Consider the following 121,721-nt stretch of genomic DNA (forward strand, 5'->3'; position numbering starts at 1 on the left):
AAATTTGTTTTAGCATTTAGTTAATACGCAAGGTATGTTCAGTCATATGGAATGATTCGCAGCTAACCTGCGGTTTAAGGTATCTAACCAAATCCGCGCAGACTTCGCTTATTGCTCACATCTCGCATTATTCCTCTTGATCCCTTTTGTTTTCGCTCACGTGACAATAAATCAAATGATCAAAACAATGACATCGAATTCATCGAATTTTGCAGAAACACAAATATGAAAGGGATGCGCACCAAGCGGTTCGCCCAAAGTTTAGATCAATAATGACTGCCTCAATCAAATCCCTAGAGTCACCGAAAGATGCCAATCCTTTTTCAACGCCCGAGCAAACATTAAGGCATCTTGCAGAACAAATAATACTCGTTTTTGGTCAGATCAGAACAGCCCCCTTCCATTCGGGGAAGGGATCGATTTCGAAAAAACATACTCATCCTTACTGTATTGACATACGTAGATTTAAGCAAAGTCCTTTAGATTAACTCTATTAGAAGCATTTATACTGGGTTTCACCGCATTTCTTGTGGAGGTATTGCTTACTTACTGCAAATATGGGCTTCAAAATATTTTTTTAATCCAGGCATCTCTAACTAGGCTCTGACATGATCCTTCTTCTTAAAATGTGTCGTGGAATCTCCACTTAATCAACAGAAGTTATTTTTTCTGCTAGAAAAAGTATCGATAACCAGTCTTTTTCTACTAATTAGCAGAGGCTTGGTGGCCGGGAGCCAGGAGGCCCCGCCCCCAATTAGAATTTTGGAGGGAATGGCAAAGCCGCAGTGGGGCGTCAAATTGACTAAGGCCCCCGCCAAACGCCAGACGTTTCAGTCGACAATGTTTGTCAATGATCGAGCAATGTAGTAAGAGTGGCCAAATGCTCTCGATTTTTTACTAGACCTGACTTGACATTCGACTTCTTAAAGCCCAGTTAAAACGCTCCCAAACATTTCACTAAACATCGCTCAACATTTGTAAACTTCTGACACCTTCTGAGATCCAAGACAAGGGAATCCGCTGTTTAGGTATGGTGTTTTGGAAGATGCACTTCGGATACTCTTTCGCTTTAACAGTAGCTGCCTGATGATTCCCTAAGGTCAGGAATTTGGTCTTGCAACTTGCTCTGAATTGCTATCTTATCCGATTTGCTTTCACTGCCAACTGTTTCCAAGCGTTCGTCATGGTGTGCCATTACAATTTATAAAACTCAACTTCTCTCAACCTCTTGATCTGATCTGAGATCTTGACGCGTTGAAGCCTTTCTTTGGCGCGCAAAATCCAAGTCTAGTGCGCTTGCGCCGGCTGAACGTTGTTGTATGGGGTGTTATAACGCTCTCAACATCTCTCAACAACACTTTTAACAATAAAAATTTCGAGTCGACCCGCTGAACATTTTTGAGTCTGTTCAAACTCCATTCAACATCGCTGAACACCACTAAACACAACTCAACATCACTGAACAGGGTGTTAAAACGCTCTCAACATTTGCACTCTACAAATGTTGAGCGATGTTTAGTGCAATGTTGAGAGCTATTTAACGGGGCTTTAAAAATGAGGCTATTGCCTCGGATGCCTGTTCTGATTTTGTATTTTAAAAAGCCCGCGAAGTCAGCTTTTCTGGTTATGGGTTTGAAATAATATCGGGACTTGGTGGATATCATCATTCTTGCTTCTAGTTCCTGTTTTGTTATTAGTTTCCTTTTTTATTTTTTGTTGCAAGCATCATCGAAAGTTTCTTGGCTTCATTATCAAGATCATTTAGGCCCTCAAATTCTTTTTCATCGCTTCTTTTAATTGGACCTTGCTAGCAGACTGTGTGTGTTTTGTTACTTTATTATCATTCGATATACAAAAATAGCTAACAATATATACATTATTTAAATATATACAAGTTAACCAATCAAAATCGAATGTACAAAGCAAATATAAAATATTTTCTAAATTTACAAATTCTAGGATCTGAGTTAAATTTCTGAGTTGGTAGGCAGGTACAGGCACTTCATCTACAGTTGGGACCATCCCATTTTTATCAAAATCTTAAAACTTTTCAGATTTTCTGCTGATTTTAGTTCACTAAGTAAACCATTCCAAATCTGGGGTCCAATGGATTTAAGACTTTTTGTCCCAAAAGGTGTTTGATTAGGCCTAAACTGGATCAAATTGTTTGGATTTCTCAAAAAGTAATTTGAAGAGCGTAATTCGTAAATGCTCTGCATAAAAGGTTGATTCAAATGATTCAGTGTTTTAAATATTTCTATACAGAGGGTCTTTGAAACTGTGTGTGACGTTACAATCCAAATTCTAATTAAAAATGAGTTAAAGTTGGCTGCAGCTTTCCTTTTCAAAATATTGTCAAACCAGAAAAACAAAGTCTGAGGGAATCACTAAATAAAACCAGTTTTGGTGGGCAAGCTTCGTATGTTGCAAAATTCACGAGTGGTAGTTCGTAAAAGTCAAGCAGAAAGAAAAAATCGTAGGCTCTCATAACTCAAAACAACAACGTCAAAATAAAGTAACAACAACAACAAAATCCATCCTTCACCGATGCCTTGAAACTATTATCTTACTGATGCAGGTTAGCATCCTACTGATGCATATCCTAACATTGTTCCAAGCTTTTGCAACTGCAGTGACTATCCCTATTAGCTCGTTTTCTGCTTTGAAAAGAGTTAAGACAAGAATTCTCAACAATGGTGCATTACTTGTTATGATGACTGAACGGAAGATTTTGAATAAACTTGATTGCATTAAATGAAGGCAGCTTCTGCATTAGCAGCTTAGAGAATTCCCTCTTGTTTCTTGGATCCAGATCCAAAACAACGCCTAGTTTTTTAAATTATGACCATGGGTATGCTCTGTCATATGGGCCAAAAGTCTATTATGCACAGTGGCAGAAATTGCGGGAGTGTGGCGAATGCCCCCCCCCAGGTTTTGGTCAATTGTCGGTCTTGTCGATAAAATTATGTCACTTGTCGGCAAATTTGCTTGCTTTTGTGGGCGTTGAAACCCCCCCCCCCCCCCCCACTTGAAAAATGAATTTCCACCACTGATTATGCAAAATATATGATATGATTGTAAACATATTGTTAACATCTAACATAAATGTTGTACAATTCATATCGACGTTAAATCTTCAAACTTATGGAGTGTGCATTTTACATTTATAAATTGTTTTCGGATATTTCAGATACATAAGCTCTAAGCCGCTTTTTGCAAATACATAAGCCGCCAAATTTGTCTCGCTTTACACATAGCATATTTACAATCACATAATGTATTTTGTATAATAAACTTTTGTCCCATTTTGCGTGGCATACATGGGCGTTGGTATCAATAGAGAAGAGGCGCCGTACAAGATTTGCCCAACCCACTGGGAAGTGGCCCCCACGCCACTCTGTTAATTAGGCATGTACTATTTTGACTGTGAAATATTTTTGACATGCTACTTGCTTTACATGAAGATTCTTCCGACCTGTGAGCATACCTTTTTCTCATTACCAATACCAAATTAATCATTGAATGAATGTCTCTTAATTTGTTTTCCATCCTTAAGAGATAGATCCAAAATTTGCTTCAGTTAAAAATCATCCTAAATATAATTTTGCACAGCTACAAGCATGAAGCAGTTTTCGTATATCAAAGGTTGGCAAGAATTTTTACACCCTTTTCTTCGTGTCCATCGTTTTAAGTAGTGCAAATGTGAATCAAAGTTGCAATTATCTCTTTCTGGTTTAACCAAAACATCTTTTGAGAAAAACTATCGTTTTAAAATAGAAATAAAATGAAAGATATTCAATCATTCAATGTTTTTACTAAGCTATATGAAGAATTAGGCAAAAAACCAAATAATTGAGAATAATTGATTTGGACGCGTTAATTCGATAATATAAAAAAGCTCTTTCAGTAGCTTGACTGCTTTGTGGACACAAGTATCAATCTTTGTAATGCTATACATTATCAAGAAAAATTCAATTAACAGAAACCACATTCATGAATTCTGTCTCAATTTCGAAAATGATGTAATTTGATAATAAAAGTCCTTCAAAAATTTCCTTGATTTTTATGACATGCTTTGATGTTCCATTTCCATACCACTCAGTAGATCAATTAAGCTAATGCTAGGCAAATACAGTTTCCTAAGATTAATCTAAGCATAATACATATTTCCAAAGTAAATGCTTATTCATAAAGTATGTAAATATGTATGTAGTAAGTAAGTAACCAAATACGAAAGGAAATCTGTAAGGGCGTGATCAAGCGTGTGGGATGAATTTTTACAAATGGAAACGCATACTTGCTCATAGGCACCACGCGAAAGAAGGAACTCTATAAAAGATGTACGAGCAATTTATATGAAGAAAGGGGGATCTGCATTACGTAGCGTTTTGTCGGAAATCACTTTAGAATGCAGAGCGTATATGATGGCGTTGTATTTGAAGGAGATACACGACTACATTCTATAAGAAGTGAGGTTCGGGGCTGGAACACAGCTTTTCAAACTATCGAGCCATTTTGCTACCAAAAAATTCTCACGTATTTTTTGAAAAATTTAAGATAATGAATTCCTTTTAGCGTGCTTCCAGAGTAGAGTAAAAGTTTAGATTTGAAATTATTTACAGAACTCCTATTCAGAGATTAAATAATTTAGAGTGTTTATTTGAACAATAGTATGAATAAAAAGTACAGCATCAAAACTAACAATTCGTTTGGCAGAACCATGTATTACAACATGTATTACACAAAGCAACATTATTTAACAAAACAACAAATTTTAGCGTCTCTTTCTATGAAGATCTTTAAATCGTCACGTGTATTATTGAGGTCCAGTGATGTTCAATGTCAAGACTGTTTTGTGTGACTGGAAAAATTAGCAAAATAGATAAATAGCAAATAGCAAAACTTTCTTGCTTTTCAAACTGTTTCTTGAAAAAAATTTATGTAGATTCTGTTGAAAATCCTTTAAAATGCAGAACACAGCTCTGATTACTGCGAAACGACAAAGGAGCGAAGCATATATATTCTGAACCCAGAAATCTAATTGTCCGCTGGCAGCGCATATATTCAGAAATTTGCCGCTGACACTGGAGCAGCAGTGATGTTCACTTTTGGTGTGTGATGCGAACAAATCAAGAAAAGCGCTGTCGTAAACATTTGAAATTTGGGATGTTTATTGGCTCAATACTTTATTTATCCTCTTTAAACTTGATTGCTAAGGACGAGGTGAAGCAAATTGTCAAACCCGAAACGTCTTTGCAATGAAGCAATTCGCTACTTCTAGTATTTGTCCTAAACCGGGGGAAGAGTATTGCAGGCGGTTAGGGGAAAAACTTCAAAGGTCAAAACTGCTGGGGAGACGAGCGAGCAAAAATCTTAAAATGAATAAGGCAACCAATCAACGATGACTGAATCCAGTGGCGTCGCCACAAGGTGGACTGGGGTGGACATGTCCAACCCAGTTTTCCCAGAAGTCGATTTTCTAATTTCTCGAAGTCCGTTGAAAAATCTTGGTGGGGGGAGGGGGGGTTGGGATGAGGTGAGCTGTTTGAGAATGTCGCATGCCAAAAGATTTCGAAATAGATAAATATACTAAAAAAGGCTTTTCCAAGGTTCTGAAGGGCGTGGCCGAGAAAATTATTTTTCGTCCAAACTAGCTTTTTCGAGCTGGCGACGCCATTGACTGAATCTATTACATATGAAATATGTCCATAGTCATTGATATATGAAGAGCAAAAAGTCTTCCTAACGGCTATGATCCGTTATCGTTTGAAAGGCTAGAGTATATCCAGGCCTCGAAACGGTTTTGGAAATAAAATGGTGACCTAAACTTGTAAAATCTCACCTCTACCCCCTAGAGCATTTGCTTGCTTTCTCCTTGTTTCACATTAAATGTTAAGCATATATACTGGAAATATAAATTCTTTGAAACTAACCTTACAACAAATGTGAATCTAGCTGCAGTTATTGTAAGTAGCTTATTGTGGAACCAAGTCAACTGATCATTTGTCATTCCTTCGAATGCTTTGGATATGCTTATCAAAAATGATGTTTCTCTGTAGTTGGATCCTGCTATACATTCCGCACCAGCTTTCAAATATTAAAAGCATCACTCCTACGCTCCGTAGTTTTTGTAATCAAACTGAACTAAATACGCAGTGATATGAAATACAAAAGGCACAACGACAGCGGTAGACTGATTCACTAAAAATACATCTCAAATTCCACCAGTACTTTAATTGACCGAAAACACGCGATCAACTAAGACTATACTTGAGACAATCTACTTTAATGGGTGTTGTCACACTCTAAACCAGACCCCTAAAGTCTGATAACCAATCCTACTGCCTATGCCTCTTGGTTTCGTCCTTGTAAGATATTGTATGGTATGACGTACTCCTCAATAGTTGTTGTTGTAGTCACTTAACGTACACGTTGAAGTTTGCGTTAGAGATTAGACTTGAATTGAATGTGATTAGAGAAGACAAATAATTAGAACGGATCGAAGTTGGAACCTAAAATAGAAATTACGTTACGATTGACCAAAGTTACACAGTCCTCTATTGGAATTAGAATTGGAGCCTAAACAATATATCGTTGTCTTTCTTATCCTGTATCTGTAGCACCGAACTTGAGCCACCAGCAAATAGCAATTTCGCACACTCCTTGTGTTGTTTTAAAGTAATCTCGAAAGTTTTATAATGAATAGGGGTAAAGATCAACATACAGTGTCAAGAAAAACAAATGAAAAATTTGCATCAAGTCGACAAAATCAAAATCAAAGAAAACTTTTTATTAAACATATGCTGTTTCAAAGGGAGAAATGCGTCTATCCCCTTGAATTAGTAAATAAATCTGAGAGTGGCACATGAAACTTTTTGAATATTCGATATCATTGATATCTTAGGACAGAGGGGCTCTCACCGTGATTGTAAAAGCTCTATCAAACCCTCCTCTCTTTTAAACCCTCCTGTCTATTAAACCCTCCTCTCTATTAAACCCTCCTCTCTATTAAACCCTCCTCTCTATTAAGCCACTCTCTTTTATAAGCCGCCCTTTTGAAACTCTGATGATGATATGTTCATGTGCATGTGCAACATTGGACCATGTAAAGATTTGCTTGTGGGCGTTAAAAGATGACACAGAAGAATTCATATATAAATATGAGGACATAATTGGTTAATTTTATAAACTGTGGAAGCTGCTATTAAATTTTTTTGAGAGCATTTCTATGACATTTTGATAACAAAAATGCAAAAATGCAGTTATTAATTAGCTTCCCTCTCTTCTAAGCCCCCCTCTAGGATTGAAAAACATATAGCCCCCCCCTCCCACGGCTTAATAGAGATTTTACTGTAGTTTACCTATGGGGATAGCTCGTCCTTTTAGTACTTTCTTGCATTCATCTTTCCACACTTTTGCATTTGCACACTTTATTAATTTTTTGCATAATATTGTGTTGGTTTTCTGCTCTATCTGCTAAGAATTTAGTTATTTGTTTGTACTGTAGATTCATAAATGGTACGCAGAGAGCTTAAATCATATGAATGGTACGCAGAGAGCTGATTGGGTGTTCTCTTAATCTTCAACATAATCGGATAATTAAGACATCTATGAAGATGTCTAAAAACTAATGAAAAATAAAGTTCTGCAAATACTTTCTTATTATCTCATTACTAGTATTTAGGCTTCATACATCATGCTATCTAGACACATCTTTCTTTGTTTCAAAAGACATATGAATAACTTTCGATCTGTTTCAGTAATTGTCAACTTCACGTGTTTTCCATTCTGTTTCAAAATTTGACAGTATAATAGGTTTTTACTACCTCACCCTAAAGTTGGACACTTTTCAAGCTGTTTCAATTATGCGTCACTATTTGTTACTTGGAATCATACTGCCAGATTATCAATTTTGGCGTTTATTATAAGACCACTTGAACAGATTTTAACTTAGGCGCTCTTTTGAAAAATTATTTGCATCCTGTAGAAAGTTAAGTAAATTAAATCCTTTTCCTAAAATAAAGTAAAAGAAGATGCACATTATCGTTATTCCATGAAGAACTGAAGTTGTCAGAATCAGAATTTGGGTTTTATTTTTCAATTTCCATGACAAAATAACATTTTTTTACTTGAATACTTTTTGTAACTTGAAATTCAATTGTTATTTAATCTTTTTAGATTAACTATTACCCTTGAATAATTTTTTTTCGATGAAGCCTTGTATCTAGAAGAAGCCTGATCAATTTGCTTTCTTCTTGCTTTCTGTTTAAGCTCTTCCACATATTTTAATTTCACTTTGATCCTTTATACCGGTATGGTAGCCCCTCAGTTTAGACAGCTGCTTTACAGGGGGTTATGCATACAAACATATAGTTAAATGTAAAACTATAAGAAAAGCCTAATTGTAGTATTATTGTATGAAATAATTACAAAAAAATACAAATAAGCTAAAATTCGATAACAAGGAAAGAGTCAGGCTATCAGGCTGTTATCGAAGATAGTTTGTCAAAACTTTACACAATATGATATGAAAACTCCTGTTGGTTTAACAAAACCTTAAAAGGGACTCAATTTCAGCGTTTTGACAAGAGCAAGAATTTGATATGTCAAATCTATTTTCGTTTATTTCTTTTCTGTCTTGCAAGTAACATCAAAAGTCTTCATTACATCTCCAAAGCTGTCAAAGTTTTTTTTACTTTTTTGTTGAAAAGATTGTACAAAATGGGTATTTCTCAAACACTCTCAAGACTTTATGATTTTTCATGCAAATCCGTCGTAAAATCTAATTGTAAGTAACAAAGTACAGATATGATAAGATAACGATTACTGTTGGAGGAAAATGGTCTATTTAGAGCCTGGGTTGAAGCGCTTTACAATACAAATCCTCTCTTCTTTCATTATACCATCAATAATCATTCATGATTTCATCCATATCAGGGAACCGTCTGCCACCCTAGGAGATTTTCAATTGATAACGGGCTATGCTCGAAACGTCGTTAATTCTTTTAGAAAAAAAAATTTTCCTGGTACAATTTACTTACATTGATCGTTATTTAAATTCATCATATTGTACCGCACGCATTTTAGTATACTTACGGAAACTTTAGTTCTTCATTGAATAGAATGGTCGCCAAAGAGAGCAGAGAAAATTGCTTCTGAACTTTATCATTGTCAACTTCTGTTGTTCAATAGATTGAAATTAAATTACAGTAAAATATCTATACTTGACTTCCTCACATGCAGCACTGCCGCTTCAAATAGAGTTATAGGATTAACTTAAATGCCTTAAAAAAGATTTTGGTTTGGTACTAAGTGGTTGGTCATAGTAAGATGTATCAATCATGAATAACTAGCTCTAGAGTTGAGAATAAAGATGGTATTTCCTGTATACCATATGACGTTATTTTAGAAATATATATTTTAGATTGTTTAATAAAATTTGCCTTTCAATATTAATTCAAGAATAATAGTTAAAATACTTATACTGTATTACTGTAAAATACTATATTAGGCTTTGAAAGTCTGTATAAGAATATTCATACTATTAGTACCGCTTCTTCATAAAAATGATTCTAAAAATGTACTTCCTCTTTTAGATTTTAAAATCATGCTACTGTTATCTAAAAACTGCTGTGAACTGATAAAATGTGTTTATAAATACATTCTGATCCCCAGCATTGAAATAATGGACGAAAAGCAAGCAACACTTCAGATAAACTTTCAAATTTTATTCTTGATGAACAACAAATAACAGAACCAGGGCCAAAAGAGGGAGAAGAAGAGAGAGAGAGAATAAGTAGAAAAGGAAAAAATGGAGAAAAAGAAAAGGAAAAGAAAAGGAACGTAAAATTGAGATGATCCCACAAGCTAAAGCTGTTTGATCCGTCAAATGTTTTGTTGAGCCAGTTTTGAGAGTACAAGCAACCGCTACAATCTCAGAAATTATCCACAAAGGCCAATAGGCGAGATGGCTGCCGACGATAAAATGGTTGTTGCATGGAACGAGCCTGTACTGAGCCGATTTGACTCAGTTGCATGCAAAAGAGGCTCTGAACAATAACTTTGGAGTCAGCTAAATCAGAACTGGTACTTTTTTCCGAAGGAAAGCCAAACTGTCTTGTATTGCTGAACGGAATCAATCTGAAATGGTGCGCTATATTTTCCGCACGTGCCTCGAAAAAATTCAAAGGAAGGTAAAGCTGGTTATTTGCTTGCTACCAGGAAGAAAAAATAATATTGATCCCTACACAAAATTCTAAAGAAAAATTGCTTATTTGCGTGTACCACCTACTACGAAAAAACACGCCGTTGCCGGCAGTTGCCGGGAAAAGATCGTACAAAGTGTTTTTCTACATTTACAACTACAAAGAAAGACAAAACAAAAACAAAAATAAATAAAAAGCTTAAATTGAAGAAAAGGAATGCTGCTTCTAGTTTTCAATGTATAAAAGGGCGGGATTGTTTTAGAAAAAAATGGTAGCTTCATGAACTGTCTTGTTGTCAATAACATTCAGTTGTTGACTTCCAAATAGAAACAAGTTTCATGAAAAATATAATTCAAGCTTGGGGTGTCTGTGCATTGACAGAAGTTGTCATTTCCTAACTCAGTATAGAAACAGCAAAATTTTAATCATCTATCAAAATTCATCATCTTTATCAAAACTTATTCACTTTCAAGGTGCGGAATTGAACACGAAGTCTAGAATGTGGCGTGGTACTTAAGTTGGCAATAACGTTCTGCTGAAATTTGAGACACGTCTTACTAAAGCAAGTTATTTGTTGTGAGAATGAAGAAAAAGAGAGGATTTTTTTCTCTATTAGAAGCTATATGCTGGAAAAGCTGGAGTAAGACTAACAGGTTGCTCACAATTACACTAATCTCACAGGACATGTCTCGCATGAAGCTGCATTGGTTTTACGTCAAATGATACCTTATATGAGTTGAAAATGGCAGATCTATCTGTCTTGTATAATACAAAATCTCCTAGCCAAGCTAGTATTTAAGCATTTGCCATTTTGCATTTTTCATGGCACTGGCTACTGCTAGAGCAGCCTTGTACTGTTCAAGCATGAGAGAAAAGCAGCAATGGTTACCTCATTTCACGTCACACTAACACTTTTGCTTCCAATTTCATTTACAAGTTTCTTTTGCAAGTACCCTGATCTGTCTTTTAAATGCTGATCAAATGAAATTTTATCAGAGATAATTTCATGAGGGATGTTGAAGGATTTTATTTTGCTAGGGGTTCTTATTTCAGCTTATTTGTATCATTCTCATTTGGGTGACAATTGTCGTGCTTCAATCTGGTATTTAAGTCCTTATGTGCTTCTTTGATGCCATTGGGAATAGTAGAGAAGAGGGAGTTTTGTAGTTTGGGCTTCTGCACGAAAGTGTGGGTCCCTTGACTCAGATTGGTGTATTTGATTGCTTTGGGTCGGGATTATCGTGCTTACAGTAAATCCCCGCATATAAGAACCTACTTTTACAGGTTCAGGCTGACGTAGGTTCTTATTGGAAAGGTACTTGGATTAATTTCAGGGTATGGAGGTTCTTATTCGAAGGATTCGTTATTTAAAATTATAGGATTTATTATCAAGAGATGCATTCAACCCTGTTTTTTCCTTTTGGCAATGTTATTAATGCAACATTACAAAGATATTTACAGGAAGACATTTGAGCGCACTGGCTGCCTTATGACAGTGGATTAATCTGAAGATGATCTCATACGTCCTCAAGAATTGAAAATTATGAATTCTAATGCTTTTATTTCATTTTTCAACATTTTGGATTTTGCTATATATAATTATGTTAAAAAGTGATTTCAGAGTTATCTTTCGTTGAAGTGTATAAAATGCTGAAAATGCACAACTGAAAATTATACCGATTGTGATTTTACCTCATCTTCAAAAATCTGGGAGTAAATAAGGACCATTGAAAACTATATTTTTTGCCCTTGGGATAAGAACCTATTATATTTTATCACACTGAAACAGGCTCTTAATTACAAGGTGCATAATTTAGGAAAAACAGCCTCTAGGTTCTTATTTTTGTAGGTTCTTATATGCGGGGATTTACTGTATTTGGTATGCTGTTTCTACGCTGTTCTCTTCTCCCATCCCATCCTCTCCTTTTGATTAAAGCTTAGTTTGTTTCTTCAAATCCTTGCTTATTCTATTGTATTAGGCTAGGGCCTGTTTATATCACGGTGTTCATTTCAAAGTTCTTGTTATTTCTCGTTTATGAAAGACTAGGCTCTTAAGTCAGTCATGTTTTCTCTACCCCTCTCATATCTTGTATGGTTATGATATTTCTTTTGTACAAAACAACCAAATCGTGAGAGATGACTATAAATTGACTGAGATTTTCAATCATCATTATATTAACATATTCGAAAAAACAAGTGGAAAAACCTTTAACATTGCGGACACAGCTGAAAATGATGACGATCGACAGCTTGTCAGGCTTATTCTCGAGAGGTGAAATTATCACCCTAGTGTGAATTCCAAAAGTAAAGACATTGATGTTTCAAATTGCTTCTCATTTCATGAGGTGCAACATCACGAGGTCTGTGCTTTACTCGGATCAATAGATGGAAAAAAATCCACTGGTGTAGATCAGATTTCACCAAAGCTAGTGCATTTGGCTGCAAATGAGCTAACCATTCGCTTAACCATTTCCATAAACAACTGTTTGTGACACCATAGGTTCCCAGACAAAGGAAAGTGTGCAGCAGTATGCCTTTTGGACAAGGGTGAGACAAATTGCACAGTTGAGAACAATCTAAATACATTCTCTAAAATCGACGAAAAAATTACGAAACAGCAATTAATTGTCCATTTTGATATTACTCTCTCGGTTTTAATAGATGCATATATAAAAGCATATGGCACGCAACATGTTTTGATAAGACTCCTTGAAGACTGGAAAGCTAAGCTTGATAAAAACTGCATTGTTCGTGCTGTACTAATGGACTTGTCCAAAGCATTTGATTGCATTCCACATGACCTGTTAATTCCGAAGTTAATTGTATATGGCTTTGACGAAAATGCCTTAGTTCAATCTACTCATACCTTAAACGACGTGAGCAATCCACGATAATAAAAAACACACACAGTTCCTTTCAAACAATCCTATATGGTGTTCCCCAAGGTTCAGTGCTAGGCCTTATCCTTTTCAATGTGTATATGAATAATATTTTTCTATTCATTAAACAAGCAATGCTATATAACAATACTGACAACAACACACTTGCTTCTTTCTTTACCAATCTGCCAGATCTCGTACGTGCCCTAGAGGAAGAAGCGAAAGTTGCACTAGATTGGCTAAATGATAACTAATGATCGCAAATCCGTCGAAATTCCATGGACTGCTGATTAAAATAGATTAAACAAATACTAGTGGCACGAAAATAGGTACTAAAGAAAAAACAATTGAAACTAAAGAGTCAGTCAAACTTCTCGGAATTCAGTTAGACTTTAAATTAAAGTTTGAGCAACACCTTTCAGAGCTTTGTTTATTGAAATTTTAATTACTGTTTTTTGGTATGGCATTTTGTTCGGCAAAATCTATGCAAAAGATTGAAAAGATACAAGAGCGGGCAATTAGATTTCTTTATAACGATCACGCTTAGCTCGTATCGTAACCTTCTAACAGCGATGCACAAGGCATGTTTCTCAAGCTGGATCTTCTAATTTTTCATTGCAAAATCTTTATAATAAAACTCATTATCGGCCAAATTAGGTTGCTTTCGGCAACAACAGTCTCAAGTTCTTAGGACCACAGATCTGGAGCTGCTTGCCAAATAAACTATAATCGTCAGACAACCTAGACACGTTCAAACGTTTGATAAAGCAATATGATGGTTCTACGCGCAATGGTAATGCCTGCCGTTTTATTGTAAATAATGTATAAACCACGTAGAAAATAATACGATTTTTAAAATTTTACGTTAATCAGCGTATTGTTTTAGCAAACGTATTTTAACTTTACCTTAGCCATCGATTTGGATTATTTTACCTGTACATTTGTAGCTTGCAAACTAACTATTTGCAATCGATGTAAAAGAAACATACAACAACATAAGGTATCTAAGGTAGGACTGGTGCATCGGCTCTCTGGTGGAGGAAAGTGAACTTTTCTTGTCCTTTCCCTGCCCAGAACTTTTAGCTGCTTGAAGCAACTTGCGCCGATGCACAAACAACCCAACGTTGCTTCCTGTGAAAAGGGAATGTAGCCTCAAGACTTGATTTGATGAGGGATGTGGCAACGTCTTCTGGGGGAGCTTTTTTATTTCAATTGATGGAATGCATTTTATAATGTTTTATCTCCGAGTGAGAAATTAAAAGTGGATTGCATTTCCACTGCCAATCATGCTTTCAGAGTATTTATGCAAAGTTTGGGCAGTTTAACATGAGAATATTAACTTTTTTACTGAGAAATTTAGTGTCACTAGGAAAGACGTTTACTATGGCAAAAGTTTCATCAACGTCATAAGCTATAGAAACAGTAATGGACCAAGAACAGATCCTTGCAGCACACCTGTGTGTATTTGGCCCTTTGAATCATTTTGATTTGGGATTCCAAACAGAAATATGTATTTCGAAATCTTCAGCGAAGTTTCAACCCTTTTTCAAGAGAATAAAATACACTGAAGTGATATGAATGTGGCCCAGAGTGATCCCAGGCTAAATTGAACTTCCATCAATATCGTCCTCTATCCGCGTATCAATTCTGACAGGTAGTTATGCAATATGTGGATCAGCAAAATATTCACACACAAATAGCACACAACAAGCTGAAATAAATTGGTAGGCTGCTAGGGACGATACCAAGCAGACGTGAGTTTGATTAAAAGTTGAAATGGATGAAAATACCAAAAATTGTAAATCTATTGATGAATGGATTTTGGCAACATCTAGTAAATTTTGGGAAAAAAGTCAGTTATGGCAATGAGATAACGGCATGAACAGTAAATACACAAAGTTCTAAGTTAACCAGTAATCAAAACCAAAATTTTCTCTGGAATCTTCTTCAGCACTTTGCCATTGCCATGAAGGAATTTAAGCTTGTCATGAAAAGCTAAATTTCCTTATGCGAAAATGAACGCTGTAAACTCTATTGATCATTATAGTACAACAACCTGACAACTCAAGAAAAACTCGATAGAAAGTTAAAGGTTGTTGACAAGGAGGCTTTTTATATACAAATTCAACTTATGGCCTCGTTTTGAAAAAAATTTCAAATTTCATTGTACGACCGTTTTAAGCTCAGATTTGGTTTTATCATCATTATTTTAGGCCGGATACAATTGTTTACATTGTTTATAACTGTATTTTAGATTTTACAGAGTTATGAAATTTGAAAACTTTAAAATTTTTATCTTATGTCGTCATGAAATCAATATCATGGGCAATAACGTAATGTAAACTTCCAAGTAGACTGAAATTCTTGCACTAAGTTCGAATCTGAGGTCAAACATTTTTCAAAATGAGGCTGTAAATTTAATTGGTATGTGGCCAGTGCTTTTCCATGCTTCCACTTTGAAAGAATATTGAAGAAAAAAGAAGGAATTGAATTTCAAAATAAATTGTAAGAATAACAAAGAAATCAAAGAAAAAGGTTAAAAATGCACTGAATTTCCTTTGCCATTATAATCTAGCTTAAAACATCGCTTTTATATCAGTATAAATGGAATTATTGACGATGATGTTGTATTTTGACGATGACACTTACCAACGTATCAAAGTAAGCTTGTGTAAAAATGTGATGGCTTTGAAAGCAACTTGGTCGACAATCAAATAATATAGAAAGAGAGTTAAAAGAGAAATTATAGAAAGCACTTTCTAACTACAGTAGTGAAAGCAAGGCTTGCTGTTTCCCGTTTCCCATAGTTTTGTGTTCAAGACCGTACCCCTAATATATAGCACAGAGGGCATTTGTTTTCCATTTTTCTAAACCAGTAGTTATGTTCCTATCTGCAGCCTACGGAACCCAGGTACCCCATTTTTTTCCTCTTACTCACTTTTAGGTAACTTCCTACATTTATCATAAATGCCTTGTTTCTGTTTCTGTGAGTTCCTGTCTGAGTAAGTTGCGGGCGCCATTTTTAGTTTTGTCAAGCAGGTTTGTTGAGCGCTACGCCATTGAAGCTTGTTGTAGCTAGGCAAGCATTTTGCAATCAATTTTACGTAGTTTAAGCGCTTATAAAATTGGGTGGAATGGAATCAGAGGGATATTTCTGATTCTAGAGAAGGAAGGTTCAATATCAAGAAGAAAAAATGGAAAAAAATCCGTTTTTGGAAAGTGGAAACACTGCTGCATTTTGTCCTTTTATCCTTGTTAAATTCTTTTATGCACCTGTCAATGCAATAGGATCAACGAGCCTTAAACCTTAAATGGGCCAGCTTCTATAAGAGGCATGCAGGTTTATAAAAAGTCAGCGCATGAAACTATGTACCTATCCAGCACTTTATAGTTTCTTCTGGTGAAGTTGTGATTGATGCCCTCTTTGTAGGACTGAATCATAGCAATTGAGTCTAAAAAAGCCTTCAAAGGCAGCTTCAAGTCAGGGTTTGAATCTTACCTTTACCTGTGTATTAAACCGAGAAGGTGCATGAAATTTCATCCTGTTTTCACAATCTGTATAATCGAGGCTGTTTGGAGGAGCAAAAATACCTAAGCTGAAGTAGCATAATTAGGCCTTTTACAATACACAATGGAAGGGAAAAGATCAAGTAGAATGGAGCAGAGATTTGGAAGTCTCTGGGACCCAGAGTATCTAGAAGTAGAAGTTTTGGTGTCAGCAAAAATCCTGATAGAGACCTGATATTGTAAAGATAATTTCCCATAATATTGGAGAGATGTCTATTTGAAAATCTTAACAGCTGCAGACCCGTAGACAGCTAAACTGGATTGGAGGAGGGGGGGTGGATAGAAATATAGCTTTTTCTAAACCTGCCTTACGCAATACTGTCAGATCAAGCTGCGCTTATAAGACCTTCAAACACAATTTTCGCAAATAATTGAGGGGGGCATTGCCTGCCCCCAGTGTCTACGGGCCTGAACAGCTGCCAATTAGAGCAGTTACCAAGCTCGTCGCTATAGAGGAATGTTTAGTTGGCAAATCTCTAATCTTACCGGCAAATTAGAAAAAAGTGGATTTGGAAACTCCCCCTGAAGCCAAGGCAACAAGAAACTTCTCTCCAGTAAAATATGCTTTACAAAACCCCCATAAAACTAGAGAGCTTCTTTGTTGGAAATTACAATTTTTTCATACTGAAAAGATACAGTTCTTTTGCAAAGATACAAATTTTTCAGAGAAAAGTCTGATAGGTGTGTATGGATTCACGGAAAAATAATTGACTACAGCCCTTATTAAGCTTATTTAAAAAATGTCCTTGTTCCGAACATTCTAATATCATATTCTTTCATTTGAACCCTTTTCTAGAGTTGAACACACGAATGAAGACCAATAACTATGACTCACCCTGTGAATGTTGGTAAGTGGTTAAAGGAAATAGTTGGAACATCATTGAGTAACGTGTGCCAATTTACACTGTTACTGAGAAGAAGGTAAGATAAATACTTCTTGAACCCATTATAGAAAGGTTTGAGCAGTTGGAAACATGGCTACCTTAAAGCCTTCATTCCTAATCTTTTGACGAATTAACTTTATGAATTAACAAAAGTGTTAAGATTCTCCAGAAAATGTAAAGCTGAACCAAGAGTCATGTTTTCATTTTGGTATCCTCGAAATGTTTGAGGTAAGATTAAGAAGGGCTGTTAGAGACAAAGTCATTATTAAACAAGTTATTCAATCGGAGAAGTTTTCATCTTTTTCAGAAAAATATTAACTTCCTATGTTAAACTTGCGACACAAAACAGTGGATTTGTCTTTGAATAACAAACAACTAGCAGCTGACAATAATGAATTTGTAAACATCGTAAATGCTCGTTTGTTCCAGGGGGAGGCGTGTACACTGGTTTTATCGTGTGCAAACGAGGCTTTCATTCATGACTACAACCAAAGTTTAGTATGATCATAGAATAATGTTTTCATGCAATCACATTTAGTGAAAGTAGAAAAATATCAACAAACTCTAGATAATAGTGGCGTAAATACAACTTTTGTGAATAACGTTGTCAATTTTAGCATACACTATTTGTGTATTGTTAGGGAGAGCAAATTTCAAGCAAAAATATTTCGATTTTTGTTGAAAATAGTACGAGTTGTTCGTAATTATTACGTGCTGTTTTAGTCCTATGTAAGACTTTTCTTCATTGAATAAAGAAAATTAAGAAACATTGAAACATTTGAAAAACAAGAGGTCAGAATTTAGTAAAATCCCGCATGTAAGAAGCGAATTAATATAAGACCGCATTTTGCCACTTTATCAAGGACCGTTCATATATGTTGATAAACATTCATAAATGTTCATAAAACGTTCATAAACATAAATGTTCAAAAATGGTTATTTTTCATAATGACGTATACCTTTATCTCATAATTTATTGTAAATACCAGAATACGCACACAAAACAACAAAAATGGGAAAGCATTGCTTGAAGTTCTAAAATCGTGAGATATAAGACAGCTTTATAGCTAAATATACTAAAATGCGTGCGGTACAATATGATGAATTTAAATAACGATCAATGTAGGTAAATTGTACCAGGAAAAAAATTTTTAAAATAATATTTTGAAAATATTTTTCCTGGTACAATTTACCTACATTGATCGTTATTTAGTTTTATAGCTACAATCTTATAAAAACCTAAATTACTGAATGATGTTTGTGAAAAAAGAATTTCTCTAGACTGAACTTAAAAAACATATTCTCTTTTATGCATGACAGAATAAATGTTAATCATGATGAAAAATAGCAAAAAAGTTTGTTCCAACTGTTTTAAATTATGGCGCCTCCGAATAATTATAACCTTCTTACGGTGCTGCAAGATAAACCAGGCAGAAGACGTTCGACTAGAATTAAGAATTAGCAAACTCCCGATCATTTTATGTAGTGGTGAATGAGTCATATCTGAGTAGGATTCTTGCTTTGTGATAATAATTTTGGAGCAGGCAGATTGCTATCATTTGTAAGCAAATTGCAATTTGCAGGAATATTTGACATGTCCAAGAATGCCAAATGATTCAGCAATTTGCACTACAGTTTGATTGGGAATATGTATGAAATAATTTCTAGAGTGTTGCTTTTAAGTCAAAAACTGGCATTTCTTTTAATATTCCACTAGTTAAGATAAGTAAGAAAATGTCTTTATTACAAAGATGCTTTATGTTGCAAGAGCAAGATTGATAATGATGATAAATTAGCTTTAACAGTTAGAAAGTTATAACTTAGCAAACAGAAGATTCATCAGATCAGAAAAGCAATATGCAATTAGTTTCGATACAAGCAAAGGCAATCTCCAGATATTTCTAATTCAGGCAAAGGCAAACTCTAAATCCATGGATCAACTAGACTTGTTTTTATAAGAATGTTGAATATATGAATACTCATGCTCAGAACCATCCAATTTTGAAGAAAATTTTAAAAACATTGATCGGCCTCAGCTCGCGTATTTGTGTCTCTTTCTGGTGTCACATTTTCCAGCAGTTGCCTGGATGTTCATAACAGGGAATCGCAAAACTATTCGAAAGCAGGCGATGTTCCCCTGAAATCATATCAGATTTGAAAAAGAAGACAATACTTTATGAATACATCGAGGCTCAAAACAAAACTTTATTAAGAATATAGAAGCTGGGAATTTTTTTAGCATTCTTATAAAAAATGAGCGTACCCAAAAGGATCGTTTTATTCGAAATGTGAAGAAATTATCTTCCGAATATCTTTGACGAAACAAGGCTTAACGTATGAATTTCAACGTACAAGGTCCACCTGTCTTTCTAATGAATTGCTGTTGTCTATTTCTGAGCAAGTACGAGCGAGGGTACAACACGAAATAGCGAAAAAGTAACTCAAAGAACTGTGTACTAACGCAAAGAACTGTCGATTCTTTGGAGTCGAAATTTTTCAAAAATAGAATTCGTGAAATTTCTTTTCATATTACGCGACTTTTTTCAAGATCGCAATGACTTATCATGACTGACGGTTTTCAGTGCACATCTGTCTACATCTGTAAAGTTGTGTAGTTGTAGTTGTAGTTGAATTGAGAAGCTCCTCGCATGCAACGATCCGGGGGTATTCAAAATTGTAAAGAAATTTGAAGCTGAAGATGGCTTAACATTTTATTTCACACTTTGTTTGAGAATTTTGACACTACCGTGGAAAGATCCCATCTTTCTTTGTCTTATAAAGTGTCATGAAACGAGAATGTAAATGAATGCGAAGGGGTTCTCAGCAAGTTGGGGTGGGAGAATGTGATAGCCCAAAACTGTCAGAGCAAATTTAAAGCCCATTTCTATTTTTTTCTGTAAGTGCTTTAATTGTAAGTGAGATTCTTCATGCAAATATTTTCTGTCATGTCATGCACGTAATAATTGAGGCCAAATCTTGGCAAAGATAAATGTTATCTCAAGAGATCATTGCAGAAATCGATAGCTCTTTCCAACTTAGCTAGGTCAACGAACTAAAGGTAAACTCGATCGAAGTTGATGGAATATGGCCGTGTATGCGCAAAGACTTAATCACGGGTAAGATTGTGGAATTCTATTTTTGCAATTGAATCTGCTCAACTTCGATTCATAGAAGCTGAACGTGAATGCAGATTTTTTCATTCTAATTTGACACAATCTAACCAATAACCTTCTTCTGACGAGAGCTTAAGAATGCCGTCATAATTTCTGTAAAGCGGACACCTGGCTATAGCAGACATCTGGTTAAAAGCGGACACCTGGCAAAAGCGAAAGCGGACACCCAGCTAAAGCTGACATCTGCCTAAAGTGGACACATTGCCAAAGCGGAAACCTAAACCGAGTTCCGAAAGTTTCCGCCTTAGATAGGCTTCACTGTACTATGATTCTATGGATTTTAGAAACGCGCAAAGATTTCATCTCTATCCTTCTCTCTCCTTTTATATATTTGCTTATTATCGCTTGTTTCACATTTTACTTAATGGCCTTGGGGTTAGTTGTGATATTTTGCTTCCCTTAGTATTCACCCTGGGTACCAGAGCCTTGTGAATCCTGGAATATTTCTGTGACAAGTTTCTAACTTAATATCTGAGGCTAAAAAATGGAGATTCTGGCACCCACACGGTACATAGTATCGTACTTGCAATTTTGGAAAGTAACTTCTTAAGTTGTGAGTACCTTCGTATGTAAATTCGTCGTTATAATTCTCATGATGAATAAAAAGAAAAGAAAAAAATTTCGCAACAGATACACCGTTTTATCTTTATGCCTATCCTTGGTGTATTATAATGATGTAGGCGTGGCCTCTGGAGAAGGTCTGCGGGTGCTCATGCCCCAAGGCTGTGATAAGATACGCTACGCTAGAATCCTCAATGACTCACTACAATCTTTTTTTATAAAGACAATTTTATAAGAACACAAGCCCAAAATTAAGAACAGGTTAAGAACAAGCTGGTGCTGAGCTACTGCTAAATACAATTATGAACAACGGTTTATCTCAGAAAGAAGGATTTTTAGCCATGTGTGAGTGCTTTTCGGTGAATATTCAAACTTGTCGGCAAATGAAAATTATCTCACTCATTTTGTTGGCAAATGAGGCCTGAACACCTTCATAGAGCGAAAAAGCAAGCAATCGCACTTCTTACACTCTGTTAATTCAAGAACAACCTAAAAACAATCCAGCCTCAGATTTTCGAAAAATTAAAAATAGTCAACCTGAACATAAATTTACAGGTTTTTATCGAAAAAAGTGTGAATCAAAAGTATATTTTGTGCCCTTTCCCAATCCATGCTACACTCATGTTCTTTCGGTGTACCCAATATGATAAAGTTTCGATAACTGTGGTGTAACCACCAAAATACCTAAACATCTGAATGTCCAAATCAAACGAAGCTGTTGCTCCAATACATTTTAGGAATTTCCTGTTGAAGAAAACAGGGCAAGTCGTCGTTCCTATTTTGTTAGGACGCCTCTGCATGTTAATTCTTGTGGGTTTTTGCTTCCTCCAAATAATGATGTTATATCAAGAACACAGCATAGTTTGAACAAACGAGTTTGTTTGACAACCCCCCGGTCGAACAGATGACTGTAAATCAAAGTACTTCAAATAAAGAGAGCGTTGTTCTTAATTCAAATGCTCAAAGATCGACGCGGGAGTTTCAATCGCGGAAAATAAGATGAGCCTGTCTTTACGAACACAAGAGCTTAGTAAGGCTCGTTCCAAGTCAAAAAGGAGAGAGCTTAGCGAAGAACACAAGCAAGAAATCAGAGAAGCATTTGACTTGTTCGATACTGATAAAGACAATGCCATCGACTATCACGAACTGAAGGTAACCGACTCTTTGTTTGCCTAGGCCCATTTGCATCTTCTTTCCAAAAAAGACAGCTTAATGTTTTGTTAACGTTAGGAATAAACGCTTAACTATATCTTAGCAGTCTTTGAATTTACAATCGTATCGTCTTCCATATATTTTTATTTACTGATTTAACGCAACGAATTCTTAATATAATGTTTGTTTACACATTTCGAATTTGTTTATTGAAAATTCCACAAGATGAAAACTGAAGGGTTGTTTTGTAAGCTCTGTTGCGATGATTACAATTTGGTAGAAATTTTTCCCAAAGAGGCAGTGGAAAAAACCGGGCAGGTATACTGCTAAAAATGGAAATGTAAAGCTATAGTTGATAGATTTTAACAATGCTGTATCATAGTGTATCATTAATTATTATTGTATATGTCATTATTTATATTACAAAATATGATACAAAAAGTAGGTAAACCCTTGTATAACTATACAACTAACAAATACCCATGTTTTGTTGTATAACTAGGCACAACTAGAACATATTTCCAACTAACAAAACATGGGGCAAATTCAGGATAACTTTGAACAATATTTGCCAAATGAAAATGTGACCTAAAGAAGAAAGCTCTCCTTTCAACAAACATTATATGGGAGCCTTTTATCAAGTTTTGACCCCACTGATTTCATCCTTTATTGTCAGTGATTTTCGAAATATTATGGTAGTGTATTCTGCTATTTTTTCATTTGGCAAAATTTTAAATTGCAAACCCAATAAATTACAATAGGACAATTATAGATACTTGTGTATGCCTATCATTTGCTAGGTAAAACAAAATTTTTGTGAAAGTCATGCCTGAAATGAACGTGCATGTGAGAGACCTTGTGAAAAAAGGCCATACTCTGCAGAGTGGAAGAGAGCAGGCTCTCTAATGGTACAGCCAAACTATGAAACATTGTCACATGACATTGAACCAATGGAAAATATTTTTTCATTTAAATCTGTTAAAAAAAAGCAATCAAAATTTTAAAAAACATTTAGCATCTGAATTCTCTACAGGTTTGGTTATAAATTGAGTACAAAGATAAAATGACCTTTTCTGTAATTCTTTTGATTTTAACTCAATGCTAGTGTGATATATTTTCTTAGTAATTCTATAATGTCAATGACATGACCTTAAGTTCATCAATTGGTCACTTCCTGCCAAATACAGAAGTTGGTGATTTTTGTGTCTCAAGACTTTGACCTAGAATTGTTTGATGTCTTGAAAGATACTTAAAAGATCTTTGGTGAACTGCAGGTCCATGTAGGTCATAGATGAGTTTCAGATGGGGGTCCACCAACATTTGCTAAACTGACGATATCATCAACACATCATTCAAGAAATGTTTGCTCAGTGTTTATTCAGCATATTCCCAATTTGCTTTTTTCTCTTTTCATTTTACATTTGAAATGTGTTCCAATTTTTTATGATTTTATCAGGATTTATGAAAAGTTATATTCTGTTTCGAAGAAAATGTACTTTGTAAAAGATTCTTAATGAACCTTGAAGCTTCTTCTCCCTGCATTTAGCCTCACAGAATCACAATAAGCTATCTTTGTCTAGTGAGAATATTCTAATGGTCTACCACTAGTATTACTCTTCATGTATTGCAGAACTAGGATTTTTGTCAGCCTTGCAAGAATGGATCACATCTAAAAAGGATAAATATGTTTGAAGTCAATGTTTTTCTTTCTGTATTGAAACCACAGTTCCTCATCATACTTAGATTACACACTTCTCTAAATTGCATATTTGATTAAAGCTCACAGAATATTTACATATATTGGCCTTGACATATAATGACTGTTCAAATTGATCAAAACAGCTGCAACCATTGCTTACATCCACGTTTGGTGATGCATTTATATAAACCACAATTTTTGTTCAATTCAGCTTGAAACATTTGCTGTATCAAAATAGGAGAAAATGCTAGAACTAACAGTGTTGTTCATATTTTGTCACATTTTGTTCCTATTTAAACATATCCTCTTGGTTGAGAAAGTTAAATCTAAAATTCTGACTCTTATAGTTGTAACTCTTCATGCATACAAAAGGGCACATATACCACTGTGATATGCTGAATAAATCATTTTTGTAAAACGATCCCTTGTTAACTCTTTCAAATCAGTGTAAAAAAGTTCCACATCCCATATTCTTCTAATATCTGCTTCAATATATATTTCATCACATGTTTAATGCAAATCACTTGGGCAATTTTCTCTGTTCTGATGTTGCTTTCCACCCATCCTAGCTTTACCATAAGCTCTTCCTTTCTTACAAACATCCAGTCAAGCAATAAATGTGTCCTGTAGTATAGCTCTTTTATAAATATGAATATTTCTCCCTTTAATGCCTGAAAATTTCATCATACCTACCTAAATTTCAAGACAGTATTATAATATGTTATATTTATGTGGTTTTTTATTGATATGTGTTTTTGAACAAAGCCTAAAGCTTTCTTCTTTTACATTTAAATTTCTCTGAACTTGTTGAGGCTTGCCATTGACTTTTATTGTTAATGGTTTGCTTGGCAAAGGGAAGTGAGAAACAAAATTTGTCTTATAGGCTCAATAGCTTTCAAATGTTTATTTTTGAAATAAGGCAAATATAAATAGCCCTTTACCCTTTGTATACTTTTTGTGTTAGAAGTCAAAGCTTACGGCTTTTTCAGTTAACACATTATGTTTCTTTCAGGTTGCGATGAGAGCCCTTGGCTTTGATGTTAAGAAACCTGATGTGTTAAAGATCTTAAAAGACTATGATAGAGAGGCTAGTGGAAAAATAGCATTTGAAGATTTCCAAGAAGTCAGTAAGTATTGGCTAAGATGGGTTTTTAAGCCACAAAACTTCTTGGCTTGATTAAGAATGCTTTTTGCATACAGGCCTGGCCATTTGAGGAAAGCCATATCTCTTGCTCCAATCCAGGGTTCTGCAAATGCTGGATGGGGAGCTGCAGATTGCTCTCCTAAATTTCTCGAAAAAGAAAATAGCTCTCCTTGCAATCAATTCATTTAAAAAATAAAGAATGTTGATTCTACCATTCCCTTGTTAATAATATGTAGGGGGTGCTAAAGATATAAAGAAGTTCATTGAGTATTACATTTTAAAATTTCTGGTGTACTTTTCCAAAAAGGAAATCGTTTCAATTGTAATGATTTTAAAAAAAATTTATACAGAGGTATCACCTACCGAAAATATTGGGGAAACAAATGACCAGAGGTTTTGTGAGCAGGTTGCATAGGAAATTTAATCTAGCGATGCCCTGTGAATTGAGGAAAAAGACATATTTTTTTAATTAATGAAATTTCAGAGTAAGCTATTTTAAAAGTAATACCTGTCTCGGTTTTAGGTGATTTCAATACATTTGAACCAAATAGAGAGGACCTTTTCACCTTAACTCTTTCCATGGTAAAGCATCTGCAAAATGCTTTGACCAATGAATACAACTGCAGTTAGAATATCTATTAAATTTCTCAACTAAAGTACATGGCATTGTTTAATGAATGTGCAAAAGTCTTGGGAATTTTGCAAACATGAATAATAAGCTATTCTTAAAAAGTGTTTTTTTAGTAGTTATTGGAAGTCATGTTTCTTTGCCCCGAATGTTAAAATATTTCACAAGGTAGGTACTGCGAGAGACGAGTTTCGCATTTGAGCCGACGATCATTTTGCAGCAATGCACCACTAGACCCACTAGAATGCAAACAGGCTAGTACCTTTTGTGTTTAAAAATTGAAGATCAAGAAAAAAACAATATCGCCCCCTTGCATCTTCTAGTGACTGACTGGATGCTTGACAGAGATCCTCAAGAAGAAATCTACAAATCTTTTCGACTGTTTGATGATGATCAGACTGGGAAAATCAGTATACGAAACCTAAGAAGAGTGGCTAGAGAGCTTGGAGAAAATATGACAGATGAAGAACTCAGGGCAATGATTGATGAGTTTGATAAAGATGGCGATGGAGAAAGTTAGTTATTTCGTTTCTTTTTTCAAATTAAAGAAAAATTCTCTTATAGAAGTTTTTTATAGAATTTGCCCATATGAGTATTATAACAAATTATTTCATAATGAATATTTATTTTCACAGGCTTTATATTTCACAACCTAACTTGTTGTGCAATTAAACTTGAATCGCAATATCTTCACACCCTCCTAATTAGTAAATCCTTTTAATATACTTTTATATCGGCAGCTTGAAACAGCCGTATCATTTAAAGCTCTCCAATTATAACTTTTCCACTCACTAGAATCGTGAATAAAGATCGTATACTAGCAAGTCTTAATCGACTTTTAAAACCTAAGGCTGAAAATGCATCCACGCAGATATGGATTTATTTCTGTCAGTTTTGCTAACAGCAGATGTAAATCTTTGTTTTCATCAAACAGTCTCTAAGAAGCAGGGCTTTATGGGTAAGCTGTAAAGGCTGTGGCATTGAGGCAACGTTTGAATGAATTTGGTTCCAGCTTTCCCATAGAAAAATTCGCCTAGAATATTCATATGACCGGTACACAGACATTTCAAACTCTAGAGTATCATCAGAGAAATGTCACCTTTTAATGTTTATTTACTAACCGCTGCTTTAGCAAATCTTATTTCAATTAACGATTAAGTATAGCATTTGAGTAAACACTGTACCATGCCGTCAAACACCCAGAAAATCACAACTACTATTCCATGCAGCGAGCGTGCCTTATATTTGAGTTGATTGAATCTTAAAGCAGCTTTGCAAATTCACAACAAGCAGCACAATGAATAGCCAATGAAAGAGAGGGACCAGTGGACGTATTATCACGCTAAGCCAGCAAAAAGAAGCAAGTCTGAGATAGAGACAATGTCTGCGTATAGATAGGAAGTTTTAAGTTAGAAGACACTGTTGGAAAAATGTCTAGGGATGAACTACTAGCCCCTTCTCTTATCTCTTGTAAGTGCAGCTAAGAAAATGACTACAGCTTCGTTTGCTGAAGACCTCCGGTTGATAGAGACATAGACCTGTGTCATATCGTTTAATCATCCTACATAAAGGTCTAAAAATCCGTTGAAAATACTCCACTTAAAAGGAAGCCTTAAAGAGGAATAACAAGAAAAAGGAGGGCAAAAGTGATACTGGAAAGTGGCCTCAAAGAGGTTTCAAAAAGTATAGGGAGCCTTCAAAAGCAGTTAAAATAAAAGAAGTATCCTTTGCATTTTATCTGACACACCGCGCATGCTAAATAATAGGCCTAATATAAGTCTTCAAGCTGCATGTTTCTACCTTTTTGTTACATTGTAGTATACACTGTTTTGTTTTCTCATAGTTAACGAGGAAGAGTTCATAGCGATAATGACTGGAGACACCTGAATCAAGAGAGTCATTGGAACCTGATCATGCACCCACACACATGATTTTTTAAGCTCTACATCTAGTTTCTTTTTTTCCTTAATTATGCTACATTTATGTTGCATATTTTAGGTTTCCTTAAGAATATATAAATGCTCTATTTATACCCAGTAGTTTACCGAATAAAGTTTGCTAGATTTGATATCTATATTGAATGTGCAATCGGGCACATTCTGTACTGGTATTTTAATAGATGATCAATTGTTGATTGCAATCTGAAGTTATTGATTTTTATGTAGTTTGATATAATATCAAAATTTGCTTTTGGTACACTTTAAATAGCGATGCTGACTTCTGTCTGTGAATGTCTTTTTTGGTAGCATTGGAATAAATTATGTTGTGACCCTGCGCTGTTGATTGACACTCTATTTAATGGCATATTTATAGAGCTGCAAACATCACTACTTTAAGTAAACAAATTTTCCCATTTCATTTGCTATTGTTCTTACCCGTTAAACTCTCAAGTAAGGTCATTGCCTTCTCAAAGGCATCATATTTCATGGAGTATTGTATGTGTACTAAAGCATAATTTCATATTATATTATATCCTCTTGTCCAAAGTATTATGCAGATTTAGAGATGAATATAATTATAGTTTATGGAAGAAATCAATGTCTTTTTCTTGCGTATTTTTTCTATTCAAAGCTGTATGCTAAAAAGCTTGAAGGGTCTTGAGCGACCGGCATAAAAAGCTTGAAGAGTCTTGAGCGACCGGCATAAAAGGCTTAATAGGTCTTGAGCGATCGGCATAAAAAGCTTGAAGAGTCTTGAGCGACCGGCATAAAAAGCTTGAAGAGTCTTGAGCGACCGGCATAAAAGGCTTAATAGGTCTTGAGCGATCGGCATAAAAAGCTTAAAGGGTCTTGAGCGACCGGCATAAAAGGCTTAATAGGTCTTGAGCGACCGGCATAAAAAGCTTGAAGAGTCTTGAGCGACCGGCATAAAAGGCTTAATAGGTCTTGAGCGATCGGCATAAAAAGCTTGAAGGGTCTTGAGCGACCGGCATAAAAAGCTTGAAGAGTCTTGAGCGACCGGCATAAAAGGCTTAATAGGTCTTGAGCGATCGGCATAAAAAGCTTACAGGGTCTTGAGCGACCGGCATAAAAAGCGGGTCTTGAGCGACCGGCAAGACGAAATGGGCTGTATCTTGTACTTCCATGCAAGTGAAAAAACTGATAGAATTTTCCGGGCGACGCGTGTTGAATTAGATTTGTATACAAGTATGCAAAAGAGTTTTGTTACAAGAAAAAGTTTACAAGTATCCCCCACTCTCCAAAAGTTAGATATGTTTTATGCCAGAAAGCTTCTCAAGTCTCACTGTTTTTAGGTTTTCTGAACCCTTTTGATTTGAATAGCATTACTTGACCACTAAATTATCGTTTATCACCAAACTGATCATATCTAATAAAACTGGGATGTGATAATAGCATATTTCTCAAACTATATGAATTTGTCTTGGAGTTTCTTAAACTCGCCTAGTTGAAAATGTACAGAGGTGGATTTTGCTGGCAAAATATATGTTTTCTAGTCTAGAGGAGTTCTCCAATTAGCATTGATTTGTTGAAAATACTTTTCAGTCCAATGTTGTTGAAGAGAAATCTCGTTTTGTCGGACTAAGGCAAAGCTCGTTGTTTTTTACAGAGTTGAAGCTGCAATATGTCAGATATAAAGACGTTTTGCACAATTTCAATTTTCTGTAATTATCCAACTACATGGCCAAACATATCAAAAGGTTTTTGTTCGCTTAAAATACCTTTTCCCTTTCGTTTTCAATTCTTTTGAATATAATTTTGTACACATAGCAATCGTTTTAAAGATAATTCTGCAAATTTGCATTCCAGTATTGCTTTATTGTTATTTTGGCAATCGATAGATGCTACCACAACGTTGATGGAATTGATGCATCTCCCTTTTTCGGAGTTGATCAAAAATCCTTTATTTTGCTTAAACTCTTTATGTTAGTCAAATAACAAGTTTGCCTATTCATTTTCATGGGAAACTGTGAACCTGTTTCAAGCATATTTACTCGCAATGTGCAGTTTTATCTCCATAAAATTAATAAATGTTGTTTTATCACGGGAAATGAATTTCAAATAAAACAGTTTTGCTGCTATGAGTTTCATGATCTAATCTACAACGAAAACACCGTAAAACGACAATACTAGTATGAGTCTGCTAATTATATTTCAATTAAATTTTTTTCGCAAGTCAAAACATCCTTTGGAAGCAAAATGTTCAGAAAGCGATAAAACTTGAAAAAAACATTTGGCAATTGTGTTGCGAATCGCCTCAAGGTCTAGAAATGATCAATAGAAATGATCAAACGTATTAAACGTTTTCAAAAAAAGAACAGTAAAACTTGTTTAATTATTGCAAGAAAATGACATACGAAATATTCTGAAATGTCCAAAATGAAGTTCTCTGGGCAACAAAATAATAACAAAATTCCCGCCAACGTAAAAAGACTTCATTCTCTCTTCAGAATCATCTGCTTCTCTTTTAGACCAAATCCAAAGATATTGTCAATACAAATTAGGCCTAGTTTGTTTTAATAGTTTGTTCTTGAAACAAAATGACACTGAACTAGCAATGAAAGTAGGGATAGCTGGCAAGGATGCCAATTTTACGCGGACTGCCAAGATACTGCACTTTTAACGATAGTATTTATCGACAATAAGGCAGCCAAGATGGCGAAACAGTGAAAACTAAATTAGATGAAACAGCCAGTCGCTTTCGAGCAAGATGCGATGTGGATAAAATTTATCCGGATAAAAGCGTTTACACTGTACCTATAGCTATCCGAACTAACTTAATCCACTTTTCTAGGTGAAAATTTTATTCGGATAGCCGCTCTCAAATTCGTGCGGATAGCGTGGGTCTAGTGTAAACGCGACGCCTATCTGAACTAATTTTGATGCGGATAAATTTTATCAGGCACAGTGTAAACGGGGCCTTAAGCTGATATAAAGGAAGTGGTGGTAGAAATTTTTTGCGCGCGGGAGGCCTCGTTTCTCCCCAGAGCCTCCGAAATCTCTCGGCGGCCTTTTGTCTATTGCACCTAGTTTCTTTGCGTGCGGGCTAGTTTCTTTTGTGAATGAAGAAAAGGTCATTGTAGCAGGCTGCTCGACAGTGTTTCTTATTTGCTACTAGTTTCTTTTCACGTTATCATTCTTATCCAACTGCACATCCCAATGTACATGTCCAGGGTCATTATGTTTGAAAGAGTCCTCGTTGCTTATGTCGAGCGAAATACTTCCTTGATGGATAACATGTGATTGATAACGATGATTTGATTGGATTACAACACGAGTCATCCTTAAAGAGAATGTCGTTTTTCCACGAGTCTTTGAATGGCTAGTCTTGGTATGCGTTAAAATGATGCGTTTATTTTGACTCTTTGAGAAAATTTCATTGTGTGAATGATCCTCGTTATTCTATCCTAAGTCTCCGTTTCCTATAATTATTTAAACTGAAAGGCCTACCAAGTTGGAAAATAAACCTGTGGCAAATCATTCATGACTTTCAATTTTGGGTAAATGAAATTTTTAGTTTCTTACTCGGAGAAAAACGTCAACAAAAGAATTCCTTCTATTTAAAAAAATAGCTTCCCCAGAAGTCATTTCCACATCTCTCATCAATCAGGTCTTTAGGCAATTTTCCCTTATCAAAAGAAACAACGTTGGACCGTTAGTGCATCGGCACAAGTTGCTCCACCTAATCTATAAAAAAATCTAAACCTTAGATATTGCTTGATTGACTCAAGTACAAGCAAATTAAAGTTCTGGCAGAGAACGGACAAGAAAAGTTTTCTTTTCCTCAGCAGGGAGCCGATGCACCAGTGCTACTTGTGCTGGAGACATGCTCACACATGTTTTGTGGGAAATTAGTAAATTATAAGTAGGTATAAATTTAGTTTTTCGTTTGTTTAAGGAACCAAATTAGATACTTAGAGATACAGTAAATTTAAGAGACTCGTGGAAACAGACAATTAGGAACCATAAATGCACACAGCATCCTGCATGATGCACAGGCACATGGTTAAATCGCAGAAAAAACCGTAAGCTAAGAAGATTGGTATATTAATCAGTATTATTAGATAAAGGGAGTAATTTCGTATAAAAGATTTAAATAGAAACACTAAAGGAGAGTTGGAATAGAGTCGCTGGAAGCGTAGGTAAGGGACGAGCAACGTAGAGTTACATAACAATTGTATGTGGAATTCAGCAGAAAATTAAAGATGTACGAAAACGATATGGTCTTTTCTTGAGAAATTCGGTTTACTTCTGAAACCTCTTTCGAATCAGTAGAGTTAAGCAATTAATGCAACACTAGTTTAGAAAACATAACTGAATAAATAGCCGAGTCTATCCTCAACGAAAAAGCAACAGAAATCTTGAAAAGAATCTTGTAATGGTAATAGCTTCTAACCCTTGCAAGAATTAGCAAGGATTCGAAGAATCACACTATGCTTGATATCAAAAGAGGAGGGAGGGACGGGGGAACAAGTACTATAAGCTCGACCAAAAGCAATTAAATATACTCGTCTGTGTCAAAGGACCAACATTTCCGTGCAGAATCCCAAAATACAAAACTCCTACTTCTCTATTATTCCCAAAGGCATCAAAGCAGCACATAAGAGCATTATACAAGAACGAAAGTATGATAAATGACATCCAAACAGGAATTAAACAATTCAGCTAAAGTAAGAGCCCCTATTAAAATCAAATTTTACAAAATCCCTCGTGATATTCATATCTTGGAGATACCTTACTGCACTGCAAAGCACTGAAGGAGATGTGGATTTTTGTGCTTTTTTGTGCATAGAACACCCAACTGGATTACCTTCATAATACGGTTTTGTACAAGCACACATATAGCCTTACTTCGTACGGTAATACTATAAAATTCAAATGTATCCACTTTCGATGTGGATCAGTCGGGACTTGCGAAAATCTTCGTTCACATTCTAGCAACCTTTTAGCAGAAAAATAAAGATTGAAGATAGCATGGAAAGGTAGAAAAAGTTAAACTTCACCTAATATAACAGAGGATAAAGGCCGAAAACAGAAGCGGAAACCCATTGACCTAAAGTAACTTAAGAGGGAGAATGGGGTATTTCATTGGCTACTGTTTGTGTCCAATCGGCAACCACTAACATCTAACCCAGTTGAAGAGTCTAAGAGAGACAACAAATTATTTCATTGACACAAGTCAGGATTTTTTGCTTGATACTGGCAGATTTCAAAACACCTAGATAAAAAGACGACCTCTGTTGCCCAAAGGTTTAAAAATTGCCGTCAATGATCGAATCACAATGTTGACCAATGATCGAATCACAATTTACTTGGGCATTCTGATTTTTGTAAACACGCTGTTGCGATACGTTTTCAGGACCACATTTCTTCTGATGCTCGCAGGAACATGCTGTTATATTCTATTGACCAATCGCTGACTATTGCCTTCTACATACCGGTCTTCACATTGGCACGAAAATTCATAAACAACCAAACTTTTTTGATTGGTATGAGCGCAATCTTTTTTAATGGTTAGGAGCATTATCTTAGCACTATAGGCCACACGAGGCTTCACAGTTGGCTAAATAAAAACAATTGTTATGGCTTTCTTTGGTTTATATTTGAATTTTGATGAACCGTTGCAAATTCAGAAAGTTTAAGAATGTACTGGGCCCTTTTCAGGATCAAACTTTTTAAACAGCCGAAATATGTACTAGCATTCGTCTCTTCAACAAAAACTTTAATGATGTATTCTGGGTTTCCTTTTTCCACAACAAAATTCTTGATTCTATCAAAATCAAAATTTGCTTTGGAACAAATATTAGCGCCCTGTTGACTTATGTCTTAATCAACAAAGTGTTCCTTTCTTTCGGGCTTAACAAATCCCAACAAATGTATTAGTACCCATTAAAGTTTGGCTTTCTATTTACACAAGAAAGGAATACAGCACAATGAGGATATTTGGCTCTTCTTCCATGATAAAAATGAGAGCTGGGTGTAATCAATTTACCTTTTTGTGAAAAGAGGCACATTCCTGATTTGACCAAAAATAGCAATAGTGTCGTCGACATACAAAAGTTAGACCGCTAGATTTTGTGGTTGTTTAAGAAAATCTTTTCTTTTCCTGAAAACCGACAAAAATGTTTTCCAAAGTAATCAAATGAGATAGTAGGGTCTAATTGGAGCAAACTTGAACCATAATGCCACACGGTTAAAGATTGGGGACAGGCTTTTTTATTCTGGAAAATAATAATCTTGCTACAATCACACTTGAAGATGTGGGCCAGGGACACTTGAAAGAGCACCATACTGCTCGACAAAAATGCCAATCAGATAATGTTTTGGCATACCACATGTATAAAAGCCATATCATGAATGACAGATTTAAGACAGGATCAGATCTGGGTTCTGTTTACACCCAACTGGATTAAATATGAAGCAAATTCTGAAATAAAAGGGACAGTTCTGAAATTAGAGGGTAAAAAGAGAGAAAATCGTGATACTATGAAGCTTTTTCAAGAAAGTAAAAGATCAGAAAGTTGCTGTTCTTTTGAATTTGCTTTTAGCAGCAATAGTGTACATAAAATTAGCAGTGCATTCAAAAAGAGGACGCTAAAAATCTTACAGATGATCAAGATCAGAAAGAAAGGGACAAGAAAAAATGTGAAAAACGCAGATAAATAAAAAAGAGGTATTCTGAAAGGCAAAGAATCTCAAACTATTTAGAAAAGAAAAAATGCGACATCCAGCATCTAGATCTGAAAGAAATTCGAGTCATTCGTAAGGATTTGAAAGAGTTTAAGCATAGAAATTTCAGAATATGTGAAGGAATAGCTAACTAACACAAACCAATGTTGTATGAAACTATAAACATTGTGAAATGTGATGCCAATAAAAGCCAAGGAAGTACAATTTGAGATTGAAGAAGAAATTCAATCGTAAAACTAATACCATCAAGTTGATACCTGCGAAAGCTTGCAGGTAGAATATCAAGCATAACTTAGAAAATTAAAATTGCTCAAAATTACTGAAATGGAAAGGGTTGAAAGCCCAAACGATTGGAGTAAATAGTAGAGGAGCTTGATAATAGCTTTTGACACTGTTTTAAATCCCTCACGAAACATTTAGGTTCACGGTGTGACTAGCGAAAAATCTCTTTGACAACGGAATCATTTATGATCATTCTCAAGATAATGTAAAAATTGACAATATTCACCTATCAAATTTTTTGTGACTAAGACTTGATTGAGCTTTGAAAAGTGAATACCAACTATGAATGCTGTTTATTTGCAGAGAATGACTGGAAAAAAATTAATAGCATCAATATGCTTATTTAAAAGTGTCAATCATCAAATGCTCATGAACTTTATGAATGGCTGTTGAATGAGCGGGTATACGCCAAGGATAAATGCCTTCACCAACATCTACGAATCACCATTCAGCGATAAATAGCGACAAAACGAATCAGCGACAAATATTTCAGCGATAACATGTATCGGTATTAGTGTTTTAAAAGATGTGAAAAAAACAGATCATACAGCTTTAGTCTTGAACAGTGACAACGATTTGAGGAAGGTTGTAAAATCTTTGTTAAAGTGCAAGAGACTATGGATAACCAAGTAAGTTTTGGTACCGAAAGATGTGAAGATGACACGAAACAGCGGAAACATTGCATACTGAAAAGCCTTTCGCTCGACACTCTTCGGAGTTTAACCGTCAGATAACTTTTAGTTATAATTGACATATGGTTATAATGGCTGTCAGATAAGCAAAGAAAGTGCTTATTATATTTAGAGAGTCAGTATTAAAACGAGTAAAGAAACAAAGATATTTTGTAGATAATGAAAGGAAGGAAAGAGACAGCATATCGGATATGAACACTAAGGGAAAGCGGAATCCAAGAGAAAGAAAGAATGAATTTGAATTAAGATAAGATGACAAAATGCCTACAACAAATAAACAAAAATCAAGTTAAAATCAAGTGCTCTCGCTCTCCTGTAGCAGGATTTGCAAGTGAGACACAGTATTATAAAAAAATGTGTCGGAAAACACTCCATGTAAAAAGCATTTTAAAAGTGACCTGCACTGACCTTGTGAGAAAAGAAGAATTGAATTTTTCTATCGAAAGAATGTCAGAAAGGAATTGATACAAAAGTTTGCAATGGAAAAGACATAGATTGCAAAATATAACTAGAAGATTCTGTAGATCTGGGAATAATTATGCTCCAAGAGCCACCGAAGGAAAAGCATGAAAAAGGTCAAAGCAGAACGTAATACAGAACAGAGCTGGAGATTTTGAATGAAGTGCGAACAAATAAATATGAAATGCTTATGACATTTGTATCAAAATAGCTCATTTTGATAATGGGGAAGATTAATGCATGAATGGTATCGTGAAAAAGCCATTCTAACTTTTTGATTGAAAAAGTGGAAGCAAATGGTACAAAGAGTAACTTTTCAAAATTTCTCTGAAATTCATTTTAAACAGAACAAAAGACCTCGTCACAGACAATGTCAGCTAGACACGGTAAATTTTGCAAATAAAGCATCAATCATTTTAGACAAAAACCTCTTTCCGCCCAATATTGGATACCGTCTGCTACTGGAAAATTTTGTCAAAAAATTAGGTTAATATGTTAATGTGGTTAATCAAACACGTTTCGCTATTCTATATAACTTCTACAAAAGAGAAACTTGAGATATTTCTTCCCAGCTCGTTAGATCTAAGTACAATGACCTTCAAGGTCTTTAATAGTCAAGCCATAATAGAGCTGACATTTTCCTTCAGCTGATTTGACTAGCTAAGCGAATTTTGAGCTGTACAATCTGGCAAACTATCAGCACAAGTGATTTCCCTGATATATTTCCCCAGGGTATCAAATTATCAAAAACCCGTTTCAGAGAAAGCATGAATCACAACAAAAACTGTTTCCTTAAATGTGAGTCTAATTACGGGTAATTTTTTCAAATTGAATCGCCTGTCATAAAAACGTGCGACGTACGATCATTAATGATCTACAGCTGTTTTACTTTGAGCAGTAAAATGACAGATTGGAAACTAAGCTGGTGTTTTTGATACAACATCGCTTTCAAGGATTACAATGAGTTAGTTTCTAAGTAAAAACGGCAGTGGCAATCCATATTACCTTTACAATCAGGGCCGCCGGAGCCAGGGGGGCCACGGGGGCACAGGCCCCTCTGATTGCAAAAAGTTGAAAAAGTGCCCCTTTGTGAAAGTATATTGCGCGTATATTTTCACTGCCAGATATTCTGCCTTTAGGAGTTTAGCAAAAAAATCTAAATCTGAGGATTGTTGGAAAACTATTCACTGACATTTCCTTAAGTTCTTGATGCAAATATATTTCATGATGCAGATGGACACGATGCAAAAGGCACAAGCTCCTGTGATGAACAATATCAACTGGCAAGGAGACTGCCGAGGAGATCTGGGCGCGAAAAATGTCCTTAGTATGTCTTTAGCAACAAGGTCTAAGGAGAGTTAAAAAATGTCCCAAAGACGACTTAACCACTGCATGATTCTTTCGATACACAAAGAAAACACTATTGAGACAACCCTAATCAACGTTGCAAATTAATTTTACTATTGCAGTGAAGAACGTGCCTGCATCTTCGACCGATTGCACGAAGGTGACTTGAACTTGAAATTTTGTAGCTTTTAAAAAATATTTCATGGAAGAGAAAACATGTATGTGTTTCAAGTGGCGTAGGGGGGGACTAAATTGCTTAAATTTGAAAATATGAAATTGAAATCATTATTCGAATAGGCTTTAGTTAATCATTGAGACTGAAACTTTGAAAAAGATAGGGACTGGAATTCGCTTTGATGTAGACAGAGACTAAACATTCGAAAATTCCTTTCAGCTTCTTACATCATAATTTGGGTTTAAATTTTTTAAGTTTTTATTAATTTCGTATGTATGATTGCATCAATGTGGATTCATTGGTATGTTGCAATAAATCTAAACATTCCTTGAGTATATTGCACCTGCCACAAGTATAGAGGAGGGATGTGTGCCTGCCGCTTAACAAAATTATAAAAAAATTAAGTACAACGTATTGAAATAGAAATATAAATGAGATGAGGAGTTATACAGTCAAGTATGATCAAGAGTCCGTGGTCCCTAAATCGAGCACATAGCCATGTCTGCGTTCAGGGAAGATAGCTCTTACTATACGCAATCTGTGTTTTCCTTTTATATATGTCTAAATTACCGTTTATCAATTACCATGAAAGCTGTGCCATTTTTGACACAGAATAATTATTTGGAAAAAGGTTTGTGCCCTTTTTATTCGTTTTGCCCCTCCCCCTGTTCAAACCTGCGTCCGGCAGTCCTGACAATACCATATTATGGTTTCGAGTTTTATAGTTTCATATCAACTTAATGATATGTGTTCTATATAAGTTGAAATCACTTAACAAGAAAAGTTTACTTTACAAAAAGGGCTACACATTTATAAGTAAGCATTTATTAGCTCATAATGCTTTCTATGATAGGCCGTGTGGGAAGCGACACGTGAAACAGACCAGAAACAAAAACATATTTCTTTAGATGGTTTCGTTCCTTTTGAATAATCAAAACATGATCTTTAGGAAGCATCTTCAAAATTAAAAAGCCTATTTTATCTTTTTTGAAATTTACGTCAGCAGAATATTTTTGAAAGCCGTTTTTTTACTAATTCATGTCCACCTAATGAACAAAATGTTTGAACTTTCTTACATATTCGTTGTTTAGAAAATCTTCTAAAGTATTGCCAAGTTTGGTGTAAAATAACACCAGTTTAGCAGCAAAAAACTAATGAAAAAGAACACCATATGTTCCTCAGAATTTATTTTCATCATTAAAGATCAAAGTGCAAGGTTAAGTTCTCTTAATCGAATTTAAGGCATTAATAATGCTTTAATGTAATAAACTTGATCTGACTAAATTTGATGAAACTTGCTTTGTAATGTAGCTAGTCATGCTTATTTTGGAATTATATTTTTTCCTTACGGATAATTTTATTCATTTTGCACTAGGCAGAGAATATTCTCCTGATTGCCCTAGATGCTTTCCTTTTACGCAAGCTACAAGCTATAACCAAGTTACTGCTTTCAACTAGATTTCCAAAGAAAAAATTTTAGCGCAATAAAACTAAGCAGGTTGTCAAAAATCATTGATCACAAATGATTGAACAATAAAAAATCACAGCATTTATATTGAAAATGCTCGTAAAGTCTTCTTAATAACATGAAAGCAGTGAATTAGGGTAAATTTCCCATGAACATATATCAACAGCAAAATCTTGTGAAATATCCCAGATTATTTCAAAGGAAAGGTGCGAATAGGTTGTTACGATGGCAGTCCATGGAACAATGGCCACGCCCCTTCAGCGCATGGTCATGAGATCAAAGTCCAAGAAGTGGTCTTAGGAAATTTTAATAAAATGTCCAATTAAGCAATTGATAGCGGGAAAGTTTGTTTTTCTTACAAACTATCACGAGGAAGAAATTTCGATCTTTTACACGAGTGGTAATGATTTAAACAGCCTGTGCAGTTTGCTTTGTAAAGAGAGCTTGGACACAATTATATGAACAAATTATTCGAGCAGTGTGAGCCTTAGGAAAGTAAGCACTTTCGTTTGTCCACTTACTTATTGTCTTATTCATAGACAAAAGCTTTAAAAGGCAAACAACATATGGAGACATGGCAAAATTCTCCCAACAAAACGGCGAGGGTGGAAATAGCAGGGACATCATACAACTGCTTTAAACATGGGCACCCTTGTTCACTGCTTACATCTTCAGGGTGGTTATCTATTCAAATCAAATAGAAACAAAAGGATAACAATTCGAAGTAAGACGGGAAAACGTCAGATGGTTGCCATTTTGATGATATAATTTCTTTAATCCAACGTAAAAGATTGCTAATACAAAAGAGTTAGCAACCACATAAATTTAGTGGCAATGCCAATATGCTGATCAGTTATTTGATTGGTTGTCAGGAGCACTTGAAATCGGATAAAGAATTCAAATCAAAGTTGGTGAGTGTGAAGACTATGCAATAGCCGCTTTTCGTTAAAGATCCTGATATTGATCCGCCGTCATCATATATAAATATCGATTGCCTTTATTCTTTTTCACAGAGCAAAGAGAAGATCAAGAAGGGTGCAGAGCACGTCAAAGCAGTCATGTCTAGCTATGGTATGATCATTCTTTTTCTAATGAAATTTACTGTCATTTTTACCCTGTCATAACTCTTGATAACAGTTAATTAGCGGCTTCTTTAGAGCAACTACCACATATAAAATACTAAACCAACCTGATATCACAAACCATTTCGATAACTGCGCCTTTGTTTTGTGCATTATCAAAGAGAAGATCACAAAAGTCACCAGTCACTCTACCATTCTATGATTCTCGAGGATTTAGTAGCTTATAATAAAGAAAAAGAAACTTAGCAAAATACCTTTTTATTTATAGTTCCCTAAAAAGAGAATCATGATAAGAAAAAAATATGCGTTTCTTAAAAATGTTTGTTTAAAAAGACAAGTGATTTTCAATTATTTGCTTTTATTTCAAATCAAATTTTTGATCTTGTGTAAATCTTTTAAGTTGGCTTCATCTTTTAAGTATCTTCGCATAATTTTTCAGTGAGTTTGTCTGCAAAACGTCTTAAAAGTTGTTCCGCTTTATTGTGCGATAAATTTCACATCAGATTTCCGTTTGAAAATTTTCTGCACCTGGGGAAAAATATAAAAAAATTAACACGCCATTAATGAGCTTTTTACTCTTATGTCAATAAAGCTGCAAAAATAATTTCATTTCTGTATAGAATCATTGAACTTGGGAATTAGTAACTTTTTAAACTTAAAAGTAAGATACAGTATTTATTTAATTATTTAATTTATTTGATTCGTTTCATTCGATGAGTTTTGAAAAAGAATCTGCTGAAAACCAGGCCAAGTTTCGCTTATACCAAATGATTCGGCATATTGTAAAATCGTTATATTGCCTACGCCTATGGTTTCTCGAGTAATTGCCCGCTCTTGCAAGTTACTGCTCTCCGGAGGTTAAATATACAAAGCTTTGACAAGTTGAAAGGATATCCAGGAATAAGTTGCTTGTAAGTTGTACGGTATTGTGTCGTCTCTGTACTTGGGGGTTTTGATGCAGTAATTTCATGATTCAACGCTGCAAGAAAGAAATAAAGCACTTAACTGTTACTGCTCTTTGATCAAAATGATAACCAGACGAACATTCACATGAATATTTTGCTTCATTTTCTGGTTTGTGAATAATCAGCCTGTTTCTTCAATAGAAACTTATATTCTTGGTTGTGCATAACCACGAGTCGATTCCGAAAGAAATCATTGATTTCATGAAGATAAATCTTCAATGAGCTTCTGCAGTAAATGGTATATTGAGTTAGCAACTTGTTTCTCACCTTTTATCAGACTGATATTTAAACATAATTCAAAACTCGCTCTTTCCTTGACCTTTAAAGTTTCCTTTTCTTTATTATAATTTCTTTATCATCGCTCGGCGATACTACTGTTAAAGCTTAAGTGATTATCAAAGAAAATTCCATTTATTTTATCTCGATGATCTAATAGCTGTGATGGAGGCACAGTTTTCTAACCATGATTGAAATAAGCATCTGCCTTGAAATATAAAAGTTAGAAGACAGCTTTCTTTACCTTTTCAGTTAGATGAAAAGTTCTCTTCTCAAGCCTCCAAAATAGCTTACTTTCAATGAGGTATGAAAAATAGATAACTTCTACAGAGTTCAACTGTTACGCTAGATAACTGAATAAAAAAGATTGAAAACTCTTTTCTAATTGGAAAAAGGTTATTTTGATGATACAATGTATAATTTCGCAGACTTGGCATAGACACGCCGCTTAAACAATTTGGTTTGTGAAGCCTAATATGACAGCTATATTTCATTGTAAATTTCCAAGGAATCGCATTTTATTGAATTGAATATTATCAATTCACGTGAATGATGTATTAATTTTACCAATAAAAGCATCTTCCCAATCAAAGCACTTATGTCAAAGGATAGCAATCTGTTTTCAGTGTCAATGGATGCATTCTTGATTGTGATTGAATTACAAAAGAAAACAATAAAATTCTTATAAAGCTGCCTTTAAAGTCTTCACTTTGATGACACAAAAATTATGTTTGCAGTTTGCAAATCGGTAACACAAACTTTATGAAATTGCAAATGTCATTCGCTTGCAGAAGGCCTTTAAAGAATTCTATAATTAGTATTACAACATATTTTCTATAACATTGAAATTATTTCTTGATTACATTAACAAGGATGTCGTAAAAGTATCTTTTTGGACATTTCCATGGCTCAGAAATGCCTAAAGCTCAATGCTTTTGTAGGCTTTTCAGTATTTCTCATTAAAGCGTCTTCTCACCGGGCCTAGCGGACCGATCTGGTTCTGATCTAGCAAAAACAATGTCAGCCAGAGAAAGTCTACTTATGAAAGGGCACTTGTAGTAATTACTTAAAATAATCAAATTATTTGTCAAAGAGTCTTAATCTTTTTCATATTTTGTAAGCTTAATGAAATTACAAATGCTCTTGATCAAACAATTAATGAAATGTACTACCCGCTACTCAGCCAATGGCCTAGCTGATTGTTTATTCAGCCGCACTGAGAGAAAGCCGTTTCCAAGACCGATAACGCAACGGCTAAATATTTTTAGCTTCTTCTTCATGTCAAAGGCTGTAAGACCTATGATGATGTCACAAGCAAATCTAACTTCTATACATAAAAACCAGGAACAAGATTCTATAAAATGTCAAACATTTTGCAGTTTTGGTGCGATGTCTTCTACTTTTTTGAGAACAGCTTCCCTTTCCAATCATTCAATTTTGCGAATCCAGCTCAAAAATTGTCTTACAAACGTTTGTCGCACTAAACTATATTTTTTGTATTTAGACATGACATTTTCCTCTCCTCTCAAATAGTATTTGATATGATTTTAAGACCTTCAAATTTTCGGATTGGATTTTTTCAATATTTTTAATAGGAAATTAAACTAACAGTGTCAAAATGCCATTAAGCCTGATTCTGCTTTTCGATCATTTTCTATAGCTTACATTTTATTTTTCCTGCCTAATTCTACAATTTTGGCAACAAACAATGATTTGATACAGTGCGCTGCCGATAACTCGAATTTCCAAAGAACCATAAAATGGTTCGAGAGAAAAAATGTTCGAGTTATCGGTAACCTTTTTATATGTAAGTATTGGGCAAAAGGAATGCAATGCCAGTTTAACTTAGCTAATGTTTGAGTAATTGCGGTTTCGAGTTACCGGGAGTTTATTGCGAAATATTTCAGCTTGGTTGTATTGCATTCAAAAAACTTTTCTTTACAATGAGTAAAGCTCAAAACGACAGTAACTTATGCTTAGGCATTACAAATTAGTTGAATTATCGCCAGATAAATAAGTCTTTAAAATACATTGACACTGTGTGATCAATTTGTTTGTATCACGTTTTTACGGGTAGAAATGATGTGGAAGGTACGCTAAAAGAAATCAAATCATAAAGTAAGTTGTAAAAGTCATGAAGAGAATTTTTATAAACAATTATTAATTTTTGTTAGTTAAATCGAAAGCTAAACCAAGATATCTAACATTTTATAAGATCAAAGGCGTTTTTATTAATTAAAATGTCTTATTGAAAGCCTTCTTCACTTTCTAAACATCCTTTAACCGTGAACATTTTGTCAGCTGCAACTTCACTTCATAAAATAAAAAGGAATCAGGCCGAAAGTTTGTTTGCAGTTGCTTTCTACGGGAAGGCGGTGCTTTTGATATTGGTTGCAGTTTGATCGCGCTAAATACATCAAATAACTGGATGACAATTTATTGATAATCTTAGATGCGATGTAATATGGAAGTCGCTGGGCTAAAAAAGATGCAATGCGGCCTTTGCGGTCTACAGATTCGCTCGATATTTCAGATACACCTGATATCTTCAAATTTGGCACTTTCCACGAATTTGTTTTTCTGATTACTCAAATGCTTGCAGCTAACATGCAATCTATTTTTATAGGTTAAGGTGTACATTGCCTTGTCTTGATAATTTTTGACTAAGACCTTTTGAACAATCGATTCAGCAATGGTGAGAATGAGCGACTATTGAAGCTAGGGCTTAACAAAAGCCAAATGAGCTAAGTCTCCCATCGTGGTTCACTCATAACCCGACTTTAGTGTTTCACGATGTTGCTTCTACATCATACACTCTTGGTCAAGATATTAGCATGGCAACTAAAGACAAAGTAATGAAAAAAATTCACCAGGAAAATATGCTTTTGCTTCCAGCCGTAAAATGCAAAAATTGTGTCCCTCAGTCCTAGTCCCTCAAACGTTCTTGGTCAAAATTCCACGTCTTAAACTATCCGAAATTATCACATGTTCATTTCCAAAATTTTTGCTAATGATTATTCTTAAAAGCAGGGTGAAGAGATTGCTACTGAAAATCCCAATTTCTATGCAATATATCAAGACGTTCGACACGTTATTTGCGTAAAAACACAAAAAAGGCGAATCCCTTTTAAAACCATTTTCAACATTGTCATGCATGGTGCTTGAGAAAGTCAAAGGTGATCGGCAACTAAAACAATTCTACTTTTCTTTTTAGTCTGTAGACTGTTAGCATCAATTGCAATTGCAGTAAACTGCAGGCAGAGAAGTGGGAGTGCCAAACTTTAAGAGAAAAGTTTAATTTCTGTTTGAATTTAAACAACAGTTTGCTGTTATAAAAACAGTATAAAACAGTTTGCTTTTGACTGATGAACAAAGAGCAATTGTTTCTCCCGGCTATCAATTTATCTCTAATATTTTCAGAGATTGGTAGGACAGTCAAGATTTACACAAATATCAGCCTAAACAAATCTCATTCTTCAAGTTCATACGAGAAGAGCGAATCATTGTTAAAATGTACTGAAATATAAATCTGTAATGTTATTTTGTCCGTATACACAAGATGATTGCGAGCCCGTGGGTACTTTCCTTTCCTAAGAATTATCGACCAAATTTTCTTGGTCAACTAATTCTCATAATTTCTCTCACTACTTTTGCTTCGAGTTGACATATGCTTCGTGCTGGCCAATACCATTTGCTTTTAGAAATTTTTTTACAAGTAATAGCGAAGAATTCCTGGATACTAATGTAGTGTAACAAGTCTTTTGGCAGGATTGGTTTTCAATAACGTTTTCATTAAAGAATTATAGTGGCTTTCACAAAATTACGTAAGCTATCAAAGTGAACTTCATATGCCATCAATCCCTCCTACCAATTAAATTTGATAAGAGCCCGCATTTATCAAAATTTAAAGGATTTCTTTTATGATTGAAAATATATTGCTAAGTTGTTGATATAGCTGGGAACCTCTCGCTTAATTTTGATATGAAGCAGCAACCGATTTCATACTTGTTATGTTTGCTTAGTGATCGAGCTTATAAACTATACAACCATATTTCTTGAAAATATCAGTTCAGCTAATTAAATTGTAGTGTTGAATATTTTCGGTGACCAGAAAAGCAATGTCTTTTGAGTTATTTACATAAATTTTCTTTCAAAGAACCAATTGAAACGGTTTCTTTTAAACATACCTTCATTTGCACAGCTAATACCATACTTGAATTTCTTTTTATCGTTTCGGCTAAAATTGCTCTAGATACAGGCATCAAATTGTGGTCAAAAATGCCATTAAAATTTACATTCTAGGCATCTCTTAAAAGCAACCTTAGAAAATTTTTGCGAATACTTAACCATACATTAACAAAATGGGAAACTGCAAAGACTGAAAACTGACAACGAGAATCATTTAACTCAAATTGTAACTTTCATTAAAGTTGAAAAATCAGTGATGCAAAACATTTCAGCGATAATATTGACTTTTGACGCTTTCATTTATCGTCCCAAATGTTTACTTTAAGGGTCTTTTATTTTACAGATTATTACAGAAGCAACCCGACACCTTACAGTCGGTATAGCGGTGCCTATTTTAGCGGTAGACCATTGACCGAAGCAGTACGACAGAATATTGTGGAAATGGCGCTTCGTGGGTACAGGTCATGTGAAATCTCAAGACAGATGCTAGTATCTCAAGGGAGTGTCAGCAAAATACTCGGTAGGCTGCCCCCAAATTTTAACTATATAAACTAGATGTTTTGAAAGAGCTGAGTATATTTTGTCCCAAGTAGCTTAAGCCATGCAGTTTCAATATGGAAGCTTTTTTCTGGCGATCTGTTAGAAAATAAAATTAGAACTTTTGTAAATAACTTATTTCAAGTAGAAACTCCGAGAGTGAAAATTTCCCCTTTTTCTATTGCCTGAATTTTTTTCTGCAGTTCTTAAAAAGTCTTTGACGTGTTAAGCCGGCTAAAACACCCACGTGTCATTTCATAAATTTTCTTCTCTTGATTAAAAGATGACTTCCTATTTCATGTTTTTCATGTGCAAGAAACCATCCAAAATTCCTGTTAAATTATAACGACGACTATTTCCTTTCATGATTCAGTCATGAAGGATGTAAGCTAACTGAATTAATTCGCAAGGGACCAGAAAGGAGCTAATTCAAATTTTGAATTCAAATTCAAAAAAATATTTAAAGGTCACTTACAGAGGTATCGCGCGCTTATTTTCTAAATGTCTATCAATTATGCATAAAAAACGACGAGTAGAAAAGAAAATAAGTTGGAGCGTTGCTTGATAAGGTTAAATCGTATTTCCTGCACGTGCGCACTTGTGACATATAGCTGTGCTTATTCCTTTATTACAAACGTTTCGCGATGCAATATGAATGAATGTAGTGTTCTTGTGACTACAACCTTTATGAATAAACCACAAGAATTAAAGTCAAGCTTTCTAACATAACATATCCCAGTTAAAATCATTTTCAAGAAAGGTTTCAAAAGTTTGCAATCATACGCATACGTGCTAATCTAAAAAAAATAACAGACAATTAACGAGAAAGACTTAAATATAGCGACTTAAGATCATCAGTTAAAATTAATCTTAAATTTGATGATAATAACTTCCTCTAAAAAACTAGGTCAACCTGTTATTTTCATGTCCAAAATGCAGATAGCTTAGATCACTGGTACAAAATCAAATTTGGCAAATCTTTTTTCGAAGTGGGAATTACGCATATATAAAAGTCTAGCTAGAATATAAACAAATTGTTCTGATATTGAAAGCTTTTTGGTTTTAGTAATTTTTCACTTAAGCTCAGTTGTACATATAATTATGCTAAAAGATTCGCTGCAAACTTGATTGAAGTTCAGATTGCGTTGATTTTAGTTTATCTTAGTTGAAAAACTGAACGTAATTTTTTGTTTGAGGATGTAGTAAACAACTTAAACACTAATATCAAATAAGTTTAATATGTAGTAAAATATATTTTTTCTGGCTATTTTTGTCTAAAAAGTGATATTTGCATCTATAGGCCGTTATTTTGATGCTGGGAATGTATACTCTGGAGCAATAGGCGGAAGCAAGCCAAAGGTAGCTACGCCGGAAGTCACTTTGAAGATTGAAGAATACAAAATGCAAAATTCTACAATTTTTGCCTGGGAGATCAGAGAAAAACTAATCAAAGATGGCGTCTGTAGTGCAGATAATTGTCCTAGTGTCAGCTCTATTAACCGAATTCTTCGTAAAACTGCAACTGAACGGTCCGTGAGACGTGCGTTGTTGGAGCATGAGCAAGATTTGTTGCTGCGAAGTCACTATGAAAATAGATATATGTCATCTCCAAATGGCCGACCTTGCTGCTCAAAATTTTGTGGAAATCACTTTCAAGTAACAGTTTCCCCAAATACTAATTCTAGAAACTATTCTTCAGCTCAAGAACATCATGTATCTTCGACTGGGAGTATTGGATTGCATTCAACACAAGAAGATCATTTCGACAACCAAATGAAGGAAGAACAGTTAAGGCAAAATGTGGATAAAGAAGTTCCAGATTATAACGGTATGTCAAACAATAACTAAATTTTATAATAAATTACATCGCCTTCGCATCGCAAAAATAAATCTAAACTGCTTATAATGTTCTCTTCTTATGTCTCATTGGAAAGCTCTTATGGCCAAAGAAAAGGACTTCATTGAAAAATTGCTTAATATTGTTCTAGGAAGAAGTAAGAAAAGAGAGGCCTACAACTTATATAGTCCTTGGAGAAACGACAACGGAGAAAGACATGAATATCCTAAAGAGGAAAGAAAGTCTCCAGAGCACATTGAAGCTATCAAAACGATTGAGAGCCCAGTCTCCGTTAGATCAGAAAGCCTTTGGCAGCAAAAAATGCAAAATGAAGAAGATCAAGATGAACTGTCAACAGATGAAAATGATGCGAGCAGCAGTAAACATGAAGCTCCAATACCTCCTCACGTAAATCCAAGGCGGAAGGTGAGAAGAAGCCGAACAACATTCGCCTCAAAACAGCTGAATGTCCTGGAAGAGGAGTTTAGAAAATGTCACTATCCAGATGTCAACACAAGAGAAGACGTTGCAGAAAAGATTGGCATGTCTGAAGCCCGCGTGCAGGTGAGTCTATTAAGCATATCAAATGGATTAGTTCGGTTATCTAAAATGCTTTTTGGTACATTCGAAACGAATCAATCTTGTAGCTTATTTTGTATTTCGGTGTCACTTTTTACAAGTAAATACTGATTGATGAAAAATATCAATCAAGTAAGGCAATGTCTTTCATATTAACTTTGAAATTTGGGGTAAATATATGTATAGATATTAAAATGGTTACTACTTTCTAAAGAAGGAAGGAGCGGAATTGTAGGCTGGATAGACTGCTGCTTAGTATTGTAACGGGGTCTAGTAGCTCCACTCTGATTGCATTTGATTGACATCTTGAAATCAAGACACTGACTTTATTGGACAAACATACAACATAACAAACAAAATCATATATTGTGCTATTTGTTTTTATGAAGGTGTTTTCAATAGAATAAACCCCATTTGCATAAAAAGGCGGGGGTTATGGCCCCATTTGAATAAAAAGGCGGGGGTTATCAAAAAAATAAACATCTATTCAGTGGGCCAGGAGAGAGTCACTGTAGTCAACTTACTAGTCAGGCCAAGTCGACTTTCTGTTATTCTCATAGAGATGTCTTATCTCTTTGGCTATTCTGCTGTCCTTTTTCATTAGGGTTTTGCTGATAAAACATTGTTTCATACTGGGCAGTTTTTATTAAACTGACCAGTGTGTATCAGTGGCGGCGCCAGCTGCTGCAGAGTGGGAGGGTAATGGGTGCTACCCGTGAGACCACGCCCTATTGGCCTCGTTTCAGTGCTTTGTATCAGGTCAAATTCCTTAGGAAATATGATCTACCCCTACCTAGTGCTTTTTAATCCATTTTTAGACGAAATATGTAGACCATGTTTCGACAAAAGTGGGGAGGTAATTACCCCCCTCCCATACCACCCCTTGGCGCCGCCACTGGTGTGTATCAAAGAATATTCAAAGAAATACATTATCTGTATTTTTCAGGTGTGGTTTTCAAATCGTCGGGCAAAATGGAGAAGACACCAACGCATTCAGCCACCCCAAACATCATCCACACGCACTGTCTATCGGCCAATTTTCTCCGCTGACAGGCAATGTTTATCGTGTCATATTGGATGCGGTGAAAGAATTGTACAGAATACCCAGGTTGAAAGACAGCGAAACACACAGTTGGGAAGCGGATATCCGTGCTCATGTGAGCAGCGTCTCTGAAACGTTCTTTAGTTTCGTACTCGATAGATTGAAGAAAGACTTGATTCCATACATTCTTATTTATAGCTTTTGTTCGTTTATGGTAAATGTTTTGAGTATTAAATTTTATATTAATGCGTAAGTGCTCAGCAACATTGATAAGTGCTCAAAAAAGTTCACAACATCCTGAAGTAAAAATATTACTGAAGTGACAATTGACAGATTTTATGCATTTTTGTTGTTGGTTTAACAACTCACAAGGAAGTGATTTGCTTGTGCTTCCTTGAATATCATCTCCCAATGCTACCTTCTGGGAACCTATATTTGGAACTTGCATCGATGTTATACACTGAAAATACTAAATGCCAAGATAAGAGCTTAAATATTGATTACTTTTAATTACCTTAAATATTGATTGGGAAGTTCTCCGTTAAGGATTTTGATGGCGGTTCAAACTGGAAACAATAATAAAAAACATGCAAAGCTAATCATTGCTTCTTGTAATTGAAACTTCTTAACTTCTTGCAACTTTGTTTGAGAATTTTCACTTATGCTGTCTTTGAAGTGTTGTAGATAATTACCACGAACTGAAAAATAATGCCAACATAAGCTGCGAAGATCTAACTAAGGCAGAATCAAGTGTAGCAAATTTTGCTCTTTATTGCTTTGCGAAATACGCACATGTTAGATCTTGACCAATGCATGTTAAAGGCAACATAGAGACTACCCTTGTGCGATAATTGTTGTGACATATAATCGCATATGGAGGAACTAATAACTCTTAGGCGATTGCTTACGTAAAAGAGATTATCTAAACGCTTCAAATGATTGAATTAATTTGAATTTAAAAATTTAAATTTACTGGGCGTATTATGTGTTTAATTAACCTTACTCCTGCTGAAGTGCTCAATACATTGAGCCAAAGATAGATAATTTGTTGAAGAAGAGATCTTCATCATTTTCGAAAATGTAATAACTTAGCTTCGTAATTAGATATAGATATTGAATTTAATCAAACGATACGAAGCCTTGAAGCCTTGGAAGTCTTGTTTTCTTTCTTTGATTATGCAGGTTTAATCTGATTAATTATAAGAAAAGAATTGGGAAGGACATTGGCTTCTATTTACCTTTGAGATCAGTCAGCTTCTCGAGTTTATTAGACTTTCATATTACACTTCGCTGCAAGAGAATTTGGATTTATTTCTGATGTGATTAAAGAAAATCATCATAATTATATAACATGTGAGGATGCTTGCATGTCAACTAACATGGTTTTCGTGCAGGCCCGGCCTACTCCACTCCTAGACAAAACAAATCGTTTGGATACTTGCAAAATGCAGAAGATGGTCAGTAATCTGAAATTTCGGATTAAAACTGTTCCCAAAAACAATGAAAATTGAAAAAGCAAGAAGCGTGCAACACGGATCTGGTCATTTTGGCGTCGAAAATCCTCAAGGATAAAGAAAAAGGCTGGATAAAAACAACAGGGATTAATCTAAGGGTAGTACTATATAAATATCTCAAGCATGCAATGAGCAATGCATAATTTAGCATAAATTGTAATCTGCAATTATGCCAAAGTGACTGAATAGTTTCAATTACTTACACAGCCCAGTTTTAGATGAAAATGCAATTGTTTTAATACTTTTACTCAACAGCAGTATTGTTTGGAGATATCAACAAATGAAATCACTCTTTTCAGATTAATGACATTCTTGCAAAAATGTTTGCTTGAAATGTTTTCACCATCTGCTTTTCTCAATGAAAAGGTTTTGCAGGATAGGGAAGAAAGGCTGGCAACAAATGTAAAGATTATTATCCTTTGAAATATGCTCTATACGTTTGGACTGCCAAAATTTATAAACATCATTTTTGGCGTTAGAGAACTTGAAAATGGCTTTGAAAAAAGCAAACTTTTTTTATCAAATTGGCTAAAAGCTAAGAGTATAAAACGTCAGAATGGGGTTCCGAAAGAACAAGATGGAAAATATATACCCAGTTGTGGATCGAAATATGCCAATCAGAAAAACGCAAGCACAAGACCGGTATAGTTGACCAATCAGTGCCGCGTGAAATTTTGACATGCTATGTATCAGGTAAAGAGAATAAAAAATAAGGTGCTATTTCTAAATTTATAAAATAACATGTTGTCTGTGCAAGTCACCTTAATTTTACCTTAAGAGTTTACAACAGTTGGCTGTTCTTTTAGGTAAGATAAAAAAAGTGTTTAGTAAGTGATTTTAGGACTACATGAAATCTTTAAGCTTCTTATGTGCATCTAACTTGAATTCAAACACGTTGTGATTTCTATAAGAGCCATTATTTGAGTTTCGAAACGATATGATCAAAGAACATAGAAAGCAGAGCTAAACAAAGATTTATAGATTTTTCTGCATAAAATCACGCTGAAAGTAGCTGTTCTGTGGTCACTCAATGTTACTTATCAGGATTGATTCTCTACGGATCGGTATTTGCCTAATTATGACAAACAAAATCAAAATCAAAGTAAACTTTTGAGTTTAAGTAAAGAAGGAACGATTTATCATAGCTGTTGATGGCCTTGAAAGTTACCCCCTTTCGCGATATAAAAAGCAGTTAGCAGTCGATAGTGATAATGCTTTGTTTTCCCTATTTTTGACCAAAAACAGGTACACAAGATGCTATGTTCGATTTTTTCCAGTAAAATACAAATATTGATATCAATTTTAACAAAGTTATCCAATAAAGCATGCACAATGACCCAAAAATTAAACTATTTTTCAAAAATATTGGGAGATAAAAGAACGTAATGATAAGTTTGTTAGAGGTCTAAAACCACAATAAAGGAAGAACAGATGATAGAGTGAGCACATGTTTTTTTAGTTTTTACTTTAGTTTCTTTTCGTTTCAAGAGCACTGATTTGATTTGTGTATACTTTGTATTGAAAAAGTTTGATGCAAGTATAAAATAATTTGTTTGGGTATGTTTGCATGATAGTATACAGATGCAAAGCAATGTGATTGTTATCCAGGGTCTAAAAACTTTTAATAAAGTCCCCAGCAAACTACAAAGTGAAACATCTATACTGAAGTTCAGAAGTTGCTGCAAGGATATCGACTTTGATTTTTAACTTTTTCTCTAGATTTAATTATTGTAAAAACTTTTTAAACTATATTGTTGTAACATTTATATCGTAGGTACATTAGTTTCACAGGTCCTTGGTTGATAGCAGCAAACTCATTTTTGCTGAACAAGTTTACCTGTATAAATATGGTCTTATTATTATCATTATTATTATTATTATTTTGCCTGACAGTTCATTTGATCCTTTTGATAAAGAGAGAAGAATAACAGATACCTTGTACAGGTAAATTAAGATGTAGCAAGTCTACTACTCTTGTGACCATTAAGTGTTAGCTTGGAAACAATTAGTGATAAAAAACTTATTGCATGACAGGTTCTTTAATTCGATTCTCTTTTAATTGAGATAGGAAAGGATAAAAAAAATTGGAAGCTTAGCCTCATGTTGCACTTTTAACAAAATAAACTGAAATTTCTAGACCAACAGCCAAGGAAGAATTCTGCTTTTAGTACATGCTGCGTCTGAACTATTCCTGTCACTATGTTACTAAGACCCACTTTTTCAATAATTTGGAGATTGTAGCGTCCCCAACATCCTTCAATAATTTTGCCTCTGTATAAGATTGATGGATATCCTCATACCATTAAAGAATAGATCTGGTCACGCTTAAATAGAACAAAAAGCAGTACCAGAATTAGAGAGTTATCAAGGGAAATCTAGAGAATGATTAGAGAACTCGCTCTTTGATCAACACGATACATCAATTACGTCATCTAAAATTAAATCAACACGTTTCTAGTCAGTGGGCTTAAGTTTAAAAGGGCTCAAACAATTACAACTACCTCACAATCTTTCTGGTGGTTTTCTGACAGAGTTTGTCTTACTAATTGTTTTTTTCCTGTACGAAAAAATATCGAGCAAGTAAAAGAAAGACTTTGTGAAAAGAAAATAATAAACTACAGGAAAAGAATTGGCTTTTTTATCTCAGGGTGGATGAAACGGCACTAGGTGCAGGGGGAATTTCTTTTTGCGGGTATTTTTTGTTGAAAAGAAATAGCTGGAGCCTATCTCTTTTCATTCGTGAGAAACAGGGGATGCATCTCTCATGCGTTGATGCTAGGGATAAACTACTTTGACTACTCACTTCACTTTCCATCGCTTCCAGACTTGCAATTTGGCAAATCTAAAACTGTGCTACAAGTGTTCCAAAGAAAAACGGCGAAAACGTAATTCTATTTTCATCTAAATAAGTATTTTTAACAGTTGTGGGAATTTACACCTTTCTTATATGCTTTTTACTTTCTTTCCTTCAAGCTAGTTTTTTTGGAAATTAAGTCCTTTTAATTATTTTCTGTTCAACACAGTCAGAAATTCTTAGGATGCTTTGGCTGCCTACTTCCTCATAATTCTTCATCTCCACTTTCTTTCAGAGACCATCTGAAACGATTCAAAAAATTTTTAGGAATTTTTTTTTGTTTATTGCCAAATGAAAATTATATATTTAGACAAAAATTTATGCAATCATAGCATTATTTCTATCCAGTGCTAGATCTTTAATATATTCATTACATCTTTACCAGAATGTAAAAACATTTTTATCGGAATGTAAAAACATTTTTACCAGTATGTTGCAGTCAGAATAAATATGTTTCTCCCATGTCCTTTTCTAAATCATTCCAAGGCACTTAAATAAAAACAACCTTATTGACCCGCTATTTTTATATATATTTATACGTATTTACAGCTTCATATCAACTTAAATAAAAGTTGAAATATTCAATTCAGCTTTTTTTGATCGTACTTTATAAGGCTACTATTTAAACCATGGTTGCAAACTGACTAATGATCGTGAAGAAAGTCTTATTCTCTGAAGAGATTTAATGCAGCCAATAAAACGGTAAACTTTGTCTGTACATGAGGCAGCATAGCACAGAAGTACCTACATCAGAATGCAACCTAACAAGAAACTTTATATGAATATTTCCACATCTGATTACGCAACCCTTACCGACCTACAATTACTTAAAACTACCTAATATGGCATTTGATATTTGTTTCTGGTCGCAAGTCTAATAGCAACCATGTCGCTGCATCCAGTTATACATGAGTGTAGGTTCAATAACAAAGCCTTAAAATGTCTCTTATCTATAAACATTGTACAGCAAATAACATCACTAATATTCTAAAATGAGTTATGTCCTCCAGCCCAAAGTATTAATGCTAGGGTTTGAAGAGAGGACCATTGATGGTCTTGTGGTATGCGGATATGTCTCTAAGGAGCCTTCTACTGGAAAAGGGTACGATATACCACTGCCGTAGCTACGTTGATCATACGGCGAATATGGAGAGCAATACGCACTCTGATATTGTGAGTATGGGTAAGGTAGATGACTGAGTCTTGGTGCTGGGGAGGAGTATTTAGCATAGGAATCTTCATACGTCGTTGGCGGGCTTTTCTTCACTGCTTGGGTTGTCACTGGCTTAGTGTCTTCCGTCTCAGAAGGGGAATCCTCTTCTTTTTCACCTTGTTTTCGATTTCCACGTTCTGTTTTTCTCCATTTGGCTCTCCTGTTTTGAAACCACACCTAAAAAATTTAAATTGTTTGCATAAAAAAATCAATACATAGACTAGGCATACAGAAACTTCAAATGTGCTCTTTGCAGTTTTTATTTGGTAATAGAGCAAGATATTTGGACATAAAAATCGACAGTATAGTTGCAAAGAATCTTATTATTTTGTGGCTAGAAGAATTTATTTCGGCTCGGATCTATTTTCTATCCATACGAAAATTATTTTATATGTCAATCCTTTCTTCATACTTTCACATCAGCCAAGTCTTTGAATATTGTTAGACAGATATGGCAGCTGAGTGACCGATTGTTCTGGCTATAAAATTTCAGTTGCTTCTAATTGTCAATTCGAAGTCAAATCATTAAAAAACAATAAACAATTTAAAGACGACAATCAAAACTATTGAAACATCCATGCAACTGGCTATTCTTACATCAAAAACCACCAAAAAGTTTTATCTAAAAACAACAGATGCTCTCACATGCTACAGAGTTAACCACAGATGAAAACTGATGTTTGCAGATGGCGTCAGGAGCATCTTTCACCGACAGCCTATGTATCTGAGTTACCATTCATTATTCATTAAGCATTATCATTCACTAGAAACTAACGACCAATCAGTTCTTTTTTGAACCCATGTGACATGTACAAGGGCGTGTAGCAACTGGTGTTAGTAGACAATCATTCACTGACGCCAATCATAATCTTTCAAACAGTGCTTGACCCTGACAAATTTCTGCGAATGGCGTCATAGGTGAAAATCCGACAATCTTTCGCCCTGACCATTATCAGTCACTCTCTTTTGAATAATTCAAAGACTCATCAAAATGATAAAGGTTGAAGTTTTACATTCACGTGTTTAGATTGTAAAGACAATGCTGCAATTGGTTGATATCTCAACTCATTTACCTATGCTGATAGGCTAGCTCCAGGCTACAGCATAAGTAAAGAAAAACCTCAGGCCAGGCTTTCATTACACAAAATTCTTGTTTATTGTTACTTTGAGAAGTTACAAATCCAAAAGGTTGAGATCTAGGAGAATATGCCAGGCAGATTGTAACTAGATTTTCAAAAATTAATTTCTTTATCAGTAATCAAAGTTCTGGCATTTCCGAAAAACAGAGTCCATTAGAGTTAAATTTCATTTAGCTTTATTTTCATAGAGATAAGGTTCCTATCGACTGTAAATAAACTGAATTAGATCAGAAGATTCTTAAAATCTCTGTATTCAAAGCCCTGTTTGCTTGAATTAATTACATCTAATTGATGCTAGCTTTAAAGGTTACATTAAAAAGAGACTGGGTGGGATTTGTAGCAAAAAGAAGCAAATCATATATAAAGGTTATAATAAAGAAGCAAAGGCAATGGTATTTTCCGGAAAATGATACGCTTTTTTGCTTGAAGGTATGATGAGAAAAATAATGAATATTTGATAGATTTTTATTCGGACACATATGATTGTAGATTCTGCGAAACAGTTGTTAAAAGACTACAAAAATATGATTGACAGGTACCAAGTTAAAGTCGACGATATCAGTCAATGAGACTGAAATCTTGGGGAACTGGGCTACGTTTAAAAAGTTAGTAGAAAACTGGTAAGAAATATTTTTGAAACATTTGGTATGGGTTATAGATTGTAAAATTGTACTGTTGTGCGAATGATATGACCGCTGTTGTGTTAATGGAACAGGACGAGAACAATAAGTCACTGCATACAATGTACTAGTCATTTGTGGTTTGGTTAGCTTGGTTTATTCCTTTTTATTAAGAGCATGAAAGTAATGACGGTGTCATAGTTATCTATAAGTCCTGAAAGCTATTCTTTTAAAAGATGACTGACGTATCCACACGTGCTAGCAGCATGTATGACATATTTGTTATTGAAAGCAGCTTCTGCATAATCATTAAGGCTCGCAGTTGGCCTCTTTAAGAATGACTTAAAATGCACAGTAATGGAGTCTCGCTACAACAGTAATATACTTTGCCATGAAATCAAGACTTAAACACATAAACAGTAACGGTCTTTTGGAATCAAAAGATAAGAAAATTTACCGAAAGATATAAAATTGCTGTCTTATATTAAAAATATGAGCATTTTTAACACTAGCTTTCAAAAACGATTCTTACACTGTAAAAGCTCCACAATATAAATTTACGAACAGAAGAAAAGGAAAGGAACCTGCAGAAGAAAAGGAAGGGGTGAAGTCCTATAGCTCCAATAATCGGCACTCTACCAATATTATTACGATTGAGAATGAAATCCCCTGACTTTGTAATAATTTTGTTACACACAAATAATCTTCGAATATCTTACAAAAACAGTGTGTACCCTTTTATATTTTGTTGAGCATTATAACAGCTGGTTTTCTTTTTATGATAATATGTCAATAGTAAGGCTAATATCTTCTGGTTAAGGTGAGCATTATGTTGTTGACTATTACATTTGATTAACTAGGAGATAAATTTAATCGTGCATGTTGAAATGATATCACAACTTATATTATGGCCTTACTTTGCCTGACTATCTTTTTATGTCTTTCTGACGATCATAGCCAGAAATAGCCTAACTGAAGAAGACAAGCAATATAATTGCTTGAGAGATCTTCGTAAAACTTTACTGATGGCTGTAGCTTTAACAAAAAAATCTTCTTCCCCAGAACCACAGCAGCCAGTATTATCTTTTGGTGCTAATATATTAAATCGTTTCTGTAAAACATGCTAATATATTAGATGAAAACACAATATAAAATCATTCAAGTGAATATTATCCTTGTGAGAAATTTTTCCATTATGGCCGCTTGCAATTTCAAATTTTCGTTAATTCTCGGAATTTCTTCCTTTTCATTTCAAGCATTCTGAGGCTCTTTTAGATTAGTGAAAATCTCACTAAGTACTAAGCTCCTGGCCTTATCCACCATTTAAACTGTTCTCTTATCAGTTCTATTAGCATGCAGCGAGTAGCCAACGGCGTCGCATACGATATAGGAGCTTAGGGGGTGTATTGTTAGATCAAACAGAAATTTAAGACAATCAGATGACTAAGCACATAAAAGGATTACTGTGGAGAAAGTTGTTTACAGTTTTGAATTTTATAAGTTAGAATATTAATGTTAGTATTTCAGCAGAGAGAGCTCTAATTACTTCTCAATTCAGACCAATAATCCTCTTATTTCGTATTATTTCATGATCACTACATGATCACTACATCCTTTCTAGATCTTTAATTGCTTAGTAACTTCCTCCACCTTTAAGCTTACTAAAATGTATTACACCACCCTTCGCAACTAACTTGCATTATCAAGCGTCAAATGACCCAGAACAAGTACGATTTCGCGTGATTGGTTTTCGATTTACAAACATAATAGAGAATCTATTGTCCAGCATTTAATACTCTATTGTCTGACACTCCGCAGGGGAGAAATGATCGAAACACGACTAATCAATTTCCTTTGTGTTTGCCATGTGACCCAGCACTGGGTTGATGTAAAATAAAATTGAATTCAAAGAATATGTCTTCTATATTCCAAAACAATGCTTTTTGTCGAATCATTAACATCACAATTAATTTGAAAATGTGAAATACAGTGTTATGTCTATCGAAATTCCTATACAATCGAGATAGATAAATGAACACGCATTCCAAATTCAAAGAAAGGGAAAAAAATTATAAGTTTAATCCAGGTGATAGGGAAAGGACACTCTATAGATAAATGACTAACTAGTTAAGTTTAACATTTTTCTGCAAACAAGTAAAATAAGAAAATTATCTCAAAATGTCTTGAAAAATGGAAATTCTAGTGAACCTACAAATAGTTATTATTTGTGTGAACTTAAAATTATTATTTGCATGAAAATTTTATATTGAATTAAACCAAAGTCAAAAAAGATAAAACAAGGGGAGCTTTTCTGGGTAAAACATGCATATCGCAGCAATAACTTCTTTCTTTCAATGTAGTTAAATAACTTGTTTAGATAAACGTTACTTATCACCTATAAAGATCCATTTGCGCAGATAGGCTACAAAGTTTTCTGCATAGGTATCCTGTACTTTTGATGGAGGTAATTTTTCTAAGTATGTAAGCAAATGTTGGGTGAATACGCCAAGTAAAGGCCAATCTCTATTCGGCGAAATTTTTTCGCTTTTCGCCGGCGAAAGGTTATAAGCATGCGTATTAGAATTTTTCGTTCCGGTGCTGTGCGCGACGTTCGCCTTGAAAGTTCACTATTTGAAGTATTTTCTCTGTCGCCGGCGAATTTGTCGTCCTATGAACATATTGCAAAATGGCCAAGTCCCGAAGTAGCTTCGTCAAGAATGAAGAAATAATAATGTTTCAAGATCCTAATAAAAGAAAGCAACGTAAACCATTGGTGATAGATTTGTCAGCTCAGTTGAGTAATCTTAGGTCTTGTGGCGTTTTTCACAGAAGAGAATCTGCTTTACTTTGATATTGATACATAATGCTATATATATATAAGACTTAAAACGCAGTTAGCTTTACTTTTTTTCTTTAGAGGCTCTTTTGCAACTGGCATGCTTTGTGATTATAATTTCATATCGTACTGTATGAAAGTACAAAACAAAGTAAATTTCTCAAGACAGCTGTCGCTAAGCATGCCGGTTGCGCAAGAGCCTTTAACATCATTCTTGCAACCTCTAGCTTCCATTTCTTCCAATATTTACTTATTTTCGAATTCTATTAAAAACTGAAGCTGTAAAATATCTAATCCTCGACATCCATATTGCAATGATTTATTATAATTTGCGTTTCTGATGGCAAAGTAACCGATAATATCAAACCCTAACCCTAACCCTAACCCTAACCCCAACCCTAACCCTAACCCTAACCCTAACCTACTATAGCATTACATCTTGATGTTTTGGTCATGAAAAAAAGAAATATACTTAAATCTAAGAAATTAAACAAATTGATATGCACAGAAAAATAAACTTTGTGACACCTAACCTATGGGCTGTTTTATAAAGGCTTATTTGAATCACAAGAACAAAATCGATTATATTGTATTGTAAGGTTAAAAGTCAGTTTTGAGAATGCCTTCTTTTCCAGTAAGATTTTAGTGATCATCATCAGGCAAATTGTTAAAAATCATTTTTAAACACGCATCCTCTGATGCTTAAAGGGAAAATCTGAAAAGACTATCTTCTTCTAAGTATTGAAAAGGCTTTTTTTCTTGTTTAAAAAAATTGACTTTTTCTGCAATATCTTTTTCTATAACCACTTAAGAGCTGTTAAAAATTTGGATTGATCATAATTGAAGTTAAGATAGTAAAAAATGAATTATCTAACAATTAAAAAAGTTGAAGATTGCATTTATGGTAATTGTTGGTACGCATAGCGGCATCAAAAACGTATAAAAGCGTCACAAAATATCGGGACATCCCTGAAAGCAAACAAAAATAATAATACTGATTGATACTCTACAAGGAATAGTTGTACAAGGGACATTTAAGATTTAGTTTCTGTGTTTCTGTATTGGTTTTCCAAAATATCTCTACAAGGTGCCCTAGCAGGTTTCCTCTTGATATGCAAAGCTATTTAAATATATACAAGCTAAAGTTCCAGATATAAAATAGATTCTTGGTAATACAAGATTTATTGGTCACCTCTCGAGTGCTTTAAACCCTAGAGCGCTGAATGAAGAAGGCTTGACTTAATTGCAAAGTTTTATGGTGAATTGCAGTAAGAATGGTTAATAATGTTAAATCTTTGTTTGAAATAAATGTGTACCAGAAATTTCAACTTATTCAGAGTCAATAGCAATTCATTCAATCTTAAAGGCCAGCAACACTGAGAACCAAGTGAAATGCTTCTGTCGGTTGAAGCAACTCACCCTTAGGGAAAATTGCGGATAAACTTTCTGAATTCATACGCAGAAATATTGAAAAATACTGTATTTAATGAAGCTTTGAGCAAAAGCAAATGAACAGACAAAGTGTAGAAACGATATGTATATTAGCAAGCAAATGAACTGTATATAGGAACTGCTAAGCAAGCCGGATACCTAGCTGTTTTATATTGCATCAAGCAGCAATGCTGAGTTTATAAATGCTATTAGTTCTGTTTTTTCGTAAATTACTGTAATCCATGTCAACCTACACAGTACATAGTAGACAGAATGACTAAAATTCGTTTGGATTTAGATTATCACATTTAAATATCTTGCCTTATTAGCAAATATTGAAGTTTACACCATGGCCAAGCTGCCGTTTTATTTAATACGAGAGATGCTTTCCGTATGAATCAACTCTTATTACCGGAACGATAGAGAGCAAACTATGCTCTTTGAACTAGACGTCATTTCCAAAAAAACTTATGATTTAATATATTATAGCAGTTCCATTAATAGTGCTCAGCTACATAGCTATAATTTCGGTTGCATCGAAAAGCTTATTGCTAACATTGCAGCAAGTAGTCCTTAATAATATCCCTGTGATTTAGTTTTAAATTATTGACCCAACTGGGAGATCTCAATTACAACTGGGTTCTTTAAAAATTTGCTAGATTTGTGGATATGTGGATATTTTTCCTCAACAGCTCAGTTTAGTCTGATGGTGCGATTTCACAACAATCAGCTACGCAACCACATGAAAGAGACCTTAAAAATGCCTTGGTGAGTATTTACTTTCAAAAGAAAAGGAGCATTCAGTTACCCAACAAAGAATACACAAAGCCACTTCCACACTTACAGAAGAAAGCATTGCTGAAAATTGGTAACTTTATCTAGAAAAAGTGAAAATTTAGAAAGTACGATAACTTCCAACTCGAAAAAAGCACAAACTGGAATAATGTTCAACTCAGAACTCCGAATAAGATTGTGAGTTAAAAGGTGTTAACTTTCAAATAGAAAGATTTACCAAAAAGAGAAAGAAAATAACATCGTATGAAGATTTCGTTTGCTGATTGCATTGATGTTGGAATTGTACATCAATGAAAAATACTTAGAATCAGGTGAAAGTTATATTTGTAAACAAACGCATTTGAACACTAAGTTAAAAGATTTTTATCATCTATCGCCTATAGAAAATGGTCAGGTTAATAAGATTGATACAAAGTGTAGTCATTGCAAAATATTTGATTGATACAATCCTATGAAAAAACCTCCACAAATATACTCGGAAAAGTTTTGCTAACAAGGGTATTTTTTTATTTGAATTTGAAATCTGATCTTGCGAGAAATACTACAATGAGAAGAAAAAACGCTTCAATATAAAATGGTTCTTTCGTGCCTAAACTCTCCCCTTTTTGGAAGTTTTGATAATTGTACTGTCTCCTCGTTTAGGGGTTTACGCTTCTCTACCTAAATGCAAAAGTTTATTCTGAGATATATTTTAAAGGCCTTTGAACGATGTAAGATGCTATAAAATGGCTTATCTTGCCATGCTAATAGTAGTTTTTAGTAAAGTCCTGCCTATCTTTCTTGTCATCTACAGAAAAGTTGTTAAAATTTCAAGATTCAAAATCTACACACTGTTTTAATTGGCGTCCACGCACCAATAAATATAGAAGCACGGCATGAGAAAACAACCGTTAGACCAAAGAATCTATGCAGCGCAATATGTGCCTTAGCGGTGTCCGTAGACGCAATATATCTTTATTGCTTGTCTTATTCGGTCAGTTTATGACAAGTATATTCGAAATGAGAGTCTGTGGAAATATCGGCGATATTTGATACACAGGAAACATGTCACAGCAAAGCAAGTATTCTTGGCTTCTTGAATGCTACAAATTCTTTTCTATGGCCGGGGTTACGTTGGTTTTGTTAAAGATACTTCTGTATTGCCTTTGTTTTGTATTTTAAGAAACATTGTTCTGCACGGCTCATACCTAAATATCTGACAAATATCTTATTCCGCTGAAGTTAAACGCGGCAGATGTAATTGATTGGAAAGCTGAGAGAATGGAAAAGATGAAAAAGTACCAATATGAGGTAATAGAAGAAAAATAATGTGGAAGATTACGCTGTCAACTATAGGAAACAAAGTGCTTTTAGTCTCCGACCTTTGTCTTTTTTGCCAAAACATCAAACTTTTAAAAAATTTATTCATTGAGACAGAGACAGGGTGTTTGCGTATTACAACATAAATGTGCTACTTATTGGCACATCTTCTTGACAAATTGGCACATCTCCTTAGCAAATAGGTCCTGGAATCCTAAAATGATATTTGTGCCTTTCTGACATGAAAGTGTCTCTTGCCTGTTACCATTTTGTTTACAATTTAGAACTTTATCACATTTTATCCTGATGCCTGCTGCCTCAAAGCAAGAGTTGGAAATCTTTGCTGTGACATGCAATTTTCCTTGTGTTTGTAACTAAGTTCAGTACTACTGGATTGATGTTTCCTTGACCAAAAAAATGTAGCCATTTGGAAGAAGTTAGCAAAATATCAATCAATTCACAAAAAAGAGTGTGGTTAATCTTATTTGTCATACATGTATTCCATAAATTTTTAAAGAAAAAATTGACAATAGCTTCTTTGCTTTTGAAGCGAGGCTGCAGAATAAAATGGCGGCGTCTTGTTTACAAAATTGTCAATTAGGTTAACCAAAATGCTTGTGTATTGTATGAAAAAAGGTTACCACCCTATGAATGATAAATCACGGTGTCGCAATTTAACATATCAACCTGATTTCCTTATTCTGCTAGCAATTGAGTAGTAACAACTTATGGTTATTTTGTGAATGACAAATCAATTCCAAAATTTACCATTTCGTGAAAAGGGCTTAGTAAAAAGCGAAGGAAATTACTTTAAGGAAAATCAGTTGACTAACCTAGCCTATTCAGAAATTTGCTTTGAAAAAATTGTGTTATGAATTGAATAGTGGAAGTTGCCAGGTTGTCAGCATACTTGATAGTATGGCTGCTGTATTTTTGCATCTACAAATCTTTTTATATTCTACAGTACAAATCTTTTCATATTCTACAGTTTAATTGACTGCAAGATTTGAGGTTGTTAGTGTAAGTTGTTTGATTTGAATCTCTTTTATTTCAAGTTCAGGAAGATTCAAAAAAGAAAGTATCAGACAATTTTCAAAAATTCCCTCAACGTATATTTCTACTTCGATAGAAACTGCGCAGAATAAGTAGCATATCAATTTTAATTGCTTTAACGCCATTCAAAAGCAACCCAATTTGTCATAGAGTTATATCTACATTGTAATGCTACCTAACTTTGAGGGTACTTTCTCTCTTCTCACAACATAGCAAGAAAGGAAAAAGAAGCTTGTTGGAAAATATATTTTAAGTTACTAGAAATTAAGTTTGATAAAATAAAAATGTATCAGACATTTTACGGTTTTTCTTTTTGCTAGAGATTATTTTGTTCTTTGGAAAATTTTTTATCTTTTCTTGAAGTTTTGAATAATGAAAAAGGTCTTCGTCGTTTTTAAAGCTTGCAAAATGATAATTTTTCTGTTCAGAATGCTCTTAATTTCTATTTTTCAGCTTCCCGAATTTTTAGAAGCATGAAGTCTTTTAAAATATTTCAAATGCAGAAAACTAAACAGTTTAAGTTAAGCAACTCAGAACCTCGCGCACTACAATTTCAGCAACTGGATCTAGATTTATATCATTGCTTCAAGTTGAATCAAATACAAATAGTTTTTATAGGTAGATTTTTAGAATTAATAATATTCAGAACATTTTAGGTTCATTTTTGGTTCTTGAAGCAATTTTTGTTTGATTCAAATGCTGGTTAGAGAACCAAAAGTAAAAGAGAGGTGATATGAAAAGAATCTGGTGTACAAAACAGGGCTAACGTGTTAAAAGTAAACATATTTACAGATAAGAGAAAGAACTTATACTCAACTGTAATCTTTATGTTAAATGTTATGATCACAGTTAGGATTGATATATCTAATCGCTTAAAAGACTGAATAAGGTCGAAGGTTCCTGAAGATTGGAGTGATGTTGCTTTGTTTTGATTTCGGTGAAAGAGAGTCGAACTAGTAAAGATTGGTAGCATATTAAGGCTGATGGACAAAGAATTGAGTAACTGATCAACATTTTGACGTCTGGAAAGCAAAAAGGGGAAGAAAGAAGAAAAGGAAGTAAGAGAAAAAAGTTTAGAAATGATACCTGCACTCTTGCTTCAGTTAGGTTGATTCGCGCCGCCAGATCTTCTCTCATGAAAACATCGGGGTAGTGCGTTTGATCAAAGAGTCTCTCAAGCTCTTCTAATTGCTGTCGCGTAAATGTTGTTCTGTTTCTTCGATGTCCTCTCCTTGCGTATGGCGGTGGGTATGTGTACCCTGGTGAACCATGGTCAGTTGATCCTGCATAAAATAACGGATGGTTGCTAAAAGGCTGAAATGTCATAGTCAACATTGTTTTGTCAAGTCACGATTATTGGTAGCGATTCTCTGATTACTTATATTCAGCTATGACTTCTCATTAGCCGTTAGCTGTCAGCCAGTACCAGTACACAATGCTTTGGTGTAGATAGAGCTTTGTCTGGCAGCGGTTCGCCAACCTTATAATGCTAATACATTTGGACCCAAATCCCTTGGTCGCGAACAGTTGCTGTGCTGTAATACCGACTAAACTACTAACATCAACAGTGCAACACCCGGCAATTCCTCTACAAGTCGCTTCAATTCTATGACAATCTTCAAACGGCAATCTTTAAAGTCAAACAAGTGGTTATCGTAGTAGACAAATTCGTAACAGTGAATATCCCGAAGGCGCGTCCCCAACTGAGCTAATTCGTGCATAACAAATATATTTACGATAAGTTCTTTCAAGCCAACAATGGACGTCGTATGACCAATAACAATATAACAATACACTGATAAGGACAATTCGAATCGTTTAATACCGACCATAAAAATATGAACGGCATATAGCCTTCTCGCTGTGCTCTATAACATTTGATATAGCGATTTACTTGCACCTGTGATTAGAAATTAGCGTTTTTGTGTTGATAGAGAGAAAAACATATTGCGCAGATGATCCGCGAATAACGCCTACTGATTATCCCGTTTTACATTTACCAGACGCCAGCCTGTGTGACTTTGACAAAAGATATTTGTAACTAAGACTTAAAAGAGACATATTGACAAAAATACCTAAAATGGCCTCATGTCATGAAGAATAGATAAGCTTACATCAATTTATCTGCTCTAAGCTATCTATCAAAAATAATGACATGAAAGGGATCATTTGTCGCTTAGAAAACGTCACGTACGACCTTACGCAAGGAGTGTTTCTCGCCCTCTTTAACATGCAAACGATTTGCTAGAAGATATTCTCTTTGTCTGAATACGCCGTTATCTATAGTGCCTTGCTAAAGACATTGTGGCCTTGCTTAATTTAAGGAAGGGTGGTTATCCGTTTTTAATGAGTATTTTTGTGATAAGCAATGCTAAGATATTGGTATCTGAAACACGTTCTCTTGATTCAAGTTGCATCTGAAACAGAAAATATACCGGTCACATTTTACGTTACATTGCAGCAAACTGTGCAGTTTCAAAACATTTCCTTAGCTCTATGCTGCTGAGGCAGTTTTAAAATGAATTTTAAAAAACTGTCAAAAAACACGTGATAGAAAATTTTTATTTCCATATCAGTGACATTAAATGTATTTTACTGAATACTTGAGTATTTCTCTTTAAAACTATTAGATTTTTGGATTCCCATCAATTAGCATTTTCTATTGCATCTTATTGAGCTCAAGAGGTATAAGTTTAAGTAAATAATTGCGTAAGCTTTTATATGCAAACGTAGATAATTGGAAACAAAAAACATAAGACTTAAAAACAAATACACAAAAAGCTGGAAAAAACCAGCAGATGAGTTATCTTGACAGCTAGATTTTTACTACTAATAACATTAATTCAATATGTATGGAATAGATATATTTTTACAGATGCGTAGAATTAATTGCTTTAATAAACAACCTATAAGTAACTATAAACTATAAGTTATCTATCTTTGGGTCCAGCTACAAAATAATTAAATCTATAAACATTTTATCATTGGCATAAACTACGAATGTATTAAATTCTTAAGCAATTCAATATTGAAAGATTTTCTTTACTTGCTAGATCCATTAGTGACCTAGACTTGGTAAAAACCATTAAGGTATTGGGCCTACCAGTTTCTCTAGTATTGGCAAAAGCTATCAATGTATTATATCCATTGACTATCTAGTATTGGCAAAACTACACATTTTTAATCTCCATCCACTTTTCAAATATGAGCGAAACATCAAGTTTAACGCATATTAAATTGATTTTCAAACTTCATTGTTAGAATAAGATATGGTGCTGAAATAAATACCAAAATATTAAACCTAGGTTGTGCACAAATTTACTGATGCTGCTTGCATTTGATACGTCGAAACATAGCGCATACTATCGTTTCATAATATACAAGCCATGCCTTTGATTTATGTATATAGGCGTTTAAATTCTTCTCAAAAGAGAAACATTCCCAGGAAATATTTCAAGTCCGTAATTTCAATAAAAACAAACAGCAAGATTAACAATTTACTTTAGACGTATCAGTAGTAAGCTACTTTTTGACTAAACAAATCTTTATTATTCTACATAAATAAAAATCTGATTATATTTTGAAGCTTATCTGTCATAACTTCAAGCTATTTTCAGTTAATAATTATGCTTTCATTCCATTCAATTTAATGTTTAATGAATGCTGTAAAAAAACTTGTCAATAGAGTGTCATTAGAATCCGAGAAATGTATTTAACTGTCTAAGAGGAAGTTTGAAAACAAGCTTTTCGGCATCATAAGCGCTTTGAAATAATAGTTTTAAGATGATCTTGCATAGCTGTTTTCATCTGAAAAAAGATTAAATTGAAAATAACAGACTTTTTTATTTGCAATGATTCATTCCAAAAGAACCTGGAAATTATTTGTTATGATTCAGTTCCATTCAATTCAACTTTTTTCATAGAATGCTTTATGAACGGCCTTTTGACTTGCAATTTGATATAAACTTTAAATCATGTTTCAAAATATGTCGGGTAGTAAGAATTTTTAGCATAGAGATAAAAAGCAGTTTCTAAATAGTACTTTTTGTAAATAGACGTATGCTTAATTTTTGCTCTAAAGGCAAGTATGCCGAAGATGCGCGTCTTGTGGCACTCTTTCCGTGGGAAATTAGCTAGGGAAATTCGGACTGCCAGTATTTTTACTTGCATTTCATATACTTCAAATTAATGAAAAATATTCCATTGTGTAACCCTTTTGCAATAGTTCCTGTTACTTTGAATTTCATGCGCTTTGACGTGAAAATTCTGCAATCTCCTTTCTTCGCCTTTCTTTCAAACCAATGACTATATGATGGGGTCTTCAAGGGGTAAGAAATCCGACGTTCCGCACAGTTCTTAGCTCAAACCATTTATAGCCAAAATTGCGCATTTTAAAACTGTCAAAATTCTTACCATAAAAGCCAAAATTTGACATGGACTTATTTTACAAGACAAACGGTGAAGAAAATGGCAAATCCATAAAAGCTACAAAAACAAACGTTTCAAATTTAGTAATTCCGCAAATCCTGATGACCTCTCCCCCTCCCCCCCTCCCCTTATGCTGGTTTTAACTGTACAGATTAAATTAGTATACGCAAGACAACTGTTGTTCACAACTTTATCTACTTCAAGGTGGTGCTAAATGTCAACGCTAAACAGCCAGGATAGGCTGCTGGCTCACTACCGGTCAGTGACTAAGCTCAATCATAATCAATGTTCATGTAGCTTCTCGTCAGCTGTATAGTTAAAGACATCCAAATAGAATTGGAGGAAAGGTGGTTCAGCTCGTTCTATGATGTATACGATTCAGCCTAGTCCATTCTTACAAAGGATACTATAAAATATATTTGTTAATGCAAGAGGGAGCTTAACGATCAGTTGCAACCTTGTAAGAAAATGAAACAAGACACTAATAAATGTGTTACCCATGGAACTTGAGAGGTGCTTGCTGAGTGATTCGTTCCCGTTCGATTCCCGTTCTCGTTTGAGTGATTCGAGATGGTGCCTCACTCCAACTCTGCATTTGCCATACTGAGCTGATTCAGAGGAATGCATTATTGAATAAACCGTTCGGTGCCAACAAATTATCATTTTCATATCTAGTTGATTGAAATCAAAAAGGTTTTTAATTCACGGCTCCATCAGATTTCAGGGTACAAACAATCTTTTTTGTCTTCATTTGACAAATTGCTCTTTTGAATTGGCTAATATCCTTTACCTTTTATTTAAAGACTAGAGTTCTCGTGCCCGTTGCTTTTTTCCCAGCATACAATAAGGCAAATGGCCTCATTCTTCACATTTGTTGAATGAGCCCATTTCAAACTCAATGGCTGATATACTTTCACAACTGGCAACCAACCAAGCACCGAAATGATCATTCGAAGCAAGTCAAGTCCAATCAAGTCGAACAAAGTCGAATCAAGCTCGATCATGTCGAATGCAACCAAAAATATGTAGGAATCAAAACTTGCTTGTCTTCATTAAAAAAGAGACCTTTCAATGTTGGCAACATTTAAAAAAGGGTCTTCCTATCCCCACTTTTACCGATTTCTTTGCCCTTTTGGACAAATCATGAAAGCCATGCTTTTTTCCACTCTCTCGGAAAACTACCCCTAGCACACCCCTTGCATACGCAGTATACCAAGGTAGGCAATGGACTGGAAATTGCTGATGAGGTTTGCTGCTGTGAAAGTAGCCAATCCTACATTTGAAATTCCATTAGGTCAATATTCGAGGATGTAGTTTCTGATGCTGCAGGGGGCGATACCCAAAAAACATCCTTTAAGTTATGCCAAAATCCTATAAGATTCGCTACAGCAATTGGGTCATTGTACCCTTCCACAAGAAGAAAATGCAAGTTACCTGCCTGTCTGTGAGAGACGTTCAAAACTGCCATAGCAACAAATCTAATATTTGACGTATGGAAATTAAATTACGCGCCTAATGGAATGTCAATTGTACAAGGTTCATGAAGATCATTCACTTTTCGCAAAAGTACGAAAACATGTTGATAAAAAGTTCCCAAAAGGCAGATAAAAGGACGGAACTTAAATGGAAATACTGTACCTAAAGAAAAAGTTCCCTACTACAGGCGACAGCCTTGGCTAGGCACACAAAAAAGCCATTTGTAATAGCAAAGTTTCATTTATGCCAAATAGCAAAATAACCGACTAGTTTGGTAATATTTGACGCTAGAAATATTTGAACCACAAAGCCATTTCCTCTCCATGTGCATTTAACCCATATATAGACCTATGCAGGTGTTGGTTGTGCCGAGGGGCCAATCACTCCAAAAAAGTCTCGTACACTTTTGGGAAAATCCATTGTTTTATCTGAAGACCCCTGGAAATCCTTTTGTTTTAGGGAGAATCTCGTGCGCTATTTGCAGGAGTGAATTATCCCTCGGGTTGTGCTCGGTGCAAAAACAAGAAAAGGCGATCGCAAGAAAATATTGTCAATAATCTGACTTTGTTTTCTTGCTTTGTTTGAGAGAGCACCTGGCCTAAATATATTGATAAATAGATTGGAAGTTGTCTTTAAAATATGCATAAAAGTATTAGCAACTTTTGTTTGTAGGATGTTACTAGTTGTAACTAAATTAGATAAATGTAGTAGGTACAAAAGAGTCATTCTAAACCCAGAAGGGCTAGTTTGTTGTTTTTTACCCTTGAAGTAGAATGGGACAATATTCGTCTCAATTCATGATGATTTCCATGTAGACCTTATGTGCAAAATAATTTGGGTTCGGGGTTCATATTGCACTGTTTCCACTCTAGTAGATACTGTATAAGGTTTGTAACTAACCAAAGTATCTATTCAGAATAAGAAATTTTGATTTTAAAAGCAGTCATCATATGATCATTTTAATTTTAACAGAAAGTTTTATTGTTCTCACGGTTAGAATATTTCACGATGATTGCTAGAGATAGAATTTCAGTCAGTGTGATTAACAATAGACTTTTTGTAATGGGTATCGAAGATAAAACTGTCATGAATACAAAAAATGCACATGGTAAGGGCTCGAACTTGGAACCGGAAAATATACAATTTGTCTTGAATGTTCCTTCAGACTTCAAGCATACTGAGGTGTGCTTATATTTTTTTCTGCGTGACGGTTTTCTAGTTGGAAATCTTCGCAAAGGGAAAAATAGAGATACGGCCGGCTATGATTGCGATAGTACGAGACTGCTTTCTAACTTTTGTCGCGTTTTCTGTCTTTCTTTTGTTTGTTAGTTTCAATGGAACCTTTAATTAATTACTTATGAGATCTTATCATGTAGCCAGGGTCACAAGATACATCAGGCCGTTTTTTTCTTACTTTCTGTGGTTTGGACAAGAAAGATATGGAGACTAATCACAAATTGAAAGAGGCCGTCTTGTACCTTTAGTCCATAAAAATACCGATGCTCCTTTAGTCTTGGGCCCAGTTCGTGTATCATAAAATTTTTCTCATTCGAAGTGAAGCACGACAAGACTATCTGTTGCTAGTGGGTAATATCGTCTTAAGGGTCTCACTGCTACAGAAACCTAATATTGCGTGATTAAAGTTTTTTGTAACTCATGGCTACAAAACATTCCTGTGTGCAATGGTACTATATCCAAATTTACTTCCCTTACAATTATTCGAATTCTCGACGTATAATCAATAGAAATAATTCAGGATTCGATTAGATCGAAAAAAATACTCTTTTTACAACTCTAGTAGAAACATTCTTCACCTTGTAGAACAAAAATTTAAGAAAATTTAAATGAAATTTAGCGAAAAATAGTTTTAGATAATGTATGAAACGAACTGATAGTAGGAAGTGATACAATTCAGTTCCCACTATTCCTTCTTGCAAACAGGCAATTCAATTCCATTCCGGTTATAGAATTTTTTAGACATTGAATAATGTTGTATGTCATATGCAGAAGATTCCGATGACACCACTCTTTTATAGTTTTATTTATACTACACAGCCAGCTTGATCACAACAATATATATACATACATAAATATATACTGACATAATTTACAGGTTCAATGTTGATACAAAGAGTGGTAACATTGAGTGGTAATTTTTGAATATAATCAACGCATTAGATGCAAGAAAAGGTGCATGAAAGAATCGTATCTCTTTGATAACATGAATGTGCAGTAATAGAACTGCTCGATGGAACCGTTAAGAGAGCCACCCGAAGTAGTAGGGAAAGGAAAGCATCGTTATGTGACAAGATAAAGAAATAGACAACAGCAATACCCAAAGGGGGACTATTTATGTTCTTATATTTGCTCCATTTTACGTGATTTTCTTAGCGCTGCTAAATAAATATCATAGCTACAATACTAATACTGCAAAAACGGCGGCTATGACATCGTTTTAAAACAACGATAAAAGCCCTGCCATACATATGAAGCCAGAATTCAAGGGAAAATGGTAATAATTATTACATTTATGAAGCGCACAGTTCATATATCATTTTTCATTAACAATGATCCTCGATACAAAGCAGCCAGGATGGTGGTAGATCGCTCTCGCTAGTAGGCGATTGTCTGTCCCTGATGCTTAAAGTCATATTGAGCGAGGGGTGATTTTTTCATTAAGAGAGGTGTCATATTGTAAATAGTAACTATGGACTCCCTGTGGAGCAATTTATATAATCTTGTTTCTGTTTTGTATTATGTTGTGTTTATGTTTGATTGCAATGAGTCGTACTGTCGTATTGATTTGTCGTACTTTCTTCTCGATTACTCTATTACTCTATAAATAGAGAATATGATAAGAGGTATTGGTCGTCGGAAAGCTTCGGGAAAGTCAAATATGTGTCGGATGATCTCCGATAGATCCTAATGATCCGTCTTTCATAAGCCATTGGAGACTGTCAACGGGAAACTGCATCGGCGATAATGGAGGAATTACAGAATGAGGGCCAGACTTAAATTACTGTATAGTACAGAGTTTTTAAAATCTGATTGATCATTTCTTTACCTATTTGGTATTATCAAAAAGGAAATCGTAGCTGAAACGTCTCATAAACTAACTGATAGATTTTGTGAATGTTTCGCTGATATTATGCTTGGTAAGCCAGGAAGGAACTAATTTTTACGACAGTATTAATTTTTTCTACCTTTCATTTGTTTACTTTCATACAATGTTGAACTAGAGCCAGATACGCTTGAAATAATATTTGCAATTCATTTAAAAAGCACATCAGATGAAAGCAAAAAAGCGATGATTCAACGTCTGAAGATTGCGTGGGAAATATTAACAAAAACTATAAAAATCATCCATCACACCCTAGTCAAGATTTCCTTCCTTCAAAAAATGAGGAAATTTTTGTTAACTTTCAGAAAGAGCTACAGGAAATTTTGGTTTTTGTCACTTCCTGCATACCGTAAATCGGTAACGATTCTTTGAGCGTTGGCAAGGGATGATATTTAAGGTTTTTGTAAGAAATACTTGAGAATTATTTGACTTTGAATGATGGGAGTTGCAGAATAGCTCCGAAAACCGGAAGGATTTCGATTTTTTAATAGAATAGGCCCGCTTTAAGAATAATATTTGTATCAAAGATTCGATTTCGATCCGACAGAATATGGGCATAGAGAGAATCTGAAGGCTCCCGCAGAACTAAAGCGCTATTTATTGGCTGGTCTTGGCCTTTTGATGACAAATCAAAGTATATAGAGAAGCCCTTCTTTCTTAGCAAGAAGTGCCATTGCCAAAAGAGTGACCGCTTCCCACGAAGGAGGTTGTGATAAATCTAAAGCATACATCAATTTCGATTGGTTGTAAAGCAGTATGCACAATTAGAGCCAAAAGGTTCCTATTGCGCAATTCAAGAAATAATTATATGCTTTACTAACCGAGCAATCAAAGGTCCTAATTTGAGCTTCAATATCGGAACCTAACTCTATGTCGATAAAGAGAAGAGGTTAACCAAACTGTGCCGCTAATAGTCTGATTTGGTGCATTAATACTTTGAAACTTATATTTTGCCCAAGTAATCATTTTTTGTTTCTTATTCACTATATGTAAAGTAAAAATGCGATTCATTCTTTCCTTGTTCCGTCAGGAATAGCAATTACTTTAGCCAGGTAACAGCCAGTGCAACTAACTTGAGTAAAAACTTTTATCATTAATAGAAATAAAAATAGATAATAAGAGAAAACACATGATCAGAAACTCGCTAATCTTCTTTTAGGCAACGAAGACTGACTGCTCTGCTTTTTAGCTACCTATTTAAAAAGACATATCAAACCATGGCTTCTTTTGTACAAAAAAGGGATGTTGTTAATGAGATGGAAAATTCGACCGGGTTTGTAAACTTGAAAAAAATGTCCATGGATGAAAGAAGGATTATACCAACACTACTTGTGAAGCAAAGAAATAGTTATAGAATAGAATGCTAATTAAATGAAGCGGCAAAAAATGATGACATGCATGCTAAGATTCATAGTGCAGTAAAAGAGAATAAGAGAGTTTCTCGTCTGAGGTTATAGCGTGAAACATTGGAAAATCTGATGTAAAGAAATGGGTGCAGAAGGAAGAGGAAGGAAGATCAAGGAATGAAGATAGCAGAGAGATTCTGGAAGATTGGTTGAATAACGTGACGCTTTGGGATGGCTAGAAAGAGATAATATTAACATTGTTAACTGGATCCGAAGAACAAAACTGGTAATTTCCAAGCTACATGAAACTTGAAATATCCATTATATGAACCGGAAACTTGAAACAACATGAATTATGAAACTATATGAAGTATGAAACTACATGAAATATGAAACTACACGAGACTTAAAATACCCATTAGAAGAACTTGATGTGAATAGGTAATCTAAATATCCTAATATATGATACAAGAAGCTAGGTGTAATAAAGATTCTTTGATAGGAAACTTTATCCTCATTTTTTGAGATTCTATAAAATTGAAGGGCTCAAAGAGTCGATAACAATGCACATTTTGAATACCATTTTAGTTGATGCTACTTTTTTCTTTCTTATAAAGCACAGCACGTTATGTTAAAACAAAAGATTTTATAGCCAGGTGCGGTTTTTCTAGGGTTACCAATAGAAGATTGCCAGCACGAAATAGATATAAACTTAATTTATTTTCAACTGTAAAACTGTAAAATTTTGATAAGTGAAGAAATTTTTCATTTTTTGCCTCTGCAAAACTTCTAATGCAGATATCATTAAACAATTTGATTTTCACTATGGGGGTACGTGACCTTAAAAATGTTCTTTTCACATTTTAAAGATAAAGTGCATTTAGCCGTTTAAGGTAAACAATATACGAGCAATTTGAGAAGCTTTGAAAAGTACACCTGGTTGTACATGTATTCTTTGACCATTTGCAAGACTTATGCGTAAAGCTAGCAAATCAAATATGGTAAAACATATAGGATAGACAGGTCATTGCTTATTAAGCCAATTATACTATTAGAAATTTACAAGTTTGAGCACTGTCTGTCTGAAATTTCTGATAGAATTTGCTTATCCTGGGTCAACCACTTGAAATATTACTTGTACGAAGTACGACCAACGGCTAATCCAAAAATAAGAATGCAGCCAAAGTTCTTTAATCAATATCCAATTTAAAGAGTTAATTCACCATTCAAAGCTACATTTTCTTCGCCCTCCTGCTTTGCCTACTGACGCAAGGAAAATCAGCACAGCTATTGGTAATCATTGCGACAAATGATCTGTTATAATGGCTAAGATTCTTTCTGCGATGAGCAAGAAGATTTCTGATATATTAAACAATTGCATAGCAGTTAGCATTGGTACGGAACTAACAAATTAATTGGTAGTGCTTTTTTGATAAGGTATTTAACTGTGTTATAAAACATATTTTCAATTGTCTTGCAAAAAGACAATTTTTGGTTGCTACGCAAAGCTTTCAAATACATTTTTGAAAATTTCTGTTTTCACTTTGAGGTGCGTGATCTAAAGATGTTTCTTCAGAATTTTATAGATAAACTGTATTTAGTCGTTTTAAAATTAACCAAATTTGGGCAGACGAGAAAACAACTTACTGTCTGATTAGTATTCATTATGTTTGATGTAAATACTTGAAAAGTGCAAGACTTTTACAGAAAGAAATGATTTAATAATAGTTAAGTTACCTGCAAAAAATATAGTATCTATCTTCTTCTATCTTCTAGTATCTATCTTCTTGAATAATACAAGAAGTTAAAAAATTGTTTATCTTCTTAAATCTATATTGACCATTGAGGCTCTTCTTTTAACACAAAGCACGCAATGACTGTTGCTGTTAGCATTCGTTAGTCTTAGAAAAAGAAATTTCCCTCGTAAAAAATAGTGAGAAATTTTAGCATGTTTATGTCGCCAAATTTGATGGTTGAATCCTGTTAAAAGCTGTGTAGACATATTTTGACCTAGCTTATGCAAATGACATCCGGTTACTTCTGACATCAAGCCACTGCTGCCTTGAAAGTTTGCTGAACGCATAGAAAGTTTGTAATATAATAGATGAAACACTATTAAAACATTAATTTCTAAAATTTCATTTGTGGAGAATACTTTCTACGTATACTTCTTTGCTTAGGTTACAGTTAGAAATCTCAATTGACATGGAATGCACGTGACAAGCCAATTGATGTGTAATTTCATCTACCTATAGAACCCAAAGACTATTTCGTTTTGGTAATTATTAGCATTCACCATAAGCCTAATACAATGATGTTAATTGTTAATAAAAAATACGAAATCATTCTCCTGACCAACTGGAATTGACAATCTGCCCGACTCGTATTTGTACTGACTTGCTTCTACCATTGATCAACATGTATTTCAATTTTTAGCAGGCGACTGACTTCTCTGTTTTGTTAGCTGGCTTCAAGCCCGACTAAAACCATTATCGAATTTTACTACAGAAATACTTTGTGATGTTGTTATTTACGTCAGTAACTGCACACTCAGTATGTAGCTTAACAATATTACAAACTAACATTCAAACCTTAATTGTCAGTTATGTAACTTTCTCGACCGTTCAAAGCCTCAAGTCTAAAAATCATTCTGAGTATTAAACAACTCTTCAGTATTGCCAGTTATATAAAGAAGCTAGTTGTTTGAAATTTTCAATCGTAGCAATGTTTGTGAGCTTTTTAGAATTTTGATTCCTGTTGTTGTCTCTTATGCTCGACCTAATCAGCACATTTCTTGAAGTGCTGCACAGCTTAGAATTAATACTTTTGGATTGAAGGCGCTTTTTACTGCATTGTCTCGAAATTGGAGGACAGCAGTCGATGATGCTAAATATCTGATATAAATATGACAGATAATGATTATCATGTAATGAAATTCCAGAAGAAGCTTAGGATGTCAACTTTTAAATTTCCTCTGCTTTTAGCTAGAACATTCTTTCATAACTCTATATTGACTTTAGAAATTAAGTAGAAAAGGGCCGAAAACAACTTCTTACAGATTTGTTAGCCAGACAAAGTAGAAAAATTACATCCAATTGGCATTCCTAAATCTAAATGTTCTTAGTTCACAATACAGCATTATTTTTCCATATCTACATCCTATTTTAGGAAACCAGATATACACAAATAGAGCACTAAAATCTTTTAAATCGGTATTTGACAGTACTTTTTTCACATTTTACCCTCTCAGACATTTAATATCTTGATTGCGTTAATTCTGAAAAGGTCCTGAATCCATATCCGAAGCGAGTCATTCTATGTTAGTTTATAACAAACATAGTTCAAGTCGATTCAGTTTCGTTGGCAATTCTATTCATCTGATTGACTGAGAGGAAATTGGTTTCTAAAAAGGATTACGGGTGACTTTCATGTTTGTATCCACAGACAGTAGGTGAAAGATTGCTTTGTTGGTTTAACCTGTGCTTAGTGCATTGGCGCTTGCGGATTTTTCTTGTTGTTCTATCACTGTGGGACTCTCTGTCTCCCGATGCCAAACCTTATCTGATAGCAACTAAATGTTCTCCTGCCTTTATAACAGTTGAGATCTAACAGCTATCTCGAGAATGGTCAATGCGTAACAAATTAGAATATCTGTTAAGAGCTTTGGATTTGTGAATAACAAATACAAAAATGGCACTTATAAAATACCCAAAAACGTTGGTTTTAATAAACATCTTCGTGAGATACCTACGTAGATTGAGGAGTTGAAGATTAAACTGCAACACTGATTGCCAAATCTATTATTCAGTTAAAAATGACCCAGCAAGTCTGGTATATGTTCATTAGATCGAAATGCTGGAACTAGTTACAATATATAAGAATGCTTCAAATCAAAGCAAAGGCTAGCATACAGCAATCTATTAGAAACTATCGTCCTTAATTGCTTTTTCTATTTCATTTCTAAAGAAGAAGTTTGAAGAGCAAACAAAATGTTATGGATCGTAGAAAAATTGAACATTTTTCAAGTCCGGTCCAAGTTTTAAAAAGTTCGACTATCTATCGTGTTAATTCTATTTCTAAATTCAATCTTCTGATACTGCTGTCAAATGAATATCTTTGGTATGATAGAGTTAAACAATTTTGGCTTATTAGCTGCATGAAATAATTCTAGATTTCAGTTGATAATGATTGGCGAATGTAAGGTAAAATACAATATGATCTTCTTTGAGAGTCCTAAAGTAATTAGATTTTAAGGTTGTTTCCTATTTTTATTTTGAATTGACCACAAGTCAACAAAATGCTGTTTTTACTGGCGTTTCTGAACTAAAAAGACGTTTGAACATCATTACTTACTTTATTTTTCAGTTCAGTTAAAGTTTTGAAGCCAAAAATTTAATTATTATTTAGCAAACCAATCCGTTCAGACAGGAATCGTACATCTTTTTTAAATAAAGCTTCTTAATTTCAGCTATCAGATCTGCTAGGTGACACATAACTTATGCAAAATATAAATATAATTATTAATTATACAAATATTTAAAAGTTAAGTATCTATAAGTATTTAAAAGTATATGCAAGTATCTACTATTTATAACTTCGTATCGGTTTCTTCAAAATTTAAACCTGTCATGGTGGTTGAAAGTTTTAATGACACGAGCAACAAATTAAAAGGTTTAAGAAAATTTACCTTATTTTTGTTATCATAATTCAATGATATTTGAATATTTAGATTAGGGCGTGAATTGTACTTCACAATTGTTTCACTTAATCTAAAAAAATTCATCATTGGTAATAAATCGATGCAATGAGTAAAGGCAATTTATGTAATGGAATTTAAAAGATGCTGAACTTTTTGTGGTACATATATTAGATTGTACTAAATTCGTGATCCTTGGCGTTTTTGTATATTGTTAAATCAAAATCTATTTCTCAAATTAAATGAATCTATCTCTTTTGCAAATTAAGCATAGCTTTTGGTTACTGAGTGTCCTGATAATTTCTATGTAATTAGCAGATTTCTCTCCACGTTCGTGATAACTTGCAAAACAATTGTTGGGTTTTGAAAACCTAAATAAGAATACGAATTACGATAATGAATTACGGTTATTCTTGTATCAAGTAATCAAATTATACATTTCAATATGCTTAAACTTTCTGTTATGTTTTGGCTGAGGCGGCAAGAACTGAGAGATTTTTCACAGATAGTGCTGTCCACACACAGTTGTATCATATGCTACATAACCATTGTTGAGGAATGTTTTTCTCCTATCTGTGTCGGTGTATCTCTTTGCAATGGGAAAGGAGCGACGACGTGGCAAGATAAGGATATCTTCAAAGGATATGCTTTGACTCAGATCTCGAGAATTTTTTATAACTCTTACCAATGATATAAACACAGGATCATCAGATATAAAAGGTCACAGAGACATTTGTGTGGTAATGTTGTGAAAATCCGGGCTTGCTATTTTCAATTACTCAGGATCCATTTCTATGGGTGCATTGGCTTACAAATATTTCTGGTTAGCAAAAGAAGGCCGATACCCAGCTACTGAAAAAAGCTTTGCTTGTTTCCAAGAATGATTTATGTCAGATGTGAGAAATTCATCAATAAGATTCAATTCCTTTAATTCAAATGTAAACTTGTTATTAATAGAAATTCCTTAAATCTTTTAATAAATTCTTATCAATCTTTACTTGCGTGGGATAGCTTTCAGAATTTTTCTGGATTTTTCTTTGATTAAAGTCTAAGTTGGTTTTGAAATCCTACTAAAGATCGAATTTCTATAGAAGTAGATTGCTGATTTCCGTGGATGATACCATGTTGAAAATAGTGTAGAAAATGTATTATAGGCAGTAACTTGTAGTTTATCTCACTGTGCACATTAGCATTTGCATATTAGAAAGTAAAACATGTTTATTTATTTCTTCCTGCCTTCATGGAGAACCATTGACTTCAAGATAGCAAGATATCATCAGAGATGCTATATATGTATGAAGAAGGTGTAAAATAGATCACAAAATAACATTGCTTTCCAGAAGCTAATATCTTATTGGTGAGTTTGGCAACACTGAGCCAGTACAGGAACACAAAGGTGATTAAAGTTTCCATTTGAAACATCGTTGTTTATTATCTTTTCTGTTAATTTACAGCTCACCCTTCAGAAGTATTACCCAGAGATTAGTGAACTGGATGAAATAAATTGTTAGGGCTTCAAGCAAAAATACACCAGAAAAAACACAGCTATCTTGCACTTTTAAAGTAAATTTTTCAAACGACAGAAAGTTTATCCAACTGGAACACTTGCAATATACAGAACATAACTTTTGAATAATTAGGCCACACAAGGTCCCCTCTTTGAAATGGTGTTTTTGAATCTGTCTTTATAAAAGTAACAGTTTTCGGTAGACATAAGGGCTTTTGACTTGACTGTAGGCATGAGGACAATCTGTAACAATTCGAAAGCCGAACAAAAGAACCATTCTTTCTTTCGATTCTCTCAGTATATTTTTTATCTACGCCATAAATTGTCGCTTGCCCTCTTATTATTCTCAAATATTTTTAATCTAAGGACTGTTAGGCCAAAAGAGCTTTTAGCATGCTGAAAACGTTTCAGGCGTTTAAGCGTTTATAGCCAATTAAGGAAGCAAATTTTATGTCATTGTGATAAAAGTGGGTTTATCCATCAGAAAAACTCATGAGCCTTTGGCCCTGGCACAGCGCAACTATTGATAACTTAATCATAATTATCTGCATAAGATTAAAGACCTCTCCTTTTACTTCCGTTGCTGGAAAGATTTGTAGATTTTTCCATTAACTGCTTAGAGATAAGTAAAAACTCACAAAATTAAACCAAAAGTAAAATCACTTCTTTCAATTTATTTTTCTATTTGATAAACTCAGAGCTCCTGTAAAAATAAAACGAAGAGTCCTAATTTGACGCCGAGAAAAAGAGTAAACGATTCTTTTATTTCATCACTTTCTTGCGATGGGAAGAACAGATTTTAAAGTGAAGAAATATTAAAGCACAGGATACTAACAAAGAACTCTTTTCCTTCTCATTACACTCTAAAGTTCTACAAAAGCTGTGTATACTCTGTTTAGAGTTTGACATATAAATGACAAAAGAGTTCAATTTTGTCATTTATGTGGAGACTTAGTTTTGTAAAAAGCAACAGATTAACCAATCTGTATTTTTAAAGAATCGATTGCTCTTCTCTCTCCTTATTACTGAGCAAAAATAAATTTAAACTCGACTGCTAAAAGACTTCTACGTTGCCATTTATAACTATATCTAGGAAAAAACTAGCAATGTTAAACAAACAGCGATGACTAAAACTACATACGAATGCCGACTACAGACTAAATGAGGACCAAGTTTGGCCCGTATAAGAAACTATTCACTCACTATTGGTTGCGTCCTTCTTTGGATTTTCGACGTTCTTTTCAACATCTGGTTTCGAAAGTTGTAACTGTTTTACTATTGGCTGATCATGGAATAGAAGTTAGAGTGAGACCTTTTACTCTTTTTTGTATATTCAAAATGGTTGTGACGACTCGTTGAGTTAAAAAGTCAAACAATCATACTGCTAGCATGTATTTTTGATACATAATATCCATTTAAATTGGATGCATTTATTCTTTGTTTTCGTCATTGAATGGAAAAGCTCGTCCTGTATTAGCTAGCATACGAAAACTAAATGTTGTTTTCTAAAGGTGCCTTTTTCAACTACAAGAAACTAGTTCGATAAGGCTTTGGTTCAGTATAAAAACCTCTTGAGACGTAATCTTTTGATATGCAATAACCTTTTCAAAATTTTGACCTGAGGCCAATTGGTCTAGAGATGCCGTGCTGTAATGTTCTAAATTTAAACATTCAGTTACAAGTGTGCTTATGGCTTGCAGTGTGTTACTGGTTGCTTTTTTCTGCTAGCCAAGTTAGTAATACTGACGGAGTAATTGATTCACAAGCAATAGTGTTACAGCATAGGCTTATACAATGAAATTCTTCGTTCTCGTCTTAACATTTTCGATTTACGAGGAAATGCTAAACTCTGCTACAACATTTTCACATCTATTAAAACAACTTGGATCTATCCTCTAATCTAAGCCACTGCTTCATTTAACACACAAGTATGCCATGACTTGAAGAAACGACGAGAAATTGTCACGGGATATCTAGCAATGCAAACAATGGCCTAAAGGCATCATTATTACGCATTTCTTGCATGTAAAAAAGATACAAAAATTTTGCATTTGCTCAACGGCAGTAGTAAACTGAACAATTTCTATTTGAATATTTTATTAGTATGTTGTAACAAAAGATTATTCAAAAAGGTTCAGTCGATGCTTTATCGATCACAATGAATGTTAGAATGCCTGATCTTAGCAGTACAGAGCTGTAAGTATGTAATCTAGTTACCAATTTTAGAAAAGATTTTATTAGACATACCGGTAACCCAAAACAAAGCCCAGTGTTTCAATTTTTTATCGAATTATAACATTTAAGTTTTCTGAAGCAAAATATTAGATATGTATAATGATGCCAGTTTCATCAACAGAGTTATGCGGATAACACAATATTGTCATTTATTAGAAAACCAAATCCCTGAAAATGATGTTAAAAATGTAATTGCGTTCGCTGATGAGCAACAATGGCTTTTTAGAATGCATTTTCAAAAACTGCTATTTCCTCTCTTTTTCAAAAAAATTCATCAGGAAACGACTTTGAAAAAATCACCTTTAGTGAATGCCTTGCCAAATTCGTCGTTTTGCTTTGATGCAATAAATGTAATAGGAAAATGTACAGCATTTAATTTTCCCTATTCGATATTTACAAATATATTCTCTTGCCTTGCATAATTTGGTATTCTTTGCAACAATAGAGCTTAGCATGTACATGATATTTTGTAAACTATTTGTAGATCATTCTTTGGTCATTGGAAACTGAATTAGCTTAGAAATTTGAATGATACCTCAATAAAGTATTCATATTAGTTTTAAAAATAACTGAACAAAGAGTTAACATTCTATTATTTTTATTTAGCCTTTACGCATCAGAAACCTTAAGTAATGCTTGGAGGTTGTTAACTTTTTGTTGTTATTGATTGATCATTGCCTGATTATGAAAAGAAATTCAAAAGTTAAATGTAACAATTGAAACTATTTCTCATTGTCATGCAATTGCTAGAAAATGACGACTTATAAAAGCCCATCTCAAATCAAAATAGTATTAACAACTAAAACCCGAGCGAAAAAAGAGCATAAAAAGACAAAGAGGAAAATAGCAAAGATAAGTTACAAAAATTTTTCAAAGTTGAATCTTTTTCTGTTTCCTAACTTCTCGCCTAAGGAAATCAACAAATTCTGGAAAAAAGTAACCTGAGCTTACAAACAACTCTGATTTTATCCAAACGTAAATAACTCCATAACAACAACAGGTGTACCGCAACTTGTTCATATACTTTTGATATATTTTGTCATTTTACGCAAACTAAAATTTATGTATTTTATTCTTAAATTTATGGTTGATTTCTACTTTTGCCTGACAGGTTTGCAAATATTTACTTACATGGCAGCTTTACTATTTTTAGAAATTACGAGTTTTAATCAAGAATATTTTAATTTTCTAGGTGTACTAGCTTAAAATTTTTTAAGCTCAAAAATTTATAAATTTTTTGAGTATCAAGTCGGTCAGATTTTAATTAAACATTTTTAAAGGAAAAAAAGTTTTTTTTGGCGCCATGTAATGCTTTTCTCGTTGCTTCTCAATCTGAATTTGAACTGTCTAGGAAACCAAGGAGACTTGAAATAAAAGCTTTTTTGCTTAAGGTGATTATTCTGATCAGGTAATTAGCTAGAATTTCCTGTTCTTCCATCTCATGACAGGCTCAAAACAGCAAATTGCGCATTATCATCGTGGCTACTTATATACGTAGAGCCATGCATGTCTAGGATTCTCACAGCAACTGTGAGACTTTAGTGTAGAGGATGTACGCTTTTCGCTGTTAGCGAGGCCAAATCTCACAAAATTAAACATGCATTGCTTCAGAAAAAATTATTGAAATGAATGGAAGTTCAAACGAGCACGAAAAATAGGCTTGTTAATGTACATGAATTTTTGTGTTATTGAATGACCAATAAAGGCAAAGAGGCGTCAAAATCTTCTATTTATGACATGCTTTGTAATCATATCCAGGTATCATGTTTTAAATTCAGCTCCAAAACCTCTAGGCCTTATCGACGTCAGTTTTTGCCTTATATCAACTAAAACCCCAATAGTTAAAACTGTACCTAGAATTCGTTAAATTTGATATCTAGAAGTAGTATAAAGTAAGCTTTTTTCTTTCTTTCCTTTCTGATATTAATAATATTCGGGGATAATTGATCGACCCATGGACAAAGAGCACCCACCAAAGAAGCGTCTTTTAAACGTTTCTTTAATTTCTTTGGAAAGAGAAAGATGCTTCAAAATCTTCGAACTACTATTTTGAAAGATTAAAGAAATATTCTATGTTCATTTTTGTACAGAGCGACTTCGCAAATCTTTGTAGTCTGAAAATACAGCTTCACAGCATTGATGTATTAAAGAATCTAAACATGCTATAAATTTTTATCATTATAATTGACTTCCAAATATAGCATGCTTTTAATGATATGAAAGTTGATAGCTGTGGTTTAAGATAGCCTTGTTAACTTGCTTTGACCTGTAACATGTTGCACACAACTGTCAAACCTTACAAACTACATTCAAATTGTTTTATAGAAAGTATTTGAATGATGCTTAATAAAATTGGCTTTCAGCAAACGTCTTGTTGCATTTCTATTAGTGTTATATTTGTATGATCATCTTATTAAGTTCAAAATGGCAACTCTAAAATATATATAGTTTTTAGAACTTTTGGAATTTTTTTCTCCCCCCACTTCAAAATAGTTTTTGACTCGTTTTGTTAAGGAATTCGAAAACATATATTGATGTTTAGCTAGCCCTGTCTATTTTTGGATAAAAGTCAGTCAGATAGAGCCATCAACTCCCCTTTCCATTATTCTCCCCACCAAACAACATTGGTTATTATTTTTAGCTATGATTTTCACGAATCACGTATGCCAACAACATATACGGTAAAAACATCTTCACAGCATTGATTTAAGAAGGGAGATAATGTAATATTGATGGCTGCCAATAGACGTCTTATACCTTTAGTATTGGTCTCGATATATTTTGCAACGGACGATGTTTTTTAACTTTGCTTACAACGTGAACAGAAAATGCTATTATAATTAACACAAATGTAAACAGCACGTATAACTTAGTTATGAATTAAACGGAAAATACTAATGTCTTTTAAATTGATTCTAGAGAAATACTCAATACTTTAATCATACTTCAATAAGAAATTTTAGCGAAACATTGTACTTAATCTGCTTTTAAAAGATTCAATACTTTCATTTTATTTATTTAAGCTGAAAAAGTAAGATTTAGTAACTAAACTATTTTCATCGCTAAAATTTTATTTCAGATATGGATCTAATTTAATGTTTGGTAAAGTTTACTGACTTTTACTGATTAAAAAAATAAAGTTCTCAAGAACATTTTGATTGCTTTAATTACCATTAACTACTTACGTGATGGATCGAATTAGCTAAGTTTCTTTATATTTCATATCTAGTTTACATAATGATAAAAGAGTATTGCGTTTAATTTGTTTTAATGAGAGATGAAAAACAATCAATAACGTTTGATGCTTGAAATCTATACTATTTTTGGCAGGAAAGAATTAGAAATTATAGCTGTTTAATTCTTTGCTAGATTCCTGATTCGAAATGAAACATAATTCACTGATTGCATATGAACCTCGGAAAAGCCTGAAACGCCTCTATAAACAAGTCTTATAGAACACGAGAAATATAAAACATTTAGATTTTTCTCTGAGAGAATATAGTATGTAAGAAATAAATATAAATCAATGCTGGGAGCACAATGATTTCCAAACTTTTTCTTTGCTAGCAAGAATACAATCGATTTTTAACTTGCCAAAATCAAAATCTATCTTAAAAATTTAAGGCGTTAAATTTTTTAGATGTCTTGAAGTCATATGCCTTGTTCAAGAACATAATATTCAACTGAAATTGATAGCTTGCTTGGCCACCGAGCTATTTCTTAACTTTCTGAGTAGACTCTTGATGTGCATCACGTTGAGAGGGGACTTGTAGGTGACTAATAGTTCCTTGCTAAGTTTTATGCTACTCTAAACCCTTCACTAATAGCTTCAACTATTCAGTTATCAAAAATGTTTAAAACATGGTGCTCTGGGATGATTGTATTGCAAAAACTTTTTCTTAAAAGGAATATAAGCGAATTTAGAAACTTGAAAATTATCCATATTGAATGCAAGTAGAAGCTAATGTTTGAATTAAACATGGAATTAGAAAAACTGTATAGAGAATTGCAAAAGTCTTATTAAATTTCTAATTAAAGCTTGCCTCTACGGTAGATTGTAGTTGAAACCTTTTGATCTTAAGAAATGAATATTGCATAGACACAAAATTGCAATTGGATAAGACTCGTTGATAATAAGACATTCGGGCTCAATTTCCAAAAATCTAATTTTGTAACGAAATAGAATGACATAGTCAAAATAACAGTCGGATTGGTGGAAACACGAAAGGGATGGACAGGTGAGAGAGAAGTTGAATCTAACCAGATTACTGGTTCTTCAATTCTGAAATGCGATTTGTCATTTTCGCTTGTTCGTCATTTCTACAAGAAAGCATACTGCACTTGCCTAATGTCCTTTGCTTTTGGGCAAACGTGGTAAACAAACAGGATTTGTATACTTCAAATGCGTTTCCCTCAAATAATATTTTTTAAAACACCTGGTTTAGTTGCTTGATGATTTCGACCTCGAGCAAATCCTTCCTTGGTCCAAGAATTAATTAGTCTTTTTTCTTTTTGCTGAATGTACATAGCGTTCCAAAGCAAGTTGAAAACGCTTACATCGAAGATCTTAAATGTAGAATTTTGCAGAATACCTTCATGTATTTAAGGAAAGTGATGATTTGTGGATGAAGACATAGAAGTTTTAGTTGCTTTAAAATATCCGATCAATCTTTGTTAAGAAAGTGCAAATCAAACAGTTTTTATCGCTCGTTTACAAGAACAATGGATCTCCTACTGGATTAATCGACTCATAGAATACCTTAGAATTTCTGAAATATACTCAAATAAGAATGAATTCCACATCAATTTGCTTGCTGCTAAAATAAACTCTCAGCTTGACACCAAGCTTAAAGAAAAATTGTTTGTTGGAAAGTTCGCAAGAACGGAAACTGCTAGATAAAGGAACAGAAGAGGTGCAAAGGGCACTCAGCAGTGACCTAAGTATCTATAAAAATGCAAAATAGCAGTGTAAATTCAATTTCAGGATCCATCGTGTATCTCTGTTAAAACGAATTGGCTAGCTGCTGATTATTCTTTATGCCATGAGCAGGACATGTTAAGGGCCCACTTCAATTCACATCAAACCAAGCATGCCTATATTCAAAAGAAGGTTTAAAACAATGCTTCTAAGGGTGGGTAGGCCTTTAGAAATTGGCTTTTGGAAGCAACGATTGAGACATAATATTATTTTTCAATTTCTAACAATCTGGCCACATTGTAAATCTTTCAATTTAATGGAAAGCAAAACGTACTTAATGCTGTTTAGAAAACCCGAGCAATTATGATGGTTTCTGTCTGTTTTGAAAGTCACTGAAATCTTGGTTTGATATGAATATGTGTAATCAGGAATTTGAATGCACTGGAAGTAAACCAGCCCTAGTGAGGGGTATAGGGGAAAGAACGTCAATCTTTTCGGCCATTTCTTGATTTAAGAACACGCTAAACCAGTATCCTTTTATAGTATAAGACTTTAATGGCTGCTACCCAAAATACCTACGCTACAAAAAACTTTGCTCATCATTTTTAATTTTTACTGTTTAAGTTGAAAGATTCTTTACTTTACTTTAAACTCTAGAGTAAAGAATGAAAAAACATCCCCGTTGTACAGAAAAACAAATAAAAATATTCTGTCTCTATAGAAGGAGGAGAAACTATTCTTGCAAAATAGAATTTAAGCAAAAATTATTATCTTTAGTTATCAAAATAGAATAAGCACAAAAATGTTTATTTTAATGGAAGAAGGTACAAACTATTCTAAAACGATATTTGATGATTTGTATTTTTGTTCAGAAAATAGATGTGAAAATTGTGCAGACCAAAAAATGCAATTTTTGAAATTTGTAGAGAGTAAGAGAGCTATACATGGTTACCAGACTATCCAAATGTGGTTTTGTCGATCCGTTATATACAGTCTGGCAACAATGACTCTAAAAAATACCTGATGATTCAAAAGCAGTTCAATTTTTTTCACAAAGATTTTGAAAATTTTCATCGAAGGTGATAAAAGGATGTTTTTTTTAAATCATCAAGATAGAGTTTTATTGCAAATGAGAATAAAATGGCTAAAATAGGGAATCTTCATTCGTCAATTAGCTTTTAATTTGTATTTAAGATACTTAGACAATGCAGAAATTATCCACTGTGGTCTGAAGTAGCATGTTTAGTACTTTGTTTGCTTATTTTGTTGTGAAGAATCAAAATATTGCTCTTAAACAACAAGAACAAAAACTGTATTTTTCAAGCAAAATAACCAATTGCTTGATAAACTTTTAATTTACTCGGATAGACCAACAGCTGGATAATAGTTCAAACATTCGGAAACTCATTTCACCAAGCTATTACTCAAAGAATGACCTAATTAAACAAGATGATATGATAAAGCGTAGATTAAGAATGAACTTGTTCCTTTAATGAACGTCTTGGCGGTATTGTAATGCTAGTGTTTGATAAAGTGCATCAGTTGCATGTAGTTACGTTCAACATCTTATGCCTAATAAATGTGATATTACCCCTAGACGTATGTATAGCCGAGCCGTATCACTGGGTTTCTCTATTATCATTGATGACATGTAAGAAAATAAAATTTGAACATCAACAAGAGAAGGATAGATGATTCATTACATCACTCATTACATTTAATCAGTTACTTCTACCTCGTGAATTCAATGCTGCCTTGAAAATATTTTTAGTCAAATAAATTGATCATTTCCTCTCGCAAACGACAACCAACCAAGTTATCAATTTCCAGCTTCTCGTGTGAGCTAAATTGATTTTTCCGTGCCATCTTTTCGTAATACCTACTTATTGTGGTGCTGTGCTGTTAGAGTGGATATTACTAAGAAAGTATCTTGCAAATTATTAGGAGATTTGCAGCACAAGGGCAAGTCTAAATGTCCAGATATCAATAGATTTGAGACCCTTTTAACATAAATTTAACATTTACAGTAACTGTTGAAAAATTCCTTTCTAAACTTGCAATAAATTGTATACAAACTCGTTTATTTTGAACAAAGCAAACTTACTTCAAAATCAAATTCTTAGAAGTCTTTAAGAGTAGAGTGGAGTTGCTTTTAACAAAACTGCTATAAGCTCTTAACGTTACATATTATCAACACAATTCAAAAGACTTACGATACACATTTTCCAAAAGATTGGCATCTTTAATTCTTATTATAACTCTTTGGTTTATCAAACATTCATTTTTACATTATTATACCAATACTGCTTGTTAATTTATCGATATAAACTAGTTTAATTTTTAATACATGATCTTTATAACCATTAATTTTGACAATTACTTTTAAGGTGTATGAAATATTGAATTACAGTTACTGTTAAGCGGTTTGTCATAAAGTGCTCGATGCCGTATAGGCAGGACTGTACACGATCTTTGGTGTATAGAACAGGATGGCAACTTAAATAAATCCTGTTCTATACATCATGAGCGTACATTAAAATACCTATATTATGCAGTAAAACTTGCAACAGTTTTTCTTAGCAATCAAACTTCACTTTTAGTTTGTCTGTTGATCTAGCAATTAAACTGCTTTTCCAGTTGACATAAAATATAGCTTGTGCATCTTGATGTTATTCTATAGTGTTTTTAATTCCATTCAATGAGTATGCAGCGTATCATTGCTGATCCAGTATCAAGCACAAAAAAGGACATTTATAGTTTTAAAACAACTAACATATAATCTGGTAAATTCACCCTCTTGCTACGTGCTTTTAACAAATGGCGTCATTACAAGCATAGGATTAGCAGGTATAAACTGGGGATTTTATTCCATTTAGACGTTTTCTATAGCCATGCTGAATGCACGACTCTGCAGGCAATTTGCCCTTTATTGTATTCTACGGAGCTTTAGTTTGATTTACAGAAGCTTAGATAAATGAACAGTGGGGATCTTTATCCAAACAAATCATGCTCCTTGCGAATACACATTTCCTTAAACTCGACACATCCACTTTTTAGGTTTTTTGGCTATACTTGGAAAACATATTCTCCGCAAAGTTTAAGAAGGGTATTTCAACAGATTTGATTCCATCGTCAGTAGAGAGAAAAGGGTAAGAAGAAAGTGGAGCATAACCTGTCACTAGTTGTGTTTATATTGATATATTGAGGCACTAACTTTGAAAGAAAGGAATTACCCATCGCATCTCTGATACCAACAAAGATATTCAAAACTTATAGCAACTGTTTTTTAATTTCATCATTGAATGACCCTGATGCAAGATGGCTGATATATATTTCAAATGGAACCAGCGTTGCTAGCTTCAGCAAAAGCAAGGTTGTTTTCTCATTGCCTACCGACTTATGTTTACATATAAGATCTTTGAAGAAAACTGAACAAGAAATTGTTTCTAATTATTTGGGAAGTAAAGCTAAAAGTGCCCACGCCACCAGAAAAACAAAGATAGTATCATCATCAGTTATTTTAGAGTACCCTCACACAGACACAGTTTTTATCATATCTAATCTTTTAGATTATAAATAGAACTTATTGATTCCACAGTTATCTGACATGGACATTTCAATTAGTAACCATTTAATTCAGGTATTACTTTTTTAGTTTCAAACATTTCCCGCAGACTGCGAGCTTGTGGTGCCCTTTGGCAGGTAGCTTAAATGGCCTACAAACCTACCTTGTCTACAATAATTTGCGTCCGGAAGGTAATACTTTAAGCTGGATACTGTCCTGAAATTAGCTTCCATTCAAATTTTGAAAATCGTAAAGAAAGCAGCAACTTTGATAGAGTGCTTGCACAGGCTAACTCAGCTAGAATTTTGATGCCTCGGACGAGACACAGAACAGTTGGCAACCACTTCTATCGTTTACGTTTGCTTACAAAAACTTTATTCTAAAAGAGTACTGCCCCACGTCACAAAGCTTTGTAAAGAATTCTCTGGCGATATCTGGCGTAGCCAATCTTGGAAGCCGGTAAGTATTTGTATGCTACATTATATTGCATACACCTGATGTATGCAGCAATGGTGGGAAACTAACTCTGCTTAAACAAATATTTGAACAGAAGGGATGAATGCATTTACCTGCAGCCACTAAAATATGAAAGATGTCACTTACCTGGGTAATGCATCGTAGGGTTGTGCCAAAAAGAACTATGTGCATCATGACGAGAATGAGACATTGCGGACAGTAAGCCGTGTATGCTGTACATTGAGTTACAATCGTGAGTCTGCATAACTTATTACGTGTTAATTGATGTAATCTCCCAATACTTGGTTCATTTTATAGAAAGCCAACCCGGATTTCAATGATGGTTTCGCGATCCACCGTTTATTCTATGTTATTTTGTATTTCTTTTAATCGCTATGAACCGATTTTATTCATCAGAACAATGGCTTTAGACAGAAGTGTGTCCAGCTCTATCGCCCTGTCAATTATTAGCTAATAAGATAGAAGAAGCCGAAAGCACAGAGAAACGAAGATCAGAATGTGTTGTGGAAAGTAATCGAATTAAATCAACTTCCTGAACAGCTCCGAATTTCAAAAGGAAAATTTCATGCCTCCATAGTTACTTTCTGTGTAGATGTTAGAGCACATGAGCAACAGAACCTTGGGTAGACACTTTTCCTCTTAGTATAATCCGACTTTTATTAGAGGTTGTATGTTAAACATTCACACACAAACGAGATTCCCTGCTATCGTAGTTCGCATCTTAGAAAAGCTTTGCTTTAGAATGCTGAAAATGGAGCTTACGAGGAGAGTTGACACTCAAGACTTCACTGATACCATTTTGACAAGTTTTGATTTATGAAATGAATGAATTTTGATTGGTGCAGAGCCTGACAGCTATCAATCAGCACAAGAGCAATTACAAATAACTTGTGCTAATTACTTAATCTCGAATCCAATAAACAGGAGCATGTGATACTGGCTTGTGACTGCGGGTCAAATGCAATTGCTCTCTTCTTCTATTTAACTCTTACATTCAAATTACAAAACTCTATTAAGAAAGCTCAAAGTCAACCAGCTTTTTCTGCTGTAATCAAATCCAACGAATCCTCTTTCCTTGCTTTTCATCGCCATGGCTCTTTGACTTATCAGTCTCTTATGTTGATCTTTAACCATTGATAAGCAGTATTATAAGTATCTTTAACTACAGGGGATAATCAACTAATTTCCCATACACTCTGTGCTTATTGACAAGGCATGTCTTGTCACAAGCCAGTGCTAACATTCAGAGCAGTTCTAGCAAACAAAACATAGTGTCTGCCAACGCAAGTGTAAGTAGATATTTCGTTTTCATTTTCTAACGTGTTTTATAGTTGTTGCATATCGTATTTTTTGTTAAAAATAAACAGCAATTGTTTGCCTGAAGCATCTACGTAGCTACTACATATCTGGCTTGTGAGTTTTTATCATCGAAGAAAAGTATAAATCCAAGCAACGCTGCATTCAAAATCATTGTTTATGATAAAAAAGTTGACGGTAATGAAATTTAAAACTGTCTAGAAGCTCATCCACTTTTTAAACTAGTCAGTGATTCCAAAATGCTCCGATGAACTCTTCTGGGATTGATTTCACAAAGACAACAACAAGGTTTACATAACAAGATGGAAGGTGCATAAGTCCATGATAGCATGAACAAGTGAGAAGTACCCCCTGCGTGTATTGAGATAAAAAATCCTTGATATTGGGTATTCATCTGGTAATATGTTAGGAAAAATGCCTAAATTTGTCGAATTTTCTTTTCAATATATGCGTTTTAGCATTGAAACAATGTACCCACAAAAGCAGTTGTGATCTATTATATGCCAAAAGCTATACCCTAAAGTTTCATGAAAAAATAGCTTCTTGCATATTCATTTTCTGCAGTAAATAGATCATGATAAAAGTGTTGCTAATGGTTCGTGTTTATTGAAAGTAATTTAAAGAGCATTTTCCCAACGTATTATCATCAATGTATGGAATTCTCTGAATAAGGAATACAAACATCTGTACAGTATCATAGCTTCATCAGCATTCCGTTTATCAGCAAAATCAGCATTGCATGGCCCTCATACCCTTTGAATAACGTTTATAAACAAAAAATTATTAACCTAAAATTTGTGGTTTATATGCCAAATTCGAGTCTGGACTTTGAGTTTATAGGAGAAACAAACAAATTTTGACACTTTGTGTTTGCCCTTTTTGAAGATTTGAAGATTCAAGTGTTACATGTATGAGAATTACAAATACATAACAACATTTGAATGGAAGATCAAAACAATAGATAATTGAATTGGCAAAAAACAAACAATAGGATGATTACCTATGAAGTGATAGAAATACATAGATCTGTTTATGATGAATGACCTACACCACTAAAACTAGTTTCGGTAACTTTGCAAGCAAGATTTCAATTATAAGCCATACGTATTTAAAGCCTATCTTATAAAGATGCAAAAGGGAAATCCACCATTTTGGAATTATCCACCGTATCAAGAAGTGCGTGGAATTTCGGTTCGTTGGAGAACATCGTGGGAAAATCGACAAATAGGCGTTTTCTTTCATGTCTTTGGAAAAGAAACTGTTATTCTATAGTCATAGAAACTGCCTCAGGCGTTTATACCCCAATTGCATATGATGTTTACTGGGTAGTTTGATTCTTTAGATGAATTTGGAGCAACAATGCCTGCCAAAAGTCTTGGAACACTGACATCAGTTTCCAAGGTGAAAATCAATCATCCCTCTCTCTCCTAAAGAACAATGTTGGTTTACTATCAAACGGGTTAGGATTTTAGGAAGCACTTTCTTTTACGCTTCTTTTATGATATTTCTCTAAATCATCAATATTGTTTTAGGGGGAAGGGGGCGGAAATAGCAAATTTTTTTCATGAACGGAATGAAAGATATCAAATGCAGCGTAAATTGCTGGTTGTTCCAAGTACTTTTGGCAGGCATTGAAGGTTTTTTAAAATAATTTTCTAGAAAGTAAACGGAAAATGTTGTTTATCAAATCATTATTCTTTTTGCAAGCTTTGAAATTAGAGTATTGCTAGGTATCATAAGACGGTTATGATTTTTCGCCTTAAAAATTCAAGATATTTTGTTTGTGCTCATGCCCAATCAAATTTTGAAGTTGTGCCCCATCAAATGTTGCAGTTGTGAAAATGCTATCGCATTTGGACATTTGTGAAGCGAGTGCCTATCCCTCTTCCCTAAGTTTCCTTAAATATGTGTTGTGGATTGGTGTTTCAAAAATTTTGTGCATTTTTTGTTTGAAATAAAAGACAAGTGTATTACAGCAGAAAGTATATAGCGATGTTTGTTGAAAATTCTCATTGTCAACAAAACAGTCTATGAATATATCAGCTAGGCGATTATGACGCAAAAATTTTGATCCGAACATATCTAAGAGAATTTTTATAAGTATGATAGGGTAAATACAATACATATCAGCAGGATAATTTTTCTGTAAGAACATTGCATCGCCTATCATTAAGTACAGAAATTAGCCTTATATGTAAGAAAGTTTTTTCTGCTGGTGATTCAAATAACCTTTTCTTTCAAGAAGATAGAATCTTTAAACATAATATTTTGTATTAAATTCTGCCAAACAAATGTTGGTATTTGATTTCTAAAGAATATTTTTCAATTACCAACAAAAGGTTCTAGCAAAACATCTTTAAGCAGGTACGACAACAAATGGTATCGTTTGCTACCTTTCTTGATTATGGAGGCTTTTTTGTTTATGGTTTCTGTCGCAAATGTTTTTTTAAATTCTAACACCTTTAGATATAAACATGACATTGAAATATTAATTTTCTTCAAAATCTACAATACATTCAAAATCAAGAATGCTTGCAATACATCCTGTAACGAGGAATTATCAACTTCTTTAAGATTTCAGAAAAAAGATAAAAGCCTTTTTTCATTCAAAATGTATTGTAAATATCACTTTGGACTTAACTGCTACAAATACTATTTACCTATCTTCGTCGTAAATATTTCTTTCATGTTTGACTAGAAAATTTACGCAGATTGACCATTGAGTCTTCTCAAAAGCTTAGAAAGAATTCTTACCAGTTCTAGACTCGCCAAATATTGAAATAGCCAAAAAGGCGAAAAGCAGATGTTTTATGTGACTTCGGAGAAGTAAGTGTGAAATTTAGAATGAGATGTTTGAAAATATTATTGATTCAACGCTCACTTTGTACACCCGTCTACCATTCAAACCGGACCACCTTAAAAAAATCCGAATGTTATTAGAAATATATCATAAGAATCTTAAACATTTAAAAGCAGAAGCTCTCATCTAGGATTTTCCGCTTGCACCAATCGCAGATCACGATAGGTATAGCTTCTTGAATGTAGCAAAGTATACTGGTAAGAATCTGTCAATTTCCGTCAATTAGTCGAGTAGGAAATTTGCTAATAGGCTGTTTTAATTAACACCTTTATATTTGGTTATCGATTTATATATTGAAAGAAACCTTCAGTCGAGTCAAAGACAAGGTTAAAGCTTAATGCTTAATCTAGTACTGTTTATGAAAGATATGCATGGTTTCCTGGGTCGCTTTCAGAATAGATGACTACGGGACGTCATGAGTTGATTTGTGTCATTACAATAAGGATTAATGGTGATTTTGATTGTTAAATAACTTTTGGCGACGCACGGATCAATTAGGTAGGGAACAACACGTGTAAATGCCTTGGATTCCTTGATAACAAAATTGATGATATTCATGTGTTGAGAGATATATAGATTTAACTATTAAAGCAAATCTGAGAACTAAACAAAAGTAAAGAGAAGTAATCTTTTTGCTTGTTTCTTATTAGTTGATTGATACTCTGGAAATTTATGGGCACTGTAGCTGTGCAAATATTCCACCACAAATTGTTTTTCGTGATAATCCTTACCAGGGGTTGCTAGCAAGCAGTAATCAGAATGGAGGGTAGATGCCCTTGTCCAAGATCGATGAACTTGTTATTAAACACAATTTGAATCTTTTTCTTATTTTCCATAAAAAAAATTCTAAAATTCTTAAATTGTGAACGCTTTTCCAGAGTGTTTTAATATTAGATGTCAAGAGAACGATTAGTTGTGGTACTCAGTGATATCAGAATAAAAGGTTTTGATCAAGCGAGTGATCTTTGCAAACAATTCTTTTGGCTGTACAGTATTACAAAATTGACTTAAAATGCTTCCTTCACTAAAGGTTATGCTTTTATTTTTCAAAAAGAAATTAAAATGGAAAATATAGGATATAATGCAAAAAATCACTAATAAAAGTGTTAAAGCTTCTGGATGCAGATCCAGTTTTGTAAAGAAATATGTTGCTCATTTATTCTGTGTACCAAGTAATGCATTTAGTCATTTTATTAGCAGTCATTTAAGGTAGGTAAACAAATCAACACGCAATCTTTCTAGGTCAGCATAGGCTTAGCCTCGTTTCCTATTTGCTCTTTAAGATCATTAAGATGAGGCTATTAAAAACGGTTCCTCCCCTGACATGTAGGCAGTGCACAATAGATGTATTGACAAGACAAAGCGATCCAATAGTCTACTGGAAAAATAGCTAGTTGTAATTGCCAGAGGCAGAATATATATCAGGAAAAAGAATAATGTGATGATAGTTTCTATGACCTGAAAGAAATTTGTCTATGCACTTGAAGTACCGGATGACCAGTGGTGTAGTGCTATCAAAATAACAAGGGGAGCTCTTGCACAAAATGTTGCTAAAAACAATAGAAAAAGTAGAAATTGGCTAAATTTCGGTATTAACAAGAGGGGATCAGCCCCCTGAGCCCCCTAGCACTACACCCCTGTGAATGACCAAATGCTACCAGCAGTAAGAAATTATCGCAGGGATCATTAATAGTGTATACGTAAAAATGATTCAGGAAATTATGTTGAAAACGATATTTCAACAGAGACAGGAATGCTGAATAGAATCTAAAATACATTATGTGTTATGACTCATTTCTACTTGAAAATGCAAGCAAGAATAATAAAGTCGGCAAATTTTTAAGAAAAACAGTTACAATAGTGAAATCTTTTGAAAAATACATTGATGGATTGATTTTTATCTCCGAAAGAATTTATCGGAGCCAGCTTTAGCTATTTCCAATAGATAAAGGGAATTAACAGTCGTACTTAAAACAAATCTACAAGAACTCGAAATTCCCATTGTGGTTATCAGTTATCGTTTTTTTCTACGTTAAGAAGCCGTCTTGCTGTTTTGAAAGAGCCTTTTTAGTATTTATTAGAACTTTGTGTCACAGAGATGTTTTCTTTAAAAGGCGAAAATATATGAAATTTCAATATTAGGCCACTTAGCATTCATTAATTCAAGAGCAAAAAACACTTTTTATCAAAAAAATATACTTTAACAGCTTCATCGTATGGTCTAGTATTGCCTTTATTTTGAGTCAAGTTTATCGTAGTGATGCTTTTTGAAAATCGAGAAATGGGAATAAACAAATATACCTTCGGTAGCACGAGTTTTTAATAAAACATAGAAGAGCAGAAACATTTCATAGCTCACTAAAGTACTTTTCGTTCGACACTCGTCCGAGTATAAACATCGGATGATTTCTAAACGTAAGCAGAAAATCTATATCAAGATGTGAATCGAAATTAACGTCAGAGGAAGAATATCGCTATGTTTTAGTAAAAATCAAAATGCTATGTTTTTCACTTTTTCATATAGATCTATTGACAAAGCAGACCACGTGATTCGCGTGATCCATTATGAACAATATTTTGCAAAGCTATTCTTCAGAATACAAATAACGACTGCTGTATCATTCAAGATGATGATATTCTTGCAACGTAATATGGTGCATTCACTTTATAATTAAACTTTATTGCTTGACAGTTTTGCCAAAAAAATGCACTAAGTAAGTAGGCATTTCAAGCAAGCTGGATTTTAATGTTGCATCATACAAGGAATAGCAACGCTTCAAATGCTACGAACATTCAAATTAGAATGTTGATAGTCGGTGATTGCTTTGATTTTAATTGCAGTAATTGATGGAATAATAAAGACAAGAATTACTATAAAAGTTTTACAATTCCACTCTATTAAAGTGTGGTATTATAGAAAATCTCATGCAAGAACGTACAAAGCTGAAAAATTGGAAAATAATTTGCACATCCTTTCCACACGCTCGCAATTGACTCTGCTTAATCTAGCAAACTGTATTTTAAATATGTTTACGATCAGGTATAGAAGGCTGTGAAACTGTTTTGTCTTCTGTCAATAATTTTTATTATCAAGGTAATATCAAGCATTATCGAACAATCAAATGCATCTTCAACAGACGGGCTAAAATAGCTTTATGAAGTTAGCTTAAAGAGGAATATTTATCAAGGAATGAATGTACTAAACACAAAGGCTTCTAAAGCCTGAAGCCTATGTGCTTGGTAGAAAGTTCTTTCATAGCTTCAGGCTATATATATTAAGATAGCTATGCCTCTCTTTGACCCTAAGTCGGAGCTAAATCAAAATGAAACAACAACTCTGTGTTCCCCTCTACATCTCTATCGAGTTCTTTATCTGTTGGGTCTTTAAATGTAAGAAAATATCACTAAGACGGGATCAAGGTACTGAGCTTTTCTGTTTTAATGCGTTTAGTGATACGAAAACGATATGTACGTTTATGAAAATTTCCTAGCATTATGAAGAAAATGTTTCTTTTTATTTGCTCATTTAGGCTTGCGATACGACACGCGCTGGAGATGTCAGAAGAACGAACAAATTGGAATAAAAAGAATCAAATAACAGGAAAATTTACATTGTTGCTTATACAAACTTTCAATTCGGCTCTTTAATGTGTCAGGATCAATAAAAGATATGATAGATTGACAACGGATGTTTAAATAATTTCTGTAAGCAGAAACATCTTTAATATAAATTACTGGAAAATTCTGAATTAACAAGAAGTGGGCCTAGGAAATTTGAAAAACCATAAGCAAGTTAAGGTTTTCTGCAGAAAACGATGAAAGAATCCGGCAAATTTTTGCTGGAAATTTGTTGGCGTGGCGTCCAAATTGTAATCTCGTTCTAGTTCGTCTAGTCTAAACTACCAAATTTGTTGACTGACTGAGCTTGTTACGTCATTAGCGGGTAATTTGTAATTGGTTAATATAGATCATGTATAGGATTACAAAGAATTCAATGGGTTTCTTCTATTTCTTATGAGCTAGTTTCAAAGACACGACGAATTCATTAGCAATGACCTGACGATATGTTAAATATCATTTGTTCCATCCATGATGTTTTCTGTTAACTCAAAGGTTGACATAAGTCTGTGCCACGCGGGAAACTTTTAGAGGCTTTAAAGCTGTCCTGCTTCCTGATGAAAAGTGAAAAGCATTCACCCCTTGAGAGCCATTTTCATCATTTCAAGGAAAATTTAATAGTATTCACTGTCATAGTAAAACTAGGGCCGCACTGACTGCAAAAAAAGCATTCTGGAAATAAAAAGATTAAAGTTGCTATTCTTTAACAATCGAGACTAAGTACATCATTCCCGCTTGTTCTTGAATAATAAACGTTGTACTTCAAAAATATCGGATGATACTATTTTCGGACAGTAGGAGCGTCCGAACTTTTATCGTCTGCAGCATTTTGTAGCACAAAATATTTACCGTCTGAAAATTTTTGCACCAATTTTTCTCAAAGCGAATTTTCTTACAGCAAAGCTTTTCACAATTTTGAATTAGAATGTCTTTTCGTTTGGCACGTAAAAGGGACTATTGTTATAGCTAGCTACTAAGTGACACAATTTCACTGTATACAATTTCATTTAGCCATCACGAAACTTTCTCGTCATTCTCGCATTTATTGCATCGCTTACTGTGATACTTTCATCGTAATTAACGTCGATATCTTTGTATACAGTATTCTTTTTTGCCCACTTTGTAACTTCCTTGAATAATGCTATGAGGTGGGCAAGATCACTTCGCTTGTCATCTGCTTTGGTGACCTTTGATGCAGTTGTGTTATGATTGTGAAAGCTTTCGAAGTGACGGGCATAACCCCATCATTGGCTTTTATTGTATCAATAAATACATTTATTGTATCGAAAAAGGTGTTACATATCTACTGACATCGAAATCCTTTCACAAGCAACACTTTTCTAGCTTCGCATGATCTATCATTGTAGCAAGTATATTTTTTGTTCTAAGGCTGAAACATTCAGGGAAGAATAGATACAATATCAAAAGCATTGTCTTAAATGCTCAAAACCTATTATATGTTCTCGGTAAACACAAAAAATCGTTGTTCATTCATTTTAAAGACACTATTTCACAAATTTACAATGTCAGGTTGAAAAGCACCGATGTTCTTCTCGCGAGTACCATTTGTAACCAACGACGTTTATTAGCAGAATAGATCTGGGCACTAATGACGTCATTTAGATAAAAATAGGACAGCTGAGTGACGACGATATAAAATGTGAACAATTTTTTGCGGTACAGAACTTGAAAATGGCTTTGAAAAATATAAAAATTTTACAACGTCTTTGCTGTCAATCCTCGTATTGTTTACAGCACTAGAAGAGCCCTTCCATCTATTCAAAAGGATTGCGTTCCTACCAACTAAAAAATTCCTGTTATTTATGAATTTACGTGCCAGTGTGATTCTGGCTATGCAGGACGCACAACCCATAGATTGGGGGATAGGATAAAACAGCATGTTTCTTCCAACATAAGAAACAAAACTGCTCCTCAAAAAGAACAGCCTCCTTGATCTTGTAGGTCTAAAAACACTGTTAAAACAAGTGATTCTGCCATCGGTCACCATCTTTTGAACAACCCAGATTGTGCAAAACTCTATAAAATTTTGATGAATGAATGAAAAAATGAGTTCCATAAAATTTCTATAAGTGTGCAAGATCATGTCAAGATCATTCTTTAAAACTAGCTTAGATGTGATCAATAAAAGAAACAAGTTTAATGCCTTTTTGTTTTTATTTGGTGGCATAATATCATATCATGATGATCCAAATTCACCTAATTTTCACTAAGTGCTGCTTTTTTTAAAAAGACTTTTCTACGTTTTTCTTCCGAATGCAACACTGGTAAATGCAAAGCTGCGTTAATGAACTTTCATTCAATTTAGTATTTATATCGTTCAAATCAAAACGAAAATATTCTCTAAGTTAAAACTTAAGATGCCATGTCAATGCAATATCTTAACTGATAAAGAGACTTTACAGAAAATAACCTCTGTTTAAGAGATCAATAATTTTGCTCTTGCTTTACTGAAGTCATATGCCAAAATAGATACGTTCTCTATCTTGTCACCTGCAATCGTGGAACCGAGCTATGTCTTTTGCAGCTTTAAGAATTTCTAGTTTTTCATTGCATCATTTTTTCCTGCCATATTTACTCAAAATTCTTTAGGTATGAAAACGTCTCCCTCAACTTTCCTTTCTGTTTAGACATCCAGACTGCATGAATTATTCTAAACTCTTTTTCCTTGTTACATGTTGCAAAAACTGTAGCACTCTTATAGCAAATTATATTTCCTAGTTTTTCCTTTTTTTTTGTTTCTTTGAATTTTCACAGACTATATCATCATTGATTAAAATGCATGTGCCGTTTAGAGAGCAACCTGTAATTCTTAAGAAGAGCAATTAATCATGTCACGTAGCATTTCGAATAGATTCGTTTGACCTTTTATTGAAAAAGAACAACTTGCGTAAGGCCTGTGCCTTTCTGTTTATTATACCCCCATAGTACAGTTTTACACAGAATCACGTTAATGGAAGACTGAACTTATCATATTAGATGCTAATAGGATAAAAATCAACAGCCAACCAGCTGCTAAATTGCCTTAAGAAAAACTGTTACTAGAAATTACTTTGATTGTCTCTTGGCGAGTTTTTCAAACGAATTCTTTTTTCATGTACGTGAAGAAGAGGCTCCAATCGGATTTGCTGTCGAAGCCACTAGAACTGGACCGCTATCTTTTGTGGCTTTTCTTTCATATTCCTAGCCAAAGCGCACACTTTCAAAACAGCCGAATCGGAAGTTGAGCGAAATGTTTTCGCTTGTGAAAGTCATAGGTCAATAGGGGATATTTGATAGACATACGCAAGAAAATTCCTCCTGAAGCACATAAATACTGATGAGAGTCATTCTAATTTCAAATGAAATAGCGCTAACTATGTAAAAGCTGAATTTATTTCAAATATAATAGAACTTTCAGATACATTCGGATATAACCAGATGCTGCTAAGAAGAATGATGTTAATATCGATCTAATATTAGAATGATTTTCTGCCCGTTACCATCGCTTTAAATCCGTTCCGTCTATACGATTGGTAACACATGTAGCAACTTGTTTGGTTTTAAAAACAGTTTTTCTTATCTGATTAAGTTAAGCTCAGCTCAGTCAGTCTTACTAAGTTGCTTTAACGACAGTCTTATCTTTGTTGTTCTTTGGTTCAGCTAGTTGGTCTCGTCTGTCCTAGTCTCGTTTTGCAAAGTTGACATCGAGGCTCAATAGCCTATTAGCTACCATTAGGTAATTGCCAGTATCATGTACTCGTATTCAATATCGGTTGCTTCGATCTAATTGTATTTTCTTAAAACTCTTTCCAATAACATTGTGATATAAAAGCTCAAGACTCCGTTTCCCTTGATAGCCCATGATGTAAGAAGACCGGACCAGCCTAATAATGAAAAAACTGTCATAATTAGCATGTATTTATACGATCAGTAACGATTCTACATTGTGCGAGAAAAAACTGAATCATTCAATCTCTAGTAAAAGAAAACTAAATTTCCAAGCTCTTTTTCAATGGTTGCAAGAGCTTTTTTATGATGTACAAAATTATTTTAAAATTGGCCTGACGAGTATGAAAGGTTGCTTTTTACTGTCTAGTTTCAGTTAATAAAATGGTATGAAAGAGTTCTGAAATGATAATCATATGTTCACTACAAATTTACTTGACATGAGAAAATTAGTAGCTTTTAACGATGCCAGGTAGACTTATGCACATTCTGTCTGCTATTTGCTCAAAGGGGCTGTTCTTCACTAAAAATAGAAATCGTGTTTTATTATAAGGTAATCTTCACCTGAAATCATTTTAACCATAAATTTCCAAATACCTTTCTTAGACGAATCTGCATGCTTGCATATTTTTATTATTTCTTATGTTGGTATTAGAGCTGCCAACTGACCAAAATATCAACTTACAATTCTTAAAAAGATACATATGAAATAGTCAGCTTCAATCTTATTTTGATTTTGTAAAAAATTTTAAGCCACACTTACAAATCCATAGTTCTATTTACGTTTGATAGGAACGTTGTTTTTAAGTTAAAAAAATTACAATATCGCCAATTGTCATTTACAAAATGATCTCGGTCAAGGACAGAAAATGATATTTTTTAATGTTGACTGTAACTGTTTGTGTTTAACTTTTGACTTCAAAAGTAAAACCTAGAGGTAAAGCCCTTTAGTTTTGTAGAGTACGAATTCGATTCTACCTTATTACATTTCTTTCGGCATATATTAAAACTTTTGCCTGTATCGCCTAAAACTAAAGTTTATTCAATGAATTTTTAAAAGCCGCTTTGAGAGTTCATGGCCTATGGTGTTTAACTTAGTTAACAGTTCATTTTGTTGTCTGTCTTTGTTATCCCAAAACATAAAGAGCCATTCTATCATTCTATTAACACCTCTGTGCAGTAATAAATTTTTTGAGCTTACTTATGCAAGTTCTGTTTGTTTAAGTGATCACTTGAATCTTATATCCACAAATTCACTTTTAAACTTCCGTACTCGGGCAGAAAGTCTTTTTAGTCGGATTGTGGTGTGCATCAATGTTTACTGTGATGGTGGTCCAAAATTTTGACTTTCAAATTGTTTATTTGAAAAAAGAGAAAAAATGTTTTTAAAATTGTTAGGGATGCTAATTCATCAATTATCCACGTGCATTGTTGTTAAGTTTTAGCCACCAGATTGCAGCAAAGAAGTGTTTACTAAACAAGCATTATCTTTGCGAGTTCTTTCAAAATGTTTAAGATACGTTGATACCTAAAACTTCTGTGTCAAATTTTATCGAAGGATTTTTCAACTGAGACTAAAATAAAACTGCAAGTTACGTTGCCTTTTTATGGTTTATGTCACTAAAAATAGGAAAGGGAAAGACCTTTGCAATTGTAATTATAAAGGATTGAAGTAAATGACCTGAGTTTAATGTGGCTTTTCCAGACATTTCCTGTTGCGACAAAATGTTTTCATCATCAGCCAATGAAATTACGCACAGGAGATTTCATGCAAGTATCCCTGTGGTAATGGTTTTTGATTCCCCGTTTCAAAGACTTTGAAATGCAACGCGCTGGTTAGGCCTGCCAAAGCAGAATTATCTAAGAAGATTAATTTTTGTTATAGGATGATAGCATCTAAATTCAGCAGCAAAATGTGAAAATTGCCCATTTTTTGAAACGGACAACAAGCTCTTTATCAGTGAGATTTTACCTTTTTCAATGTTTCCCTTGAAGTTTAGTGGTTTTCGAAAGTATGTGAAGCCTTATATGCATAATGAGTTAATTTGGATCTTTTAATTACATTTTTGGCATTTAACATAGCACGGACAAGCGGAAAATGTCACACTAAAGTCCCTTTGTCTGAAACTCCGCAAAGTATATAATGTCCCAAGGTAAGCAGAATATTTATACCCAGATGAGGGTTGAAATTTATGTGAAAGAAAGGAAAGCGCGTTTGATTGGTTATTGTTTTGACCAATCGAATCTTTCACCTGGTTAAAGAGTCTAAGTGAGCTTGCTTTGCTTTTGCTTGAATTTGTTTATTTTGTCTCTAAAGAGCATATAATCCATTAGCCGCTCTGTTTGTTTTGTCACGTTCTCTAATGAAATGTCAATCATGCAATGATCATTACCTACTAGAGTTACTTTTCATCGGTTGCCAGGTGACTTTGAGAAGGATTTTACACGTTTGGAAGCAGAGGAATGCCTTGGTTATACTAAGCTTCCTTTTGGTTGATTTTCAGTGACGTGATTGCGAAATTTTTCCGTTTCTGCTATTCATTATAAACACAAGGAAGCAAATACCAACCAATCGATTGGCGATTTCCAGCGCCACTATACAAACTCGACACCTTTAATAAGAATTTATAGGAACTGTATAAGATATATTCAAAATACAATTATGCTAGCAATGATGAAAACCTATACATTTATACGCCTTCAAGCTTTAAGACATCCTCTATCAGTCAATAATCTATTTTGAAAACTCTTTTTTATTATGAAATCAACACAGTCAATAATATAAACTGAATTTCTTTAATTAGTAACATTTGGCAGCTAAGTCCGATCTTGACTTTATAGGAATAGCAAAAATAAAAACAACGCTCTTAATTTATAATTTTGTATAAGGAGATTTGTGATTAAGCGCTCTGTTACTCTTATATTGATGCATATAAATATTTTCACAATAAGCCTCGTTCTATCTCATTGCAGGACTTTCCAATGATCCATAATTCATTCTTTTAAAATTTAGCACCTTTATCAAAGAGACTTGTGCTTTTATGGTAGTTTCAAAAGCTTCAAACAATTTAGCAATAAACAGACCTAAGCGGGGGTGTTGTGATAAATAAACTATTATTCAAAGAAGCTCTGTTAAAAAGCAAATTGAATTTGGAATGTCGTAGAGATATCACTCTTCGATGGGCTTTTGATGTCTTGTAGTTGCTTGTTGATCATTTGTTTGTTACATTCCTCCTAAGAGCTGTTGACAGTTACATTACAGACGAAGATTGTTACAAGTATCTAATCAGAAAGCAAGAACTTCCTTATTACACTCAGACAAATTAGATTTCAGAGTATTATTCAATTGTGAAATTCAGAAATACCTAAACTAGGTTAACAACAAGGACCGTAATGTAATGGGATTGATATAAAAAGGCCTAAAAGTGATTATCAAGAAACATTTGAGTTATACCTAATGATTGCTTCCTTTACCAAAGCCATACAAGCCCAAAAATTTACCCACACAGATTACAAACTTAGCAGATTACAAAGGGCTGCACCCACAGAGCAGGAAAAGCCAAATACATTAAGATAGAGGAGCTTATGTCCCAGTGAAGTATAATAGAGATAATGATATTGGCTTGAATGTAGGCAACGTTCCGCCATTCTTCACCGTCCGGATAAAAATGCCTTTTGATCATACCTGAAACTGTATCTTTTGATACTGTTACCACATATTATGATGAGGATTGCACCACAACAGCTGTGAAAAACAAAACTCTGCATTCGTAGAAAACATCTTAAGTGGCAATTTTTTAAACTCACTGGCATAAACGTAATCAAGGGTTATTAAAGACAAGAAGCTCGACTATGTTTTGCAAAGAGCGGTCTCTTCGCTTCAGAAAGTTGTTGGTACTTACGTATCATTTTAAGTTAGGTTCTTATTCCATTACCCTAGCCTGGTCAATGTAAACAAATATCATCTTAATTTTTTAGGCCACTATCAAACTTCAACTAAACTGCTCTACAATTTTTTAAGTACCATTATTTAGGATTTTCTTGTTTGATGTTTTTAGAATAGATGAAAATTTTGTTATCAGAAGGAGTAGCTTTCCCCTAAATTTTTTTTCTGTTATTTGATTATTCCTAATCATCTCTTATTTGTCCACCATTAAAGTAAAATTTTTTCTACCGCCAGTAGAGTCATTTTTGTCTCTATATCAATCTGACATGGGATCAGCCACGTTAAATTGATCTATTCATGTCTCTTTAGCGATCCAAAGCAAAAGATGATACAATTTGTGGACAGGATCCCTATTTTCTTCTACCACAAAAACAAATTCAATGAAGTTCAATATCCAAATCTGATTCAACTTGAACGTCTGCATATTTGCGTTATTTCATTTTAATAGACTTTGAAATCGTATTACAGTGAGGTTATAGAACAACATGCTAGCCGATCAATCAAATTGATACAATTAAAATCTCAGAAAATTTAGCTCTTCATGTCTAGATTTATTGCTGATATGAACGTTGAGTGGAGCAGAAAATCTTATCACACTCTTATTTTTAATTCATTTACAGCTTAACATAGAGTTTTTTCAAGAGTACAGTAGATTGTCAAATGTTATTGCCCTATTTCCAAAGAAATGGCCTGGTGTAAGAAAATGAGATCAAGTTAGTGAATGAGAGCATGTTTGCAGCTTAAGCCAATCTCAAAGCTAGTCCACTGAATAATCCATTGAGAAGGGCAAATGACTGATAACTGCCAATATTTGAATGCGTAATCAGAAAAATTAGTTTTACCGTCATATCAGAACCCCAAATTTTAAGTCACCAAACAGATGCAAACTGTAAACTGTTAGAAGCGCGCAATATTAGCCGTGACACAAATGATATCATCTCAAGTTGTTAGATCATTTTCATTGATAGGTAGCATGACGTCATAGAAGTGATTATCTTAAAGTGATATGTGGCCATTTTATCTTGCTACAAGCAAAAGAAATGAAGAGTCTTATCACACGCTACTTTAAATTGGAAATTCATTAACCCACAGTCTCTTTTTATTCAATTAATACATTTCAATAGCGCAAGTAAATTTATTCCTATATTCGTTTTGACCATTTCTCTAAGTGTGTTTTTTTTAGTAATACCAATCCTTTATTTGCAAGGAAAGCTTACAATGATCAATCCTTGTTTAAATTTCGAATTTCTTTGAATGGATCCATTCTTGACTAAGATTTGCTGCTTCTTTAGAGGAATGTCACAAAGTAGGTAAAAGTCATAGATTTATCTTGTTTAGATGCTTTCCTTACAGTATGATAGAATTGTAAAATAAAGAATTTCTGTTACATTTTGAAATGATAAAACAGATAATTTAAAAAGAACACAATGACTCCTCTTGTTCTCAACCTTACTTATGTCTTCTGTTTTTTAGTGAAGAAAATCTTTTTTGATTCATACATCGCAGTTCTTTTTCACAAAATGGATCAAAATGTATATTACTGTGTTGGCAAATTCAACACATTATTAAGCAATACTAATGCTGAGTAGTATCTTTCATTAGTACTTGCACCACTGATTTACTTTGTTTTTTGTTTTTCTTCCTGTGTCAGTTTCCAGATATAACCGCTTCAAACCCTTCTCATTTTCTCAAGAAACAAAATTGACCGTATATGCAAAAGCCGATAACAACCGTGGCCATAACAGTTTTTCTAAGTCATATGCAATGTTGGATTGTACAAAGCTATGATTATGATTGTCCTGATGCACACGATGGTTGTATAGATCAACTACGTCCAGGCAGTTACTTCGAATTTCTTTTCATCTGTTTGTGTAGAGGTTTCTCAGATGCGTTGCAAGATATCTGTGCAGTTGCAAGCTGTGATTTGCATTACAAGCGTAAAAAGATACTTATTTTGCTTAATGACCTTTGATTGGTAGAGTCGTTTATACGTAGATGATATGTATCTGCTCTTATAAGTACCAGATCTTTCTATTGAATTCAATTTGTTTGGTATTCGGTATTGAATTCAAGTTATTCGGTATCTCGATGCCAGCCAACAAATCATCCACATAATTACAGTTATCATAATTCCTGTAACGTTTTACAGTTTAATGAGAACGCAATTTTTTACAAATGAGTTTGAATTCGTGAAATTGAAAGAATTTGACAGAGACAGGTAGATTTACTATTATAACAAGAGAAGTAAATGTTTGTTTTTCAATGCAATTAACAAGCTCTAAGAATTCAAAGAATATTCATGACTGTATAAATAATTGCTACTATATAGAACTGAGTTTAAGCGTAGTGGACAGGGAAAAAAGAGTGATTCAATTCATCAAAACAATGATATCATGTGCAAAAAACGTCAATATCTGGAAAGACATATTTACAAATAAGTTTTATTCCCATTGTTTTCATCTTCTTTCGGATCCTTTGTGGGATTTCAAGGAAAGATAGAGAGACTCGCGTATCTGTACGTATCTATGGGCAACAAAAATTTATTAAAAGAATTGTACATATCAATGTTAATCATTAGATGTCATAATAACGCTCGTTAAAGGCTTACTTGTTATTAATAATTTGTTGATACAGCCAACAACTTAACGATCAGTTTGCTAAAACTCTTAAAAGCACCACGTCTCTTCAGGTGACCGTTCAGGGTTGTGAATTAGCCTTGCATTGCCAATTGGACACGTAACAATAGGTCTTTAGGCAACGCTTGTAAGAATGATTTCATCAAATCTACCCTGGGTACCAGAGCTTCAGGAATCCAGAGATAAAGTATTATAGACGGCTGCGGTGGTGAATCCTCACTCTAAAGAGTATTTCAGGGACTAAATTCGAACGATATTTCTGAGATTAAATGATAGAGTACATCAAACCATTAATCAAGAGAAGTAAAACTTTACTTTTACTCTGGTTCAATAAGTTTAATTTCATTTTTTACTTTATAAGTCTTAGATTCAAGAGCCAGACAGCAGTTTGCGAAAAATAATTGCTGTCAGGATTTAACTAATTTTAAAAAAGTTATTCTATATCTTGTATTTTAGATTACCTAAAAGAGTTTTGGTGACTATGGGGCCTTATAAAGTAATGAATTCCATTAATCAAACGCATTAAAGACTGGAATTAATCAAACGTGATTAAGCATGCCTTTAAAATAGCAAAGTGTTTTAAATTCTTGCAAGAAAATCACTGCAAGAAATATTCTGAAATGAATTTTAAGCTTATCTAAAGGGTGTGTTTGCAAAAAATTTTTTCTCGCTTCGCTCGCCTCTCCTTTCCGATAAACCTCTTCTTTCCTAAAGCCTCTGACAACTTATCCCCGGCCCATCCAAAGTACCGTTAGCATAACGATTGCCCCGTAGAATCATAGGCATAAAAAATCGTGAAACATTTAGTGCGTTTTTCAAATAATGGTTTTTAGTCTAATTAAGCTATCAACTCGAGCCCAACCACTCCCCCCACCCCCCCCCCCGCCCACTATGAAATTCTTCGTACCGCCCATGATGTCATTTTCTTTTTTAAAGATGAGGGACTGCCAGTTTTTAGATTGACAATGGCCAGTTCTTACATAGTACTCTAGCTTTGCTTGCCATACAAAAATATAACATCTTCTATTTCTGGGACATCCCATCATTTGAGTTGATTACCACAAGCTAGATTTGTAAAGAGTTTTTTACAATGTGCTTTTTGCAGAGATCGTGATATTTCCTGGCTTGCTTTTCTGGCCTTTATCTTTGCTTTAGCTTGTTTGTGACTGCAACTCAAAACGATTTGAATGTAATGTAACATTTTCGAAGGTGGTATTTCATTTTTTCACAATAGAGAAGTAAGTTCTTCACAAAAAGGAAAGCTCTACTGCTCATTTAAAAGTGGTAAAAATTAAGAACTATAAAGTATAATAAAATACTGTACCTTAAATTAGCTCTTCACCTACAAAATCTTATTTCTAGTTCTGCCCTTAACAGCCTGTCCCACTTTCTGAGTGCTTGCTGCTATCTCTGGTTTGTGGGTAGGCTTTGTAAGGAAAGTTTTTTGACTTATTATCTTGATATAAATTGCAGAAGACGAAATACCAGATTTTACTTGTGCCAACTACAATTGTCACCATTCGTAGAGTTTAGCACTACTTGCCTTTCAATTATTGTCTTTTTTAATTAATCAATTATTGTCAAAAATCTCATCTGATGTGCGCAAAAATGTTTAGGAAAGTGGAATTTAAAGAGAAGGCTGCCATTGTGATTATCAATTATTAGTGTAACTTGAGGCGTTGAATAGAGATGTATTAAAACATTTAGCATCACTTAAGGCTGATATAGCTTTGCAATTAGCAGTAAAGATAGAAATTTCTAAACTCAAATTTTCAATATGGCTGACACTATTTCATTAAAATATAGCAAAACAAAACAAAAAGCGTTACAAAGCAAAATACCTCATAAAGTCAGCAGCAGAATGTGTCGGGCATCCTAAATGTTTTGATCTGGAAGCCACCAATCAAAATGGATCAAGTTTAATTATTATCATTATACTCTGACGACCGGTTGCAGCGGAAATAGATAAACCGATTGGATTATTTAACAAGTTTTTGCGTGGACGCTAATTCTTACTGTCTAGGTGATGCTGTCTGATTGGCTTTCTCGTTTAAAATGTTCAAAACATAACTACTTGTTTACGGTTTAGTAATAAAGGAATTTGGAATGGTGTTGAAAATTTCGAGTTTACAAATTGCCCTGACTTAATGTACAATCAAGAACGGCACAATTCAAAATTTTTACTCTCAGATATTTTCATTGCTACTATCTTTTCAATTCCGATCAAGACTGAAATCTTGCCGAAAACGCTATCGTAAGCTGCCAATTGTTCTTGTATCACATTAAAGTAGAATATATTTTTAATCTTTAATTTTGCTGTGTGACTTATTATTTTTCAAATGTGTAACTTTTCATTTATTATACGATAAAACTGCTTGAAGTAATAGTTCTTGGTAACATTACTTGCTTTCATGAAGACTCTCAAGTCAAATAATTGTTTGTCTATGGTAAAAGCCATTATACTTTGACTGGTATGACACAATTTGTAAGAGCGAGATAGTCCAATAACTATATAACGAGTATCCTTGTTCCTGAATTTTTGCCTGACTTTTTACTTTAATTGTTAATTAACATTTGGCAACGATGCTTAAGTAATTTTGCAGCAGTATAGCAGTCTCGATAATACCACGCCGCGTGAATATGAGATCGAGATTGATTTTCTAAAGTAATTAAGCAGGCTAGCTCGACGACAGGAAATGCCATCGTTTTCATCTAAGTTAACTCAGTGCTCTGATGCAGGTGAACCTGAACTCTGAAGTCAATCGATAAAGTTTGCTCAAAGATGGGTCAAATTAGTAGACAATTTGCCGAGTCTATGATCTGAAAATCCAATTCATTTTAAAGGAATTACTGACTACAAAAATTTGATAACCACAATTGCTTCATGGCATTTAGAGGCAAGCGCACGTGTGAAAAACCTAGGTCAGGGGTAAATTACATACCCTTTGAGAATATCTTCTTCATTTTTGGGAATCAAAAGCGCAAATTGTTATAATCCAGTGATGAAAACGTGGAGAGCTGGATCTGTGTTTTACAAAGTTTTGTCATTTCTTTAACCAAGCTCTTGAAATTGTAGATTAGGGTTGTTAACGAAATAAACCAGCCAGTCTCTTAACTCACTGTCCATTTTGCCCTAATGTTCTCTTCTCTAATTTGAAAATCTTTGCGGCTTCTGTTTTATTGATTAAAAGGCAAATTCTCGTAGCATCAGAACCCAAAAACAGCATCTTTGGTAATTATTACTTTAGGAAGTTGACTGCTAACGAGGTACAATTGCAGAATGAGGCAGCCAACATTGTTATGAAATGTTATGAGGTCTTACCTTACGTCATAAAGAGGAATGGACTTTATTTGCGATGATTAAATAGTCAATAGAGAACGAGAGATATAGGGCATGACAAGAAATGTTAGCAGCAGCGGTTGTCCTACTCCTGTCAACCGAAAGACTTTAGAGAAAACAAAGAAAGTATGAAAAAAGCAAACAAAGATAGAGGTTTAGACTTCCAGATTAGCGTTTGTTAAAATACCAAAAACAAAGTAATCTTCCGTTGTTCTTAAACATTTGCAGAGTTAACATTAACAGAAACTTATGCTTGCAAGTCATTGGCTAATCTGTGGACAAGTGCTGTTTGGTTGGGGAGACATTTTGCCAATAATATTGATAATATGAACAATCTTTCTGCGAGAAAATAAACAGTTATAGAAAACTCTTGATACTTTAGTAAAGTCTGTAAAATTTACTGTTTTGTATGTATAACAGAAAGATTAAGAGAGAATATAAACGAAGTTACTTGTACTTAGGCGATTTGAACAATTAGTGACACCAAGCCTCAGTTGAAGCCTTCCAGGCATTATAAATCTATGAAGAAAAATCCAAAAATTTTCATTTCTGGGACTAAGAATGTTTGAATGATAAAGTTTAAAAGCTTTCAACCATCTGGTCTACAGAAGCAGATGGTAAGCTAGGGAAGAGAGCTAGGGAAAGTATTATGGCTGGAGTTGCTAACACAGTGAAATTAGAACACTTTCTTTCAAATATTTTCAGTCAGTTCATCTTTGGGCCAGATGAATTTTTAGATAATGGGAAAATTCGTTGTGATGTCCAATAGAGTGTAAAGATTTTATTTAGGTGGGTTTTTGAAATTCTGAAATTTGAACATCTAGTCAAAAAGTATATTGTCATATAGCCCTGTATAAGATAGATCAACCTAACCAAAACTGGCAGAAATGTAGCATCAAGAGCTGGCAAGCTCATGGAACTTCCCTAATGAAATTGTTCTTGGTTTTAGATTTTATGAGCCAAGCCTAAATAGCAGTAATCCAGTGGCAAACTTTTGGTTTTTTTAGACTGTGATACTTGTTTTTTTAACTTATCCTTTAACTGAAAAGTTATACATTTTCAAACTGTTTACTTTAAATAGAAAAGCCCCGAAACTTGCATTTTTTGGCATGGGAACCTTTTTCTGGAGATAGACTGTTGCTCTTACATAAAATTTTCCTCCTCTAAAAAGGCTATCTTCCTTTACTTCTCACTTGATCTAAATCAATTTGATTAGTATCTTTTCCCTTTTGGCACATTTATAAAGTATGTCACCAAATATTTTCAATATGCAACAGCCAAGTAAAAATTATGCATACCAAGTTTCCAACCTACTAGTGTCCACCTCTAAATTACAAGATGCTGTGCAAATATTGGTGCATTAACAAACTTTGTGTCCATTACATCATACCTTACCAATTTCCACATACTTATACAAGTGGTGTGTAAAACCATTGGAGAAAAAATGTTTTAGAGTACACTTTTGAGGATTCATCCTTTCTGTCTTACACAATCCTATGCTATAAAATGGTACATCAAAGAGCATAATTTTCATTTTGTTAATATTTAACAAGTACTATGTTAATTGTGATCATAAAGGAGCTAGAGTAGAATCTGTAAATTCTACTATGCCAGAGGTCAACCTGTAAATAAAATGCTTTATCACTAGACTTTTGAAAAAGAAATTTCATTGTGCAAAGAAATTCAAACAGCTTGTCAAATGTCTCGATGTGGACCTGGACCATGTCTGCTATCTCTGAAGTAAGTATAAAGTTTTAACCCTAGCAGATACCAAGCCATATGAAAGTAGCATTTCAAGACAGCAACAAAAGACAAGCTCATTTCTTTGTGCTGTCTGCAGAATACGGTTGATTTGATAAGATTTTGTGATCAAACTCATCGGAAAATCCAGATGTGCCAGCACTATCAACTTTTTTGACATAAATTTTACCTAATTTTTAGATATGCTATTAGGGTTGCCATTTCTACATCTTAGATGTGCAATTGCCAAGCTCTGCATGCAGGCCTTTTGTGTCTTGTGTTATATTATTATATGATTTTTTTGTCCCTTTTGTCTTCATTTTGAATGAGTACAAGAAAAAGAAAAGTATCTGTTAAATTTCATTTAGATTTAGAAAAATTAAATTTTTAATATAGGAAAAAGGAGGTTTATAAAATAAATAAGACTATTTCATATGATTGAAATAGACTATTTCCCAAATTACATGATAAAGCTCTGTCAAAAATTAAAACACATCTTAATAAGTAATGAGAGATTATATTCAATTTTATCATAGCCATTTCTGAATTGGCAGCAATCTGTATTCAGTTACTTAGAGAATCAGCAGCAGGCTTTGCTGTCAAATGTCTCTGCAATTCCCGCTCCTTTCGTTTACTTTCTTCAACCTGCATTTCCTCTTTTTCTTTATTCGCTTTTAATTTTGATGCTTGCCGTTTCATTTTTGATACTTTTTCATTGATGTAATTAATGTCTTTGCCTATATTTTTAAGCTTCAAGTGATACTTTTTTAATTCATTTACAAATTCAGTTATATCCTCAGTCAATTTGTATTCATTCAAATTTGTCATCTCTTGCTGAATAGATTCTCTCAGCACGTCTTGGTTGTGGACAAGTTCATTCACTTTTGACTTTGCTTTATAAACATCAGCAAGATAATTCTTTTCAATACCGCTTTTAAGAGAAAGTAATGCCACATTATCAACTTCCTTCAGTGTCGATGAACTTGCTTCCTGATCGTCGCAACCCAGTGATGGCGGCCTAAATTTCGTATCTGCACTATCAGCTGAAATGTCTCGCTCAGTGTCACAAGAGTCGGCCATTTTCTATTTGTTTGGTTTCCGTTCAGTACATTTATTTATTCACGATTTATTTCAACGATTTTCCAAAATATAGGTGGTCTCTTTTTCTTTATAAATTACTTTCGTTACTTAGAAAGAAAAATACAATTGTTTCTAAATATTATAAAAGCCTCTTTTTCGGTACAAGCCGAATCGAGGTTACAGCAAATTTCGTTATGGCAAATAAAAGCTGGTGCCCATGTCAATAAACATCAAGCTAAAACGATAAAATGAGTAAATAAATCTACATTAAAAGTAGTCAAAGATATTTAATAGTCACATGGCACCATAAAAGTAAATGTGAAAAAACTAAAATTTAGAGATAAATTCATTGCAAATATTTTGATATTTCCGGTCAGGGACAATTGGAGTTTTTAAGCTAAAGGAAGCATCTCTGTCAAATTTAAATTTTCTGTCGATTTGCTGGGCTTGATAGAGAGAGGGGCTTATTTTAAGTTTTTGCTTGATAAAGAGGGGCTTAATAGAGAAGGGGCTTAATAGAGAGGGGGCTTAATAGAACTTTTATGGTATGTTGATCGATGAATGTGGTTATGTGTGAGTTGTGTGGATTTTCCAGAGGGTAAAGGATGGTAACCTAGCCTAAAGGGCTTCTAAAAATAACTACCGGTATCCCTCGATTGAATTTATTCATGCACAACAGGTCTTGATAGCTTGGACAGAAGTCATTCAAAGTCACCCACAGCATTTTGAAAAAGAACATCTAGTGGACTAACTGTTCTTAGTTATAAAAGTATTACTGGGACAAATAATGGTGCCTGTTTGGTTATCAAGAAGCTAGAATATATTACAATTGCAAATTTTGCAAAACTGTCAATGAACATATGCAATACAACTAATTGAATGTAAAGCTCGAAACTTTCAGAGCTGTCTATTTGGGATATTGGCTACATTAGTGTTTACTCTCTCTTACTTGTGTTTTTCTGTTGCATTATATCTTATATTATTATTGTTCGCATAACATTTGTCCTGATGGGCACAAGCGTTAAAAAAAGATGAGATACTCCATGTAGTGGTATAATAGCACTAGTTTAATTGGTTAGTTGTGCCAAAGAAGTAAGCCCACTCTTAGGATATATTTTTTAAAGAATTGCAGTTAGTTTTGTTTCAAAAAAATCTAAAAATGCAATTGAAACTGAATGGTGAGATATTCAAATCATTTTACGATCATTTTCACTGAAAGAACGGTCTACTGTAATTTGGTAGCTTTACTAATACTGACCAAATTTATAAAATAGTATTGAATCATGTAAAGTAACGGATTTTATTATCATTGTTCTAACTGTATAAGCTTTTACTTTTATAAACCTTTTATTATATTTGTAGGTAAGTCAGTGAAAAGAAGTAGGCCAAGTTTGTCATACTAAACCTCCTAAAGATAAGCATTTGACAAAATAATCCATATTATTTTTGCTTTGTAACAACCAGTCAGAAGGACCAATTGCAAAGGATTGACACTTAACTGAATAACTTAATCTCGATATGGATGTTTAGAAATGGAGTACAGGATTTTTGAAAGGTCTGAGAAACACAGGATTCGTTGAAAGCAGATTCTATTTTGAGTATTTCCAACTGTTTTACATCATTTCTCTTATTTCTGTTTAAATACCTTAAATTTGAAGTTTGTAGTTCGTTAACAAGCGTTAAAAAATAGACAATCCATTTGATCAAACTCGCAATTATCCTGAAAAAGTGGCAGACTTCTGTTTTTAAAATCAAACAGTTTAAGTGCTTTAAGTCGAAATTACTTAGATCCAAAAACAACTATGTTTGTCACCGTTTTTTCTCTAAAAAAGAGCGTGTACTAAGCAACCTGATGCAAACATCATGTTCGAAACATCTCTGCCGAAAAACAGTAATTGCCTATATTTTGGTCGCTTTAAATTTCGTTTTCAATCAAATTTTTGTCAACTTGCATACCCTTGCTGCTTAGATTGTTTCACTTTTTACGTTTGGTATTGTCTATTTTCTAGTTAGAGTTGTTCAACAACTTTACTAACAGCAAAAATGTTTCAGCCAAAGAGGTCTGGCCAAACTAGACGAAATTATGTGAAATTCCAAGACAATGTCCTTAAAAGTGTTATAAATAGTTTAAGATACTTGATTAGGAAAAGGTAAATTTTTAATGAAAAAGATGCAAATTTTTACAATAGTTGTGCATTGATCATTTTATATTGTAATTGAATTGCTCTGATAATAATTTCTACCAAGCAATAAAGAAAATCGCTGTCAAATAGATTTTCGTCTGTATCTTTCAAACTTTGCACATTGTTTGAAAAAGGACTGTTGAACTAAAAAAATTTTTAAAAATGTTTAAGTGTTGCTGAACATAACTGGGAGTCTTCAAGGATAAAATAGACGATAAAAAATTAATATATTATATACAGAGACTGTTAATGTGTCTTTTTGTTGAGCAAGAAAAGTTTTCAAATTAAAAAGTCTCATTTTTGGTTACTACAATCTTCGGCAGCTTTTTATTTAAAATAAGTATATAGTTTTTTCTAATAACTGAAATAGCTGAAAACTAAATATCTTCAAAAAGGGCGGGAAAAAGAGTTTGAAAGCGAGGCAGAAATTCGTATTCGTCATCGCAAATTGAAATAGGACTTTTGGATACATGTAATTCTAAACTTAGCTCTCTCAGTGAAAAATTTACGAAATTTGACAATGCAGAGTCCATTAGACATTGATGAAGCAATTAACTATATCCACTCGTGGGATCAGTACACTGAAAAAATGCTGGAGGATAATAAGGAGCTGAAACGTCAAGTCTTTGTTTTGACAAAAAGCTGTGAACTGACGAAGAACAACGAGTCTCAGGCTAGGCAAGAGATCGAGCAGTTACACAAAATCCTATCAACTTTGCAGGAAACACTACATTCGGAACATAAAATCATTGCTGAATATGAAGCAAAAAAGGTGGAAACGAAAAGATGTAAAGAGCAAATAAGTTCACTTGAAAGACAAATTCTGCAACAGGAAAAGGAAATGACTGAAAAAATCAACGCAATTAATGTGTTTAATGATAGGGAAAAAGTTGCTCTTAAGAAAGAGTTTGAGGACAAGCTTGAGAAAAAGCGCAAAGAAATGCAAGATTCAATTGATAAGAAAGACAAGAAACTGAAAGAATTAGAACTACGCATTTTTGATATACAGAAAGAAAAACAAACGGAGATAATGAAGATAAGGCTTGAGTGTGATACAAAACTTCAAAAAATGCATAGGCCACCAGCTAACGAGTCTCAAGTAAACGTGGGGTCCTCGATGGTTAGAAACGATATCCTGAGAAGAAAAATGCAGCATATCCAAGCAGAAGCTGAAGTAGAAATACACGCTCTGAAAGAAAAAATCTCTGAATTAGAAAAATCATTGGAAAAACAACAATTACAGAAAAAGAGAAAGCTGTATTTTTATTCAAAAGATACAAAATATTGAATTTGTGCTCAGTTGGTTCTATTTTCATTAAAAGAAGATATAGTTATAAAATTGAGAATTTAAAAGGGCAATTTATGCAAAAGAATATATCCAAAACAAATAATTTAAAAGATTTTTTCGTATAAAAAACTAGATTGCTAATAAAATAAAAGGATACCTAGGACTTTTCGGATCAAATAATTGGATTTCTAGCAATGATAAATGAGATTTTCATATACTGATTCGTCCCTCGACTATGCTCCTTTTTCAATAAATGATTTATTTAAGAGACTCGTAGCTTTCGTTACAATTATTGTAGCAATAATTTTTCCCGCAATTAAGCATTTGATCTAATATTTTTGTTTAAAGAAGCCTCGCCTAAGTTTCTTCCAATACCAAACAAGGGTGCTTATTTTTTCTTCTAAGTTCAAACTTCCAAAGCTTCCTAATTAGCTAGATGTAGACTACAGTTGAAATGTTCAAGATAAGCAATACTACATTGTGAGTTGAGAATTGGATATTTTTCGATAAATTAAAAGGTACCCGTGCAATTGTATTTATTTTATCTCATATCTGTGATTCTAGAAAACCTTTTGATTATTATTGTCTTTAGATTGAATGGGATGAGAACATGATCAAAATTTCCAGTTTGACTTGACTATGATCCTGACACGGCAAACGTAGTACCAAACTATAAAGTTAATGTAACGGAAAGATGTTTGTTTCGTTTCTCTAGATGCTTGATTTTGCTACCCTGGGCCTTTGTCTCTACAAACGAGAAGGAAAGAGGTTGTGAATTTGCATTTACTAAATTTAATTGTTTTTGAAATTCTATTTCACCACATTGGATTCTCGCCGTCGTGTTGCTTTTTTCCTGACTATCTTTGATTAATACTCATTGCAAAATTCGTAGAAGCCGGCGGACAGCATGCCCTGCATTTCTTCCTTCTTACACATTTTATGGCCTAAAATGTTTTTCTCAAACTCTGTTCCCTATTATATAAGGTAGGTTAAAAGAAAAAAGTCACACTGAGGGCGAATCTTGAACATTTTTTAAATATATTTTAAGAATATCGGTTGTTTTCAGTTAAGTAATTTAGAGTTGGTTTTTTAATTCTTCTGTGATCGGTATTTTTCTCATTCAAAGCAGTCTGAAAAGATATTCTCCGATGCATTAATGTCCCCTTTTTTAAGTCTTGAAAAAGCTGTCACGACTACAAAGTGTTACCGAAAGTTTCTTTAGCTTTGTTATTGTTCGATGAAATAAATCGATGATTGAATCAAAGTAGGAGTATCCAATTGGAGCTATGGAAACAAGTGTAGTAGGTTCCATTGGCTCCTTGAAACAGCCTTTTGTTTTCAGTTTGAAGATCATTTTGGATTCATATAAACAAAATAGAATTTGTGGTTACCTGTCTTTTTGGTTTCTAATCGGTAACATTTACTTTTCAGAAAACCAAGAGGCTGGCGGTAGACTTTGTTGGACACCCATTAGCACTCGTGGATCATGTCCCATAATATCTACCTAGGTTTTTAATGTATAATGGGTTTGCAAGGAAGAAACCGTCTCAAAACTATCTGACAAGCAAGATGCTTTAAGAAATTTAGACAATCTGATCTGAACAAAAAGTAATGGATAAGAAGCAATTCGCCCGACAAATTGGTATTTGTCCCCGGCAGACTCTAGTTTATAGCTTAGCTTTCAACATTAGGCATTACAAGAAATACAGGCGGACCTTAGATTGAGAATATTTGGTGGCTAGTAAGCAATTTGAAATATGTTCTTTGATCGATCGATCGAAGATATGTTCGATCGACAGCTGCATTTCTGGCATAAACGTGGCCAACTTCATAAAGTAAGAAAACTGCAATGCTACTCCCTCAGTTTTTGGAAAAGTTGTCTTGGATCTATTTTACTCTTTGTAGTCTTGAAACTTCATCAGTTCATTGTCATTAGTGAATCAAATGGGACCAAATTTAATTTTGATTCTATTTTAAACTGGCTGCGAAATTGCC

General features: G+C 34.0%; 6 protein-coding genes and 1 long non-coding RNA gene across 11 annotated transcripts in view; 4 read left to right on the top strand and 3 right to left on the bottom strand.

The window, feature by feature from the left end:
- Positions 1 to 93, bottom strand: part of LOC135686151 (uncharacterized) — a 26,153-nt gene extending 26,060 nt beyond the window's left edge. Inside the window, exon 1 of the mRNA XM_065202338.2 lies at positions 1 to 93. This exon is cut by the window's left edge and continues 1,293 nt beyond it. The gene's annotated coding sequence lies outside the window, so the exon portion shown is untranslated.
- A 22,104-nt stretch (positions 94 to 22,197) lies between these two features.
- LOC135686441 (centrin-3) lies at positions 22,198 to 28,426 on the top strand. Its single transcript, XM_065202671.2, has 4 exons — positions 22,198 to 22,421; positions 25,133 to 25,247; positions 26,216 to 26,407; positions 27,736 to 28,426. Exons 1-4 carry the CDS (start codon positions 22,269 to 22,271, stop codon positions 27,777 to 27,779), a joined length of 504 nt encoding a protein of 167 aa, XP_065058743.1. The 5' UTR covers positions 22,198 to 22,268; the 3' UTR covers positions 27,780 to 28,426.
- Positions 28,427 to 39,565: 11,139 nt separating this feature from the next.
- LOC135685943 (paired box protein Pax-6) lies at positions 39,566 to 50,623 on the top strand. The gene is made up of 6 exons (XM_065202054.2): positions 39,566 to 39,874; positions 39,977 to 40,034; positions 45,818 to 45,994; positions 47,312 to 47,839; positions 48,000 to 48,412; positions 49,374 to 50,623. Exons 1-6 carry the CDS (start codon positions 39,806 to 39,808, stop codon positions 49,599 to 49,601), a joined length of 1,473 nt encoding a protein of 490 aa, XP_065058126.2. The 5' UTR covers positions 39,566 to 39,805; the 3' UTR covers positions 49,602 to 50,623.
- Positions 50,624 to 52,858: 2,235 nt separating this feature from the next.
- Positions 52,859 to 92,385, bottom strand: LOC135685944 (uncharacterized). Of its 5 annotated transcripts, none has more exons than XM_065202059.2 (4): positions 69,149 to 71,911; positions 65,310 to 65,506; positions 55,082 to 55,227; positions 52,859 to 54,079 (listed from the first exon to the last, which is right to left on the bottom strand). In XM_065202059.2, exons 1-4 carry the CDS (start codon positions 69,318 to 69,320, stop codon positions 54,043 to 54,045), a joined length of 552 nt encoding a protein of 183 aa, XP_065058131.1. In that variant the 5' UTR covers positions 69,321 to 71,911; the 3' UTR covers positions 52,859 to 54,042. The 5 variants fall into 5 exon arrangements, with proteins under 5 accessions (XP_065058131.1, XP_065058130.1, XP_065058127.1 ...); XM_065202058.2 differs by having other exon boundaries at positions 55,002 to 55,227; positions 69,149 to 71,900; XM_065202055.2 differs by lacking the exon at positions 52,859 to 54,079 and having other exon boundaries at positions 54,098 to 55,227; positions 69,149 to 71,896.
- Positions 92,386 to 92,622: 237 nt separating this feature from the next.
- Positions 92,623 to 102,918, top strand: LOC135685947 (uncharacterized). The gene is made up of 2 exons (XR_016143853.1): positions 92,623 to 93,281; positions 99,700 to 102,918. It is a non-coding gene; the product is annotated as an uncharacterized LOC135685947 (long non-coding RNA).
- A 12,606-nt stretch (positions 102,919 to 115,524) lies between these two features.
- LOC135686300 (biogenesis of lysosome-related organelles complex 1 subunit 6) lies at positions 115,525 to 116,407 on the bottom strand. The gene has a single exon (XM_065202503.2). It carries the CDS (start codon positions 116,253 to 116,255, stop codon positions 115,740 to 115,742), a length of 516 nt encoding a protein of 171 aa, XP_065058575.2. The 5' UTR covers positions 116,256 to 116,407; the 3' UTR covers positions 115,525 to 115,739.
- Positions 116,408 to 116,545: 138 nt separating this feature from the next.
- Positions 116,546 to 121,151, top strand: LOC135685946 (uncharacterized). The gene has a single exon (XM_065202060.2). The coding sequence runs from the start codon at positions 118,959 to 118,961 to the stop codon at positions 119,724 to 119,726; it is 768 nt and encodes a 255-aa protein (XP_065058132.2). The 5' UTR covers positions 116,546 to 118,958; the 3' UTR covers positions 119,727 to 121,151.
- The last annotated feature ends 570 nt before the right edge of the window (positions 121,152 to 121,721 follow it).

Source organism: Rhopilema esculentum, chromosome 6 (genome assembly GCF_057945365.1).
Source record: "Rhopilema esculentum isolate cy_ngs chromosome 6, ASM5794536v1, whole genome shotgun sequence".
Classification (NCBI taxonomy): domain Eukaryota; kingdom Metazoa; phylum Cnidaria; class Scyphozoa; order Rhizostomeae; family Rhizostomatidae; genus Rhopilema; species Rhopilema esculentum.

What these genes read in the sequence shown, in the direction of transcription:
- LOC135686441 (XM_065202671.2), top strand. Translation starts at nt 22,269, where the DNA reads ATGAGCCTGTCTTTACGAACACAAGAGCTTAGTAAGGCTCGTTCCAAG. An exon ending in TCGACTATCACGAACTGAAG is followed by an intron (nt 22,422 to 25,132) that starts GTAACCGACTCT and finishes TGTTTCTTTCAG; the next exon opens with GTTGCGATGAGAGCCCTTGG. An exon ending in TAAAGATGGCGATGGAGAAA is followed by an intron (nt 26,408 to 27,735) that starts GTTAGTTATTTC and finishes GTTTTCTCATAG; the next exon opens with TTAACGAGGAAGAGTTCATA.
- LOC135685943 (XM_065202054.2), top strand. Translation starts at nt 39,806, where the DNA reads ATGCTGATCAGTTATTTGATTGGTTGTCAGGAGCACTTGAAATCGGAT. An exon ending in GAGTGTCAGCAAAATACTCG is followed by an intron (nt 45,995 to 47,311) that starts GTAGGCTGCCCC and finishes TTGCATCTATAG; the next exon opens with GCCGTTATTTTGATGCTGGG. An exon ending in TGTCTGAAGCCCGCGTGCAG is followed by an intron (nt 48,413 to 49,373) that starts GTGAGTCTATTA and finishes TGTATTTTTCAG; the next exon opens with GTGTGGTTTTCAAATCGTCG.
- LOC135685944 (XM_065202055.2), bottom strand. Translation starts at nt 69,320, where the DNA reads ATGAAAATGATAATTTGTTGGCACCGAACGGTTTATTCAATAATGCAT. An exon ending in GCACCTCTCAAGTTCCATGG is followed by an intron (nt 65,507 to 69,148) that starts GTAACACATTTA and finishes TATTTTATGCAG; the next exon opens with GATCAACTGACCATGGTTCA. An exon ending in TAACTGAAGCAAGAGTGCAG is followed by an intron (nt 55,228 to 65,309) that starts GTATCATTTCTA and finishes TAAATTTTTTAG; the next exon opens with GTGTGGTTTCAAAACAGGAG.
- LOC135686300 (XM_065202503.2), bottom strand. Translation starts at nt 116,255, where the DNA reads ATGGCCGACTCTTGTGACACTGAGCGAGACATTTCAGCTGATAGTGCA.
- LOC135685946 (XM_065202060.2), top strand. Translation starts at nt 118,959, where the DNA reads ATGCAGAGTCCATTAGACATTGATGAAGCAATTAACTATATCCACTCG.